Source organism: Pelodiscus sinensis, chromosome 5 (genome assembly GCF_052426305.1).
Source record: "Pelodiscus sinensis isolate ZL-2025 chromosome 5, ASM5242630v1, whole genome shotgun sequence".
In the NCBI taxonomy this organism is placed as follows: Eukaryota; Metazoa; Chordata; order Testudines; family Trionychidae; genus Pelodiscus; species Pelodiscus sinensis.
The window spans coordinates 27,396,461-27,540,639 of record NC_143056.1 but is presented as its reverse complement, the minus strand read 5'-3'; the positions used below and the strand labels follow the sequence as shown (position 1 = coordinate 27,540,639).

Genomic DNA, 144,179 nt, shown 5'->3' with positions numbered 1-144,179 from the left:
AAGCTGCATGAAAGTGCTGTTTCACAAGGAAGAGCAGCTTACTAAAACAGAAAGAAACAACTAAACGAACTCCGCAGAATGAGCACTTTTCCTTGGGCTCTTGTGATGGTGTATCAGCAATCAAGTCTTCTAGAAATTGTTCAAGAATAAGGATGTTCCCCTCCATTTTTCTGATGCCAATACGAAATGATTAATGATGCCACAACTGTTATTCGTGTACAAATGGATATGAAATTTCAATACAATAGCACATCAGTCTTAAGCTAAGGTGCTTGAAATTTAATTTTCCTCCCATGTGTTAGAGTCAGGGAGACAAATTAGGCTCTTGTTTATGCCAATGAAACCATAACAGGCTCAAGTTCTGCACACACCTACCACATGCTGATTGAATGGATACGAAGGGAGACTTTGTTCCGATATGCTTTGTTCAACCTTCCAAAGGTTAATAAGTCTGTTAATATTCTGTATTGTCAAATAGCAGAGAATAAGCTTTGTTCATCCTCGCCAGTGGCTCCACATTTGAACCGTTTCTTGCAACCTATGGGAGTATAATTCATATAAACTATACTGAGGACTATTGCTCATGCTTTGCAAACTGCTGCTCTACACCTTAAGTTACAATTTCAAACAATATCTTTACCCAAAAAATAAAACAGTACAAGTAGAAAATGAATGGAATATCTTTTTAGTGCACTGTGCTAGCAGGACTGCTCAGCTGGAAAACAAAAAACATTTGGTAGATTTTAAATTATATTTGACACCACTCTGATAGTATCAAATTAGAAAACTGGACTAGATTATGCCATCCTGAACTCCTGATGCATTAATTCCAATAGAACTATTTGAACATTAGGGTACAGTACAGTAAGGGCATGTCTACACTAGGAAATTATTTTGAAATAACTCTCGAAATAACTATTTCAAAATAGCGGGTCCTCACTACAGGAAAGCCTTGAAATTAGTCCAAGGCAGGCTCCCTTAATGTTGATGCACTACCATCTTACAGCCCCAAGAAGCTCTAGGGAGTAATTACTTGAATTACTCTGGGGAATAGTTATTTCAAAATAGCGGCAGGCCACACTAATGCTATTTTAAAATAACTATTTTGAAATAAGCTTTATTCTTCGTGGAAAGCAGGAGTTATTATTTCGAAATAACCATCACCTTATTTTGAAATAATGGGCTTGGTAGGGTGGATGCTCCACTTGTTATTTTGAAATAAGGGGAGTTTTTTTTTAAATAACTCCCTAGTGTAGAACAGGGCTAAGAGAGCTCAAACCCTGTTCCTAAATTTAGGAACAGACACTGATTTGCCTGAACATTTAGCATGTCACTATTCCTCTGGTCTCACTCACTCTACATCTCTCTTCTTTCCTCCATCTCTACCCGCCAAAGCTGGATGGAATTTTTTCCACCAGAAACAGCCAATTCATCAAAAGCAAACCAAATCATAGAATCATAGAGCTGGAAGAGACCTCAGGAGGTCATCAAGTCCAGCCCCCTGCCCAAGGCAGCACCAGTCCCAACTAAATCAGCCCAGCCAGGGCTTTGTCAAGCCAAGACTTAAAAACCTCTAGGGATGGAGATTCCACTCCCTAGGTAGCCCATTCCAGTGCTTCACCCTTCTTCTAGTGAAATAGTTTTTCCTAATATCCAACCTAGACCTCCCCCACGGTAACTTGAGACCATTGCTCCTTGTTCTGCCATCCTCCATTGAGGGTAAGTCATAGACCAAACATCTATTACAATGTTTACTTAAGAGAGACCTTTATAGATTTCTAATGCAGAATGACACACATCTTTTGGTCTTGTGGGCCAGAAATACAGATGAAGAGGCAGTATGAAAAATTGTTGAATATTGTGCAGTTACTGAAATCTAATATACGATTTGACCTATTGCCAACATATCTTTTATGAACCAGATACCCTTAGGCTCTTCTCAAGTCATGCAAAAGATTTTCTGTCTCCCTGTATTTCTCTCTCTCATCAAATGCAAAAACAAAACAATTGGAGCATTATACAAAATCTTGCTGTATTATTACAGTGTGAGCCTAATCCATCTGTAATTCAGATTGCAGATTTCTTCTGTGTATCAGTCTGATTTTCAGCTCCTCTCCAACCTCCCAAAACTATTTGCCTGAAATTTCATGGATAGCATTTTGTACTGGGATAGATATTATTAAGTTTATTGAAAGTGAAGAATTTTAGGCTACGTCTAGACTACAAAGTCTGAAAAAGATGTGCAAATTATGGTTCGCAATTTGCGTATCTTTTTCCACTTTTCTTTTGAAAGAAGCTTTTCCAAAATTTGGTGCATCTACATGGCACCAAATTTCAGAAAAACCTTTCTATCAAGCCATCCTTTCTTCCTTGTACAACAAGGTTTACAGAGATGACGAAAGAACGCGTCCATTTTTCAAACATTTTTTTCGGAAAAGTGGACGCATTCCTTGGATACGGCATTGCTTTTCCAGGATACCTCTGGTATTCCGGAGAAATGCTGCAGTCTAGATGTAGCCTCATGAACATGACAGAAAATGTCAACTTTTTTCTTGTTTCAGTCAATTTTGGACAAATAAAAACTCAGAGGTAAAACCTCAGAAACCAAAGGCTTGAAGGCAAATGTCCTTTAAAAAAACCTTAACCTTATTCCTAAAAATCTTTTTCTGACATTTGTTGTGATGACTCTTCAGATGTTACACTTGGGGTCAATTGAATATAGCATCATAATGTAAATGCTTCTTACATCAAGGGATGGGGTTTTTCTATTGATATAACCCTTCTGCCGGGTAGGCCTGGCAGTAACCAGGGCTGGGTTCAATATCTTGGGGTCCATCTTACACAGAACTGGCTCAAGCCCCCACCCAGTAATCTGGGAAATTCACACCCTGGGTGTGAAATTCGCACCTCTGGGTGCCTGTGAGAGACAATGCTTCCCCACTCGCAAGCAGAGTCTAAGTGTAGGAAAGAAACATTTAATAAAACGGAGAGAGAAGTCATATGGCATTTACTTGGGGAAAACACCACAAACAGAGTTCATAACCCAAACATGAGCAAACTTCCCCTCCCCTCCAGCCAAGAATCACCTGAAGTCCGAAGAGTCCGACATCCCAAAAGTCTCTGTTCCTGGTCAGTGCCACCCAGAGTCCCAAAGTTCACCCGCAGCAGTGGGTTTCACCTCCCAACCTGGGTAGAAATCGGGGTGGGGGGATAGGTAGGGGACACATTACGACACTCCACCTCGCTCCACCAGCTGTCTTGTCCCACGCCACCGGGCGATCCGCTGGTCGCCTGCCGCCACTCCTTGCCTTCTGCCGCTCCGCACCCCGCCGCTGGTCACCACTCCTCGCCTGCCACTGCTCCACGCCATGCCGCTGGTCGTCGCTCCTCGTCGCTAATCGCCACTCCTCACCTGCCGCTGCTCCTACCGGCCATGCCACCAGCCAGTGATTCCCACCAGCCACACTGCTGGCCGCTGCCGCTTTGCTGGCTGCAATGGGTCTGGGTCTCAGCCAAACCAGTGATTTCAGCTCTCAGTGATTTCAACTCTTTAGCCACCAGCTGGACTGGAAAAGGAATCCAGCTTCCACTGGACTAGCAAAAGAAAAGACTCCTCAGGAAGTCTGGTATAGGTCTGTCCTTAAAACAAAGGGGGAAAGGGGCAGGTTAGGCCACTCTTACAGCTCACACCTGGCAGGTATGAAGCAGGCTGACTCAAGCCCTTTAACTCTTCCCCCCCACCCCCAGCTCAGTTCACTCAACTCTGGAAGGGGGGAAGCTTGTTCCTCAGAGACCTCTTACAATGATGGTGTCTCCCCTGCAAGCTCTGGTGGCATGTTTTACAGTTCCCACATTTAGGGGTAGCATGATTAGTGACCCCCACAACAGTCCCAAATTATTTAAAATTCTCCACATTCCATTCCAACACTGACCCTCCATCAGCCCTGGCTGAATTGGATTTACATAGCCACGCCTCGTATTCTTTCCCCAACCTGGCATGAGCTGTATTTACATATCAACAGTTAACAGTTAATTATCTTGCAAAGCTAAACAATTGTAGGGGGTACACCCATCCCTCCTTTTAGCTGGCTGATAGCAAGCAGCAGTTCAGCCCCTGCTTACATCAATATAGTTAATACATGTTTCCAAAGAAGAAATCTTCAGTCAACTTAACGGTGTCTACACTGTGGCTTAGGTTGAGCTAATTCTGGAACTCAGGGTACAACATTGTACACAGCTCTCAGTGCTGTAAATTGGCCAAGTGACTTGCTCAAGATCAGGGAACTGAACTTAGGTCTCCTAAATTGAAGGCTAGCACCCTGAGCCAGCTCTCCTTCTGAAACTTCTCATGCTACATCTTGCCCAGACATCCAACTTTTCACAATAACTGGCTACCCCAAAAAGGCATTATCATGCTACTTAGGTACACATTTTTGTGTCGCCAAACTTTATTTAAATACTCTAATTATTTTTCTCCCTTTGCTTCTATTTTACAGATTCTTTTATTTAAAAACATGGCTTTGAGCTCATTCTTGCTGAATAAATAACCTGGCTGTGCAGAGGGCAGTGAAAATTCAATGCCTCACTTACACTTACTGCTAACTCTTTGCAAAGAAGAGAGTGACTTTTACAGAATTATTTTTCGGGGCTGATTCCATAATGGTGGAGTTATTTAGCTGTACAGTTAAGTACAGAGAAAAAGATGCATCCTTTGCTGGATCATTTTTATGCCTATTACTTCCATATACATAAATATTCATAAACATTACAAAACGTGGCATCTGACTCCCATATGTATATGTTGTCTGGGGACAAGACAGGGGACTTAGGGGGAGGGAAAATGCTTGAAGTTGACAGCATGGCTCACCAGAATTGATTTAAACTTAGCATCTGCTTCCACTTTTACAACATTTTTAAAAGGTTTAAAAAGATATATCAAGACTAAAGTTTCAAAAAACAGATAGGCCTGTAGTGCATCCTCCTCTGAAACCTATGTCCACTGCTCTCCTCTGACCCATGCTCATGCTCTGTTTTGAATATGTTACACGGGCACACATTAAAAAAATGAGACAGAGTCACACTCAGGGACAGAAAAAGTGAGAGGATATGTGCCCAGAGAGAGGCAGGGCACATAGAAAGGAATGCAGAAAATGAGGTGAGACACACAGTTAGGATTAAGGGAGCTGAGGAAGGAATGGAAGGGGTACAGGTGATCAAAATGAGTGGCATTAGGTGGGGAAAGGATGGGAAACATGGGACTGGAAGGGAGATGAAGAATGGGAGGAGGGTGCAGAATATGGAGTTGTCAGAGCGGGGAAGGGAGCAGTAAGGCACATAACAGGTTAGGGAACTATGGGAAATGAGGGTGGCCAAGAATGGGAATGTATTAAATGAGAAGACCAGAAGAGGGCAGGAGACACCAACTATGGAGTGGAAGTGCAGCAAACTAGGTGGAGAAAGTGTGTGTGTGGGGGGAGCAAATGTAGAGAGGAACAAGGAGATGAAGTGTCATTTACCCAACATAAAAACCTTTACAACTTCTTTTTTTTTTTCTGCAGAAGCTTTAAGTGCTTGCAGTTTTCTCTCCAGATGCCATGTGCCAAACAATGGCACAGAAGCAAAACATTTATACCAGTTCTTTTGCTCTGGCTTTGACTGTGTGCCACTTTTCCCCTCCCCCTCATATCGTCATATGTCATTAAATCCTGGTAGGCCCAACTTGGGCTTCATGTCAACCTCATTCTGCTTGGTTGCCTTTTGGTTTTCCTATCTTGCTGGATATATCACCTCGGTAACTCTGTGTGGTCTTGTCTCCAATACGTTGTGGATTGATTCTATCTACCAGCAGTCAATTTATTGCATGCTGCTTAGACATGATAAATTGACCACCGAGAACTCTCCCCTCAACTCCAGTACTCCACCAGGGTGAGAAGAGTAGGAGAAGTCAATGGTATTTTTTTGTGGAGGAGGTGGAGTAAACATGTTGGCACATTAGTGTGAATTTTTGTATTGCAGTGACTGATGATGGCCGCAGTCGGTCAATTTTCTAAACAATAACTCCACACCACCAAGCCCATAGGTGGGTAAATACCAGTCCATGGACTGGATGCAGTCCACCAAGATTAGGCCATGGTGGGTCCCCACACCACTGTATCACTGCTCCTGTTGGCTGCATATCACTCTTCTTGGCCAATGGGAGTTGCAATCACCCATGCCTAAGGAGGAACAGGTAAATATAGTGGCAGCTGCCCAACAGGGGCTAACTCTGTTGAACTGCCACCATTTTATTGCCCACCTCTGACCAACCCTGTTGTACTAACTTTAAGGGCCATTAAAGTCAGTTTTGGTACTCCTGCTTTTCACAAGGAGTAACAGTAAATTCAGCCTTTCATGGTCGACATGGTACAGACACAGCACAGTGAAAGTCGATATTCTTTGGCCTGTGGGAGATATCCTACAGTGCCCCAGTATGACTGCTCTGTCGAGGACTTTCACTCTGCTGCTCTCCACGTGCACAGGATAAGGAGGAGAATGGTCAGCAAACAAGAGGAGCATCCAATATCACCGACAGCCAGGACCTTTTAATAACTTTGGAGACAATCCTCTCTTCCTAGGATGTATCTCTCCCAGATCCTAATGGTGCAGAGGGCACTTCTGGTGAATTCACATTTGTAATCATGTTACAAGCAGGTTACAGCAATTGGGTGTGATCTGTGGCAGACACTCTCCCTACACAGCAGGGGCTCTCTGGAACAGTTTGTTAATGTGTCTGGAGAGGAGCAGGAATCCTCCCTGCACATCTCCATAAAGCTCTCACAGAGATACTCCTTCATCCTTCTCACAAGGTGTCTGGGGAGGCCTGCCTTATTCTGTCCTCCATGGTAGGACACCTTTCCATATCAAGCCAGCAGTGAGTGGTCTGGCATCACTGCAGCACAAGGTTTACAGCATAAGGTCCAGGTTTCTGGCCACATTCAGTCAGCATCTACTCCCTATCATTCTGTGTGATTCAAAGAAGACTGGTATTGTGCATGGCAACGTGGATGAAGTAGGGAAAGCTATTAGCTGATGCCTCTGCAGTAAACCTCTGCTTGCTCAGACCCTATAAAGCATGGTTGGAGCCCTTCCCCCTCCTGCCCACAGGCTCCTTGGTGTCCATATAAGCCCCTGCCTTGCCACCACGCCCAGAACACCTCCTGTCCACAGACTCCTATGGGGAAGAGAAAGTTAAACTCTCCCAGAAAACATGGGGTGCCGAACACGTGTCACTGCTTGAGCCCCTGCCCTATTCTGCTACCATCCCTGTAGGCTCCTGTGGGAAGGGAAAGTTGCACTCCCCCCAGGAAACAGGGGGTGCCAAACATGGTGGTCAACACCCGAGCCCCTGCACTGATGCCACTGTGGCTCCCCTTTGCAATGCAGATGCTTGCCTAGCTGTGGGAGCTGCTCTTTGCAGACATCATGTCACACATGCTTTCAAAGCAGGAGCAAAAAAGCAAGCCCTGACGTGTTCCTTAACATGCCTGCCACCATGCTGAGTCTAGAAGATGTTCCCTTAAGATCTCTGTGGTATACCTGCTGCACAATGGACACTTATAAACATAACTCTGGCCTTGTACATAAACATGCCTTTTGTCTTGGGCAGACATTCTTTTATGCTAAGACATTACATTTTGCATTCCACAATGTATCTCCCGTAAAGTCTGCCCTTCATTTATTTTTGTTTTTGTTACAGTGGGTGCAATAGCCTACCTGTATGGACAGGGTGCAATTAAATGCATGGCAGAGAACACTGCTGCAGGAGATGTGAGTGAAGTATGAGGACAGGAGAGTGTACAGGAACACAAAGTGAAGACACAAGAAAAAAACTTGAGGATTTTGGGGGAGCTGATGATATGCCTGGCAAACTCACAGGGAAGTCAGATGCATAAAGACCTCCTCCATCCCATGATGAACCACATTCCCTCCTCCTCAAGTTCCATGGTCTCCTTTCCCAGGCATTCAAGAGTGCAAGAGGAGAGAGGAGACCTTATACTTGACCCCAGTGATGTGTCAAAAAACAAAAGGCTGTCCTTCTCACACCTGTGTGATTGCTGAGCAGGGGAACTGTAACATGTCATTTTTCCATCTTCACCTCCCCTCCCAACCGAGCTCCCACCCTGTTCCTCCTTACCTGTGTTCCCTATAACCTTTAATCCTATGAGGCTTTTGGGTACTATATGATGCCATTCCCTAAATAAAAATGCATGATTTCTCAACAACAGTATCTTTATTCCTTGTGTTGTGGGAATGGGATGGGGGATGGGGTTTACAGGCTTTACAGGCAAGCACACTCAATTCAGGGGGCACCTCATTAAGAGCCACAAACATAGCTGTCATATCACTGTCCGGCCATTCACAAAGCTGTTTTTCAAAGCCTCTCTGATTTGCAGTACCCTTCAATGTGCTCTCTTTATTGTCCTGGTGTCTGACTACGTATAATTAGTGCCGAGGCACTGTGCCTCGATCCCCTACCCTGGAATAAAATTCTACCCACTTTCAAAGATTATGGAGCACACAGAAGGCTGTCACAACAGTGGGGTGTTGCATTCACTGAGGTCTAACTTGGTCAATAAACTGTGAAACCTTCCCTTTAAATATCCAAAAGCACATTCTACCACCATTCTGCACTTGCTCAGCCTGTAATTAAACTGCTTCTTATTGAGGTCGATGCTGTCTACGTATGGATTCATGAGCCACAGGAGCAAAAGGTAGGCTGGATCTCTAAGGATCACTACTGATATTTCAACATGTCCAATGGTAATTTTTCAGTCTGGGAAGGAAAGGTGGTAAGTTTCAAAGTATCTTTGGGGATCTGGGCACAGTTACCACTAGCAGCTAGCTGTGTGGTATCATTTTTAGAAAAGGACAGCTCTTCCTAATATTAGTGGCATAGAGAAATAAAATATGAGGAATTCATTTAACAGGAAAAATGGTAGGCAGTGTTGCATCGGGGTCAATTCAATTTTATAACACAGAATTATCATTTTGGGAGCCTGAACAAAATGAATACACAGTCTATGTTAAGAAGCTTAGTAAACATGGATAGGAATAGTGACGGTAACAAACAGAGAATATAAATAAGATGTTAAAACTTGCATGGAAAATCCAGCTACATTACTAATGATCCAATGAAAAGTTGTTGGGTTTCTTTTTCTTTTTTTGGGGGGGGGGGGAGGTTTGGTTTTTTTTTTTTTTTTAAGTACATAAGACCATTGGAGATCAAAACAGAAGGAAAATAATTTGGGGCTCGCACCAAAAGAGTCAAGAAGCATCTTAGATAAATTTCCTTCTCTTTCTTGCCAAGAAGGAGCATTGAAACTGTGCCTATTTTTATAGGAATTTTTCTCTTTTATGATGATCACGCCATTTCCTGATTAAATATTGCCAAGTAACACGCTCTGAATTTGACTTAGCCCGTGGGTGGGTTTCATGTGTATATTGCATATTTGGAAAGTGTTCACATTCTATGCAGCAATCTTAGTCACTTGGCCTTAGACTGCATAAGACAATATTTTCAGGCATATTGAGAAATGGAGGAATTTCCGGAGTTTAATTCCTTTATTAAATCAAAAGGCATGATGGTCTTATACAATTGCTCTAAACATGTCTAAAAAGCTTAAATAATAAGCAGTATATTACATCCAGACAGTAACAAAACTTTTAGAAGCATTAAATCAAGAGATACTTACAAATGGGCTAAGCCCAGGCTGTCCAATATAGTCAGGCAGGTATTAGCAATTAACCTTTTAAGAGCTTTTTTTCTGTACCCTCCCACAAACAAGCAATATCATTGCCTACTACTGATATCAGCTAAAACCAATTAGAGATAGTTTGCCCTTATTTCCAGTCTTAATCCATGTAAGATTTATAACCTCTCTCTCTCTCTCTCTCTCTCTCTTTCTCCTTCTCCCTCTCCATCCTTCTTGCTGACTGGGCCCACAAATTTTTAATTTGCACCTTGATTCACATAGGCCCTAATTTTTGAGCTAACTTTGGTATGTGGAAAGGGCCACCAAAGAGTTACAGTCTACCTTAAGTTTTCCCTCAAGGAAAGGTCCATGTTGGCTCATTCAGACAGATTGTCTTTATCTTACTTAAAACCACCTGCCCTGTCTGAGGATTTTTTTAAAAGAAACTTCTCCTTATTTCCTTTGTTATTCTTTGAATCATACTTCCTGTCTGCTTCATTTCTGGTAATGCCTTACAACTCATTGCATTCAAACCCTTTCTTCTACTTCTTAGGGCTTTTCTTTACACACCATATTTCTTCATTTATTCTACAAGGGACATTGAGTAGATACTCTGCATGGGGAGTAATGGGAGCTATTGTGGGTAGGAGGGCAGAAGCAGCCACCTACAAGATAGAAAGAGGGATCCTAGTAATTTGCATCTTTTTTCCTGGGGATAGCTGCTCTGAGCTCTAGCCCACTGCCCTTGTTTCCCACCCCAGTCCCACAGCAGCTGCTCTAGTCCCCCTGGATATCGCTCTTGCCTCTGACTCCTGCCCATGCACACAGTTTATAGAATGCATAGAGAGACAATGTGCAGGGGTGGAAACACACATCACCCTCCACAATATTTCCATTATAGGGGGCGGTAGGCCCAACCACACCCTTGATTCCATACCTCTCCCCACTCCCTCCTGCAGAACAGTGACATCAGACAGCAAAAATTATATTTAGTTACTCTGGGATCTAGAGAATAGAATTGGTAGAAATTTGGAATTTTGGTTTTATGGGAAAATTTGACATTTCCACATCCAAACAAAAATCAAATCTTTTTGAAATTTCCTATGAAACACATTATCATTTCTATTAATTATATGAAGGGCATTATATATAAGCTTGTATTGTCTAGGAAAGGACCGGGAAGTCCTGGATATACATTTCTGGGGGGAAATCTAAGACTGGAGGTGTATTGGGGTCACTCTGCAGTATGACCAAGGTTGATTAGGGCTAAGGTGTGGCATGTTGGCTGGCTGCAGCATCCACACAAACATAGCTGGGAATGTTTTACGTGCTGAAAGCTATTTGTGAGCAGTCAGGACTGGAGACTTCAACAGCAAACCAGGGCAGGACTCCTTAGGCTAGATGACAGGGAGACACAATTACTAATTAGTCTAGATTGTACCCCCTTGGAATGTTCAAATGTTTCATTTTGATTAAATAAAAAAAATTAATTTCTATTCCACAAAAAATAAATCATGTTTTATCCTGATTTGGAAGAAAAGGGAATGTTAAAATGTCATCATTTCCCACAGGAAGTAGACTGTGAACTCTTCTTAGCTCTAATTTTTACTAATATACTGATTTGCTTAACTATTTTAAGTGGCACTTGGGGAAATTGCACGTATTTCAGAAAATTTTAAATTTTAAGCAAATAAAGACTCCAAATAATTTAGACAACACTAAAGCACTTGTGTTATTACTCAGTTAATCTCTCATTTCTGTCAGAGTCTCATTTATTTCATTTTAAAGCCATTTGCCTCATGGTCACTTGCTTTAACATATTAGCGAGAGTGGAAATGAGTGAGAAATAGGTCATTTCTGACTATTTAGCCCATAGGTCTTCAGCTTCTATTTACTTAGCTCTTATGGCTGAATTCTTGGGAAGAGCGCATCTATTTTACTCCCGTGCTACCAATATAAAGAGACCACAAAACCACCATAAAGGCACTCCAGGGCTATGTCTAGACTGCAGGCTGCTTTTGGAAGAAGCTTTTCCGGAAGAGATCTTCTGAAAAAACTTCTTCTGAAAGAGAGCGTCCACATTGCAAAAGCGCATTGAAAACGTGATCTGCTTTTTTGACAGATTGCATCCATTCTGAATGGACACTCTCTCTCAAGTAAGCTGTGTTTACTATGGGTGGAATGGCCACCAGAGCACCTGTGCTTTTTCCTTTTTCCTCTTCTTGCAAAAGAACTCCCTTTTCTTCTCATAGAGGTTTACCAATGTCGGAAAAACCCCTCTGTTCTTTTTATTTTTTTCCGAAAGAACGTGATTGAAGTGTGGATGTAATTGAAGGGTTTTTTTTAAAAAATTGCCGTACAGTACAAGTACAGAGAGACACAGCTGCTGCTAGCTGTATACTACCCTTGCAGTTGAGCTTGTGGAGTGTGCCAGAAGAGGGAAGGGATGGGTACAGTGGCTTCTATATTCCTGCTGTTCCTGGCTGATAGAATAGCATCCAGGGTTCATTACCATCTGTGCGCAAATTAGGGCAGCCTTCAGACGGTTTAAAACAAACCAAGGGAAGTATTTCTTCACACAATGCACAATCAACTGTGGAACTCTTTGCCAGAGGATATTGTAAAGGTTAAGGCTATAACCAGGTTCAAAAAAGAACTAGATAAATTCATGGAGGATAGGTCTATCAATGACTATTAGCAAAGATGGGCAAGGATTATGTCTCTAGCCTTTGTATCCCAGGACGTTAGTTCGAACTAACTTTAATAGGTGCTACACTAGCGCTCCGCTAGTTCGAATTTGAATCGAACTAGCGGAGCGCTTAGTTCGAACTAGGTAAACCTCATTTTACGAGGACTAACGCCTAGTTCGAACTAGCTAGTTCGAACTAAGGGCTGTGTAGCCCTTTAGTTCGAACTAGTGGGAGGCTAGCCCTCCCCAGGTTTCCCTGGTGGCCACTCTGGCCAACACCAGGGAAACTCTATGCCCCCCTCCCGGCCCCGGACCCCTTAAAGGGGCACGGGCTGGCTACGGTGCCCGTGCCAGGTGCAAGCCTGCCAGCACCTGGCACGGCACAGAGCCACCCACCCGATGCCCCCCAGCCCTCCCCCTCTTGCCGGGACCAGGCTGGCGGCTCCCGGGAGCTTGCCCTGGACCGCAAGAGGCGGGCACCTTCCTGGGCTAGTCCTACCTACCTCGTCCACGATCTCCGCACTAGGCACAGGAAAGTGGCTGTCTAGGGCAGGAGAGCTGCCAGCCTGGCCACCCAGGACCAGGTGTGCATGAAAATCAAGGGGGTCCACTGAGACCCCCGACACTGAGCCCTGAGCTTACAATGGCCGTCCTGGGTCAGACCAAAGGTCCATCTAGCCCAGTAGCCTGTCTGCCGACAGCGGCCAACCCTAGGGACCCTGGAGGGGATGGACCGAAGACAGTGACCAAGCCATTTGTCTCGTGCCATCCCTCTCCAGACTTCCACAAACTTTGGGCAGGGACACCACTCCTACCCTCTGGCTAATAGGACTCCATGGACCCAACCTCCATCACTTGATCTCACTTCCCTTTAAACTCTGTTCTAGTTGTAGCCTTCACAGCCTCCTGCAGCAAGGAGTTCCACAGGTTAACTATTTGCTTTGTCAAGAACAACAACTTTCTCTTACTAGTTTCAAGCCTGCTACCCATTCCTTTCCTTTGGTGTCCTCTAGTCCTTCTTTATGGGAACTCAGGAAGAACTTTTCTGAATGCACCCTCTCCACCCAACCCCTGCTTTTAGAGACCTCTATCCTGTCCCCCCTCCGTCTCCTCTTTTCTAAGCTGAACAGTCCCAGTCTCTGTAGCCTTTCTTCATCTGGGACCTGTTCCCAACCCCTGATCATGTTAGTTGCCCTCCCCTCTCCCAGCCTTTCTCTTCCCCTCTCCCACCTCCTTTTCCCAGTCTCCCCCAGTTTTGTTCAATAAAGACAGAGTCAATGTTGGAAGAAACGTTATCTTTATTTTGTACATCAATAAGAAGGGGGGCTAGGGAAGGGTAAGTGGAAGGAGGTGAGGGAGGAATGGTGTACGAGCCCCCGATGGGGAGGACTGGGCTGGCTCTGCGGTCTTCTGGGGGTGGAAGCTCTCCTGCAGCCCCCCAATTACTCCCTCTCCCCAGATGGCAGCCTGCGGCAAGTGCAGCCGGGCTGATGGCCGAGTGGTGTGATGTGCCCAGTGTGAGCACTCAGGGCACTCCAAGCCAGAACTTCTTTGCAAGCGGGGCACCCCTTAGAACTGTGTGTCCGGGGTGGGGGTCGGGACCCTTTAAGCGCAGCCCTCGGCTAGCCTGAGACAGCATCTCCATGCTCTAAGTCCTCCTTTTATGCCCTGCCGGCACTGCTTCCGGCCATCCTTAAGCCCTGTTCAGAGTCCACTCAATGTGGACTTGCTAGTTCGAACTAGTAAAACGCTAGTTCGAACTAGTTTTTAGTTCTAGATGCGTTAGTTCGAACTAGCTTAGTTCGAATTAACTAATTCGAACTAAGTTAGTTCGAACTAGCGCTGTAGTGTAGATGTACCCTTTGGAAAGAATGTTCTTACCTGTCTGTGGTGAAGATGGTCCAAAATATTCTTAGCCCCAGCTAATTTAAGCTTCCATCTGCTTTATTCCACATTTGATTTAATTTAGTTTACAATAGTTGTTTTCTTCTGAGTTTTGAAAATCTCCATACTTGTAGGAAGGATGGGAAAAGTGAAAAGAATTGTAGAGGTTACCAAATCCTCCTCTAAAGAGCCATCCTCACCTCCAATATTCCTCATCAGATGTAACTTTTGCAAAAGCTAATTTTCCACAAAACCATACAAGACACCAGAGACTAGGAAATGTTAGAAACTTGTTTCTCTTTCTTGAAGTCTAATAAAAAAATGTTGTTAGCCTCAGAGGCTTTCAGACAGTCTCAAAAGTAAATGCTCCAGACAGGTTCATTCATTCCAAGCACTCTAGGATTCCAACTTCAATGATCTCAGCATCAATAAAAAACAAAGAAACTAAAAGCCTTGCTCAAGAAAATCTTGTCATAAAAAAAAGATTAAAATAATAGGGCTAAGGGCTGTTACTATTATTGTTCACAAACTTCATTCAAAGCTTTCTGCCTCTGTAATTGGAAACTTGAAAAACACAGCACTTCTACAACAGCACTTTTGAGAAGTAGCATAATAGCCAAGAACCATGGTTCTCATTATTCAGCTGCACTGCAAAGACTGGATCGACACCAAACACTTTCCTCTGTTTACTTATCTAGTCAAAAAATAAGGGCCAGATCTACACTTGTTAAAACAAGCATAATTCTGCTGACTTCCGTCAGAGGAATGGACAGGCTCTATAGGTCCCTGGGCAACGTGTGTGTGGGGGGGGTGAGAACTCACTCTGCACTCCTGGAAGGGGAGGAGCCAAGGGCAGCCAGCTTTCAGCACTGCAGAGAGCATGCCATGCTGGCCCCCAAGCAGCCTTCAGCACTGCCTGGAGCATGGTGCACTCACTCTTTAGTTCTTAGCACTGTCTGGAGCAGTATTCTGGTGGTGATTTAAAGGACCCAGGGCTCCAGCTGCTGCTACAGTAGCTTTGAATCACTGGGCCTTGGAGCAACTGTCCCCTTTGGAAATATAGTTATCAACACCAGATCAGGAGTTGATCCTATGGTTGGAACAACACCACCTTATAAAAACAGTTTCCATTTTTATCATTTGCTATTTGCTCTGTTGCTAGTGAAAAAAGATTTCCAGCCACAGGTCTCTTTTCCTGCCATTATGTTATACTCTCCAATGTCTTTTCATAGAATCATAGGGTTGGAAGACACCTCAGGTCATCGTGTCCAGCCTCCTAATCCCAACTAAGTCATCCCATCCAGGGCTTTGTAAAGCTGTGACTTAAAAGCTGTACCACCTCCCTGAGTAACCCATTCCAGCACTTTGCCACCCTCCTGGTGAAGTTTTTCATTTTTACATGCTTTCTCTAATGAAAAGTTGCTAGTTCCAGCTAGACATCATGAAAGGCAAGGCCTCAAATTTAAAACTAACATAATTTGAAATTTGCTGGCAACTCCCTTCAACATAAACAAAATCACTCTCCTTCCTCCTCCTGTATGAGAATGGAAATATCCTTATCCTTTTTGGCAAAGGCACAAAAATAGCTAAATCTAGCTAGAGGTATAAAGGGTAACAAGAAGATGTTCTACAAGTATATTAGGAGACAGAGGAAGACCAAGGACAGGGCAGGCCCATTGCTCAGTGAGGAGGAGATACAATAACAGGAAACTTGGAAATGGCAGAGGTGCTTGATGACGTCTTTGTTTTGGTTTTCGTCAAGAAGATGGATGGTGACAGGATGCCTAACTTAGTGAACGCTAGTGGAAATGGGATAGGTTTAGAAGTTAAAAAAAACAGGTTAAAAATGGCTCAGAAAAGTTAGATGTCTGAAAGTCACCAGGGCCTGATGAAATGTATCCTAGAATACTCAAGGATGTGATAGAAGAGGTATCTGAGCCTTTAGCTATAATCTTTGAAAAACCATGAAAGTCAGGAGAAATTCCAGAAGACTGGAAAAGGGCAAATATAGTGCCCATCTATAAAAAGGGAAATAAGAACAACCCAGGAAACTATAGACCAGACAGTTTAACTTCTGTGCCAGGAAAGATAATGGAGTAAATAATTATAGAATTCATCTGCAAACATCTGGAAGAAAATAAGGTGACAGGTAACAGCCAGCTTGGATTTGTAAAAAACAAATCATGTCAAACCAATCTGATAGCTTTCTTTGATAGGATAACAAGTCTTGTGGATAAGGGAGAAGCAGTGGACGTGGTATACCTAGATTTTAGTAAGGCATTTGACATGTTCTTGCATGAACTTCCTATCAATAAATTAGGGAAATACAACTTAGAGGAGGCCACCATAAGGTGGATGCATAACTGGCTGGATAACCATTCTCAGGAAGTAGTTATTAATGGTTCACAATCATGCTGGAAGATCATAACAAGTGGGGTTCTGCAAGGGATTGTTTTGAGGCCAGTTCTGTTCAATATCTTCATCAATTATATAGATGATGGCATACCGAGTACGCTTGTTAAGTTTGCAGACGATACCAAGCTAGGAGGGGTTTCAAGTGCTTGGGAGGATAGGGTCAAAATTCAAAATGACCTGGACAAACTAGAGAAATGGTCTGAGGTATATAGAATGAAGTTTAATAAGGACAAATGCAAAGTACTCCACTTAAGAAGGAACAAACAGTTTCACACATATGGAATAGGAAGTGATTGTCTAAGAAAGAGTACTGCTGAAAACAATTTAGGGGTCATAGTGGACCACAAGTTAACATGAGTCAACAGTGTGACACTGTTGCAAAAAAACCAAACATGATTCTGGGATGCATTAATAGGAGTGCTGTGAGCAAGACACGAAAAGTTATTCTTCTGTTCTACTCTGTACTAATTAGGCCTCAACTGGAGTATTGTGTCCAGTTTTGGCACCACGTTTCAAGAAAGATGTGGAGAAATTGGAGAAGGTCCAGAAAAGAGCAACAAAAATGCCTAAAGTTCTAGAAAACATGATCTATGAGGGAAGACTGAAAGAAATGGGCTTGTTTAGTTTAGAAAAGAGAAGACTGAGAGGGGTCATGATAGCAGTTTTCAAGTATCTAAAAGGATGTTATAAGGAGAAGGGAGAAAAATTGTTCTCCTTGGCCTCTGAGGACAGAACAAGAAGCAATGGGCTTAAAAGGGAGGTTTAGGTTGGACGTTAGGAAAAACTTCCTGCCTGTCAGAAGGGTTAAACACTGGAATAAATTGCCTAGGGGGGTTGTGGAATCTCCATCACTGGAGATATTTAAGAGCAGTTTAGACCGACACCTGTCACGGATGATCTAGACAGTGCTTGGTCCTGCCATGAGGGACTCGATGACCTCTCAAGGTCCCTCCCAGTTCTAGGATTCTATTATTGTTTCAACATAATTTACTTAAAATAGTACAAGAGGATCCTGAAAGTACAGAACCACATGAGAAGAGCAGTAGTGCCAGAGGCGGCATGCTCACAGCAGGTGGTCCCTAGATGCTGTACCTGTGTTTCAGAAGGGAGGGTGCGATATGATTGGCAGCCCCCCTTCTCCCAGCCCACCCCCTGGGGATGACAATGCGGGGGCATCCTGTGAAGCAAGAGGAGAGTAGGGCTCTCACACCTGACCAGCTGCTGCCAGATGGGGGGCTTCTCAATTGAATGTCTTGTGACATTCCCCCACTCCTGTCATACAATGAGCAAGGGGCAGACCCAACCCCCATGCCCCAATGTCAGGCTACAATGAAGAGCATCTTGAGTGTAAGGGACACAATTATTTACAGCCAAGAGGACTAACAATTCAAGATAATATCTCTCCTCGAGTCCTTCCTACCCCATGGTCATTCTTCCCTATTGATCCCCCAACAGAGAACATTTGCTGTTACAAACATCCCTTCATAGTTTCCTAAATCCCTATATGCTTATATTAAGGAGAGGGTTTCCAAGAATATCTGGAATTGAATAGACATGATGGCATCAGGGATTATTAAATACAGCCTAATGCAAAAAAAATTCATGCATAGGGTTACTTACCAGTTAAGAACCAGTGTTCTGGGCCTTAAACTTCAGACATACTGTATGTTGAAAATAAATATCCTAAAGAACAGTTGACCTAAAAATGGAAGAAGCATGCAGAAAGGCCTAAAAAGGTACAGATACTAATAGACCCAACTCTGCCACATTGTATTGCTTCCATTAGAGGAGATAATGAAGGATATCCACGTATGAGGAGGGATTGCCTGTCGTCTTTAGTTCAAAACCTGCCATTAAAACAGTATGGCCAACTCTGCTTGTCTTTGTTCGGTCAAAATGACCATTGCTACTGATTTTAATGGGAGCTTTAGCTTAGTAAGGACAGTTGGATCTGGCCCTTTATTAGCTACTTTCCTAAAACTGGCTAAACCCACAGAAAGCTCTCAAAAAGACTAAGTCTCCAGTCAGTTAATATTCTTAGACAAAAGAAATAAAACTTAGGGAATGCTAGAAGTGTACAGCACACACTGGGATACAATATTTGCTGATAGACTTTTCTAATTGACTTAATTGTGAAAGCTCACAAGAAACTGGGTTTTTAAGGGGTTCAGGGAAAGGTATGATAATCATTTGTTACCAGAGTTGCCTAATACTCTGGGGTATGCTCATTTATTAGGGTTACTCTTATGGGGCTGGAGAGGTTAATAATTCTATCAGTGTGATGCTTGTGCTATTTGTGCTCTCATATGGAGCTGAATTCTCCCTGCTTCCAATTCCCCTTCCCCCTGCACTGGAGCTCTCCTGCAGAAACTATGTTCCTCAGGATGGGGTTCTTTCCTCCTTAGGAACACGTGGACACTCACACCCACTAAGAGAGCACATCTGAGAGGACTGGTTAATCAGCACTCACAAGCTGACCCCTTTTATGTCCCAGGACTCAGCAGATTGGGTTTAACAGCAGTGCCACCTCTGGGCCCTTATGTGTCTTGGCACTCAGTAGGCTGGATTTAACAGCACTTTAAGCTGCCATCCTCATATGCCCCCAGGTTCAGCACCTCCCTATCCTCACTTTCATACCACAATCATTCCGCTGGTAAACCACGTGATGAGCAAAACCCACAGGATTTTGGGCACCACGGGGATCTTTAGCTTAGGTATTAGAAGTGTTGTTGCAGAGTGAATGTGGAAGCCAAAACAACACCACTGAGGAAGAGTGAACAAGAGAGAAAGAAAGAGGGAGAAGCAACCAGTTTAACAATGAAAGTTATTTATTTCTGGGTAGTATATATATATATATTGTTTCTTTACTCTTGTATTTGGTTGATCCTCTTCTCTAGGGGCACATCTACACAGCAGGGCTAAAGTCAAATTAAGTTACACAACTTCAGTAGTGTCAGTTGCGTAGCTGAAATCGAAGTAGCTTAATTTGGCTTTTGGTGCTGTCTACACAGCAAGAAGTCAAAGGGAAAACGCCCTTCCTTCAACTTCCGTTATTCCTCTTGAAATGAAGGTAAGAAGTCCTCTAGCTCACCATTATTTCTAAATAATGGTTTGTAGCGTAGACATGAACTATGTTATTTTGGAATAATGTCAGTTATTCCAAAATAACTCTGCTGTGTAGATGTACCCTAGCTGATATATTCTACTGCCAGCCTTTGAATTTTCCAGGTGCATATATTTAATTGTGGAACTCATAACATTTGTGCTTGTGAGGAGTTAACAGTCTTTCTGCTAATGGCTATTTTATGTTGTCTACTGCTATTTTTTATGCTTGAGTGCATTACTTGTATATGCCACGCCACAGGGGTATTTTAACATATATAGTAGACTGTCAAAGTTCTGCTAAAAGACATTCACTGATGTACTTTTAATGGCTTGCCTCATAGTTGTTCTGTAAACTGGTCAACTAAAATCATTATATTACAACATGAGCAGTTCAAACCAAGGAAGTTACCTTCTTTGAGACAATGTCTAGTGGGCAACCTGAGTCCACAGGGCTAAACTAACTGAAAAGCATTCAGATTTTTACCCATATATGTTAAAGTGATTAAGGGCCACATGCTGGTCTCAGTGAAAACTCGGAGTAACTCACAAAGAGCCCAGACGACAATGTGGCCCACAGAAGAATTTTATTCTTCTTTCTCTTAGGATGATTCACTGGTTAAAATATGTCAGTGGTTCAGTGTGGATTTCCTCAGATTTGTTTAGTATCTTTTCCCAAGGCTAGCTCATCTCAGATGCAGTATCTCTGGGTATGTCTACACTACCACCCTAGTTCGAACTAGGGTGGTAATGTAGGCAACCGGAGTTGCAAATGAAGCCCGGGATTTGAATTTCCTGGGCTTCATTTGCATAAAGCTGGGCGCCGCCATTTTTAAATGTCCGCTAGTGCGGACTCCGTGCCGCGCGGCTACACGTGGCATGGACTAGGTAGTTCGGACTAGGCTTCCTATTCCGAACTACTGTTACTCCTAGTGAAACGTGAAACGAGGAGTAACGGTAGTTCGGAATAGGAAGCCTAGTCCGAACTATCTAGTCCGTGCCGCGTGTAGCCGCGCGGCACGGAGTCCGCACTAGTGGACATTTAAAAATGGTGGCACCCGGCGAGATGCAAATGAAGCCCGGGAAATTCAAATCCCGGGCTTCATTTGCAACTCCGGTTGCCTATATTACCACCCTCGTTTGAACTAGGGTGGTAGTGTAGACATACCCTCTGGAACAATGAAGCCTCATCTTCCCACTTCATGGCAGAAGGATGACTTGGGTAAAAAAAAAGGATAAAGGCTTAATTGTGTAAACAAGGTTTTCCCATTGCTATGGTTAATCCACTCCCCAGAGACAGTAGCTAGGGTTATTTTTATGCTTAAAATGTTGCAGCAACATGGTAGCTGTGATGCTGGGACTCTTCAGCCTAAATATTTACCACAGTGTCAGGACGGGTTCTCCCTTCTGCTTACATAATGCCCCTCTCCAAAAGGTTGTCACTAGGTTGACAGAAGAATATTTTGCATTCTGAAAACTGTAGGTATTGGGAGTGCCTTTTTTTTTTTTTTTTTTTTTGGAAAAAGGGGCAATTAAAAAAAAAAGGCTGAGAAACACTGCCTTAGGCCACTTGGGTCAGCCACTGCCCAGGCTTGCATGAGATCTAGTCCTTGGGTGATAGTTTTCCATTGTTTCAGCTGGCATTAAACAAACAAGCACATATGTACCCCAGCCTGTGTCCCCAGGCTTGCTGTGCAGTGTGCTCCAGCACTCCTCCTTCCCCGCCTCCCCCGGCATGGCACCCAAGGAGGCATGGATAAGAGATCCCCAGAGGCTATGGGTAAAGTTGTGGGGCATGCTCCGACTCCCTGCCCAGACAGTGCATGCTGTGCCACTGTCCCTACACAGGCAGCTCCAGTGAGGAGGGGGAGGTGGGTAGACAGCAGAGTGTGCACCAAGTGGCTGCCCTGCAGGGTGGAGTGGTAACACCATGGTGTCTGCAGAGGCCTTGTCAGGGAAAACTGCAAAGAACGAGACAGATAAATGCCCAAAGCAGTGGTTTGTTCTGATAATTAGATTCACCAAGTCAGCCACAAAACAGCTTCTACAATAATTTACTGGTTATCAAGAAGCTAAAATCTAGTTCAGCCCTGAGCTCCCACCTAGACAGCCAAATCAAATACGGTCAAGATGATTTAAACTCTTACCATAGATAAAGTTCTGCTATCAACCCCAAGACATCAGACACATTACCCACCAGCTCAATGACTATTTCTGAACTTACCCAAATACACGCTGACAGTCAAGACTTTTAAATGAATCTTCATTAAGTTAATAAGAAAACAAAGTTATTGTGGTTAAAGATCAGGATATATCCAGAGATATAAGTTCTGGGGTCAATTTCATAGTAGAGATGGTGAGCTACTGATTTGTAGAAAGTTCTTCCAGAATCAATTCCAGTCTATGGCTGTGTCCAGACTCAGGGGTTTTTTCGGGAAAAGTAGCCTTTTTCCGAAAAAACTTCCCCTGCGACCAGACTCAAGCCGCGTTCTTTCGAAATTAAATCGAAAGAACGCGGCTTTTCTTTCGATGGCGGTAAACCTCATTTCACGAGGAAGAACGCCTTCTTTCGAAAGTTCCTCTTTCGAAAGAAGGCGTTCTTCAATGTAAATAGGGCTTCTTCGAAAGAGAGCATCCAGACTCACTGGATGCTTTCTTTCGAAAAAGCAAGCCACTTTTTCGAAAGTTCAACGTGCAGTCTAGACACTCTCTTTCGAAAGAGGCTCTTTCGAAAGAGGCTTGCAGTCTAGACATAGCCTATAATATGATAGGCAGTCCATGTGCAGTCTGATTAAATTCTTCTTCATGAGAACAGCAATCCAGAAATAATCCAGACTGCAGCTGGAGACTTCAGTCCCCTGACAAAGCTTCAGCAGATCCAAGTAGACAGGATCAAGCCCTAGAATTCTTGTATTGATTTCTGGCAGGTCAGATAACCTTTTAGAAGCAGATAACACAGAAGGGGCCTTCTCAGATGAAGAATAGGCAGTGTATATCATTGCTCTGCAGTTAAACTTCTATTTTCTATGTATATACCGGTAAACTAATAGTATTATTTAAATAAGGCAATTATCCATTCAAACTAGGAAGGCATTCCATTATTACATAGACAATTTAAGTTGAAGACAATGAAAGCAATGTTATTTCCTCAATGTCTTACATGTTTGAACTTAAGGTTAATTGAACCATCTGCATGCATAAAACATAATGTAATTACAACGTTAAAGGGAATTGGCATCCACAAGCTAATCTGGTTGCATTGTTAATATCTAACAAGATATAAGTAAACACAGACAAATACAATTAGTATTTACCTCTAACAATACAGAACTCTGACCCATTTAACATGGATTGGATAATTATCTACAAGGAATGGTTTTGTACACCATTTCAATACTTCCTTATTACATTCTTAAAGGTTGACCATTAAGTCACTTAGCCATGCTGCCCAGCTGGTTTTTAGCCTTTGCTGGCTCATTGTCACAGGGAGCAACCAGGATATTAAGGGTCATCCTTACCCCAGCCTTACAGAGCAGGGAGCTCTGCAATTCCCTGTCCCTGCAGGGCAGCTGCTTGCTCCTGTTATGCTTTCTGCCCCCACCCCATAAGCAGTGGGTATCATAGGCACTGGAAGACTCTGTCTTCCCCCATCAGCCTGATGTGTACCCGCCTCCCATGCTCCATCTCCAACCTGCTCTTCCCATGCCACAGGCTGGGACAGGCAGGCTGGGGATCACATTGCATCCCCAAGGCTGCGCCATATCACTCATCCTCCCTAGTGCTGGGGCTGCTCCAGCTGTGGCATGCAATGCCCTGCATTGGGGCTGAGGCCATGAGTGTTCTGACTGCACTGTCCTCTCTCCTGCAATGGGACTGGTGACTCAGTGGTGGTTCAGGCGGACATGTTGGCTGGGGGTAGTGCTGAGAGGTGTGAGCTGGGGAGGCTAGAGCCATGCTTCCCAGCTGTCCAACAGTCAAGGCTGGGCAAGGGAGGTTGGGGCCATGCTGCCCAGCTCTCCAATGCTCTTGGGCTGCACAGAGGAGGCTGGGGCCACACGGCCCAGCCACCCAGTGCTCCAGGGCCAGCGGCAAACTGAGGCCGCTAGACTGTGGCAGGGACCAGCCACCAAACAAAGGGACTGGGGTGCAGGGCAAAGGCTAGTAGCTATAGTGAGGGCTGGGCTCTGGTATACAGAGAAGGGGTGGGACCTCCTACAAAAGGGACAGAGTTGGGGGGCTAGCCTCCCCAAGCCAGGGGTTCACCTGCTGCTCATGCCCATCCCACTGTCACTGTGTCTGTGTGTGCAGGGAAGCCTGGGCAACATGCCCCAAAATTTGGCTGAGCAGGAAGCAGCTCTCTTTCCTAAAAGCTTCTTCTGATTGCTGTCTATTAAAACCTCTGCAGGTTCTCTGATAGCTGACTTGCACAGCAGTATTCAGCAGGCAATGGATTGTCCTTGATCAGAGTGGAGCTGCAGACATTTGCAAAGGGAGGTGCAGCTTCTATTTGCAATAGACTGATGCAATAGACTGATGATCTCTTTGGGTATGTCTAGGCTATGTGTTTTTTTCTGAAAGGAGATATGCAAATTCTGTGCTAATTTGCATATCTTCTTCCGATCGCTTTTTCGAAAGCTGTTTTTTTGAAAGTGAAAGTAGTCTGGATGTGGGTTTTTTTCCCTTTTCCCTTTTTCAGAAAAAAAACCTGATCTTCCTTTAAAAAAAAAAAAAAAAAAAAAAGGAGGTTTAAGCAGTTTTTCGAAAAAGGGTTTTTTTCCGAAAAAACCCCACGTCCAGACTACTTTCACTTTCGAAAAACTCACTTTTGAAAAAGCGATCGGAAGAAGATATGCAAGTTAGCACTGAATTTGCATATCTCCTTAACGAAAAAAATGTAGTCTAGATGTACCCTTGATGTCCCTTCCAGTTCTAGTATTCTAGGATTCCATGACTCTATGACTGCATCACAGATTGTCAGCATAAAGAGGTTTAAGAAATTTACCCCCAAAGAACTCTGGGAAGACTTCCAGAATCTGAGTCAAGCTGGGGCTGCATGCACACGTGACAGTAATAGACCTCAGACCCTAGGTTCAAAGTTTACACAGGCTCAAACTCTTCAGGATCCTGGGACTCTAGGTTCAAGCCCTAGGTTTGTGGACATGTGGACACAAGGGAGGTTAGGCTAGAGTTTATGTTGCTGTGTAGACACACCCTCATTTATCCTCAATGGAAGGAAAGTGTCACATCCAATAGCATCAATGAGATGGTATGATTACCTACCCACAACCATAACAGTACTGTGATGCCACAGATACAATTTCCCCTTCTTTACATTGGTGATATGTTTTATGCCCCCTTTCCTGGGGTATAAGTGACTACACAAGTGCCATGCAGTGAAGATCAGGCTATTGAATACCTGAAAATCAAAATGGAGGGGACCACAAGAGACATATGACCTCAGGAGCTGCAAAGGGACAACTAGAAGAGAAGTGAGATGTTTCACTGTTATTCAGGGTTAGTTGCCATTTCATTAATACTTCACTTGTAAATTTTCAGTCAATAACTGTGAGAACACAAAGAGCTGCTTCTTTGAGCTGTTGGCAGAAAATCTTCATCGCTCATATGAGAGCCCAAAGAAAAGCAGAATGACAAAACTAAAACCAGAAAAGAAATATTAAGGCACAAGCTATTATCCAGGTTAATACTCACAGACCAAACCAGCAAGGAAGTATTTATTTGCATCACATACACTAAGTTTGCTCATTTGTTACAAGCCGCGAAGAGCAAAAGAAATGGATTATTTCCAGGCATTGCCATTTGCTAATCCACAAAGATGTTCCCTCACACTTGCATCCCCTAAACTCCTGGCAATTTGGAGACCACAGAAGGAGGAAAGAATGAAGCTCTCAGCAGCATCCACCTATCACTTGTAGTAACAAACAAGAGAAAGAGGAGCCAAATTCCACATGCCAGCAGCTAGAAGGCAGCCCTACCTTGATTTGCTTTGTTTTAAATATATTTCATCCCCCACTCCTTCCCGCCCCGTGTTGAGGAAATAAGCTGTATTGTGAGCCCTGGAGACTAAGGGACTCTCCGTGGCTCTGCTTTCCAAAGTGCTCATGTCAACTGCTGTTCTGCCAAGAACTTCAGCATGTGTTTAACACTCTGCTTTGCTGAATTAGGGAACTTTGAGCAAGATTTATAAAGGCATTTGGTGCAGATCGGCGCCTCATGGGTTTTTCAAAATGCCTACGCAGGTTAAGCATGTACCAGGGAAGACCTGCCTGGATGCATCTGTAGGTGCTTAAACGTCTTTGTAAGTCTGGTCTTTTATGCCTAGAATGGATGTGGCCTGCTAAAGGCTACGAGTCAGTCATGGAGATCCCGGGTTCGGTGATCTTATGTAACCTCCTTGACTTCAACGCAGGCAGTGAGGCTTGGACTTCCATGCTTTATTTTTTAATGCCCATGTTTTGTCTATGCACCAACCATTGATTATAGGTTTCAAAGCCCAACGCCATAAATATCTTCCTAGGAATGTTTTGTACAGGCCCTTCCTGAGTTACAAACATACAATCTACAAACATCCTCAAATATAAACAAATCCTCACCTGCAGCCCCAGGCAAGTGTATCCCTGGGATTTATGGAGCCCTGCACAGTAGAATTGAACTGGTGCTCCTGTGCCTGATGGCAGTGGGGAAGGGGGGGGACGATTATTTTTTTTAGAGATGTGATTTTATTATCTTAAGCAACACACTAATGAAATATTTTAAAGCAAATTTTAAACAAAGGTCCTGTAGACTAGCACAGTCAATTCAGAAATGGACAGTATATGCCTGGGGTTGGCAAATGCCTGTCAAGTGGCTCCTTTACTCTTCAATGATTCTTTCACAAGTTGACTGTTCTGCTAAGAGGTCTGGCAGGCTTTTTCACTTTTAAGTTAGCTAGATCCTCTCCAGAGGAAGCAGAGTCACAGAACAGAGGTAGGAAGAGGTGGGAAGAGGTAGGAAGAGGTGGGTAGACATAGAGGCTGTGTCTACACTGGCCACTTATTCCGGAAAATCAGCCCATTTTCCGGAATAACTTGCCAGCTGTCTACACTGGCCCCTTGAATTTCCGGAAAAGCACTGACGATCTACTGTAAAATCATCAGTGCTTTTCTGGAAAAACTATGCTGCTCCCATTCAGGCAAAAGTCCTTTTCCGGAAAACTGTTCCAGAAAAGGGCCAGTGTAGACAGCACAGATTTCTTTTCCGCAAAAAAGCCCCAATCGCGAAAATGACAATCGGGGCTTTTTTGCGGAAAAGTGCGTCTACATTGGCACGGATGCTTTTCCGGAAAAAGTGCTTTTCCAGAAAAGCATCCTGCCAATGTAGACGTGCTTTTTCCGGAAATACTTATAACGGAAAACTGTTCCGTTTTAAGCATTTCCGGAAAAGGATGCCAGTGTAGACGTAGCCAGAGTGTATGTCTAGATGACATGCCTCTGTTGCCAGAGGCATGTAAAGTAGGCTACCTGACATAGTCAATGAAGCCGGGATTTAAATATCCTCGGCGTCATTAAAATAAAAATGGCCGCCATGCTGTGCCGGCTCAGCTGATCGTCGGCACAGCGCGCGAGGCAAGACGCAGATCGGTCGACAAGGGAAGTCTTTGTCGACCGCTCCTGTAAACCTAGGGAGGGGTATGTGGAAGGAGGTGAGGGAGGAATGGGGTACGAGCCCCCGATGGGGAGGACTGGGGTGGCTCTGCTGACTCCTCGGGGTGGAAGCTGTCCTACAGCTGTCCTACAGCCCCCCGATTGACCCCCCCGGATGCCAGCCTGTGGGCACTCAGGGCACTCCAAGCCAGGACTGCTTTGCAAGCGGGGCACCCCTGAGAACTGTTTGTCTGGGGTGGGAGTTGGGCCCCTTTAAGCACAGCCCTCGGCTAGCCTGAGGCAGCCGTTCCACACTCTAAGTCCTAATCTGATGCCCTGCCGGCACTGCTTCCGGCCATCCTTAACCTTGGTTCAGGGTCCACTCAATGTGGACATGCCAGTTCGAATCAGCAAAATGCTAATTCGAACTAGTTTTTAGGTCTAGATGTACTAATTTGAATTAGCTTAGTTCGAATTAACTAATTCGAATTAAGTTAGTTCGAATTAATGCTGTAGTGTAGACATACCCTTACTCTTTTCTGACTGTGTTAAATCTACCTACAGTGAAATTAGCAAGCCAGGTTTTTATATGTATTTCTGTATTAGTTATTGAAACATATGGTGGAGATATAGAAATACCATTAATACTTTGCACTTTGAGAGAATCCTACATCTGATAGTCTCAAAGCAATTTACCAGTATTTACTTAAGACACCCTTCAACACACTCCTGTGTGGGAAGAAAGTCTCTCAGCCTATGTATGAATGTAAACTGTTTCTACATCATGTTCCTCACCAAAGTATCTGAGCATCTGAAGTATTAATATACCCGAGTAACTAAGTCCTAGAAAAATTAAGCAAAATTTTTCAAAGTCACACAGTCTTCCAATGTGATAGATCCAAAAATCAAACCCAGGACTACTGTCTGTCAGTCCCATTCTCTGACAACTAGATCACACTCTTCATCACCTGATTCAATGGGCTCTCATTGTGGCATTACACCCAGACATTTCAGGAATGTGTGGTATATCTAAGAATAATTGCAAAGGAAGAGGTGTAATAAAAAGAGAACATTCAAAGCTGTCTCTGCAAAAGCACACTAGGACTAAGTGAGACTGAAATCTGCCTAAACTGGTACTTCACAAATAATAGTGATTTAACTCAATTCAGGTCACTGGTTCTCTCTGTAAAATGCTGTCTCTTATGTGTTAACCCTGTCATTTATGGTAGAATCAAAACACCAATATAGCTAGTCCCTCTCCAAACAAAACTTGCTGTCAGGTTTTTCAGCTCAATTGCGTACACTGAACTCCCCTGACATTTTCAGTGCTTCAGTTTCTAACTGTGCACACAAGATAAACACTACCTGTCCTCAGGATTTTATTCTGTTCATATTTTAAACTCACCCTCTCAGGAAAACTTAAAATCAAGCTATACCCATCTTCTTTTCCCAGCCTACACCTGCTCTTGGTATTTCAAGACTTAGCAGTGTAAATAGCAAGCAACTTTTATTTTTTGTTGGTATAATGGAATTAAAATTTATCTTTCTATTCACTTAGCCAGGTCTGCCTGCATATCTGCTCCTTCCATGTGTACTACCCTGTTTCTGCTTTTTTACTTTTTAAGGAAGTTCAGTTTCTCAACAAAGAAATACCCATTTCTTTTTCCTCTCCTACTTTTTAAAGAAGAGGGACAATAGTGCATTATGTGTACAAAATACATATTTTCTGACATTTTCCTGCCTGAAATATAGGGCAATAAAGTGCTCTAGCTACTGCAGCTTGTCAGAATTCTCCTGTGGATTATAGAAGTGCTGTAATCTCAAAAGTAGAAAGATGGCAGTGTAGCTAGTTGCAGCAAAAAGAGCAAGAACTCAGGCTACAATAGACTGCAAGCTTATTTTGGAGATCTTCCGGAAAAGCTTATTTCGAAAGAGAGTGTCCACATGCAAAAAGTGCAATGAAATAGCGATGTGCTATTTCAAAAGATAGTGTCCACACTGATTGGACATTATCTCTCATTTAAGGCTTCTATCCCGGAACCAGTTCAGGCAGGGCATTAGGTCAGCAGTTGCTTCCTGGTGCTGTTGCCTAAGGCTATCTGAGAAGCGGGCTTAAAGGGACCCCCTTGGACAGCTGTTTCTCAGCTTCTTCTGCTTGCCTACCTCTTGGAGGGACAGCAAAGCATTTGCAGTGCATTCTCTGGTTACCCTTCTTTAGGACACCACAGCACACTACTTGCCATGGAGCCAGAGCTGCCTCTGGGCACGCAGTGGCCCCACACTGCCATGCTGCATTTTCCGTAGCCGTTTTTGCAGGCTGTCTTCATGGCCCTGCATAAACTCGACTCAGAGCTCATATTTGAGAATCTCTGCCTGTGTGTGGGAGCAAGGACCTTGCAACCACACCGCATGGTAGAGAGATGCTTTTGGAGGCTGGACACCAGTTCCGACTGGTGGAACCAGCAGGTGATGGAGCAGTGGGATGACCAGCAGTGGCTCCATAAATTCCGCATCAGGAAGGAGACGATCATGGAGCTGTGTGCCTGGCTTGCTCCTGGCCTCTGTCGACATGACACCCAGATGCAACCCTCCATCCCCCTGGAGAAGCAGGTTGCCATCGCCATCTGGAAACTCATCACACCAGACAGTTACTGGCCTGTGGGCAACCAGTTCAGCGTGGGAAAGTCCACTGTTGAGGCCCTCCTCATGGAGGTAAGGCATTCTCAGGCTGCTGTCCCTGGAGGGAGGTGGGGGAATACAGAAAAGGGAGACCCTAGGGAAAGGGAGGTGGGGGAGCTGAGTTGTGGGGGAGAGGGTTAGCCCTGTCCATGGGGGATTCTTCAGTCCAACCCTCATACAGCTCTGCAAGGTGGGGAGGGGATGGGCTTCATAGGGGGTGGCTCCCGGGGCGTTTGTGAGGGGGCGAAGGAGAGGGGACTTGGGAACTTCCCAAGGACTCAGGCAACCCCTTTGATTCTATGTTTTATGTGTTTGTCTGTCTCCTTCTTTATGGAGAGGGCCATAAACTCCATCCTGCTGCTCAGGGTCCTCCACCTGGGAGACTTGAACTCCATTGTGGCCAGATTTGCCACCCTGGGCTTCCCCAGCTGCAGGGCGCAATAGATGGAACTCACATCACCGTCCATGCCCCAGAACACTGTGCCGCCCCGTTTATCAACTGCAAGGGATATTTTTGCATGGTCCTGCAGGCCCTGGTTAACCTCTGCAGACAGTTCAGTGACATTTTCATCGGCTGGTCAGGAAGGGCACATGATGCCCACATGTTCAGAAACTCCAGCCTCTAACAGCATCTGGAGGCTGGTGCTTTCTTTCCCGAGCGCAATGTCAGGGTTGGGGAAGTGGAGATGCCACTATGCATTGTGGGATACACAGCCTACTCCCTAATGCCATGGCTTATGAAGCTGTACACCAGCCCCCTGGACCCAAGCATGGACCGTTTCAGTGCCCGCCTGGACAGGGCCCACATCCAGGCGGAATGTATCTTTGGGTGCTTGAAGGTGTTGTTTAGGTGCCTCCTGACCCGCCTCTTTGTGGGGGAGCACAACATCCCCCAGGTAGTCTAAGCCTGTTGTGTTCTCCACAACATTGTGGAGAGGAAGGAGGAGGCCCTCCTTTCAGGGTGGAGGGCAGAGGCCGACCAGGAGGGACAGGCCTTCAAGCAGACATACACAGCTGCCATCCACCAGCCTTGTCAACTGGGGGTGCGCAGGTGGGATGCCCTGAGGGATAGTTTTTCTGAAGGATCCCAGTAACTCTCCCCTGGGCCTCCCCACTAGGGGCCTGTGTCTTGCTCCTCTCTGCCTTTCCCACAACAAAGCCTCCCTTCCCCCCTTCCCTCTACAGTCAATAAAAACAACGGTTTTGTGTTTTAAAAAAAGAAGTCTTTGGTTTTTTGTGATAAAAGTAACTGGGGGGGGGGAGGGGAAGGGGCTGAGGACCTGGATATGCAGAGGGAAGAGGGGGGCCTAGTACCTTGGAGGGGGGAAGAGTGGCTCAGAGCTGGGGCTGAGACTGACATGTGGTTCGGGTGGTAATTCCATCATGTCTGGGGAACTTCACAACCTCAGGGGTGGGGGTGAGGGTCCTGGGAGAACAGGGGGATAGGCAGGGGAGCTGAAGTAGGGTCAGGCATGGCAGCAGAAGCGGGGTCAGGCATGGCGGGGGGCAGGGGCTGGCATGGAAGAGGAAGCAGGGACAGGCATGGCAGGGGGGCTGGGACAGGAGCAGGGACAGGAGCCAGGTAAGCCATCATCTCCCAGACAGTGGCTCACATGTTGTGGCCCTGCTGCAGCAGCTCGGTTCACATCTGGGCCCACCACTGTGAATTGTCGCGGACCATCTGGGCCAGAGTCTGCTGCATGTTCCAGAGACGGACATGTGTTCCCTCATTAGGTCCTCCTGGACCCTCCGACACCTGCAGCTCCCCCAGGGTCAGGCGGCTGGCTCTGCTGGTGGTGATTGCCCCACAGTCATAGCTGTTTCAGCTGGGGAGAATAAAGAGAGGTGCTCAGTCATCCCTGGAGACACTGTCCCTGAGGCCTTGCTCTCATCAGCAAAAAAAAATAATATAGAGAGATATACCCATCTCATAGAGCTGGAAGGGACCTTATGAGATTACTGAGTCCAGCCCCCTGCCCTCATGGTAGGAGCAAGTACCATCCCTGACAGATTTGCCACAGATCCCTAAATGGCCCTCTCAAGGATTGAACTAATAACTATGGGTTTAAGAAACCAATGTTCAAACCACTGAGTAATCCCACCCCCCTCTCACTACAAGCTGAGAGCAACAGTCCTCAGGCCAGAGGACCGTGGTATCCCAGAAGCAAGGCCCTGGGTATACTCCCTGTGAGAGCCAGTGGGCTCTGGGGGGGATGTGGCTGTGACATAGTGCCCAAATGTGTGGCAGCTTTAAAGGATTCCGGGAGACAGAAACTACAGAGTTGTGATGAGTGTGGATGGAGTAGCCAGCAGGGCACCTGTGTTATTTCCTGGAGGCCTCTTTTATTCAAAATAGCTCCCTTTTCCATGTCCACATACGCCTTTTTCTGAAAAGAATAAGGTTTGCCCCTGTCAGAAAAAGCCCTCCGTTATTTTGACTTTCTGTCGAAATAACACTATTGCAGTGTGGACACAAGTTATTCTGTGATGGCCGTTATTCAAGAAAAATGCTGCAGTGTTGACGTATCTTGAGGGTTTCTGTTTTTACACCAGGCCTTGGATTATTGCTATACTGCACTCTTGTATTGTATGGAAATTTAGGCTGCTTTTGACCACAAGTAGAAGGTAAGAAAGTATTTTCCAGAGGTTTTATCGGTAGTTTAGAAACCTTGCAGAAGATTTTGGTGGAGTTCAAACAGACAGAGTCTATTGTCTGGATACTATTTATCATCCAGTGAACACAAAACAGGGATCTTTGCTTGGGCAATTCTTCACTTCATACGCCATTTTTTATGTTATACCAGTTTTATTTGTTGCAAAATAACATTAGAGTCATCTAGTCTCTTTGGTCCTGACTCTCCATTGCATTACACTGATATCATACCAGTATAACTCCATGGGATTTCATTGAATTATATCAGGGAAAAATTGATATGGTGATGAATGAGGCCCTGCTAGTAGCCATTTCTCTTTGAGCAGGTCTCATTTCTTGTTGTAAAGTACACTAGATGGTGGGAGGCAGAGTAGCATCTGAAGTAAATCTGACTTACTTCCTGCGACTTCATTGAAACTACACAAGATTTACACCTGCTGCAGATCTGTCCCACTATTTTAGCTGAAACGAGAATCACTCTTTCCAAAACTTGTCACTAACACATTATATAGACTAACAACAAGTTTACAATGAACTACCTGGTATGTTATTGTTGAGTTTTGTGGATTTTTTTACTGCCACATATCATAGCAGATCAGGTATTTGTGATTATTGCCTCATTCCATAAGTGGCCTGTTTATTTAGCAACTATGGTGTACAAAGTTTGCTGCCATAGCTCAGAAGCTTCAAGGTTTGTGGAAAACTATGAAATCTTCTGTGGTTAAAATAAGGATTCTAAGTGCATCCCATCTCATCTCACTGTTCTACATCTTGAAGCTATTATATTCTTAGCCTCTCTTTACTCATCCTTTCAGCTTACCCATCCTTTTTTCTGTAAACCCCACTCTCTCTTCAAAGTGATATTTTAACACAAAATCCCAATGTGTCTGCCCTTTCTCCTTTAACTAACACATGTGTGACAGCAAGTGAAAGCAGCTTGCTGTTCGTTTGGGAGTCAGGGTAAAAGAACAGTCCCAGACTGCTCAAGGGTACTTCCTTGTGTTTCTCAAAGCCAGTACTAAAGATTGATAGAAATGAACACAGACACACTATATCCCTTTATCTTGATGGCAATGTATCCTGATGGCAGTGTACTATTTTTGATGTGGGTATGAGAAATGTCTATTTGACTAGGTTTCTATATTTCTGCCCAAACATAGGTATAAGCCTTTTTTTCCCCCTCCAGCACTGAGCACAGGACTGGAATCTGGAGAAATATCCTTTATTCCTTACTCTCCTAATGATGTGCTTTGAACCATGGCCCACATCTCACATCTGTAAACCAGGGACAATGGTGCTTAGGCAAATTATCCAATGTGATTTAAAGTTTACAAATGGAAAATATAATTCCTTATTGTTGTTGGTTAGAATCTCTGTACACCCTGGTCAGAGCACCTCACAGTCCTATTCTCAGCAGACTTCATCCTGCTCTCCTTGGCTCCAATTGCAAAACACCTACTGAGTTTCGAAGGAGCAGAACTGGGCCAAAAAAAATCAAATAAATTGTCCTATTTAAGCCCCTTAGTCCTCCCTAGCTGCCAATGCAGGAATGTTCCCCACACTATAATTCTACCAAGTAAAGTGAGCTTAACTAGAAGTTAGAGTGTGCACACAGCACAACCCTTGGAAAGCTAGCCAACCATCTAATAACTATCAGTGATTTCTCCTTCTTTGGGCCATCTTAAATAGCTCCTCTCCCTTCTGGACCTATATATCTTTCACATACTTGCAATGAGTTATATCCCATTTATATGTTGTATAGCCAAGCTAGATATAATTTATCTTTCCAAATAAGAGAATGCCTCCAGACCCAATTGTCACATTTTTCAGGATTCTCGACCATTTCTCTTCTAAAGCTTTCTTGTACTGATGTGCCCGGAGCTGAATGCTGCATTCTAGACTCAACAGTGAGGTAGGGTACAGAAAAGGATTATTGTCTTTTCTGACTTGATTCCTTTGTATATGCAGCAAACACAACAATTAGATTAAAATTACATACAGTTGAGACACAGGGAGATAATGTAGGTGAGAAAATATCTTTTATTGAAGCAGCTTCTGTTGGTGAGAGAGACAAGCTTTCAGAGTCACACAGAAGTTGGTCCAGTTAAAGATACCATCTCACTCAATCTAATATCCTGGAACCACCATGGCTACAAGACTGCCCACCTAGAGTACATAACACATACTAGTTCCAGTAAGGGTGGAAGCACTAGAGGAACAGACCATCAGCTTAACTTCTGCACTCCTGCTTCATTTGTCCTTAATGTACATGTGGTGATCAGGGGAGAATGCCGGCCACAGTGTCTAAGACTCAAGGTTCAAAGTCTTGTAGCTTTGCTTTTTGTTCTCTTTTATTCCTCTCTTTTATATGGGCACTGGGTGTGTTCCCTAAATTAAACCAGTAAACATCAGAAATATCATGGCCTAGTGCACTTAGCAAGAGTTAAGGAGTCAGAAGTTCCTGTCCAACTCTGCCAATAACTTTTTATGTAGCCTTAAACCCCCACAACTTACTCATTGTCTTGTAGGGAAAATATTAGTTACTTATCTTTCAAGGGTGTATTTAGTGAGGTTTAATTCTGCTAGAGAATGAACGTTATATATACATATAGTCCTTCCCCCCAAAGAGTTGACTTCTCTCTGAGGCTACGTCTAGACTTCAAGCTTCTTTTGGAAGAAACTTTTCCAGAAGAGTTTATTTCAAAAGACAGCATCGACAAAGCAAAAGTGCAAGGAAAAAGCAATGTGTTTTTTCGAAAGATAGCATCCACATTTATTGGACACTCTCTCACATTTAAGCTGTGATTAGTATGGACGGAGTAGCCACCAGGGTACCTGTGTTATTTCCTAGAGGCCTCTTCTTTCGTGAGAACTCCTTCTTTTGTGTCCACACACGCCTTTTTCGGAAAAAGGCTTCTTCCTTGTAGAAAGAGGTTTACCGCTGTCAAAAAAACCCCTTTGTTCTTTCGACTTTCTGTAGAAAGAACGCAATAGCAGTGTGGCTGTAAGTGTAGTGTAGTGTAGACATACCCTGGGACATACCCATGGATATCAGAGCCTCAACACAGGCAAAGTTTTTTAAGCTACTGTGTTTAGATGGAAAAAGGAAACAGGTTTGAGATGAGGATCAGGAACCCTATGGGAGGACGGAAATGGAAATGTTGACCCATAGGCCAGAAGGGATCATCATGATTATTTAGTTTGACTTCCTTCACATTGCAGGCCACAGAACCTCCACCATCCACTCCTGCAATAGGACCATAACCTCTGCTTCAGTTAAGTTCAATACACATGAGTTACAGATAATGATCCTATCAGGTGCCTAGCACCTTTGGCTCCTATGGATTACCTGCTTCCTAGTCACTAGGCTACAGCCACAAAAAGGACATCCACCTAAATCCTGATGCCCTGAGCTGCTCAGCACCTGTGTTCTGAATGTTATATATACATATAGTCCTGGTAATCTGGTAGTTGTGCTACGCACATGCCCCTGTCCCCAGTGGTTAGGGCACTCACCTGGGATTCAGATAACCTAAATTCAAATGCCTACCTTATTAATTCACAAATCACAAGGCCAGAAGGGAACATGGTGGTAAACTAGTCTGGCCTCCTGTATAACACAGTCCATAAACTTCCTGGATCTACACTGCCTACAGGTGGGGCTAGGATTTCACCTTGTTTCTTCCTCATGGGTCCAGTGACTTACTCCAAACTGCTGTGGTTTTGGTTCAAGGAGTGACTCCTCTGGCACACCCATAAGATAACCAGAATGAGCTGAAGGAAGGAGAGATTTTGTTAGCCTATCCAATTCTTTTCATCTTCCTTTTTTCTTGTAAGTTTCAGTTGCAAGATTCAAGCTGAAATGTAGTGGCATTCCCCCCTCCACTGCTCCCCCCACTTGCTATGTATAGCCTGAAGCTTGTACAGATCTTAAAATGAAAAATGAAAGTCAACGTTATTAAATAACTTTAGGATGAAGAAAATTGTTTTGACCTGTTGAGAAGCAATTTGCTCATTTCCATCCACATTCTTCACTTGTCTCAGAGAAACCAAAGGAATATTAAGATGGCATTAAAAAAATGGGTTACACACAAAACATCATTTCACAGCCTTTTTATCAGTGTAATTGTGCTGGATAAGAAAAGGCATGAAGGCTGTTCTAGCCATCCGGTCACGCCTCTGGCCCAGAAACTCAGACTTTAAGGCCAGAAAGGTCCATCATGATTATTTAGTCTGACCTTGTAAACCACAAAACCACACCCACCCAGTTTTGTAATAGCTTCATAATTTCTGCTTGAGCAACTGAAATCCACAATCCTCAATTTAAAGACTTCATGTCACAGGCAATCCACTATTTCTCTAGTTCAAGCTAGTGAATGATCCATGTCCTACGTGGCAGAGGAAGGTGACTCTTTAGGACAATCCATCATAGGGAGAATTCCTTCCTGACCCCAAATATGGCAATAAGTTAGACTTTCAACATATGAGCAAGACCCAACAGCCAGATTTCCTAGAAAAGAATTCCCTGTCGTAACTCAGAGCCCTGCTCATTTCTGCACATCTTCTGCCATTGGAGATGTTTCATAATAGAAGTTGCAGATGGGCCATATGCCACTTTAGCAAATTCATCAGATCACCCACTCCATAAACATCACTGTCTTGAAATAAGTTAGGTTTTTTGCCCTCACAGCACCCTTTGGAACTTTGCTTCTCTAGTGGTTTGGCATCTTCATTTAAATTTAAAGCCTACATTGATTGGCAGCCAATTTATAACCACTGGTTTTTGTACCAACATTGGCCCTTAACTTAAGTAACTCGTCTCCGTTCCTGGTATTTATTTCTTTGGTATATATACTGAAAACAATCATATCTGCCTTTAGCCTTCCTTTAGTTATATTAAATAAGCCAAGTTCCTCAAGTGTCTTCTTGTAAGGTTAGTTTTCCATTCCTCTCATCAATCTAGTAGGTCTTCTCTGCATCTGTTCCAGTTCAAATTATTTTTCAACATGAGAGACAAGAACTTGCCTTGCATAATTGTGCTAACACTTCCCTACCTCTCTTGGAAATACCTTACATGACACATCCTAAGATTGCAGGAACCCTTTTCACAGGTGCATCACATTGGCAGTTTAAGTTATACTGTGATAACACAGGTCCTCAGTTTATAACAAAAATACATGTTGCTAATCTCAAAGTGCATGGTCTTGCACTATTAAATTTCATCCCATTTCTATTATTCCATTTTTCAAAGTCATCTACATCTTTTCATGTGACATCAGTCCTTCTCTGTATTGGCAGTACATTCCAGCTTGGTGTCATCCTCAAATATTATTAGCACACTCCCACTTTCTGTACGTAGGGCACTAAAGCGGATCTCTACTAGTAACCTCCCTCCAGCCTGAGAGTACACCTTTCAGAATGACCTATTGTAGTCTCCCCTTTAACCAGTCCCTTATAGTCCTTTCTAGTCTTGTATTAATTCCCCTCTTCTGCACCTTAACTAATAATTTCCCATATGGAAATTTACCAAATGTGTAACTGAAATCCAGGTGGATTAGATATACTGTATTTCCTTTGTCAAGCAAAATCAGTTATCTTCTCAAAGAAAAGATGAAGTGGGTCTTTACCCACGTAAACTTATGCTCCAACACTTCTGTTAATCTATAAGGTGCCACAGGACTACATCTGATAAAGTGGGTCTTTGCCCACATGAGCTTATGCTCCATCACTTCTGTTTGTCTATAAGGACTCCTCGCCACTTTTGCAGATTCAGACTAACACGGCTACCCCTCTGATACTTCTCTAAGAAAGAAATCAGACTGGTAGATCATGATCCATCTCTTTTAAAAAACATGTTGGATTTTATTTCAATTACTATTTACCTCTTTGTCTTTAACTGCTCTCGCTTTCAAAATTAGTTCTAAGACCTTGTGCACAGTTGAGATAAACAGGCTTGTAGATTTGCAGATTACTCCCCTCTCCGTTTCTTAACTATAAATACTATATTTGCAATTCTCCAACCAGAGGTACAATCCCCAAGTTTAATATCACCTGCCAGTTCCTTTCATATTCTTGCACAGAAATTATCTGGCCCCCTGATTTGGTCCCAGGGACTGTCTGTTTATATAGAACCTTCCAGAGGCCTCCTTGAGACTATTATACTACAATAATAATAATAATTAGCAATGAATAATAATACAATTAAACCTTCTGGCAGGCCTGTGGGGAGAACTGGGTGATATTACTGCTGCTAATATTATTATTATAGTAGCAGATGTACAATTGTATTAGCTCTAATTAAAGGACACCAAACTGATTATTGACTGGAAAGTGTCATTAAGCTGTCAGAGTTTGGCTTCCATCTTGGACATGGTCAGTTCTACTTCCATGTCCACTTTCTTATTAGTCACCCTGCCACTGTCTCCACATTACTCGTATTAAACCTGAAGCAATGTGTTCATTTAGTGGTGGGCCATACCTAGAATACCTTTAATCTCCACCCAGCCATCAGTGCTTAGCAGTCCAAATCCTTCTGTTTTTCTTTTTTAATTTTAAGGCTAAAGCAACTTTTACTATTGGCTATAAGTTAATTTGCAGGGTACAGTGGTTCAGTGTGGGATGCACCTCTAGCTAGTTAATTTTCATTCTGTGCAGATTACTCTCTCTGCTGAAAACATCTTGGGCTGCAATCAGCTTTAAGAGTGGCCAGCAAATGAATAAAATGGGAAGAGGCCTAGCTAAAGAGAGATGGATTGTTGTTTATGGAAGAATTCATAAACCAGTGTCCATACAACTTGAAATAAGAAACAAGGGCTGCCATTTCAAAGTCAGTTTTCCACTACTAAACACAAGCAGAGGAATTATTTTTTGCTCAGTAATTCTAAACTATGACTAATTTCACATGTTATAGCTGGACAGCCTGCATAATTATAAATTTCTTTAAGACGGGGTTTCCTCCTTCATTAATACAAATATACGCATATGAGAAGACTTACCCAGCATTGCCCAGGTCTGGCCCAAGGACCACGGGGGCGGAGGGTACACAGCACTGACCTTCCACTGGTGGCCCAGGGTTAGGAACAGCTTTGCAGGCCTCCTGCCAGAGCTCCTAGGGCTGGTCCATGCAGGCTGCACAGGAAGACTAGTCATGGCTGTGCTGTGGGGGGGTGGGCTGTGACTCTTGTCTTGGGGGTTGGGGCTGCAGTGCCCAGCCCCAAAGATGCTCCTGGGATGGGTCACGATAGTGGGGGCTAGCAGGGCTTTCTCTCCCTGCCCCAGTTCAGTGCTGGGGCCGAGAGTGGTTTGGGGCAGGGGGCCACTTATCTGAGCTGGTGGTAGGCAAGATGGTGAGCCCTGTCCCCAGCTGGCCACTACCTTGGTGGTGCAGCTGCCCCTAGTGGCCAGTCTGCAGTACAGCTGTTCCCTGTGCTCATTGTCCTCAGTGGCCAGTCTGTGAAAATGGCATCCCTCCACTCAACCTTTCAAAGTCCAGACACATCTTGTTTTCCTGGAACAACCAAGCCCTGACCTTGCTTTAAGTTAGGGTCAGAGGAAGCTGCAAACCAAATTTGGTGGTCCCAGCTCTTCCTGTTTAGGAGGAGTTCCTGCACATATAGACTCACAGACAAACACATAAACCTCCAAATATATATAATATGATTCTGCTGTCCTTAGTATGCACTGCTATTCTAGTATTACTAAAGAAGCTCTGGTATTTATTGACTTCGTTGAGAATTAGCAGAAGGATTAAGTCTCATAAATATCTAAAATTTGACAAAGTCCATTAGTGTCCACACATCCGCTGTGTGTAACATTTCCCACCACCGTTCCACTCAGTGTCCACCCTGGGTTGCAGTTTGTATGAAGGTGATATCCTCTTTATTCAAGCACTTGTTAACTCAGAGACTGAAGCCTACTTTAAGCCTTAATCTGCTACTCTCTGTTATGTCCCCTCCAGACTCAACTTCTAAAATGGAAGTTGTCCTATACTTTCCACATCCACATCCTTCCACTACAATCCCAAGAACCAAAAAATCATGAGACTGGATTATAGATCATGAGATTTTAAAGGGGGCATAAATACAGGATTCTTCGTGTTTGTTTTCTGGTGTTCAAGCCTCTGAGATACATTTCAGTCACCTTTTCAAAACTTTTCTCTCAGCCATGAGGGATAAAAACTTATTTTCCAATGAAAACTGAGATTCTTCACATGTTCATTTGTCTCTAGGAGCTGTGGATTTCAGAAAAACACTAGATATCATGAAACTAGCGATGAAATCACACATGAGTTGGCCTTGCCAATGACAGCTGCTCTACAAATGTCTCTCCTTCCTTTGGTTATTTGTTGTAGGCGCTCTCTGCCCCTGTACACTTACTCTACACTACAGCCCTCTACCTCAGCCATTCCTTAGAAAATAATGGGCTTTATAATGCTTATGCTGCTTACATAAGTCTATACACTTTGTTTTATGTAGATAGTCGCAGGCCGTCAAATACTTTGCTTATACAACTGGACTATTTCATTTCTTTGGTAAATATACAAATACAGTGTCTTTATTCTTGGATTTTCTTAGTGTAGACTCTCTTTGGGCCAAGGATCGACTGTTTATATAGCACCTTACACAATGGTGCCCCAAACCCTCTAGAGGCCTTTGGGTGCTACTACACAGAAATAATAATAATAATTAGCAGTGAATAACAATATAATTAAACCTGCATGCAGGCCTGGGGGCACAACTGGCTGATATTGCTGCTGTTATTGGTATTATTATGATAGCAGGTGTATAATTCTCCTAGGTATAATTGAAGGACACTAAATTTGTTATCAGCTTAAATTGCCAAGTGGTAGTGGCTAGTTATTGCAGATTGGGGAGCCAAGAAACCCACCAGGCCCCTGGGCAAGGTGTGAGGGGGGCTGGCTCTCTGCTCCCAGAAGAGGTGGGGCCTCGAGCAGAAGGGCGGGGCTGGGACAGCCTGCTCGCAGTGCCACCCAGACCATTCCACCCTCCCCAGCTCTCAGAGCTGCCAGGAGTAAACCACACAGTGTTCTGCTGGTGATTTAAAAAGCCAGGTCTCTGACTCCTATCACTACTGCAATAGTAGCAGAGGTGGGTGGGAGCCCTGGCTTCTTTCGAATCACCGAGCCCTGGGGTAGCAGCCCCCCTTCCCCTCCCATTGACAGGCTTCTTGCAGATACAGCCAAGGACTTGCCTACCTAAGAACATGCATTTGCAGCAAGCTAGGATGTGAATTTAAAGCAGAATAGCTACTTCACATTAGCTTCAGTGGACATTCTATGCACTAAGAGTGCCTTTATGTGCAGTAGGTGATTGAACTTTGAATGGTCATTAAGCTAAAACTGTCCAAGGGCATTCTTAGGTAGAGTGTCCATGTGGGGAGTTAATGTGGAGTATCTAATGAGCTTTAAAGTCACACCCTAAGGCCAAATGTATGCAGGGGGCAATGTCGAACTAAGGTACGCAACTGCAATTACAAGAATAGCGTAGCTGGAGTCAACATACCTTAGTTTGAGTTACTGCGGCATCTTCACTGTGGGGGGTCAATGGGAGAAACTCTCCTGTTGACACCCCTTACTCTTTTCAATCTGATGGAGTACAATGGGGGCATGATCAGTGATAGATTTAGTGGATCTTTACTGGACCCATTAAATCGGCCCCTGGGAGATAGATAATCACAGTGCTGATCTTCCACTCAGTGTAGACAAAACCTTACTCACTGCACATTAGCTTTCCTGGAAAGACACAAGTCCTAACACCTTGCAGGAGCAGCTTGAGTGATGGGAATAGAAAGAGCTGGGACTCTAAGCCACATGACTGGTCAGCAAAGGTTCCATGCAAGCCTTACAACATGGTTGCTTGTTCCCTCCACAAGTATTGTCAAACCTGCAATCCTGGTCTTTTCTGAGAGGCAGTGAGGAGCAAGATGGCTCCTGTAAATCCATAGAGAAGCCATTTTAGACCATTTATGATGAGAGATAAGTTCTATTCCTGTTTGTTTTCCCATTTTCCTTGTTTGACTGGCTGAGACTGAGCTTGAGGAAAGAAGGATGTAACAATGGCTGCAAAGAGCTTTGAGCACCTCACTGCTTTGTGCACTGTACGTGCTTTCTTTGGTTCCTGGTTTGTGATTTTGTTTTGACTTCAATAAATTCTGACAATTATTCTCTCTCTGCACCTAATCTAGACAGAGGAGCTGTCACTTCATGCCTGGTCTCCAGCATATCACATGGACTTGGCTGCCAGATAACTCCATGCCCCTCAGTAACAGCACCTGCAGAGTGTGTACATGCTTTACTGATGTGAGGTGAGCAACATCCCAGAGGGCAAAAGAGGCATGAAAAGCTCTGGTTTCAATGCCCATGAGCCTGAAAAGAAGCTGCACCGAGATCTGGGTTCTGTCATGTGTTATCATGACAGAAAGGGTAAATCTGAGAAACAGCAGCCATTCAAACAGCAAAAAGCTCACAGTAACCAAGGAAAAAATTGAAGAGAATAAAATGGGACAGTAGAACACATGTAAATTCACACAATTCTGTTTAAATGCAGAGTGTTTGTTAGCGATTTTTGTCCTCTAGCCATAAAAGTTGTACTTCTTGGTCATTTGGATGTAGGATTTGTCATCTGGGGTTTTGTTCAACAGCCGACAGTCAAGAGAACTCCCAGCCCACGCAATGACCTTGATCTTATTCTGTCTCTGACTGAGACAGTGCCTGTTTGCCTGCTTTATAGTCATCTGGTGAGATTAACCTTTCTTTCAAGTGCTTTGTGATCCGCTGGTGAAATTAACAATGTAAATGCAATATATTATTTATCCCAAGATTTTTGTTCTATTTATTTGCTGCTATTTTGATTTATTTCAAAAATCCATGGATAACAAAACTGCATGTATGCTAAAACTTGTGACACTTTACTGTGCAGGTTAGCTGTCCTTCAAAGGGGAGGAAGAACAAGCCTTGTGTTTAAGTTATTGAACTGGGATGCCAGAGGTCTGTGTTCACTTCCTGGCTGTGCCACAAATCTTGCTTTGTAACTTTGGGTAAGTTACTTAACCTCCATGCCTCAGTTTCTCATCTGTAAAATGAGGGGAATAATGATTCTTTTCTCCCATGCTTTGCTTGTCTTCTCTATTTAGCCAGCAAATTCTTTTGGGCAGGGTCTCTCTCTATTTCTATGTACAAGCCCTAGTCAATGGGAACCCTCAGTACTGAAGGTCCCTGGATGGTTTTGTAATATAACTACTAAGAAGATATGGCTTCTCCTGCACACCCACACGCTATTCATCCCAGGCTCTCAGCACCTCACATCACAATTATTGCAACATCTTTTCCTCTGCCCTTGATAAATGCAGTCTTGTCCTGCAGAGACCAATTCAGAATGCTGCTGCCCAGACTGTTTCCCCAACCATGTCATCCCCCTCTTTGTATCCCTCCACTGCCTCCCTTGTCTCTTATCATGCCAAACATCACAGCTACTTGTATTCATTTCCAGGGCCTTAAAATGACCTATTCCCGCCCTACCTATTGTCTCTTATTCACTTCAGAGCTATCAATGTTGGCCAGGGCCGTCGGTCGACAGATAGAGCAAAGTGGGCAGTTGTCCCAGAGCCCAGTGATTTGAAAGGGCCCAGGATTCCTGGCTGCCACTGTTGCTACCGTGGCACCAGCAGCAGCCAGAGTCCTGTGTGGCTCTGAGGACTGGCTGGGGAAGGCTGGTTCTATCTCCACCCTTCCGCCTGAGGCCTTGTCCCTTCCAGGAGGGCCAGAGTTGAACCCCAATACACACATTGCCCTGGAGTTGGCAAGATCTGACACCAGCCCTGGTGCTGGCCTCTAATTGGCCCTATGATACCAACTTCCACTGGTCACTGGGTTGTGCTCACTTGCAGGCTGCTTCTCACACGGGAAGAAATTCCTCAGAAACATCCACCGGATTAATTATCCTCCTTCAAATGTCTCCCGTGCCATAACACCTACCAAAATCTCAACAACTGTCAGGTTCTTGTAATGTGCTAAGACCACTGTCTGTCGTGCTGACCAATATCGACTCATTCTTTGCTAGAACTTCTATTGTGTCTTGTTTTATACTTAAGGCTACCAACTCTTTGATATATGAAGTGTCGTTTTGTTCTGTCTTTCTAAAGCACCTAGGAGAATGGGGTCTTAGCCCATGTCCAGAGCTCCTAAAATCATAGAATACTAGAGCTGGAAGGGACCTTGAGAGGACATCAAGTCCAATCCTCTGCCCCCACGGCAGGACTGAGCATCATCTAGACCATCCCTGATAGATGTCTTTTAAACCTGCTCTTAAATATGTCCAGTGATGGAAATTCCACAACCTCTCTAGGCAATTTATTCCAGAGTTTAACCACCCTGACAGTTAGGATGTTTTTCCTAATGTCCAACCTAAACCTCCCTTGCTGCAGTTTAAGCCCATTGCTCCTTGTCCTATCCTCAGAGGCCAAGAAAAACAATTTTTCTCCCTCCTCCTTGCAACACCCTTTTAGATACTTGAAAACAGATATCATATCCCCTCTCAGTCTTCTCTTTTCTAAACTAAACAAGCCCATTTCTTTTAGTCTTCTCTCAAAGGTCATGTTTTCTAGATTTTTAATCATTTTTGTTGCTCTCCTCTGGACCTTCTCCAATTTCTCAACATCTTTCTTGAAATATGGTGCCCAGAACTAGATGCAATACTCCAACAAGTTCTACAAGAATACAAATAACAAAATACTAATAACAATTTTACCACTTGACTCCACCTCCTTTTACTGACTACGAGAGCAACATGGTCTCGGAAATAGTTATATGGTCTCAGAAATAACTTCTCAGAAACTCCTCTGTGGGTCTTGTTGATGTTTCAGTAGCAACCAGATGCAGGATGGGATTTGATGCACGATCCATAGAGCCATTGGATCCACTCTGTGATGTATAAATGTGTCCATTTTGTATATCACCCAAGTGGTTTAACAATGAACTTTCAATAATTTAAACAAGTAATTATCGCTAACCTATTTGGCAGTACAGCTGGAGAAGTGTATAATGGATGAACAATGTCCCACTCAAAAAGGTTGATTGCCTGTTGCTATAAGGCTGCCCCCATGTTTATTCTGCAATACACACATGTGCAAGAGGAATGTTCTGATGTGACTGTTCAAGAGGTTCAGACTAGCAGTTTACTACTTTAGTTCGTGTTACACTTTGTAAACACTCCCATGGAGGTTAAAAATGATGTGCCAAATGTAGCAAAGCTGCCTACGGAAAGGAAACTCCCCAGGAAAGCTAAGATCTTTCCATGTTTCAAAGTAGCCATTCTGACAGAAGGCAGATGGTCTTTCTGCTGCTACTCCAGGTGAGGTTTCAATTAGTGAGGGCACCAAGCAGCCTTAATTTGTAAAGCAACTCCAACAGGAGAGTCACCAAACCATCGCAGTCCCCAAACTTTCCAAAACACATTGCTTTCAGGTCAGCACCAACCACTGTCAGAGCTGTAGGCCTTCTGCAATGTAATGCTGGTATTGCTAGTTTGAATATTTCATCACAGAAAGTTCAAACTTCATGTCCAGGGAAGCTGACAGCCCCTGGAAGTCCCATGGCAAAGTGTGTGTGTATGGAGAGGGGGGAAGTTCTGTGCTCCCAGAAGGGACAGATCCTTGGGTGGAATCAGTGGGACCACAGCAGCCAGCCTTCTTTGGGGTGCCCCTCCTCAATCCTCAGTGTCACACAGAGTGTGCCGCATAGAGTGTGGCGTGAGGCTCTGGCAGCCGTTTAAAGGGCCCTGAGGTCCAGCTGCCGCCACTCCTGCAGTAGCAGCGGTGGTGGCCAGGAGCCCTGGCTCCCTTTGAATCACTAGGCCCAAGGCAACTGCCCCTTTTCCCCCTTACGTGGTGGAAGCAGAAGGGTGAGGGGTGCAGCAGTGATCCTCAAATTGAGGAGCGTGGTTTAGGAATGAGAAACAGTGGCCTTCAACTCACTCTCTTCCCCCCTCCTATCTCTACTCACAGCATCTACAACTCTCAAAAGACAAGAAAGTGTCATTGCACTGGGTTAGCAGTGGTTCTAGTGGAAGGTCTCTCAGCTAGTACAGACTGCTGTAGCATACAGTCAGCTAAAAGCCTTTTGCTTTTAAGTTCACTTAGCTGTTTAAGTTAGGTATTAGCTTGCGCTTTTGCTTTACTTTCCTTTTTTTTTAGCCTGTCCTGACATTTATGCATCATCCCATGTAATCACTTAGAATCTATTTTTCTGTAGTTAATAAACTTATCTGATTGCTTTATTTTAACCAGCATGTTTGGACTAAAGAGTGTGAGAAACTCCATTTTGGGATAACAAGGCTGGTGCATTATCAGTTCAACAATCCTGATTGTACCCCAGAGAATGTCACAGACTTCTTCTGTGCTCTGTAGCGTTCCACACAGTGATAATGTTAAATAAAAGACAGTAATAATGATTCAGAGTACAGCTGATGTACCACCCTGGCATTACTTCAGATGGGGTAGTTGTTACTCTTGTGCAGATGGGCATAAGATTGATTCTCTGTGGCAAAAGCACTTGTTCTTTCCTTGGAGTGTGGTATTATTCTAAGCTCGTTTCTTGGCAAGATAAACAACTGCAAAATTTTTCTGGTAATTGTCCATTATTAATGCTGATTTATTGAGATCCAAATTAGTTAGGCAGAGAAATACAATAAGCCTTTTTCCTTTCCACTGATGATGTGATGGGAGTTTAAAGTGAATCAAGAAAAGAGAAAGAAATGGGAAACTGCCAGTATCAGGGCAATGCAATTAGCAATGCAAGGCATTTAGAGATAGCTTGCCAGACTTTAATTGACCTTTTTAAAAAATCTCTCAAGCAATAATCAAAACACTATTGAAATGAATTATGCAACCTCCTCCATTTTACACTGATTCTCTAACTCTCTTTCCCAATAAATTCATAGCACCGGGCGTTGCAGGAAAATGCATCAGTTTATAGCACAAGCAGAATGCTAAACTTTCAAATACTTATTATTCATTGAAGAACTCTATTGAAGAACACGTTTTCCCTTTTTAATTGCTTAGTCTTGCGTCTTTATTTCAAGTTAATGCCTATGTTTCACAGCAACATTTTAAGAATTTTTAAAATATACTAGGGGGCTGTGCACGCTGCTTACTACGCTTGCCAACCCCTGTCTCTCTGGCAGCCTTCACATCCAGAGAGCGTAAGAGTGTGACGACGTTATTTTGTCACTCGTCAGGAAAATCTTTTTTATAGAGAAATAGAGATAAGAAAAGCATTGAACTGATTATAATGCCACATCCTGGAAGAGAAACAGGGCCATGCTTCCATAATAAGTGCTTATGCAGTAAAACATCTCTCTCTATATCTAGTTGTTTTCATGAAGTCTTTTTCACCATCTGTGGTGTTATTGGATTTTAATATGAAGAGGCAGAACATTGTTGCATCCACTGTGGTACGTTTGCCCCAAATTTTGTACAAAGTGGGCCAACTGAGGTATCTATTGAAAGCGTATGCTTTACTGAATATGTGTGTACTATTCATATGCCAATATGACATTTGCATGTGAAGTTATTAATATTGGCTATGTACTGGTATTGGTATGAGCTGGTATTTGCTTCTGGAAGACAGCAATAGGCATTGCTCACCTATTGTGAAGGGTAGCTACTTGAGTGAATAGTAGTACTTGATGGACAGTGGACCTTAAATGTTGCCAATAAATATCTGAGAAAATTTACAGTTAAGCAGGTACCCCATGCTACTTGCATAAAAAGGATATGGACAGGTGACTTGCTCATGTGACAATCTCCATTTTGGGAAATACCTTCAAACTGTGAGAACATTCATTGCAGTTCATCACTTCAGGAGCATCTTTACTATGAACTGAGCCTGTAAGGATTGATGACTCATCCTAACACAGGATGTATTCCAGAGACTTTTAAGATACCAATTTATTCCATCTCTGCTAACAGCCTGCACCAGGGACTTTGTGATTGGTGGATGCAATGTAATTTATTTAACAATTCTACTGTCAACCTTTTCTTTCTTTTCTTAATAAACCTTTAGATTCTAGATTCTAAAGGATTTGCACAGTGTGCTCTTTTGGGTAAGGTCTAAGATATAAGTTGATTTGGGAATGTGGCTGGTCCTTTGGGATCAAAAGAACCTGTTTGTATTTGGTGAGACTGGTTTTTATAACCTCTCATCTGAGTACAGATATGGTACTGATTGTGGCACAGGAAAGTTGGAGTGTCTGAGGAGATTGTTTATGTGACTTCTTACTGGCTTGTGTGGGAGCTGAAATGTTCTTTGTGACTGGTTTGGTGCCTTATAGTGAAGGACCTCCCCAGTCTTGGGCTGTAAGTAGCTCTGTTATTATGCAATTTGCCCTGATTTCACCCCTTCAGTGGTGCCATCCAGACCTGTCATATTACACCATCTCTTTCCACTGTGAATATTTAATACAAGTACTATAAACAGAAAGCTAGTATAAACAAAGAATAGCAACTCATCATAATCATTTTCCATGGTAAACATTATGAATGCAACATTATAAATAGATACACAATTTATAAAACAATAAAATCAACATCAAAATGCCAGAAGAGTCTCGTCATTGGAAAAATATAAAACATGGGTTTCTCCCCCTGAATTCAAACCCTAAAAATAGTTTGCATGTTTCAATTAATTAAAAGTTAAATATCAAAATGAAACAAATAAATTGGAATGAATTGAAACAAGAAAGTCAAAATGAAATTCCTCATTTTGATTCAAATCATTCTGGAATGTTTCTGTCACAAATGCTGCTGATTTCAATATGTTCTCATGAAATGTTAGGACTTTGACAAAACAGTGCTTTTCCCTGCAGTGAGTGCAGGAGCACAGGCCTTAACCAAGACTCTCTCATCCAGCAACATCCATGGTCCAGTATGACCATGGATGTTGCTGGATGAGAGAACCCAGAGCAGGAGGGCCAGTAGCTGGGAGCCTGGTGAGTCTGGTGGCGGCAGGACCACAGCAGCCAAGGCAGTGTGGCCAGGCCATGTGCCACCCAGCAGTCAGAAGAGCCAGGATTGGCCAGCAGGAAGCCTGGCTGGCCGGAAGGAGCCGGCAGCAGGGAGAGGCAATGGGCTGAATGGCTGGTGTCAGGTGACCTCCCATTGTCGGGTAAATTCCCTCATCAGGGATGGGTCAGGTCCGGAGGAGGTCCAACCTGTAGTATGTGTAACTATTCTTATGAATATGTTTGACTTCAACCCAAGGGATTGTTTTAGTTTCAGCAACTGATTTGAAAGCAGAAAGTTATATTTCCCCTTGATTCCTATATCTAAAATGTATAATGAAGAGCTAAACTGCATACCTAACAGGAGTATGGTAAACTATGGGTAGCTACTATTGTTTTTTGCACACCGTAGATCATTATCTGCACTACTGTAGCATCTGGGGATCCTTAGTCAGGGGACATGATCACACTGTGCTAGGCACTGTACAAACACAGAACAAAAAGACAGTCTCTGCCCCAGTGAGGTTATAATCCAAATATTAGAAGAGATTTGGTCTGCCAGCATGCACAATTGCGAGACATTTCCTTTCTCAATACGATTTTAGGTATGTTTTTTCCCTTGGGTATTTTCCACAACCTAAAATTAGTCATCGAGATTAAAATTGCTTGTTTTATTCTTTGGGTACATATATATAAAAATCCAAACAGGAGCCCTTGCGTTGGCTAAAAACCAACAACGTCAGCATAACAATGATGAAGCCAGAGAAATACAAGAACTTCAGATCACAATGACATTTATTCCTCCGAGAACAGGGTTGTATTTTGCCTTCCTAACTCTAGGGCTATGTCTACACTGGCGCGATCTTGTGCCAGAGCTATGCAAATGAGGCTAAGCGTGGAATATCGCCGAGCCTCATTTGCATATCTAATGAGCCACCATTTTTGCAGAAGAGGCTCTTGCGCAAGAAGGAGCTGTCTACACTGCCCCTTCTTGTGCAAGAAAAAACCTATTGCGCAATGCTGTTACGCTGATTATTTTCAGGCATAACGGCATCGCACAAGAGGGTTTTTCATGTACAAGAAGGGGCGGTGTAGACAGCTCCTTCTTGCGCAAGAGCCTCTTCTGCAGAAATGGTGGTTCATTAGATATGCAAATGAGGCTCGGCGATATTCCATGCCTTAGCCTCATTTGCATACCTCTGGTGCAAGATCACGCCTGTGTAGACATAGTCAAGTGGTTTAGAGTTGTTTTTCAACCTTTTTGAGATGATCAAGCACATTCAGACTGGGGGAGGGAGAATACCCAATGAACATACATTTGAATGCTAGTGTCTGTTCAGAAAATATAAAAGTTATTTAAAAAAACCCCAAGGACAATGTTTTCTTCAATTACTGCAAAAATATTGTGTAAATTACAGAACTGTTTTCTTTTAAGAGACAAGTGCCCGGTCTCTAAAATCTTCTGGCAAGGTTCTAGTTTTTTGGAACTAAGTTTCCAATTGCCCTAATTACTGTAAACTATGAACTAGAGGTCTGGAAATTGTGTAGAAAGTGATAGAACATCATAACTAATTTCCAGCACAACAGAATCTATCCTGGAATCCTGAGAGCCCAGATTTTTTTACTCTGTGGCACAAATTTTCATAAAATGAACACTATTTGGTCTGGGTTTTTTCAGCTTTGAAGTAGTAGCGCGTTTGCCTTAATCTTGGTATTTTAGGGCATTTTTTATTGTTGTTCCACATCATGGGTTCAGCCAGTTCCCAGGACCTGACCTGGGGCTATGCTACAGAGAATCTGTCTCATTTTCCCCCTCATTGACTTCTTAAGTACTTCCACCGGAGTTTTTCCTTGTCTATTCACCACTCCAATATTGCCTGTAAAACCTTGAACTGAACCCATTAATTTACTAGTAGGGCAGACCATACTATTAATTGTTGCAAAGAGCAGGCCAAAAGCTCTTAATTATAGATAGTTTTTGATGTTGTAAAGTCAGGAATTCCCCTAGGCTGCGTCTAGGCTGGCAAGTTTTTCCACAAAAGCAGCTACTTTTGTGGAAAAACTTGCCAGCTGTCTACACTGGCCTCTTGTTCTGCAAGAACACTGACTTCCTACTGTCTGAAATCAGTGCTTCTTGCGGAAATGCTATGCTGCTCCCGTTTGGGCAAAAGTCCCTTTTGCTCAAATGCTTTTGCGCAAGAAGGCTAGTGTAGACAACGCGGTATTGTTTTGCACAAAAAAGCCCCAATCACAAAAATGGCGATTGGGGTTTTCTTGCGCAAAACCGTGTCTAGATTGGCACGGACGCTTTTCCGCAAAAAGTGCTTTTGCGGAAAAGCGTCCATGCCAATCTAGACGCTCTTTTCCACAAATGCTTTTAACGGAAAAACTTTTCCGTTAAAAGCATTTGCGGAAATTCATGCCAGTCTAGACGTAGCCCTAGTGTCTACATAACCCACATACCTTGTGTGGTTCACTGTCCCATGCAGTGGCACCTAGACCACAGCAACAGCTAAGATCAAGAGACCTCTACAACCTGGGCTGAGAATGAGTTGGCTTTTAGCTCAAAGGGTAATGGCTCCTATACAAAGATCCCAGGTTTGAGTCCATCCTCTAGTGGTTACATCTGTACTGGTTTTATTATAACAAGGAACTTTGCATGTTATAGGCTGGATGGTCTAGGGCCAGCCACCCTCTTGATTACTGAAGAGGCACACCTGGAGTTGGATGAGGTAATTTTCTATAAAGGACAGCAGCTGGCTATAATGAAGGGGGAAACCCTTATCAGAGTTAAAATTCAGTTACCTAAAGAAAGCTCCAACATAGATTCAATATCCCAAAACACAGAACATTGGTTTTACCCTCTTGCTAGGTCAAAAGCAGATTTTTCCACATCCTTCTGCTGGTGTCTGCTCATTCCCACCAGTCTCTGTTTAACTCTACTCCCAGACCTTTCTGCCTGGGCCCTTTTCTGCTTTGGCAGGCTATTCCCAGGCCCTACCTGGATGGAGCCTCTAAATTCTGCATCTAGCTTCTAAATACCTTCTACATGCTCTTTCTCTGAAAAATGCTCCCTCCCCCTACTTCCTGCAGTTTCCTGGGCTTCCCTCTTCATCATAGCCAGTAACTGTTCTTTATAGAGAATTACCCCATCCAATTCAGGTGGGCCTCTTCATAATCAGGATTGGCAGGCCCTGGCTCATAATGGGCAAAGCTCCCTGTTATTATAATAAAAAAAAATCAGCACAGACACCAGAGGAATTCCTGACTTCATCACATTACATAAATTACCTGTAGTCAAAAGCTTCTGACCTGCTCCTTGCAGTAAATAACAGTATAATCTGTGCTGGTTACCAGTAAACCAATGGGCTCAAATTAAGATCATACAAGCAATATACATGTATCTCTTAATAATGTAAATCTGAGGTGCATTTGTGATCATCTATCCACTTGTTCTTCTAAGGCCACTTACGGCAATCAGCTGAATTAACCTTACTTTCTGTTCCAAGATTCCAGCTGTAGGGTGGTGAGAGCAAAACCTTCCTGGTCTAGCAGTTCTGTGAAGCTCCCTCCCTGCATTCATCTGTCAGGGTATGTCTACACTACCCTCCTAATTCGAACTAGGAGGGTAATGTAGGCATACCACACTTGCAAATGAAACCCGGGATTTGAATTTCCCGGGCTTCATTTGCATAAAGCTGGCCGGCGCCATTTTTAAATGCCGGCAGTTCGAACCCCGTACCGCGCGGCTACACGTGGCACGGATTAGCTAGTTCGGATTAGGCTTCCTAATCCGAACTAGCTGTACTCCTCGTTTGCAAGTGCAGTATGCCTACATTACCCTCCTAGTTCGAATTAGGAGGGTAGTGTAGACATACCCTCAGAGGCTACTGATGGCTGTCTTCAGGGCTCTGTTCAAAGATATCCTGTTTGGGCTGGGTCATCTCTAGCCATTTTCTGCCTGTTTGAAAAAGTTTTTTCTTATGTGGCTTAGCGTTTGGGGTACATGATGACCCAGGACTCTCACCCTGCAATCCTTACTTGGACAAAACTCCCAGTGGAAAGGATAGAAGTTTTTCCTTAGTAATGGCCATAGGATCAAGCCCCAAAACCTTATATCAGGTATCACTGCTTCACTTCTTAGGCAGAGACATCTGAGCTATTAAAGAAGAGAGGATTGTAAATAATATGGGACTTGCTTAATGGTGGGACGTACAATATCCCCCATATCTGGTCACAGCATTTGAGAGCAAGAGTTACAACTTATGAACATCCCAAAATCCATTTTAGGGCCTCACTACTGAGGCAGGGGCCATATGTCTGAGTGCCTCACAATCTTTAATGTAAGGGACAATTTGGATTAGATAATATTTGTTAGTAGACAAACTTCTGTTGGTGAGACACAAGCTTTCAAGCAATACAGAGCTCTTCTTCAGGTCTAGGAAAGGTAGTCAGAGTGTCACAGCTAAACACAAGGTGGAACAGATTGTTGAATTTAAGAAATTAGAACATAATGTAAGAGACAATTTGAGATTGTGTGGGCAGTTAATACCTCTTCGGACTTAGGACAAGAGGGTGGCACTGTACAGAGTTTCCAATTCTATCATTTTTTCTGTGAGTTCATTTGAGACTCTTCAATGCAGTTATTCTCATAAGGCCCCTGTGCAGTGTGAAAGTACAATTATTCCCAAACTGCAGATGGAGATGTAAGGCAAAGAGACTGCAGGCCAGATTTTTAAAGCTATTTAGGCACCTCATTGGGAATTAGGTGCACAGGAGTTTTTGAAAATACCGTTAGGTGCCTGTCTGCATCTTTAGGCACCTAAATACTATTAATAATCTGGCCATAAGTGGTTTGCCTAAAATCATAGAAGATGACTGTGGCAGAACAAGGAGCTGAACCTGGGGTTTTACATGTACTAGGCTGCCTCACACTTAAAAGCTGGACCATCTTTCTACTGCAGATCTTGCATCTCTACAATACAGGGTCAAATCATCAATTGCTATCAATAAGTGGCACTTTGTTAGTTTAGGAGAGGTCTTGAGATTGAGCCTGGACATTAAGGCTGTGTCTAGACTGGCCAGTTTTTCCAGAAAATCAGCTGCTTTTCCGGAAAAACTTGCCAGCGGTCTACACTGGCCGCTTGAATTTCCGCAAAAGCACTGACTTCCTACTGAGAAATCAGTGCTTTTTGCGGAAATACTATGCTGCTCCCGATCGTGCAAAAGTCCCTTTTGTGCAAAAGGGCCAGTGTAGACAGCTGAGATTTGTTTTCCGCAAAAAAGCCCCAATTGCGAAAATGGCGATCGGGGCTTTTTTGCGCAAAAGCGCGTCTAGATTGGCCACGGACGCTTTTCCGCAAAAAGTGGTTTTGCAGACAAGCGTCCGTGCCAATTTAGACGCTCTGTTCTGAAAATGCTTTTAATGGAAAACTTTTCCGTTAAAAGCATTTCCAGAAAATCATGCCAGTCTAGACACAGCCTAAAGGTCAACAATTGTGGCACCCTCTCCTTTCTGACATACACAAAAGTTCCTTGGTGGCATCCTTCATGGCTAGGCTCAAGAACTTTTTCTTTTGTTTTATGCTTGTGAATCTGATGTGATTGTGAAATTATTTAGTTGGGGTTGCCCAGCCTTTGCTATTTGTCTAAAAACAAATAGGACACACTGGCATTGTTAAATGAATTGTGTGTCCTTTTTGCTGTGGCACCCAGAGACTGACATAGTTTTGCAAGTGCTGAAGATAATATTGGTATCCAAAGCTTCAGCACGTACTCTGGTGTGTATATTATTATTTTTTAAACATACAACAAGGTAATTAATGTCCCCCTAGAAATCAGGGGTGCTCAGAATAATTGTTGTTGGCCTCAGAGTGTGACCACCAATCCTTGCTGATGGCCACTCTGAAAGGTTTTCCAAGCCCAAGCCCTGCTGCTCCAGGCTGAAGCCCAGCACCCGAGCCCAGGGCATCGATTCAGGAAGTAGGAGTGTGGGCAGTGCTGCAGCACCTCCAATTTTTGCATCTGGCTTCCCCATACCCAGGGGCTGGCCCTGCTGCTGACCCACTGCTGGCTCTGCCAGCCCTCCAAGCAGCTCCTCCAGGATCCCATCAGACCCGTTGGCTTTGGTACTTCCAGGGTCCCATCACCTACTATCCTCATGGGGTCTGTAGCTCACCGTTTCCAGCATCCAGGCCAACATCCCTAGAGGCTCTGTGGCCACTTGGGGTCTCGCAGCCACCTCCAGCTTGGCTAGGTTGCCAGGTCTCCAAAATTGGATGCCATTTGTGGTGCTTTTGTCCAGCCCATCCAGTCCAGGAGAGTTGGCAACTCTACATGTAATCCCAACCTGGGGCAGTGAGAGGCACAAACCAATGGGGGAGGGGACGCAGGTCAGCACCCCCATTCTAAAAATAATTCCAGTGCCACTGCCCAGGGGCCGAAGCCTGCTGAGTACACAAACAGGCCCCACATGTCTGCAGGGATTTTGCCCAGCGATCCCAGGAGGCTGCATGATACATAGTGCTGATCCCCGCTGGCAGTGCCAGCAAACACCAAGGCAACCAGGAGCAACAGCTGGGCACTGCACGTAGGGCTCACAGCTTTACACTCCTCCTTCATCTCCACCCAGGTGGATGATGGGTGTGTGGGCTGCAGAAAATCCCCTGGTGGCCTCATGTAGCCATGGTGGCTGTATTTGAGGAAACACTGCTTTATGTCACTTCCCAGCCAGACAAACAGGATGGCAGTTCAAACCAGTTATTATCATAATAGAATACTGTAATTAACTCCCTGAAGCTGTTGTCATTGTTTCAATGCCTTTTGTTGACTTAGAGTTCTTTTGCCATTGTTGTTGTTAAATTAAATGAATCTGGTAAATTTTATTTGCTCAGCCGCTCAAAAATAGATGAAATGGCACTGTTGATTTTTTTGTGAATTCACCTCGTATAGTCCACCTTCATTTTTTTCTTCAGTCACATTTTCTCTGACTTTCTCTGGCCACAAAATATATTTGTGCCCATGCAAGTGCTGACTCTAAGCAACTCTGAGAGCTCCCCTACCTCCAGTTGGAATGGAAGTGAATATGGTTCACTCTGAGCCATGGAAAAGATTTTGCTTGTTCCTACCTTCAGTTTTCAAAACAATGTCAGACTGTAATACATTCAGGCGTGGCACCAGATCATATTAAAAGTGAACATGTTGCAATGCATTTAGACAACCAGACTTAACTGGGAACCTGAGAAAGGTCTAATTTGCCATGAGAAATTTGGGATTTTCCACAGCTTTCTTGATGTTTCAGAAGGCATTTTGGAACTTTTTATTAACATGATTGTGCGTATTTTCTGCAGTTGGGTTCTCTAACTTAGATTAGAATGAGAAATGACCCCATCAATCACCCCCAAATTCACCTTTGTAGTTTGGCTAAAAAATAGAGAAACCAGTCTAAATATATTTAAAGAGTGTGAAGCCCAAGGATGAAAAGGAATTACTCATTGTGGTGCACAGAGCACAGCTATATGTAATGGGATGACACTAAGGAAGAGAAAGTTTAGGTTGGTAAGAAAAATCTTTCTAACAGTGATATAGATTAGGATGTAGACTAATGCCAACGAAAGTGACAGGGATCCTAACATGCTAGACTTTTAAAACCAGACTAGAAATGATATATTATGGAGAATAATACTTCATTGGCAAAGAAATAGACCAAACAGGGTCTTTTCAGTCTCTAACTCCTATGACAATGTCAATTTAGGATGCTTCTGAAATTTCAAAAAAGGTCAGGTAACATTGTGTGATGAAGTGGGGATTTTATTCACCTTCTGTGTTGCATGTGAGTTCTACTGTCCTATCATAACCCTGTGTGTGCCTCAGTTTCCCAAGGCACTGCACCAATGCCTACATGGTGATGGAAATTTCATATGTGATGGCCTCCTGCATGTACACAGTGGCCTTTGTATCCTGAGCTCAGGAAGGGGTGCAACCAGGTGACACTTTTTGCATGGGAAAAAGGACAAAAGCTGGAGGAGAAAACTGGCTGGGAGACTGGGACCAGGACCTTGGAGTGAGTCAGTCTCAGCTGGCTTGGGAGGGAGGGAGAGGGCTGGGGGCACTGACTGCTTCTGGTTACTGTGCTGACAAGTCTTTTCTACTTCATATCCCTGTCAACTGATAAATCTTCTGTTCTATCAGCTGGCATAGGCTGTATCTAAACTACATCCCTTTTCTCGAAAAAGGGATGTAAATTAGACACTTCGGAATTGCAAATGCATTTCCTGTGCTTCATTTGCATAATGGCGGCCGTGGTTTTTTCCAAAAAGGGGCTTTTCGAAAGAAAATCGGCTGTTTAGACGGGGATCGTTCAAAAATAAAACCTTTTTTCGAAAGATCCTGTACTTATTTCAGGAGTACAGGATCTTTCGAAAAAGGGTTTTATTTTTGAATGATCCCCATCTAAACAGCCAGTTTTCTTTCAAAAAGCCCCTTTTTGAAAAAAACGTGGCCGCCATTATGCAAATGAAGCGCAGGAAATGCATTTGCAATTTCGAAGTGTCTAATTTACATCCCTTTTTCGAGAAAAGGGATGTAGTTTGGACACAGCTTAGAGTCATGTCTGTGGATGGGGGCACAGCTTAGAGTCATGTCTGACTCCCCTGCAATTCAGTGACACTTTGTGTTTTATTCTTTTTTCTATTCGTGTACTTCACACTTCTGCAAACGCCATTAGAATGCTAAAACACCAGTAAATATTTTACCATTTGCAGTGTTTCAACATTGACAAAAAGCTAGAAATACATGAGAGATTTTGTGCTCCTTATATTCTAGATTAGGTTCACAGTACTTACAGATTTGGATACTTTACAGAAGGTTTACTTAAGATGCCAAACTATGTGGTATTTATTCACCCTGAAGCTAAGCATTGGGTGCTAAATATATACTTCAAACTACCTCATTGAAATCAAAAGTGTTCAACAGGAAGTAAATCAAGACAGAAGTTTTCCAGTCCCTAACTTTTTCCCACAAGAAGTCACTTAAATATAGAGCTGGGAAAGCCATTCAGGAAACACCTGAAACTGCCTCCCTTTTATGTCTGAGAGACCACCAAAGTGAACCCCAATATTAACTCTTGATCATAAAACAGACATGATTCAGTAAAAATCAGTGACAGTCACCCAGTTAAATGGGACAAATATGTCTTCAAGAAGCAAGACTTTGATGATGGAGGACTGTGCATCTGATTCTCCTACCTCTAATAACTTAATTTATTCTCATAATCTAACTCATAGAGATTAATGGTGTGGAACCAGCCTTCTCTGCTTTATAAAAAATAGGCTTTCTCAAGGTTAAATGGTGTTTTCCCATGAATTTGCCTGCAAGACTCTTTAAGGGCAGGGCTGAATTCCTGAGATTTTCTTACCTATTGCAAATTTTACTGTAATCTCTAGCACTTCGCTGAGTTGGCATTGATGGCCTAACATCTTTCAAAGTGTTTACACTGAAAAATGTTTTATTACCTACTTTATAGGTCCCTAAAGCTTAAAGACACATAAAAGGTTTGTACTTACCACAAACTTTTACCCTCGCTCCTTTTCATTGGCAATATATTAATCAACCAAACTGTCAGACAGGAACAATTCAGTTCACACTCTTCTCCAGATTATTATCTGCACCCTAAAATACCAAATTATTCAAACAAAAATATCTATAAAACAATGATCAAAATAGAATCTTTTTCACATGGGAGCAACACAAGTAAGTGCAAGCAGTATGAACAATATCTACTGAACAGAGGTATTATAGATCTGTATGGATATTCTGCATGTAGGGACAGAAACCAGAATGGATCTGTTAGATAACAACATTTCCTTCCCTTTTGGAGTCTGTATTTATTTATCTGCATTTCACTTTGTCATTAAAGAGATACTATTTTGCCAGCGTTATTGGCCTCATCTTAATTTGTCTAGTGAAATCTAAATGGGAGCACAAACTGTCCCTGTGCCAATGGTGAAGTGAGTTCAATAAAATCTTCATTTAAAATGCACGCATTAAGACAGTTCTGGACATATTGAACTAGGGGAGAAGTTGCCAGCTGGATAGTTCAGCTCAGAATTATTACATTAGCCTCCAGCTAACAGATAGAACTAATTTATAAGATTTTGATTTACTTTACACATATTTGCTATTAATCTTTACTGCCAAATGGACAGGCCTGGTGACGGATACTTACTGTTTATCTGTTGCAAGTTTTTCTTATCCGTTGCCAAAAGCTGTTCATTTTCTGTGCAGCGCAGGGTCACAGAAAGTGCAGTCCTTTGCACTTCCAGAGCAGCTTCCCTCTGAGGATTTCAGAATATTTCAACAGTGTCCACTAATTAAACCTCACTCCACTCTACTGAGGCCAAGAACATTGATATCCCCATTTTATAGTTGGGGAAAACAGTCTGCCACTAGTTAAGAGACTTGGCCAAGCTCCTACAAGAAACGTGTGGTGGAGTCAGGACTAGACTCCAGATCTCCAGTACTATATTTCAGCCTCCCCCTTCCAGATAGTACCAGATTGTACCTTGCTTTTGAATGGTTACAGGATACAACAGTTCATGGAATCTCCCTTGTTTTTGTATGCCTCATGCAAGAGCCACCTGCACTTTGAGCCCAGACAAGCTCGCTCAGACAAGCTCTGCCCTGACTCCTCATTCCACGAGGAGTAACGGTAGTAACTAGGCTTCTTAGTTCAAACTACCTAGTTCGTGCCCCATGTAGCCGTGCTGCACGGGGTTTGAACGAGCGGGGTTTTAAAAATGGCGGCGCCCCGCTTATGCAAATGAAGCCCGGGAAATTCAAATCCCGGGCTTCATTTGCAAGTGCGGTATGCCTACATTACCCCGCTAGTTCGAACTAGCAGGGTAGTGTAGACATACCCTGAGTACGGTTATCCAGCCAGTTATGCACCCACCTTATAGTAGCCCCATTTAAGTTTTATTTATCTAGTTTATTGATAGAATATCATGCGAGACCGTATCAAATGCCTTACTAAAGTATACCACATCTACCGCTTCTCCCTTATCCACAAGACTCATTATCCTATCAAAGAAAGCTATCAGATTGGTTTGACATGATTTGTTCTTTACAAATCCATGCTGGCTGTTCCCTATCACCTTGCCACCTTCCTAGTGTTTACAGATGATTTCCTTGATTACTTGCTCCATTATCTTCCCTGGCACAGAAGTTAAACTAACTGTAGTTTCCTGAGTTGTTCTTATTTCCCTTTTTATAAATGGGCACTATATTTGCCCTTTCTCAGTCTTCTGGAATCTCTCCTGTCTACCATGATTTTCCAAAGATGATAGCTAGAGGCTCAGATACCTCCTCTATCAGCTCCTTGAGTATTCTAGGATGCATTTCATCAGGCCCTGGTGACTTGCAGGCATCTAACTTGTCTAGGTGATTTTTAACTTGTTCTTTTTTTATTTTATTTTCTAAACCTACCCCCTTCCCACTAGCATTGACTATGTTAGGCATTCCTACAAACTTCTCAGTGAAGACCAAAAGAAAGAAGTCATTAAGCATCTCTGCCATTTCCAAGTTTCCTGATACTGTTTCTCCCTCCTCACTGATCAGTGGGCCTACCCTCTCCTTGGTCTTCCTCTTGCTTCTAATGTATTTATAAAAAGTCTTCTTGTTTCCCTTTATTCCCATAGCTAGTTTGAGCTAATTTTGTGCCTTTGCCTGAGGGGTCAGGAGGGCATGAATGATTGAAGCAACACTTGCAGCTCACAGGAAGGATTGCAGCCTTTTTACCAGACATGGGTTTTAAAAGTTCTGTCATGGCTACCAAAGCAACCTAGGAGTCCCAGAGGTCTAATGGACATAGAAAGATCTTGAGAGGGCCACTTGGACCATGTTTATTCAGATGCCTTTATTTGGTGGAACAATTACAGTTTTAGACAGGTAGTCAGCATTTTCCCTTGAATCCTTGATGATCAACTTCTTGTTCTCTTGTCTCCAGCCAGCAAAGGAAAGAGCTGGGGAAACAGTTGTTCGGATGTGTTTTCTGCAAAAACATTAGCACAGAAAGCATTGGGAAGAAACAGTTACCACTGTTCCTCCTGCCACTGAAAAAACTCTGGTTGGATCTAGCAGTATAGAATCAGGCCATAAAATGCTTAGATTAGACAGCAATCAAGAACTATCTCTTGGGTTGAACAAATGCGACCTCTGGCAGTTCCCAAGGAGGAACCATCTTGAGTTGCTTAGATGGATGTTGGCTGAAATGAGACATCAGTTTTGATCCCAGAGAATCAGCCAACACTATGCTTTGGAACAGGCTACAGTACATAATGTAATATTTAGACAGATGCCTTCTTTATGGACACCATTCCGGGAAAAGGCAGGTTTAGCTGAAGGCATTTGCTCTTTTTGTCATTTCCAAAGGCACTAAGCTAACCTCTCATGGACTGCTAATGAAAAACATGTTACTATCTGCTGTTCTGAAGGACATGAAGTATGAACAGCTCAATTTTCTTATTCTTCATCATCATCTAGTACAACAAGTTAAATTGTACTTTTTCTGCACAACCATAAACTCCCATTTATCTGAATGCTCTGGGGAACATCTGAAAATTTTGGACAACTGGGAGTTTGGATAGACATAAGTGACCAACAAACATAGGGCTACATGGGGGACACATGAATCCAGATAATTAGGAATTTTGGACAGAGGCAATTCATATGATTGGAATGATACCATATGTATTATTTTAAGAAAATGATTGTCTTAATCAGTGACCTGTCCTCTTCATTATTTACCATTCTCCAGGGTTTTTTTATTTTTTATTTTTTTGTCATTGGCAAACTTTATCAGCAATGATGTTTTCCCCAGGTCATTAATAAAAGAGTTAACTAGTGCAAGGACCAGAACCGATCCCTGCAGTACCCCACTAGCTACACGCCCAGTCAATGATGATTCACAGTTTATAATTACATCTTGAGACCTATCATTTCTCATCCATTTAATGTCAAGGTCATTTTATAGCTTTCATGTTTCTAATCAAAATGTCAAAACCAAAACAAAAATCTGACAATGCTATTGCGTGTGCAGCAAATCCACAGCCGGACCAGGGTTTCTCACTCAGCTGCCATGACTTACCCTCCTGCAGAGCTGGCAGTGATTCATTTCTCAGACATGCTGCAGCAGCTTATCCATGGGCAGGGCCCCAGTCAGATGACCTAGGCAGGGATATTTCACTATCACCAGTAGAGCTGCAATTTAGTGTGTGCCACAGCTAGGAACCCTCCTGCTGCCTCAGACGCTGAGGGCTTCCAGTCTGCCTTCGATACTGTCCCTGTTTCTCTTTCTGCCCTACCCCAGCCTCCATCCAGCCCTCTTCAGCTTTGTATATCCCTATTCTGACCTCCCTTTATCCCCATTTTTGACTGTCAGCCCAGCACCTATCTCTTTTGACCCCCAAACCTTTGGGCTGACTACAACCCAGCTTCAATCTTTGGCCTGCTGCCAGACTCTAACTCCAGTCCTGATCTGGCTTGTTTATGGACTCTGACCTTGGTTCTCATCCACTGCCTATCCCCAGATCCCAATTTTAATGCTGCTCTTGGACCAGTCCTGACTCTACATCTAGCTTCTACCTTTGGTACCTGTTCTTGATTACCTCTCTAAACTTTAGGTGTGACTGCCTAGAACACAAAGCCTGCCATTACCTTTCTCAGCCAAAATTGTAGTCTCATCATAGAGAACTATCAAGTGAATTTGATAGGATCTGTTTCCCATAAACCCATGTTGATGTAGCCTTAATTTTATGCCTTCCTTTAATGCTTTGTTAATCAAATCCCATATCAGCTGCTAAATTATCTTGTGTGGGATTGATGTCAGACTGACAGGCCTGTAATTATTTGGATCATCCTGTTTACTCTTTTTAAATATTTGTACAACGTGAGTTTCAGTCTTGAATTTTCTGTAATCCAAGATTTATTAAAATCATCATAAATAGTCCAGTGAGTGCCTCAGACAGCTATTTGAAAACTTTCAGATGAAAATTATTGGGATCTGCTGATTTTAAAATGTTTTACTAGAGTAGCTGCTGTTTGACAGTCTCCTGGGATATTGGTGGAATGGAAAGTTTTGAAACGGCAACTTCATCTGCTTTTCCCCACTACATAACAGAAATATTCATTGAAGACTTTTCTTCATTATTATTGGTAATTCTGCCCTGTCCATCTAGTAATGAATCAAATACCATTGCTAGGATTCTTTTTTGTTTCTAATATACTTGAACATTTTATATAGTTGCCTTCAGTTCCCCTTTTTTAAAAATCGATATTCTTCTTCCTCAGTTGTGGGTGTCAAGCAGTCAGGAGTAGCAGACTGTGAAGGAGCAGAGATCCCAAACGGGTTGTATATTCTATAATTAGATTTCACCAACCCAGTAAGAAGTGTGAACTCCTACGGTGCATAACAGTCTTAAGATGGAGTCACAAACAGTCCCCTTGAGCATTCCCTTTCCTTCCCAGGCAAGCTGGATTTACTGCTAGTTGGTCGCTATACACTAAAGATTGCAAAATATTCAGACTGCTGCTAATCCCAAGAAACCAGTCACTCACCTCTACACTATTTGTACTTTATTTCTCAAACTAAAGAAGATGCTTGTAGCCAACCATGTAGTAATCTATGAAGGGATTTATTAACCAATGGAAAGACTACTTAAGTCAATCAAAGTTATCTCAATGATCAGCCACTGCAGTAATTAAACTGATTTTACATTCCCACACTATGCTCCTTGGGTTGGCAGTGTGCATCGAAATCAGGAGTGCTGGCTCCAATTTACCTTCAAGTTTAGTGCATTGTGAGACAGATTCTGATAGGCAGCAGCAGTCGATGTAAGCAACACAATATCTGTGCTGACTCTCTGTCAACCTAACTACATCAACCTAAGCACTTGGGCACGTCTAAACAGCAGAGTTATTTTGGAATAACTACACTACAATCCTTTATTTTGAAATAATGTCCATCTGGAGGCCTTTTTACTCTGACTCATGGTAACCCTCATTTCACGAGGAGTAAGGGATGTCAAAGAAAGAGTGTTCTTTCTTCGACTTCCTGATGTGTAGACAGCACCAAAAGCCTAATTAAGCTATTTTGACTTAAGCTACACAATTGATGTAGCTGAAGTTGCGTAGCTTAAATTGACATTAGCCCTGCTCTGTAGACATACCCTTACAGATATAGTTCAACATAAGCTGCCTTACGTTGAACTACTTCTGTATGGTAGATCAGGGCTAAGAAAAAAATTGAGAAGAAAAATTACAGGATTACAACAGGCAATAGAGTTGCCTCCATGGTTTCCAAAAGGTGACAGAGTTGTAGTAAACTGTCAGCTCTGAATGTCTTTTAGGGATAAGTTGAAATTGGGGATCCTTTTTGTTTTACAGCTCCTGCCCTCTGAGATTATGTCTACACTGCACTCTAAACTCGAAATAAAATATGCAATTTGCGCTATGCAAAGTGCATACTTATTTCGAGTTTATTTCGAAATAGGCTATTTCAAATCATCCCTTAAACCTCATGGAATGAGGGTTACAAGGAAGGCAAAATAACGTGCCCGTTATTTAAAAAAATATTTTGAAATAATGGATGGCTTGTGAAGGGAGCCATTTTGGGCTACTTCTGGTATCCTGAAATAGCACTGCAGTGTAGACACACCCTGAGAGTCCAAGCAGCAAAAGAGACTAAAAGTTTTTTTGTCAGCTATTCTTATTTTCTTCTTTCAGAAATCAAGTTGACTGGATGAGCCCTTTTTGCTTTGTCTACACTACAAGGTTTTGTCACCAAAAACTGCCTGCTGGCAAAAAAACAGTGAGCGCACACTCACTGCAGTGCAACTTTTGTTGAGAAAAATGCCCAGTTTCCTCAACAAAAAACTTCCAACCTTATGAGAGACTTTTTTCTTTTCCCTTCCGTTTCTTGTGGACAAAGAGCCAACATAGCTACTGCGGTTGGTTTTGTCCACAGAACTGGTTCTGCCAGTAATCCACACCCTGATCACTCTGCTCAGAGTTTTGATCTCTGCTACCCTGCAGGCATGTGTCTCTCCCCTTGCAAAGCTCCAGGGGAGTAACTGACAACTGAGTGTGCTGCTCTATTTGGGGAACAAAGAGCAAATCTTTGGACTACTCCTGTTCTGCCCTGCACTAGGAACACAGAGGCAGGCAGATTGCTGTACTGTTTTAATATCCCTCGGCTTGAATAACTCACATAGCTAGAGGAGGCTGTTGCCATGTCTAGACTGCAGGCTTCTTTTGAAAGAAGCTTTTCCAGAAGAGATCTTCTGAAAAAACTTCTTCTGAAAGAGAGCATCTACACAGCAAAAGCGCAATGAAAAAGTGATCTGCTTTTTCAAAAGATAGCGTTCACACTGAATAGACGCTATCTTACATTTAAGTTGTGATTACTATGGACGGAGTGGCCACCAAGGCTTTACCTCTTTCCTCTTCTTTCAAAAGAACTCCCTCTTCCCCATCCACACACGTCTTTTTCCGAAAGAGTTCATTCGGAAAAAGGCTTCTTCCTTGTAGAAAGAGGTTTACTAATGTCGCAAAAACCCCTTTGTTCTTTCGGTTGTTTTTTGAAAGAACGCAATTGCAGTGAGGACATAACCGGAGTTTTTTTGGGGAAAACAGCCGTTTTTCTAAAAAAAAACCTCTGCGGTGTAGACATATCCTATGGGAGAACACAGGAAATCCCAAGATGCACAAAGATCAGCACTGCCTTCCCACAACACTGAACTGTGGGATACATACCCACAATGCACTGCTCACACTATTGATGATGATGCCCCCAATGTGAACAAGATCTGTCAACAGAGGGAGAAAGTGTGAACACCCTCTGGCAATTTTTGTTTTGTCAACTTTTGGGTATCAACACAAGTTATGTTGATAAAACTTGGTAGTATAAGCATAACCTTTGTTGGTAGCCTCTTCAATTAACAAACACTTTGTTATGTCCCACAGTAGCCATTTGTTTTGATTGCCTTCTTGATGAGCATGAGATGATCCCTCCTGACAGATTCAGTTTCAGGGCAAACTTTTTTATAGTTATAAAGTAAATATGCACATATTATCTTATAGCATGTGATAAAGATATAAGTGAAATTAATGGATGCAACAATTTACAAGAATTTCATAAAGTCGAAACACAAAACACATTGTTAGAAGTCCAATATCCATCTTATCCTAGCAGAGACACAGGGATAAGATGGATATTTTTGAACACACATGTCTTTTATTTTTTACATTAGGAAGGGGAGCTAGGTAGGGGTAAGTGGAAGGAGGTGAGGGAGGAATGGGGCACGAGCCCCCGATGGGGAGGACTGGGGTAGCTTTGCGGGCTCCTTGGAGTGAAAGCTCTCCTGCAGCGCCTCCTGGATCCTGACAGCCCCCCGATTGACCTCCCTAGATGGCAGCCTGCAGCAAGTGCAGCCGGGCTGATGGCCGAGTGCTGTGATGTGCCGAGTGAGGGCACTCAGAGCACTCCAAGACAGGACTGGTTTGCTGACCCTCATCAAGTTAGACAAGCAAGTGGGGAACCCTGAGAACTGTCTGTCCGGGGTGGGGGTCGGGTCCCTTTAAGCACAGCCCTTGGCTAGCTGAGGCAGCAGCTCCACACTCTAAGTCCTAACCTGATGCCCTGCTGGCACTGGTTCCGGCCAGCCTTAACTTCAGTTCAGGGTCCACTCAATGTGGACATGCTAGTTTGAATTAGCAAAACACTGATTTGAATTAGTTTTTAGGTCTAGATGCACTAATTCGAATTATCTTATTTCAAACTAACTAATTCGAATTAAGTTAGTTCGAATTAGTGCTGTAGTGTAGACATACCCTTTTTTACTTAGGTGGAGACCATCCAAATGATACCAAAAACTCTCCCTATTGAAGGTGGACCAATTTGCCACAAAATCAAAACCTTGCCTACTATACCACTTACCTAGCCAGCGATTCACTGGTTAAATCTTCTGCCTATTTCCTTCCTTTGCTTATGAGAGAGGAAGGCTCTCAGAAAAGATCCCTTGGACATTCTACTTCAGCAGGCTTGTGAGTTCCCAGGGGACATTTACAGTCTTTCAAGATATTCCACCACCCTGTGTATGAGTGCCACTATAAACCATTACATCAGCTTAAAAAGCCTTTCTAATCTTAGAGAGAAATCTTATGTCTTGGTTACACAAAGATAATACACCATCCTCTGGGTCCACCTCTCCCTTGCAAGCTATTCTTTTGAATAGCAAATCTCACACAAAGACTGTCTATCTTTTAACTGTATGTAGAAAGTGGCTCAGCCCCTACAAGTCTGATATTTTTGGTTTTATAAAAATCTCAAATCAATCCCCATGTTAAAGATTCTGATATAAATTTTAAGAAATATCCTCTTCAAAGTGGCACCTGATTTCTGCTACTTCTGTTTTAAAAATGCCCAACTGATTTTGTGTGAGGTGTTCAAAATGCAATTAAAGAACTGCAGAAAGAAGAAAGTATAAGAGTCACTGAGAAAAAAATATGAAAGCTCTCAGGAATCCAGCAATAGGAATGAGCACAAGATGCTAAAAAAATTCAACCCTGAAAGAAAAAATCCAACGTGGAATGAGAAGACTGTGGTAAAGTAATGGAAAATCAAGGAGTCAGATCTGGGTATGTCTACACAGCAAAGTAATTTTGAAATAACAGCAGTTATTTCAAAATAACTTTCCTAGCGTCTACACAGCCAAACTGCTATTTCAAAATTAATTCGAAGTGGGTCTTTGCCCACGAAAGCTTATGCTCCAGTACATTGGTTAGTCTATAAGGTGCTACAGGACTCCTTGTCGCTTATGTTAGTCATAAATCACATCACTAAAAAATCATCTCCCACCCCTCCCCAGGTTGCGACTGGGCATAGGGGCATCAGTTTAATAGTCCTGCGTAGGGCTTCATAAATCCTAAGGATGTCCCTGATGCAAGGTAAAACATATTGAAACCCAGGAAGGAGGAGGAGGGGGTGATCTTATGGTTAAAGTATTGAATTGCAACACAAAAGAGTGGGGTTCAATTCCCAGCTCTTTAGCAGACTCCATGGGTACGTCTAGACTACATGCCTCCGTCGATGGAGGCATGTAGATTAGCCAGATTGGCAGAGGAAAATGAAGCCGCGATTAAAATAATCGCGGCTTCATTTAAATTTAAATGGCTGCCCCGCTCTGCCGATCAGCTGTTTGTCGGCAGATCGGGGCAGTCTGAACGCGACGCGCCGACAAAGAAGCCTTTCTTGATTGGCACAGGTATGCCTCGTGAAACCAGGTTTACCTGTGCCGATCAAGAAAGGCTTCTTTGTCGACGCGGCGCGTCCAGACTGCCCCGATCTGCCGACAAACAGCTGATCGGCAGAACGGGGCAGCCATTTAAATTTAAATGAAGCCGCGATTATTTTAATCGTGGCTTCATTTCCCTCTGCCGATCTGGCTAATCTACATGCCTCCGTCGACGGAGGCATGTAGTCTAGACGTACCCCATATGTGATGCTGGGCAAACCACTTAATTTCTCCATTCCACTCTGGTGAAATGGGGCTAATAGTGCAACATCCTTTGTCTATTTATATCATAAAGTCATTGGGGTAGCTTATGTACAACATCTAGCACTGTAGATCTTGACTAGTGCTTCTACAGGTTATGAGAAACAACTGGTAACAATGAGGTGTAACACTTAGGTATCTGTCAGGCTGCCAACTTGCCCATTGATGGTAAGAAGTCCCTTGTATTGCTGCAAAAACAGGAAGCAGAAAACAGAAGCTATATAAACATTACAAAGAATCAGCAATGGTTTTGGACTGCAACCCAGCACATTTCTTCCTTGAAATGATCATATGTTTCAGGAGGGCCTTAACTTTTGACCTCTGTAAAAAGCCAAACAAGAAGTAACATTCATTCAACCAAAGGAGTTTTTTTCCCAGAGAGCTGCATAAAAGTAAAGCATGAAGAGATAAAACCACTTATTTCTGAATACTTTACATTGTTAGGAAAAACATTTTTATATAATCATCTTGCTATGGCTAGAGTCATAATCCTAAGCGTTTTGTAGTCTCACAAACTTCCCACAGCAACAGATTACCAAAAAAATATATCATTTGATTTCATTGGAAGCATGAAGATAAAAAAGAACAGAAAACTACTGATGTAAGTTGTGTTGAAAACTTCCATTATTTTTTAAAAATAATAAAAGCAAGTTTACTCACTTTTTCAATTACAAGAAAAAGTCACATTTTTCACTTAATTGTTAGATCATGAGAAAAGAAGTAAAAATATTTCAGAGATGGATTTGTAATGTCTCTTTTGAATTGACAGTGTTCCAACCAGCCACGCTGGCTCTTAATGAAACATTCTTACCTTTTTAATTCACATCTTGTCACTGAAAAGACTTTCTGTGCCAAATGCATCAGCAAGGATTTTAAAAAAAGGGACCACTGCCCTGGGCTGTGCTCTGGCTCCTTGGCATTGCTTCACTAGCAAAAAACAGCCCCAGTGGATCCAGCCAAGAAGGATCTTCTGGAACTATCCCTCCTCCCTTGGGCTATGTCTAGACTATGCTGAAGTTCTGAAAGAACTTTCCGCTTTCGAAAGTGAAAGTAGTCGGGACACTTTTTTTCAGCAACCCCCCCCCCTTTTTTCGAAAAGCCACTCTTCCTCAAAAGATGAGGCTTACACAGCTTTTCGAAAAAGAGGGGGGGAGTTGCCGAAAAAAACGTGTCCCGAATACTTTCACTTTCGAAAGCAGAGCTTTCAAAAATGAGATAGCACCTCCAACCAGCCTCCGTTTAATTGGTTATCTGATTTAACATTAATTAGTTAACTAATTAAATGGGATTTTACATCCTTAGATGGTTCTAGCTGTATCCCTCCCTTCCACAGTTGTATTTTGTCATGCTATCTAATCCTTCATTGCGGTAGATGTCATATACCTAGACTTTAGTAAGGCATTTGATACGGTCTCGCATGATATTCTTATTGATAAACTAGGCAAATATAACTTAGATAGGGCCACGATAAGGTGGGTGCATAATTGGCTGGATAACCGTAGTCAGAGAGTTGTTGTTAACGGTTCTAAATCCTGCTGGAAAGGGATAACAAGTGGAGTTCCTCAAGGGTCTGTTTTGGGATCCGTACTGTTCAATATCTTCATCAATGATGTAGATATTGGGATAGAGAGTACGCTTATTAAGTTTGCAGATGATACCAAACTGGGTGGGGTTGCGACTTCTTTGGAGGATAGGGACATAATTCAAAATGACCTTAGCAAGTTAGAGAAATGGTCAGAGGTAAACAGGATGAGGTTTAATAAAGAGAAATGCAAAGTGCTCCACTTAGGAAGGAACAATCAGTTCCATACATACAAGATGGGAAGCGACTGTCTAGGAAGGAGCATGGCGGAAAGGGATCTAGGGGTCATAGTGGACCACAAGTTGAATATGAATCAACAGTGTGATGCTGTTGCAAAAAAAGCAAATATGATTCTAGGTTGTATCAACAGGTGTGTTGTAAGCAAAACTCGTGAAGTCATTCTGCCGCTCTACTCTGCACTAGTTAGGCCTCAGCTGGAGTACTGTGTCCAGTTCTGGGCGCCACATTTCAAGAAAGATGTGGAGAAATTGGAAAGGGTCCAGAGAAGAGCGACAAGAATGATTAAAGGTTTAGAGAACATGACCTATGAAGCCAGGCTTCATGAACTGGGCTTGTTTAGTTTGGAAAAAAGAAGATTAAGGGGGGACATGATAGCGGTTTTCAAATATCTAAAAGGGTGTCACAAGGAGGAAGGAGAAAATTTGTTCCTCTTGGTTTCTGAGGACAGGACAAGGAGTAATGGGCTTAAAGTGCAGCAGGGGAGGTTTAGATTGGACATTAGGAAAAAATTCCTAACTGTCAGGGTGGTCAAATATTGGAATAAATTGCCAAGGGAGGTGGTGGAATCTCCCTCTCTGGAGATATTTAAGAACAGGTTAGATAGACATCTGTCAGGGATGGTGTAGACGGAGCTTGGTCCTGCCTTGAGGGCGGGGGGCTGGACTCGATGACCTCTTGAGGTCCCTTCCAGTTCTATTATTCTATGATTCTATGATTGTATTCCATGCCATTGTCAAGGCAAGGCAATGGCATGGAATACAATCATAGAATCATAGAATAATAGGACTGGAAGGGACCTCAAGAGGTCATCGAGTCCAGCCCCCCCCCGCCCTCAAGGCAGGACCAAGCTCCGTCTACACCATCCCTGACAGATGTCTATCTAACCTGTTCTTAAATATCTCCAGAGAGGGAGATTCCACCACCTCCCTTGGCAATTTATTCCAATATTTGACCACCCTGACAGTTAGGAATTTTTTCCTAATGTCCAATCTAAACCTCCCCTGCTGCACTTTAAGCCCATTACTCCTTGTCCTGTCCTCAGAAACCAAAAGGAACAAATTTTCTCCTTCCTCCTTGTGACACCCTTTTAGATATTTGAAAACCACTATCATGTCCCCCCTTAATCTTCTTTTTTCCAAACTAAACAAGCCCAGTTCATGAAGCCTGGCTTCATAGGTCATGTTCTCTAAACCTTTAATCATTCTTGTCTTTAATCATTCTGTGTTTTCCCAGTGCTCCTGCCCTAATCTTCTGTTATCAAAATATTTCCCCACCTTGGGAGATTTTATTTCAATGATTCTGAATTGACTGAAGTGACGAGCTTTTTGGTGGCATCTCTTCCCACTCTCACATTTTGCCATTCTGCCTCCTTGTGCTGTTACTGCTGAAGTAAACACAATTGAACTCAGCCAATAAACTTTTGGCCAGGAAACAGCGGGTTATGAGCATCAAAAACAGATGTTAAACACACCAACCAACCAACAACAAAAGCAATAACTGAATCTTTACATTCCTATGGCCTCTGGTAATAAGTGGGAGGATAAAAAGCCATTTCCCTTCCTTTATTTCCTAACTGTTATTGCAATCAGATATTGCTGCTTGTCTAAATGGGATATGGATGATGCTATTCTGACCCACATACTGTGTGCAAGGAATTGAGATTAATTTAACCTTGGGTTTATTATTGTCACTAATCCACAGCCTTCTCTATTAGCAAGGCTACCTTGGGAAATAAGCCAATAACTCTTCTCACATCTTTGCTTTAATTTTCTTCTGTTCTGACCTTTCCTTAAACCTCCAAGCTCCCTACTCCCTGGCTATGTCTAGATTGGCATGATTTTCCGGAAATGCTTTTAACGGAAAAGTTTTCCGTTAAAAGCATTTTCGGAGAAGAGCATCTAGATTGGCATAGACGCTTTTCCGCAAAAGCACTTTTTGCGGAAAAGTGTCTGTGGCCAATCTAGACGTGCTTTTGCGCAAAACAAATCTCAGCTGTCTACACTGGCCCTTTTGCGCAAAAGGGACTTTTGCCCAAACGGGAGCAGCATAGTATTTCCGCAAAAAGCACTGATTTCTTACAGTAGGAAGTCAGTGCTTTTGCGGAAATTCAAGCGGCCAGTGTACACAGCTGGCAAGGTTTTCCGGAAAAGCGGCTGATTTTCCAGAAAAACTGGCCAGTCTAGACACAGCGCCTGTGTATCACTCTCCCATTCGTCTTCATGCTTTCTTCTATGCAGTGCCTCCTAGTTAGAAACCCTTAACACTTACGACTAAAAGGCAATCCCTCAGTGTTAGCCCACTGACATTACAATTACTGCTTTCTAATAGCAGGAAAGTGAAATGTATCAACTAAACTACTTATCCAGTTCTAATTATTTGTGTCTGAACTGTTTTGCCTATGACTAATGAGATTATGACGAGTACATACTGTGATGTTCCATGTCTTGTTTTAGTCACAAGGAAAGGCTGCCTGGCTGGCACGCTATCTCCCTAGCAAGGGGCATCTCAAGAGGCTCAGACAATAAGACTGATGGATATGAATTTAACGTTTACGCTATTGCTGGGACACTGTTACCTATATGAAGGAGCAGTTTCTAAAGAGAAAAGAGCAAAGTTAGCCCCATTTCCAAGCAAAGTCCTTCTGCATTGGGCACGTAAACTCCCTAAAATGCCAGCATTTCTCAATATGATCTGTAACTGACTCTGTGCATTAATGGAAGGGTTTTTAGTGAATGGCTGGTGAACAATGCCAGACAGATGGAACTGAATACAACAGCACAGAGCCTGAACTGAGACAGAGGAAGGGTTGGTGCAGCTCAGGAAATGGCTTTAACTCCATTATGTGCTCCCCAAGGCCATTTGGGCATTTGACCATTGGCAGCCTGTGGAAGATAAAGTAGCCTTCAGGAGTCCAACTCAGTACACAGTGGCTTGAGGAGCACAGAAGTGGATTGAAGTCAGTTTTGCAGTCCTCCCCATCTCGTAACGTGCCATGTGCCCTATCTAGCAACAACAGAAGATCAAGGCAATTGTGTTCGTTCTGTTCCACCTTTATCTAAATATCATCTTTGTTTAAAACATTGTCAGTCCCTTGAGTAGCCTTTTGAGACAGATTTCACTGACTTATTTATCTGTCTGTACCAGGCTCTGATGCCAGGGGCACCACTGTGATATGCGATTGCCTAGAAATTCTGTTGATCTGCATTACACCCTGGTTTTTGTAAGTACAGCTACAGCTGTACTGTACTGTTCACCTAAACATAGGCTATATATAAACTACGTGCTTTTTTCAAAAGAAGCTTTTTCGAAAGACTATTTTGAAAAAGCTTCTTTTGAAAAAACGCATCTAGATTGCATTATGCAGATTGAAAAAGGAATCCGCTTTTTGAAAAAAGAGCATCCAGACTGCCTGGACACTCTTTCGGAAAAAAAAAAAAAAAAAAAAAAAAAGAGGCACCCGGAACTGTTTCTGGCAGGGCATGGGGGCAGCATTTACTTGCTGGTGCTGATGCATGCCCTTTGCAGAGATACATGCTTAAAGGGATACCCCTGGACAGCCGTTGCTCTTCTGCTGCTTCTGGCTTGCCTACCTCCTAGAGGGACAGCAAAGCTGCTGCAGTGCTTGCTCTGGTTGCCCTGCTTTCTTGGACACCACAGCAGTTTCTTTTCTGGTTGGTTTTTCTGCTTTTAATTGGGTTTTTTTGGTCCTGGAACCAGAGCTACCCCTGGGCAGGCAATGGCCCCACGCTGCCATGCTGCAGCTTCTGCTGCATCTTCATGACACCGTAGCCACCAGGGAAAGCTGGGGAGGGCTAGCCTCCCACTAGTTCGAATTAAGGGGCTACACAGCCCTTAATTCGAACTAGCAAGTTCGAACTAGGCTTAGTCCTCGTGCAATGAGGTTTACCTAGTTTGAACTAAGCGCTCCGCTAGTTCGAATTAAGTTCGAACTAGCGGAGCGCTAGTGTAGCGCCTATGAAAGTTAATTCGAACTAACGTCCGTTAGTTCGAATTAACTTTGTAGTGTAGACATACCCACAGTGCCATTGACTTCAATAGAGCTATTACAGTTGATAACAGATGAAGCTCTGTGCCAAGTCATTGGCAAAATTGGGCCCTAGAAAAAACACAACAGTACACAGTATGAGAAACACAAAATAACCTGGAGCCATGACAGTGTAAAACAATAAATGAAACATGCTGCAGAAGTTTGAGATTGATGAGAGTGGAGGGATTTCTTATGCTTAAGATGCTTAGTGGCAACACGACCCTTGAATGTAAAGGACAGAGGCTATGTTTACACTGCAGTCTTCTTTCAGCAGCATGTAGAGTATGTTCTCAGGTACTGCTCCCTCAGCATGGGTTTAAGTAGCAGCATAGAGGAAGATATGCATCATAGGTGAGCAGAGTACAGACACACCAGAAGGGCGAGGTATGCTCCAACTAGGAACCTGAAACAGTGTGAGGTGCCTAAGGGATTGTCTAAACTCAGGCCATGTCTACATCAGAGAGCTAACAGTGGCACAGCTGTACCAATGTAACTGCTCTATACTAACAAGAGAACTCTCTCCTCAGCCACCTCCAAGAGCAGCAATAGCTATGTGGGCAGGAGAAGCTCTCCCTTTGATACAGTCCTGGTCACACTGTAGCTTCTGTCGGCGTAACTTACGTTTCTCAGGGGTGTGTTTCTTCCACATCCTGAGTGACCTAAATTATACTGGCGAAAGGGCTAGTGCCGACATAGAGGGGTGCAGCTGCAGTGCTATAAGGCTAATACTACCTATGTGGACAGGAGAGCTTCTGCCACAGGTCTGGGTACTCAAACTCCCCAAGAACTGATATCAGCAGGAGAAACCTTTCCATAGATTCAGCGCTCTCTACACGACGAGTTGGACTGGCACAACTATGTCAGTCAGGAGTGTGGATTTTCCACAACCCTTGAGCAATGTAGTCATACTGACGTAAGCTGGTAGTATAGAGCAAGGCTTAGGTGGACCCACCACTCTGGGCACTTTGGAAGTCTCACCACCAGGTAAATTGACGAGGTAATAGTTTAAGTACTAAGTGATTAACTAGGTGATTCAGCTCCTGAGCTAGAAACGGTTAAGAGAGGTGGGAAGAAAGCAGGAAGGATGCACCAGAGAAGCTAAAGATCTCAGAGAGGTGAGATCTCTCCCCCCACTCTATGCCATGGTGGTAAGTGAAGACGGGGATAAGCCTGATGCTGTGAGGAACAAACGTTTATAAAGCACAGTGTAAATAAAGCACTTGGTATTCATGTGCCGGGGTGGGCATTGGGACTGTCTGCAGTAAGATCCCAGGCTGAGGGAACCCTGCCCTGTGGCAATACCCTGAACAGTTTGCTACTCACCCAGAATCACCTACCCTGCTCTTTTCAGGCACACAGTGTCTGCCTGCCTCCCAGCTTCCCTACTGCAGGAAAAGGCTCTGGCATTGGGAGGCTTTTCTCTGCTGCCTCCCCTATAACAGTCTTTCCATGCTACAATGAAGGCTCCAGCAGCCACAAAAGCCTTTTTCCTGCCTCTTCTGTGCCAGAGCCTTTCACTGGCACATGTGATTACACACAGCGGTGTGGGCACAGCCTGCTTTTCACTGGAGTGTGTAGTTCCCTGCACCCTGCCTGCCGCTGAAATTGATGTGTAGTGTAGATGTCACCAATGGTCCTTAAGTTTGCATGTGGATTGGAATCCTAACTTCTCCCAAGTACATTGTGTACAGATCTGCATCCTGGGCCCCTCTCTACAGACTAACTTGGCTACCCCTCTGAAGTTTTTGACGCTTAAACAGATTACTGACGTACTTTGCCCTGAAAGTCCCATAAAAACATCTAGAGCTTGTGGTTCACCATCTCTGGAAAACCATCAAAGCTTTCATATGAAATATTAGAGCCCTGCTGTAAACATATAATTCCCTCAGGACGGTAGCCGTTGCTGGAAGAAAAGCATTAGCTTTTAAAACAAAAAGCTGCGGAAACCGTCCAACCTGACAGCATCCCAAATAGATTCACAAACACCTCTCTGTTTTGGCAAGTTTTCATAGTAACATGTCATTTTGAGCTTGTTCATGCCATTCAGGAAGGTCTTCCTTTTCCTGCCTTGCAAATGGCATGAGGAACAGGCTCTCTTGGCTTCCCTGCAATGTTGAACAGCAAGGAATCCTGGACAGCCCAGAGAAGTCCGTGTCAGTGAGAAGCTACTTTCATATACTTCAAAGAGATTCCCTGCCCTTGAAATATTTGTGTGGCCATGTCGGCAGGAAGCACATCAGAAAAGCATCCTCCGCAGGAAAACATCGCATGGCTTTCAGAGGAGCCTGGAGGAAGGTGCTGACCTTCATCCAAATGTATACTTAGAAATTGGCTTGGTGATGTAAAAACACCTATCTCTCAGCTCTGGCCATGACTAGCCGGGATCAGGAAATGACAGGGGTATCCTTCTGCCTAACCTTTATCCTGGAAATACAACAGTAGTCTGGCACTCCTCTGGTGCATTCAAACCCACAGACCAATGGGATGATGAACAGTCTAGGGTACTGCACCATGCCTCTGCACTCTGTAGTACGGTTAGCCACAACTTTTCTTCCGGACCCTATTAAACACTTCATGCATAAATGCTTTACTTATCTTTGTGATTGTGAACCTCTCTGTTCAACTGTCCTGCAGTGACGCCACACTATCAGTACCAGCCTCAGGGCAGACAGTTAAGAAATAGGGCATAAGCCCCATAGTGGCTGTGAGTTTTATGTTTAGATTCCACCCATTGAGTATCAAGTGTAAACTCCTCAGACATTAAAGCAACATTTGCATGGAGTCACAGACAGTCCCCTGGAGGATTCGTATCTATTTTGCCACCCACATAAGTTTACCTTTGTGATACTTACTTACTTACTTACTGGCTGTTACGCCAATGGCGCATAGGGCAGCAACAAAGTCCTTCCACTTCTGTCGGTCGCAGGCCAAAGTGCCTATTGTTCCCCAAGTGTGATGATGGTCTTTTAATTCTTGTTCTACCGTTCGGCGCCAGGTTGTTTTTGGTCTTCCTCTCTTTCTCTTCCCATCTGGTTTCCAGTGGAGTGCAATTTTCGTAATAGATCCGTCTTCTCTTCGTAACACATGACTTATCCATCGCCAGCATCTTTTCATAATTATAGTGGCCATGTCTTCTTGTTTACACTGAGACAGTAGGTCTTCGTTGGAAATTTTATTTGGCCAAAATATCCTGATTATTCTTCTAAGATTCTTGGTATGGAATGTAGACAATTTAGTAAGGTCTCGTTGTATCATGCGCCAACATTCTGCTCCATAGAGAAGCACTGGAAGAACACAGCTGTTGTATAGTTTCAGCTTAGTGCGCACGCTGTACTTTGAGGATTTCCAGATGTTATTCATACTGATAAAGGCATTTCGTGCTTTACTCAGTCTATTCTGAATGTCTTGCTTACTTCCACCATCTGGGGTGATGATACTACCCAAATATACAAATCTATCAGTAAAGGGAAGATCGTTGTTATTGATCTTGATGGGGGTTTGTGTTATAGTGTTCAGAGTCATGACTTCTGACTTCTTCTGGTTTATCTTAAGGCCAACTTGTGAGCTATTTTTATTTAATTTATCTGTTTTATCTTGCATATGCCGATGAGTGTGAGAAAGAAGTGCCAAGTCATTGGCAAAATCCAGATCTTCAAGTGTAGAGAAAAGCGTCCATCTAATGCCGGTATGCTCCTCCTCAGTCGTACGTCGCATCACCCAGTCAATAACAAGATTGAAGAGCAGTGGCGACATTACGCAACCTTGACGAACTCCGGTCTTGACTTCAAACCATATATCACTTCCTCCAACACAACAGCTATAATTTTTGTAGAAGCTCCTAATGAGCTTCACCATACGATATGGTATTCCATAGGCCCTCAAAATCTGCCATAATCTGTCTCTGTCGACATTATCAAAAGTCTTTTCAAAGTCTACAAAGTTCACGTGAAGTTGTCGTTGCCATTCTGCACTCTGTTCTATGATGTTACGCAGAGCAAAGATCTGTTCTATAGAATGCCTACCTTTTCTAAAACCTGCCTGCTCCTTCCTCAGCGTTTCATTAACTGCTGTTGATATTCTACCTATGATGATTTTAGCGAGGATCTTGCTGGGTATTGACAGAGGGGTAATTCCGCGCCAGTTGTTACAATCGCTGAGAGTACCCTTCTTTGGGATCTTGATAATCACCCCTTTCGTCCAATCCTCCGGTACGCAGGCTTCTGTCCAAACTGTTCTGAAAAGTGGTTCCAATATTCCAGCTGCTGTCTCTGGGTCTATTTTGAAAAGTTCTGCATTCAAGTTGTCCTTTCCTGGGGTTTTGTTGTTCTTCAGTTTCTTGATTGCTGATATAATTTCTTCTTTGGTAGGTAGATCGATGTTAATATCTAAATCTGTCTCCCTTCCACATATATTAACACCTTCTTCCGATGATTCTCTGTTAAGTATTTCTTTTAAGTGTTCAGCCCAGCGTGCGTCTTGTTCCACTTGTGTTGTGAGCAATTTTCCTTGCTTATCCTTAATGGGTGGGCTGACTATGAAATGGTACTTACCACACACTTGCTTAGTAATTCTATACAGTTGTCCTTGTTCTCCTCGAGCCGCAGCACTTTCTGCCTCTTTTGCGAGGTCGTCGACAAAAGCACGGCGATCAGCACGTACCATTCTCTTAACTATCTTATTGGCCTCACTGTACTGTTGTTTATAACGTTCTTGTAATCTTGCTTATCGAGTGCTAATCATCTGACTCTTCAATTTACGTCTCTCCTCTATAACTTTCCAAGTGTCTGGTTGGATCCATTGCTTAGATTTTCTCTTCTCCTTATAGCCCAAGCATTCTTCAGCACTCTGATGGTATGCAGTCTTTATATTATTATAGACTGTATTGATGTTACCAACATTACTTTCTGTAACTAAATCCTGCAGCACTTGAAATCTATTTTTTTACTTGTGTGACAAAACTGTATTTTATGCGTGGATCCTGTAATTTTTGGATATCAAATCTTGGTTGTATATGAGATTTGTTCTGTGCCTTCCGGAGTTTAAGTCACACCATTGCAATTACCAATTGATGGTCACTTCCAGCATCAGCCCCACGTTTCACTCTCACATCCAGCAATGATCTCCTCCACATTCCATTAATGAGCAGATGATCTATCTGGTTTTTGTCTCTATCATTGGGCGAATACCATGTCAATTTATGGATATCACGGTGTGGGAACAAAGTACCTCCAACAACCAAGTTGTTGGTGTCACAGAACTCAACCAGCCTTTCTCCATTCTCATTCTTTATCCCGCATCCATGTATTCCCATTGCACGCTTGTTGTTGGTGTTGTCGCTCCCAACTTGTGCATTTAAATCACCCATGATAATCATCACGTCATGTCGAGGTGATGACTTGACTTCTACCTCTAGCTGCTCATAAAAGAGGTCTTTCACTTCATCATCGCTGTCGTTGGTTGGGCTATAGCATTGGATGATGGTCATATTTACATACTTTCCCTTCATTCTCACTTTCATCAATCTGCTGTTGACAGGTTTCCATTCTATCAGACACTTTTCAATTCCTTTTCTCAAAATGATGGCTACTCCTTCTTCATGCTGATTGTCCTCTCTTTCCGAATATAGAACTGTCTCCCCGGTTAATGTTGTCATTCTGCCAGATCCAGTCCATCTGCTCTCACTAATGCCCAAAATATGCAGGCTGTAACGACGCATCTCTGCTGTTACTTACGCCAGCTTGCTTATCTGGTACATCGTATGAACATTCCAAAATCCTAACTTTGTCTTTGTTTTGGTGTTCAAAACCTCTATCATCCTGTCAGTGGCTTCCACAAAGTGGCTTCACCACTGACATTCACCCCTTGAGGAGACCCTAAAGGTCCATCACACCTGTTTGTGAAAGTTTTCTTTGTTGCTGTTTCCGTAACCCCAACTGTTTCCTAGGACAGGGTGGTTAGCCCTGTGCCAAACCCCCAACCTGGAGGACCAGCGACCACACTTCGTCTGGTCTCTACCCTTCGACCTGTCTGGCATGGGAAACCCTACCAGGAGCACAAAGCTCCAGCCAGCATAGTTCTAGGGATCATTGAGACACGCAAGCCCTCCAACCACGACAAGGTGGCGGTCCATCCTAGAGGGACCTTTGTGATAGATGATCCCTTAACTGTAATCTTTGCTGTTAAGGGACCTTTGTGATAGATGATCCCTTAACAGCAAAGATTACAGCAATATTCAGGTTACTCCCAGTTCTAAAAGGTCAAGTCATTTCCTCCTGGTCAATTGAACCGCAGGTCTCACATCAAAGACAATGTTTGTAGTTAGTTCTATAATTAATTATCTACAGATTTATAAACTAGGATGGGAAATAAGACTTATTTACAAGGTTAAAGCAGATACAGATATATATCATTGTATATGTATATCTACAAATGAGTTCCAGTTTTAAATTTCAAAAAGGAATAGATCCTTCTATTATAAGCAAGTGTTATATGTCTTTTAGGGCTCACCCAGGCCAAAAATTGGGGATCTTTTGCTTATGCTTAGTAATTCTTGCTTCAAGCCCACCCATCATTCAAATACTGCTCCTCCTTGTTAGGGTTTTTTATTCCTTCCCTTCTTTTGCCTCAAGCTGAAAAAACAGCGGCTGCGTCTAGACTGGCAAGTTTTTCTGCAAAAGCAACTGCAGTTGCTTTTGCAGAAAAACTTGCCAGCTGTCTACACTGACCGCTTGAATTTCCGCAAGAACACTGACTTCCTACTGTCTGAAATCAGTGCTTCTTGCAGAAATGCTATGCTGCTCCCGTTCGGGCAAAAGCTCTCTTGCGCAAATGCTTTTGCGCAAGAGGGCCAGTGTAGACAACGTGGTATTGTTTTGCATAAAAAAGCCCCGATCATGAAAATGGCGATCAGGGCTTTCTTGCGCAAAACCACGTCTAGATTGGCACGGATGCTTTTCCGCAAAAAGTTTTTTGCGGAAAAGCGTCCATGCCAATCTAGAAGCTCTTTTCCACAAATGCTTTTAATGGAAAACTTTTCCGTTAAAAGCATTTGTGGAAAATCATGCCAGTCTAGACATAGCCAGCCATTGGGATAAATACACGTGCATGTCTCCTCTTCATGTGTCTTTTGTCCTTTGACATTGTGCAATGCTTCATCTGAAGTTGATGGGCCTCCTTTGTTAGACAGATGGAAACTAGCATTCTTAATGCTTCTCTCCAGTCTGGTGATTTACAGTTACAGAGCAAATTCCTGACTATTACATGATAACATGGGATTCAGCTATTACATGACATTAATGCATGCAGCAATTTATGAGCAGTTCATAATATCTAAACATACAGGTGAGACAGACTTGTTCCTGTGTGTCTTTGTGTTTGTCAGTGTTCAGTTGAGACCTAGGGGCCTTGTCATGACTTGGTACCTGGTCTACCAGTGTCCCCCTCTCATTTACACAGGAAATGCTCAATGGTTCTGCTCAAGACATATCCTCTTCTGGACATTCCAGTTGGTCACTTAACTAAATTGCCTGTAAGGGTTAAAATAGACAGAGAGTCCTAGAGTCTCCAGGAATGCTAACAAAGCAGGAGGTGAGTTGGCCAGAAGCCGGGAGAGCCAATGAAAACGGAGTGTGGATTTTTCAATTGGTCACACAAAGACTGGAACAGGAAGATTACTGCTTCCAGAGGAGAGCTGGGAGACATGAACTGAGCCGGGGAACAGGGCCTGGAAACATGGCTCTCCTTTACTGGAAAAGCTTTGCGCAAAAGGGACTTTTGCCTGAATGGGAGCAGCATAGTATTTCCACAAGAAGCACTGATTTCTTACAGTAGGAAGTCAGTGCTTTTGTGGAAATTCAAGCGGCCAGTGTAGACAGCTGGCAAGTTTTTCCGGAAAAGCGGCTGATTTCCCGGAAAAACTGGCCAGTCTAGACACAGCCTATATGTATGCCAATGAATGCCTACAATCATATTCAGTGTGGGAAGAAGTGAGTCAGGAGCTTTGGATGTGTTTACTAGTGCGGGAGATATTAGTCGGAATGTGCAGACACTCACTCTTTACATCACAAGTGCTCTCAGACTTGCATTTCTTTTATTTTTAGCAGTAGATTACATGATTGGTCTCCTCAGTATTGCAATTTATGGGTACTGATATCTGATAACATTTGCTTTGCTCTTTAATGCCTCTAATCATATACTCCGTCACACATTTTATATAGTAGTGGCACTCTTAACAGTTCTATGAGTGCATGTTAATGATCTCCCCTTGCCGGGGAGAGGTATCGTTGGTCCATCCCCCCACTTTTCCCCTTAATCACAGTCCAGACCTGGGTTACACTCACCAAGAGCCTTTAATGCTGACCATTGCGTGTTCTCTCACATCAGCAGGAGTGGGGGAACCCAACACCTTCAACCCCACCCCCTCCAGCTGGGCACCCATCCACCCCCTTCCTGGGAGCTGCCGCCAGCTTTTGAAGCTGGTGTCCTCCTCTCTAGAACACCGGCGCAGGCGCCGCACTCCTCCCACTGGCTGCGCAGACTCCTGCTTCCGCGCATGCGCTGTCTGCCGCCCACCAGCTGAGTCGCCTGGCACCACCGTTCCGGCACTCACCGAACAGCCCTGGCACATCTGCCTCACTGGCATGGCGCCAGCTTAGACAGAAGCCATAGTGCGGGGTGCGGGGTGCGGCGTCTTTCTGGGCTGTCCACTGCACCCCGTCACAGTGCACAACAAATGGACTGTGAATCCTGATGTTCTGTGACAACAATTAATAACCTGTGAAGCTTGGTTTTGTGGTGCCAAAGTTAAAAATATTAATAGAACCTAATGGGCCAGCAGACAGATAGGTACTAGAACTGCACAGGCAGGATATAGTATCACCTGGCAAGTTCAGGGAATGGATGATATCAGTTGTACATGTTCCAAAAACAGATGGGCATTACAGAATTTGTGAGGATTATAAAGGTCCACTAAACTTCTGGTTGGAGGAGCATCGGTATCAAATTCCAAAAGCAAAATTCTATGCTAACCTGGCAAGAGAGGTGACATGTATAAAGCTTCATTAATCCCAACCATAACAGCAGATTGCATAAGAAGATATTATTGTCAAGGCAAGGCAATGGCATGGAATACAATCATAGAATCATAGAATAATAGGACTGGAAGGGACCTCAAGAGGTCATCGAGTCCAGCCCCCCCCCCCGCCCTCAAGGCAGGACCAAGCTCCGTCTACACCATCCCTGACAGATGTCTATCTAACCTGTTCTTAAATATCTCCAGAGAGGGAGATTCCACCACCTCCCTTGGCAATTTATTCCAATATTTGACCACCCTGACAGTTAGGAATTTTTTCCTAATGTCCAATCTAAACCTCCCCTGCTGCACTTTAAGCCCATTACTCCTTGTCCTGTCCTCAGAAACCAAAAGGAACAAATTTTCTCCTTCCTCCTTGTGACACCCTTTTAGATATTTGAAAACCACTATCATGTCCCCCCTTAATCTTCTTTTTTCCAAACTAAACAAGCCCAGTTCATGAAGCCTGGCTTCATAGGTCATGTTCTCTAAACCTTTAATCATTCTTGTCTTTAATCATTCTGTGTTTTCCCAGTGCTCCTGCCCTAATCTTCTGTTATCAAAATATTTCCCCACCTTGGGAGATTTTATTTCAATGATTCTGAATTGACTGAAGTGACGAGCTTTTTGGTGGCATCTCTTCCCACTCTCACATTTTGCCATTCTGCCTCCTTGTGCTGTTACTGCTGAAGTAAACACAATTGAACTCAGCCAATAAACTTTTGGCCAGGAAACAGCGGGTTATGAGCATCAAAAACAGATGTTAAACACACCAACCAACCAACAACAAAAGCAATAACTGAATCTTTACATTCCTATGGCCTCTGGTAATAAGTGGGAGGATAAAAAGCCATTTCCCTTCCTTTATTTCCTAACTGTTATTGCAATCAGATATTGCTGCTTGTCTAAATGGGATATGGATGATGCTATTCTGACCCACATACTGTGTGCAAGGAATTGAGATTAATTTAACCTTGGGTTTATTATTGTCACTAATCCACAGCCTTCTCTATTAGCAAGGCTACCTTGGGAAATAAGCCAATAACTCTTCTCACATCTTTGCTTTAATTTTCTTCTGTTCTGACCTTTCCTTAAACCTCCAAGCTCCCTACTCCCTGGCTATGTCTAGATTGGCATGATTTTCCGGAAATGCTTTTAACGGAAAAGTTTTCCGTTAAAAGCATTTTCGGAGAAGAGCATCTAGATTGGCATAGACGCTTTTCCGCAAAAGCACTTTTTGCGGAAAAGTGTCTGTGGCCAATCTAGACGTGCTTTTGCGCAAAACAAATCTCAGCTGTCTACACTGGCCCTTTTGCGCAAAAGGGACTTTTGCCCAAACGGGAGCAGCATAGTATTTCCGCAAAAAGCACTGATTTCTTACAGTAGGAAGTCAGTGCTTTTGCGGAAATTCAAGCGGCCAGTGTACACAGCTGGCAAGGTTTTCCGGAAAAGCGGCTGATTTTCCAGAAAAACTGGCCAGTCTAGACACAGCGCCTGTGTATCACTCTCCCATTCGTCTTCATGCTTTCTTCTATGCAGTGCCTCCTAGTTAGAAACCCTTAACACTTACGACTAAAAGGCAATCCCTCAGTGTTAGCCCACTGACATTACAATTACTGCTTTCTAATAGCAGGAAAGTGAAATGTATCAACTAAACTACTTATCCAGTTCTAATTATTTGTGTCTGAACTGTTTTGCCTATGACTAATGAGATTATGACGAGTACATACTGTGATGTTCCATGTCTTGTTTTAGTCACAAGGAAAGGCTGCCTGGCTGGCACGCTATCTCCCTAGCAAGGGGCATCTCAAGAGGCTCAGACAATAAGACTGATGGATATGAATTTAACGTTTACGCTATTGCTGGGACACTGTTACCTATATGAAGGAGCAGTTTCTAAAGAGAAAAGAGCAAAGTTAGCCCCATTTCCAAGCAAAGTCCTTCTGCATTGGGCACGTAAACTCCCTAAAATGCCAGCATTTCTCAATATGATCTGTAACTGACTCTGTGCATTAATGGAAGGGTTTTTAGTGAATGGCTGGTGAACAATGCCAGACAGATGGAACTGAATACAACAGCACAGAGCCTGAACTGAGACAGAGGAAGGGTTGGTGCAGCTCAGGAAATGGCTTTAACTCCATTATGTGCTCCCCAAGGCCATTTGGGCATTTGACCATTGGCAGCCTGTGGAAGATAAAGTAGCCTTCAGGAGTCCAACTCAGTACACAGTGGCTTGAGGAGCACAGAAGTGGATTGAAGTCAGTTTTGCAGTCCTCCCCATCTCGTAACGTGCCATGTGCCCTATCTAGCAACAACAGAAGATCAAGGCAATTGTGTTCGTTCTGTTCCACCTTTATCTAAATATCATCTTTGTTTAAAACATTGTCAGTCCCTTGAGTAGCCTTTTGAGACAGATTTCACTGACTTATTTATCTGTCTGTACCAGGCTCTGATGCCAGGGGCACCACTGTGATATGCGATTGCCTAGAAATTCTGTTGATCTGCATTACACCCTGGTTTTTGTAAGTACAGCTACAGCTGTACTGTACTGTTCACCTAAACATAGGCTATATATAAACTACGTGCTTTTTTCAAAAGAAGCTTTTTCGAAAGACTATTTTGAAAAAGCTTCTTTTGAAAAAACGCATCTAGATTGCATTATGCAGATTGAAAAAGGAATCCGCTTTTTGAAAAAGAGCATCCAGACTGCCTGGACACTCTTTCGGAAAAAAAAAAAAAAAAAAAAAAAAGAGGCACCCGGAACTGTTTCTGGCAGGGCATGGGGGCAGCATTTACTTGCTGGTGCTGATGCATGCCCTTTGCAGAGATACATGCTTAAAGGGATACCCCTGGACAGCCGTTGCTCTTCTGCTGCTTCTGGCTTGCCTACCTCCTAGAGGGACAGCAAAGCTGCTGCAGTGCTTGCTCTGGTTGCCCTGCTTTCTTGGACACCACAGCAGTTTCTTTTCTGGTTGGTTTTTCTGCTTTTAATTGGGTTTTTTTGGTCCTGGAACCAGAGCTACCCCTGGGCAGGCAATGGCCCCACGCTGCCATGCTGCAGCTTCTGCTGCATCTTCATGACACCGTAGCCACCAGGGAAAGCTGGGGAGGGCTAGCCTCCCACTAGTTCGAATTAAGGGGCTACACAGCCCTTAATTCGAACTAGCAAGTTCGAACTAGGCTTAGTCCTCGTGCAATGAGGTTTACCTAGTTTGAACTAAGCGCTCCGCTAGTTCGAATTAAGTTCGAACTAGCGGAGCGCTAGTGTAGCGCCTATGAAAGTTAATTCGAACTAACGTCCGTTAGTTCGAATTAACTTTGTAGTGTAGACATACCCACAGTGCCATTGACTTCAATAGAGCTATTACAGTTGATAACAGATGAAGCTCTGTGCCAAGTCATTGGCAAAATTGGGCCCTAGAAAAAACACAACAGTACACAGTATGAGAAACACAAAATAACCTGGAGCCATGACAGTGTAAAACAATAAATGAAACATGCTGCAGAAGTTTGAGATTGATGAGAGTGGAGGGATTTCTTATGCTTAAGATGCTTAGTGGCAACACGACCCTTGAATGTAAAGGACAGAGGCTATGTTTACACTGCAGTCTTCTTTCAGCAGCATGTAGAGTATGTTCTCAGGTACTGCTCCCTCAGCATGGGTTTAAGTAGCAGCATAGAGGAAGATATGCATCATAGGTGAGCAGAGTACAGACACACCAGAAGGGCGAGGTATGCTCCAACTAGGAACCTGAAACAGTGTGAGGTGCCTAAGGGATTGTCTAAACTCAGGCCATGTCTACATCAGAGAGCTAACAGTGGCACAGCTGTACCAATGTAACTGCTCTATACTAACAAGAGAACTCTCTCCTCAGCCACCTCCAAGAGCAGCAATAGCTATGTGGGCAGGAGAAGCTCTCCCTTTGATACAGTCCTGGTCACACTGTAGCTTCTGTCGGCGTAACTTACGTTTCTCAGGGGTGTGTTTCTTCCACATCCTGAGTGACCTAAATTATACTGGCGAAAGGGCTAGTGCCGACATAGAGGGGTGCAGCTGCAGTGCTATAAGGCTAATACTACCTATGTGGACAGGAGAGCTTCTGCCACAGGTCTGGGTACTCAAACTCCCCAAGAACTGATATCAGCAGGAGAAACCTTTCCATAGATTCAGCGCTCTCTACACGACGAGTTGGACTGGCACAACTATGTCAGTCAGGAGTGTGGATTTTCCACAACCCTTGAGCAATGTAGTCATACTGACGTAAGCTGGTAGTATAGAGCAAGGCTTAGGTGGACCCACCACTCTGGGCACTTTGGAAGTCTCACCACCAGGTAAATTGACGAGGTAATAGTTTAAGTACTAAGTGATTAACTAGGTGATTCAGCTCCTGAGCTAGAAACGGTTAAGAGAGGTGGGAAGAAAGCAGGAAGGATGCACCAGAGAAGCTAAAGATCTCAGAGAGGTGAGATCTCTCCCCCCACTCTATGCCATGGTGGTAAGTGAAGACGGGGATAAGCCTGATGCTGTGAGGAACAAACGTTTATAAAGCACAGTGTAAATAAAGCACTTGGTATTCATGTGCCGGGGTGGGCATTGGGACTGTCTGCAGTAAGATCCCAGGCTGAGGGAACCCTGCCCTGTGGCAATACCCTGAACAGTTTGCTACTCACCCAGAATCACCTACCCTGCTCTTTTCAGGCACACAGTGTCTGCCTGCCTCCCAGCTTCCCTACTGCAGGAAAAGGCTCTGGCATTGGGAGGCTTTTCTCTGCTGCCTCCCCTATAACAGTCTTTCCATGCTACAATGAAGGCTCCAGCAGCCACAAAAGCCTTTTTCCTGCCTCTTCTGTGCCAGAGCCTTTCACTGGCACATGTGATTACACACAGCGGTGTGGGCACAGCCTGCTTTTCACTGGAGTGTGTAGTTCCCTGCACCCTGCCTGCCGCTGAAATTGATGTGTAGTGTAGATGTCACCAATGGTCCTTAAGTTTGCATGTGGATTGGAATCCTAACTTCTCCCAAGTACATTGTGTACAGATCTGCATCCTGGGCCCCTCTCTACAGACTAACTTGGCTACCCCTCTGAAGTTTTTGACGCTTAAACAGATTACTGACGTACTTTGCCCTGAAAGTCCCATAAAAACATCTAGAGCTTGTGGTTCACCATCTCTGGAAAACCATCAAAGCTTTCATATGAAATATTAGAGCCCTGCTGTAAACATATAATTCCCTCAGGACGGTAGCCGTTGCTGGAAGAAAAGCATTAGCTTTTAAAACAAAAAGCTGCGGAAACCGTCCAACCTGACAGCATCCCAAATAGATTCACAAACACCTCTCTGTTTTGGCAAGTTTTCATAGTAACATGTCATTTTGAGCTTGTTCATGCCATTCAGGAAGGTCTTCCTTTTCCTGCCTTGCAAATGGCATGAGGAACAGGCTCTCTTGGCTTCCCTGCAATGTTGAACAGCAAGGAATCCTGGACAGCCCAGAGAAGTCCGTGTCAGTGAGAAGCTACTTTCATATACTTCAAAGAGATTCCCTGCCCTTGAAATATTTGTGTGGCCATGTCGGCAGGAAGCACATCAGAAAAGCATCCTCCGCAGGAAAACATCGCATGGCTTTCAGAGGAGCCTGGAGGAAGGTGCTGACCTTCATCCAAATGTATACTTAGAAATTGGCTTGGTGATGTAAAAACACCTATCTCTCAGCTCTGGCCATGACTAGCCGGGATCAGGAAATGACAGGGGTATCCTTCTGCCTAACCTTTATCCTGGAAATACAACAGTAGTCTGGCACTCCTCTGGTGCATTCAAACCCACAGACCAATGGGATGATGAACAGTCTAGGGTACTGCACCATGCCTCTGCACTCTGTAGTACGGTTAGCCACAACTTTTCTTCCGGACCCTATTAAACACTTCATGCATAAATGCTTTACTTATCTTTGTGATTGTGAACCTCTCTGTTCAACTGTCCTGCAGTGACGCCACACTATCAGTACCAGCCTCAGGGCAGACAGTTAAGAAATAGGGCATAAGCCCCATAGTGGCTGTGAGTTTTATGTTTAGATTCCACCCATTGAGTATCAAGTGTAAACTCCTCAGACATTAAAGCAACATTTGCATGGAGTCACAGACAGTCCCCTGGAGGATTCGTATCTATTTTGCCACCCACATAAGTTTACCTTTGTGATACTTACTTACTTACTTACTGGCTGTTACGCCAATGGCGCATAGGGCAGCAACAAAGTCCTTCCACTTCTGTCGGTCGCAGGCCAAAGTGCCTATTGTTCCCCAAGTGTGATGATGGTCTTTTAATTCTTGTTCTACCGTTCGGCGCCAGGTTGTTTTTGGTCTTCCTCTCTTTCTCTTCCCATCTGGTTTCCAGTGGAGTGCAATTTTCGTAATAGATCCGTCTTCTCTTCGTAACACATGACTTATCCATCGCCAGCATCTTTTCATAATTATAGTGGCCATGTCTTCTTGTTTACACTGAGACAGTAGGTCTTCGTTGGAAATTTTATTTGGCCAAAATATCCTGATTATTCTTCTAAGATTCTTGGTATGGAATGTAGACAATTTAGTAAGGTCTCGTTGTATCATGCGCCAACATTCTGCTCCATAGAGAAGCACTGGAAGAACACAGCTGTTGTATAGTTTCAGCTTAGTGCGCACGCTGTACTTTGAGGATTTCCAGATGTTATTCATACTGATAAAGGCATTTCGTGCTTTACTCAGTCTATTCTGAATGTCTTGCTTACTTCCACCATCTGGGGTGATGATACTACCCAAATATACAAATCTATCAGTAAAGGGAAGATCGTTGTTATTGATCTTGATGGGGGTTTGTGTTATAGTGTTCAGAGTCATGACTTCTGACTTCTTCTGGTTTATCTTAAGGCCAACTTGTGAGCTATTTTTATTTAATTTATCTGTTTTATCTTGCATATGCCGATGAGTGTGAGAAAGAAGTGCCAAGTCATTGGCAAAATCCAGATCTTCAAGTGTAGAGAAAAGCGTCCATCTAATGCCGGTATGCTCCTCCTCAGTCGTACGTCGCATCACCCAGTCAATAACAAGATTGAAGAGCAGTGGCGACATTACGCAACCTTGACGAACTCCGGTCTTGACTTCAAACCATATATCACTTCCTCCAACACAACAGCTATAATTTTTGTAGAAGCTCCTAATGAGCTTCACCATACGATATGGTATTCCATAGGCCCTCAAAATCTGCCATAATCTGTCTCTGTCGACATTATCAAAAGTCTTTTCAAAGTCTACAAAGTTCACGTGAAGTTGTCGTTGCCATTCTGCACTCTGTTCTATGATGTTACGCAGAGCAAAGATCTGTTCTATAGAATGCCTACCTTTTCTAAAACCTGCCTGCTCCTTCCTCAGCGTTTCATTAACTGCTGTTGATATTCTACCTATGATGATTTTAGCGAGGATCTTGCTGGGTATTGACAGAGGGGTAATTCCGCGCCAGTTGTTACAATCGCTGAGAGTACCCTTCTTTGGGATCTTGATAATCACCCCTTTCGTCCAATCCTCCGGTACGCAGGCTTCTGTCCAAACTGTTCTGAAAAGTGGTTCCAATATTCCAGCTGCTGTCTCTGGGTCTATTTTGAAAAGTTCTGCATTCAAGTTGTCCTTTCCTGGGGTTTTGTTGTTCTTCAGTTTCTTGATTGCTGATATAATTTCTTCTTTGGTAGGTAGATCGATGTTAATATCTAAATCTGTCTCCCTTCCACATATATTAACACCTTCTTCCGATGATTCTCTGTTAAGTATTTCTTTTAAGTGTTCAGCCCAGCGTGCGTCTTGTTCCACTTGTGTTGTGAGCAATTTTCCTTGCTTATCCTTAATGGGTGGGCTGACTATGAAATGGTACTTACCACACACTTGCTTAGTAATTCTATACAGTTGTCCTTGTTCTCCTCGAGCCGCAGCACTTTCTGCCTCTTTTGCGAGGTCGTCGACAAAAGCACGGCGATCAGCACGTACCATTCTCTTAACTATCTTATTGGCCTCACTGTACTGTTGTTTATAACGTTCTTGTAATCTTGCTTATCGAGTGCTAATCATCTGACTCTTCAATTTACGTCTCTCCTCTATAACTTTCCAAGTGTCTGGTTGGATCCATTGCTTAGATTTTCTCTTCTCCTTATAGCCCAAGCATTCTTCAGCACTCTGATGGTATGCAGTCTTTATATTATTATAGACTGTATTGATGTTACCAACATTACTTTCTGTAACTAAATCCTGCAGCACTTGAAATCTATTTTTTTACTTGTGTGACAAAACTGTATTTTATGCGTGGATCCTGTAATTTTTGGATATCAAATCTTGGTTGTATATGAGATTTGTTCTGTGCCTTCCGGAGTTTAAGTCACACCATTGCAATTACCAATTGATGGTCACTTCCAGCATCAGCCCCACGTTTCACTCTCACATCCAGCAATGATCTCCTCCACATTCCATTAATGAGCAGATGATCTATCTGGTTTTTGTCTCTATCATTGGGCGAATACCATGTCAATTTATGGATATCACGGTGTGGGAACAAAGTACCTCCAACAACCAAGTTGTTGGTGTCACAGAACTCAACCAGCCTTTCTCCATTCTCATTCTTTATCCCGCATCCATGTATTCCCATTGCACGCTTGTTGTTGGTGTTGTCGCTCCCAACTTGTGCATTTAAATCACCCATGATAATCATCACGTCATGTCGAGGTGATGACTTGACTTCTACCTCTAGCTGCTCATAAAAGAGGTCTTTCACTTCATCATCGCTGTCGTTGGTTGGGCTATAGCATTGGATGATGGTCATATTTACATACTTTCCCTTCATTCTCACTTTCATCAATCTGCTGTTGACAGGTTTCCATTCTATCAGACACTTTTCAATTCCTTTTCTCAAAATGATGGCTACTCCTTCTTCATGCTGATTGTCCTCTCTTTCCGAATATAGAACTGTCTCCCCGGTTAATGTTGTCATTCTGCCAGATCCAGTCCATCTGCTCTCACTAATGCCCAAAATATGCAGGCTGTAACGACGCATCTCTGCTGTTACTTACGCCAGCTTGCTTATCTGGTACATCGTATGAACATTCCAAAATCCTAACTTTGTCTTTGTTTTGGTGTTCAAAACCTCTATCATCCTGTCAGTGGCTTCCACAAAGTGGCTTCACCACTGACATTCACCCCTTGAGGAGACCCTAAAGGTCCATCACACCTGTTTGTGAAAGTTTTCTTTGTTGCTGTTTCCGTAACCCCAACTGTTTCCTAGGACAGGGTGGTTAGCCCTGTGCCAAACCCCCAACCTGGAGGACCAGCGACCACACTTCGTCTGGTCTCTACCCTTCGACCTGTCTGGCATGGGAAACCCTACCAGGAGCACAAAGCTCCAGCCAGCATAGTTCTAGGGATCATTGAGACACGCAAGCCCTCCAACCACGACAAGGTGGCGGTCCATCCTAGAGGGACCTTTGTGATAGATGATCCCTTAACTGTAATCTTTGCTGTTAAGGGACCTTTGTGATAGATGATCCCTTAACAGCAAAGATTACAGCAATATTCAGGTTACTCCCAGTTCTAAAAGGTCAAGTCATTTCCTCCTGGTCAATTGAACCGCAGGTCTCACATCAAAGACAATGTTTGTAGTTAGTTCTATAATTAATTATCTACAGATTTATAAACTAGGATGGGAAATAAGACTTATTTACAAGGTTAAAGCAGATACAGATATATATCATTGTATATGTATATCTACAAATGAGTTCCAGTTTTAAATTTCAAAAAGGAATAGATCCTTCTATTATAAGCAAGTGTTATATGTCTTTTAGGGCTCACCCAGGCCAAAAATTGGGGATCTTTTGCTTATGCTTAGTAATTCTTGCTTCAAGCCCACCCATCATTCAAATACTGCTCCTCCTTGTTAGGGTTTTTTATTCCTTCCCTTCTTTTGCCTCAAGCTGAAAAAACAGCGGCTGCGTCTAGACTGGCAAGTTTTTCTGCAAAAGCAACTGCAGTTGCTTTTGCAGAAAAACTTGCCAGCTGTCTACACTGACCGCTTGAATTTCCGCAAGAACACTGACTTCCTACTGTCTGAAATCAGTGCTTCTTGCAGAAATGCTATGCTGCTCCCGTTCGGGCAAAAGCTCTCTTGCGCAAATGCTTTTGCGCAAGAGGGCCAGTGTAGACAACGTGGTATTGTTTTGCATAAAAAAGCCCCGATCATGAAAATGGCGATCAGGGCTTTCTTGCGCAAAACCACGTCTAGATTGGCACGGATGCTTTTCCGCAAAAAGTTTTTTGCGGAAAAGCGTCCATGCCAATCTAGAAGCTCTTTTCCACAAATGCTTTTAATGGAAAACTTTTCCGTTAAAAGCATTTGTGGAAAATCATGCCAGTCTAGACATAGCCAGCCATTGGGATAAATACACGTGCATGTCTCCTCTTCATGTGTCTTTTGTCCTTTGACATTGTGCAATGCTTCATCTGAAGTTGATGGGCCTCCTTTGTTAGACAGATGGAAACTAGCATTCTTAATGCTTCTCTCCAGTCTGGTGATTTACAGTTACAGAGCAAATTCCTGACTATTACATGATAACATGGGATTCAGCTATTACATGACATTAATGCATGCAGCAATTTATGAGCAGTTCATAATATCTAAACATACAGGTGAGACAGACTTGTTCCTGTGTGTCTTTGTGTTTGTCAGTGTTCAGTTGAGACCTAGGGGCCTTGTCATGACTTGGTACCTGGTCTACCAGTGTCCCCCTCTCATTTACACAGGAAATGCTCAATGGTTCTGCTCAAGACATATCCTCTTCTGGACATTCCAGTTGGTCACTTAACTAAATTGCCTGTAAGGGTTAAAATAGACAGAGAGTCCTAGAGTCTCCAGGAATGCTAACAAAGCAGGAGGTGAGTTGGCCAGAAGCCGGGAGAGCCAATGAAAACGGAGTGTGGATTTTTCAATTGGTCACACAAAGACTGGAACAGGAAGATTACTGCTTCCAGAGGAGAGCTGGGAGACATGAACTGAGCCGGGGAACAGGGCCTGGAAACATGGCTCTCCTTTACTGGAAAAGCTTTGCGCAAAAGGGACTTTTGCCTGAATGGGAGCAGCATAGTATTTCCACAAGAAGCACTGATTTCTTACAGTAGGAAGTCAGTGCTTTTGTGGAAATTCAAGCGGCCAGTGTAGACAGCTGGCAAGTTTTTCCGGAAAAGCGGCTGATTTCCCGGAAAAACTGGCCAGTCTAGACACAGCCTATATGTATGCCAATGAATGCCTACAATCATATTCAGTGTGGGAAGAAGTGAGTCAGGAGCTTTGGATGTGTTTACTAGTGCGGGAGATATTAGTCGGAATGTGCAGACACTCACTCTTTACATCACAAGTGCTCTCAGACTTGCATTTCTTTTATTTTTAGCAGTAGATTACATGATTGGTCTCCTCAGTATTGCAATTTATGGGTACTGATATCTGATAACATTTGCTTTGCTCTTTAATGCCTCTAATCATATACTCCGTCACACATTTTATATAGTAGTGGCACTCTTAACAGTTCTATGAGTGCATGTTAATGATCTCCCCTTGCCGGGGAGAGGTATCGTTGGTCCATCCCCCCACTTTTCCCCTTAATCACAGTCCAGACCTGGGTTACACTCACCAAGAGCCTTTAATGCTGACCATTGCGTGTTCTCTCACATCAGCAGGAGTGGGGGAACCCAACACCTTCAACCCCACCCCCTCCAGCTGGGCACCCATCCACCCCCTTCCTGGGAGCTGCCGCCAGCTTTTGAAGCTGGTGTCCTCCTCTCTAGAACACCGGCGCAGGCGCCGCACTCCTCCCACTGGCTGCGCAGACTCCTGCTTCCGCGCATGCGCTGTCTGCCGCCCACCAGCTGAGTCGCCTGGCACCACCGTTCCGGCACTCACCGAACAGCCCTGGCACATCTGCCTCACTGGCATGGCGCCAGCTTAGACAGAAGCCATAGTGCGGGGTGCGGGGTGCGGCGTCTTTCTGGGCTGTCCACTGCACCCCGTCACAGTGCACAACAAATGGACTGTGAATCCTGATGTTCTGTGACAACAATTAATAACCTGTGAAGCTTGGTTTTGTGGTGCCAAAGTTAAAAATATTAATAGAACCTAATGGGCCAGCAGACAGATAGGTACTAGAACTGCACAGGCAGGATATAGTATCACCTGGCAAGTTCAGGGAATGGATGATATCAGTTGTACATGTTCCAAAAACAGATGGGCATTACAGAATTTGTGAGGATTATAAAGGTCCACTAAACTTCTGGTTGGAGGAGCATCGGTATCAAATTCCAAAAGCAAAATTCTATGCTAACCTGGCAAGAGAGGTGACATGTATAAAGCTTCATTAATCCCAACCATAACAGCAGATTGCATAAGAAGATATTTTTCACTGACATGAATAGCTAGTACACTAGTGTTCAGAGAATATTGAATTAGGTGCTGCAGGGGTTATATGGGGTCATCTGGTGTTTGGAAAACACATTGATCATGGTGAAAGCTACTGAGGAAAATGTAAGAATCTGCAGAGTTTCTGAGAAGACTGTAAAAATGCGATTTTACAGGAAGAATAAGAAAGTGTTTTATTCCTGAATGGAAGCTATTTGGGGCATAGCAAGGATGCAGAAACATCACTTGAAAAATAATGAGCTATGGAGAATGTGGCTGTAACCCAAAATATTTTAGAGTTTGGTTCTTTTATAGCAGTGTTGAATGGTATTCCAAATGTATTAGCTTCAATAAGTCAATAGTTTAGTAAGTTAGGAAGAAAATGTGAGATGAGTTGAGCTCAAGACACAAAACTGAAAAGGAAACAAAACTGAAAAGCTTCAATGTGCTGGGGCATTATATTTCAGAACTTCCTTTTCTCTTAGCATGAAGTGTCTCTCCCATGGGCTAGCCTTAGGAAATATACAGATCTATTTATTGCCCACAAATACACAGAGGTGGGGGAAATTAACATAACATTTGTTTCCAGAACATATAAAAAGCTAAGGAATTGCTCTCGTTATAAAAGAAGTTTGAGCACCTATTGTGGGGATAATTACATTTCATGAGTTCTTGTCAGAGAAAATAGTCCCCTCAAGACTGTAGTAAACATACTGACCTCTGATTCTTGGATCTGGCCAAGTTGTGCTCAGTACACAGCCAGAAGCCAGGCCAATGGTGGCTTTATAATATCACAGCAGTCCACCAATTCTGGGGCAATTCAACCCCCAGGGTAATTTAGAGAATCCTAATTATTCTGGCAGGTCATCGCCCTGAAGGTGACAGGTTACACCAGCCTGGGATTACTGTAGCATGACATGCTCTTGGCCACATGTCTTTATGCCCTCCACACCAAGGAGGACAGAATACAGACTTCTAAGTCCAAAGACACTTGGTATCACACTTCTAATAGCAGCCAGGATAGAAAGAAGGACTCTGTTTCTGACTGAGTATCAGTAAAAAATCCAGGAAGAAGCCTCATTTTAAGAAAGTTTACCTTTTTCTGAAAAGTAAGCTAATACCAATTCCAGCAGCATTCCTACTACACGGGATATGGAATGCACTTGATCAAATCAGTAATATCTCAGTGACTCGCATAAGAGTTTTTTTAAATGCGTCTACTTCAGTAAAACATGCTAATGCTGACAAGTTCTCATGATTGCTACTGAAAGTAGAGTCACATCCACAAGTGAAATCAGTGTGCACAGCTTCTCTTGCCTAGATGATTTTCCTATTACATCCAGAGAACTCTATAGTGATGGATACTACACAAGAAATGTTTTAATTAAAAGTAATCCAATATATCATTTTTCTAAATGGCCAAGTCAGAAGGGAGATAAAGACTTTATCCCTATTTCCGTAGAAAAAAAGTAATTATCAGTACAACAGAATCGTTTACAGTGGAATAATACCAAACAGTTTACAAGCAAGGATGCTGGTTGAATTATTTCAACATCACAAAGATGGCAGATAAAGAAACATTCATTCAGAAGTTTTTTCTTTGGTCAGGTATACCCTTCACAAGAAATTCAATTTAAGATACACAACTTTAGCTATGAGAATGATGTATCTGGATTCAACTCCCCTGTTAACTTCTCTTACTCCTCGCGACCCCACGGAGTACTGGGGTTGACGAGGGCGCCATCAGCATTCAATTTAGTGGGTCCTTTCTAGACCCACTAAATCGAACCTTGGAAGATCCATCTCCTTAGCATTGATCTACATGTAAGTATAGACAAGACCTACAGTGGCTAGACTCACATGAGGATATGGAAAGGACAATGTCTTATTATAGAGAAGCGACTGAAACTGCTTCAAGTCATCTGCTGCTATGGGCCACTTTGCTTTGATCAAAGCACTGAATTTGCAGAGAATAAATCGATGTGTTTAGTTATGGTGCTTCTGGCAGGTGGCCAGAAGTAAAGAACTACACATAAGAAACCATCAAAGTATGTGGGAATGTTTTAGCTACATGTGGGTTTCCTGGATTCTTTCTGATAACAGCCCTCTATTGGATTTTGAGAAATGTCAAGTATTCTTCAGTATTAATGGAGTATAGCACACTAGATCTGCTGCTTTTTATTCAACAACAAATAGGTTAATACTGGGCTACTCAACTTTGGAAGCCCCAGGGGCCACAATGATACTCACAGCATATGCCGAGGGCCGCAACTTAAGTGTGGTTACATCTACATGCAAATATATATGCAAATAGCTTTTTTCACACTGACTGGCATGAATACAAAGATTAAGGCAAAACTACACAATACACAGGCCCCATTTAAGTCAGTTCTGCTGATATTAATAAAATGCAATAGTTACCCGATTTCCACCTATATGACAGCACTTTTAATGAGCAATGACGATCTAGGAATTTAACTACTAAAATGCATATCAACAGAAGACCATTATATTGACTACTTTTTTGTTTTGGCTTCCACCCTTGGGCCGCAAACAAACTAACTACAGGCCACATGTGGCCCATGGGCCGTGTGTTGAGTAGCCTTGCTTTAGCAGAACCCCTTGTTCAGACACTTAAAGGGCATTAAATAATAAAAGTTTGCAACAACTGCAATGCAAACTTTCTGTTACCAAAAAGATTTCCCCTACCCTCTACCACACAGAAATCTGAAGAGGAGTTTGTTCTAAAGTGTTCCTAACAAACTAGATTTTATTGAGCAAAGATTTAACAAAAGGACTGAATGAAAAACGCAATGTAAAGAACCCACAAGCTATGAGTTCTCGGATTATAAACTTAGAGTGGAGAGTACTGGCAAAGGGGAAGGAGGGCTGGAACTGAGGGAAATGGTGCTGAAGGAATGAGGAAGAATGACTTATCTGGTAGAGGCTAGGACAATATAGAAATACATTGAGCAAACTATTATAAGAGTTTCAGAAAAGGAAAGGTATTGAAACAAGCTGATAACAGTGAGCCAGAAAGTAAATGATTATCCTTCTTATTGGCCTGAAGAAGTTTTAGATGATAGCGTTACTATAGAAATAAACTGAAGGATGTAGCTAGAGAACTGGAGAAAAAGCAAGTGCTAAATTTCCTTTCTGGAGGGTACGTATGATCACAACATAAAGACAAGCTTCTCATAAGATTAAATAATAACAAAAAAATGTTTATTTGCTTTTTTTAATTACGGAGGAAGAATTTGAAGTGTGAAAGGCAGTGCCATTCTGTTTTCTGCATGCTGTAGCTTTAAATGAAGAGGTGTCCTTTTCTTTTTGCAGTGGTGAATGTCATTTTGTGTTTCAATTCAGAAGTGCAATATTTCAAGATGAGCACCTGTCTCTCTTTCATGGAGATATTATATCAGTTCTTTGTTGGTTTGATGTTTTCTCTAATCCAGACCAAAAGTCATTTAGACAGTAAAATCCAGGCTCTGCTTTTGGGATGTAATCTATTCCAGTGTGGTGGGTTAGCACAAGATTTTATGGAACACTTAAATCCCGTTAAGGAATGCATAGAGCTCATACAAGTTCTCTAGAAATAATTTCACCCTTTATGAAAGGGGAAAACATAGTATTTCCACAAAAGTAAGTCACCAGCAATTCTGCTGAGGGACAGTAAATTTCTCTGACTCTTATTAAGTCTATGAAAATACGAATAATAGATTTATCTCTCTGAAAGTATTTTCAGTGGCAAAAGTGGTACTTAATCTGTTAGGATTTAAATAATTTCACAGAGGCCCCAGTTCTGCAAGGCCATCAGTACAGCTGTGTGGGAAATGATTTGCCTTTCCCATGAACAATTTTGAGATTTCTAGAAAATGTCCTGCCCAAATTAATATATATAGATATAGATATAGTTTTGGGTCAATCAAAACATTTCATTTTCTGTTTTGATCAAAAAAAATATAATTAACTTAAATTTCAAAACCGAAAGTCATTCTGATGTAGAAAACTATAATTATAAAAAGTAGAAAAATTTGTTAAACCTGACCCTTTCCCACAATAGTTTCCATTTTGAGGAATCAGCACTTTCCATTTAAAAAAACATATTACCAATAACATTTCTGATCACCTCTAGAGCAGAGAGCACCCTCGACTCCTAATGAAACCAAAAGGATTAAGAAAGCCCCAAGCAGAATCAAGCATAAAACTTGGAAGTAGGAGTGGGAGGGATTTTCATGGCACTTCCTGGATTTTAGCTTGAATTGTATTATTCACAAGTTTTAGTCAGACACCAGTAACCTCACATTGAAAATAGCTGCCAAACTCCATTCTTGGAGGAGTTTACAGCCAGGAGAGAAAAAACTCAGGAGTCTGATGTCATGAACAGTGGGATGAGCTTATTCTTTCTATAGCTGAGCAGAAAAACAGAAGTTGAAATCATTCATACAACAGTCAGAGCCTGCCTGTCCACATGGTGAGAAATCTCTCTCTTTACCAACATTAACCTCCTCTAAGGAATATTCAGAGTGAAGGTATGTGTTTCTTCTTCTCTTATAGTGACTGAAAAACTCTCATTTATTCTAATTCCTCACCATTTTTCATTTCTTCCTCAAAAAGCTGTTTTTTCTTTATATTTTTGTTTCAATTGCAAAAGAGATCATGCTACTAGCGAGGATTATGATTAATTACCATTATTTTTGTTTTGTTGTTAGACTCTATCTTTCAAAAGTAGTTTTTGATGATGAATGGGATTTTCAGCCCAGAATACCACCCCTTGAAAGTAGTTAAGGTGCTAATGACCCAGTGGAATTTCAGTTGCAGATGACCACACTGCAGGTCAGAAGGCAGAACACTGGTTGTGACAGAAGATCATATATAGTGTCTCACAAAAGTGCAAAAGACTTCATAATACAAACTTTCTAGAATGTTTTCTGAGAGAGATTGACTAACCAACCACAGAGAAAACACACTAAGTAAACTCTCTCCTTTGTCTCCCTGCAGGGAGATTTTCGTTTGTGCTTGTTATTTGGATTGTACATTTTTGTGGGGCAGGGACTCTTTTTGTGTGTATCATGCACAGCTGAGCTTTATTATCTGTGGTTCCTTAAATATGAAAATCTAAAAGTGTGCATTGTACAGCAAAGCTGACAGAGTTCAGGTTTATTGTTCTCAAACTTCTTGTTAAAAATTACACCTTGATTTATTTCTAATAAAGGAAAAACTTTAAAGTGTTAAAAAACTTGACTTGTAAGCTGATGATAATGAAAGAAGCTTAAAGTTGGAGTTATTTCTAGGAACATATGGCAGACGGAACTGGTAATAATGTCACAATATACACTAGAAATGTTAAATCACTCCTGTTATAGCTGACAGTGACTTTTGTAGTAGTCCTGGCTTTATAATAGTAGTTATATATCAGCTGAATACCAGAACAGGGGAATTCAAAGAGATTGTCACTAGGATCCTCAAGTTTGAATTTATTTTTATTACGTTGTTGCATATATATTATTTTAAACAATTACATATTTTAAGGCTAAAATGCATCTGTTAGGCAAATTTCTGTTTACACTCCATAGTTCCCAAAAGTCATATATTCCAGCATGCCATTTTGAAAGTAGTGAAATAACAAGTTATATCAATAATATGAGTTTTGTAGTTGTTGTCATCTGCTCCCTGTGGAAATTTGCAGATGAAAGAGAGAAAGACCTTTTGAGAGGGAAGGTTAAAAGGCTTGTTAAAATGGGAAAGAGGCAGCCATTACAAGAGGAACAGCAAGGGCCCTGGCTAATTAGGGGCAGCTGAGACAGAGTGGCTACAAATTAATTAAGGGCCAGGTGAGCTGAATCAGGCTGCTACAGGGCTTCTTTAAAAGCCTTGGGGGGGGGGGGGGGGGGAATTGAGGAGTGCAGAGAGGAACAACCAACCAGGTGATGATACAGAGGAGTAGAATCTCCCTCTGCTAAAGGTGCATAGGGAGGTGAGGGGCTTGGGCAGGGGGTGTTGAAAGGCTCTGTATCCACAAGGGGCTAGAGGAGGAGGACTTACTACTCAGCCCTGACTGGCCCAGGACTCAAGCCCAACACTATTGTTTATGCTGAGGGACAGAAGGTCAAGTGCTAAAACTAAGAGACTGTGTCTAGACTGGCAAGTTTTTCCGCAAAATCAGCTGCTTTTCTGGGAAAAACTTGCCAGCTGTCTACACTGGCTGCTTGAATTTCCACAAGAACACTGACTTCCTACTGTAAGAAATCAGTGCTTCTTGCGGAAATACTATGCTGCTCCTGTTCAGGCAAAAGTCCCTTTTGTGCAAAGCTTTTGTGCAAAGCAAAAGGGCCAGTGTAGACAGCTCAGATTTGTTTTGCGTAAAAAAGCCCCGATTGTGAAAATGGCGATCGGGGTTTTTTTGCACAAAAGCGTGTTGAGATTGGCACGGATGCTTTTCTTCAAAACGTGCTTTTGCGGAAAAGTGTCCGTGCCAATCTAGATGCTCTTTTCCACAAATACTTTTAATGAAAAACTTTTCTGTTAAAAGCATTTGTGGAAAATCATGCCAGTCTAGATGTGGCCAGAGTGAGTTTCATGCTGTGGCCCTAAAACTTGGGATAGTGGACAGAACAGAGGTCAGGGACCCAGGAGGGGGACGCACCTACCACAACCTTTATATGAGAATTTCTTCCTAGCTGTATTGCAGCAAGTCTTAGGAGTCCCAGTCATGGACCCAGACCCTATTGCATTAGGTGCTATTAAAACACAGATCTGGCAAGGGGTTCCACAGATTGGCTATTTGCTGTGTGAAGAAAAATTTCCTTTTGTTTGTTTTAAACCTGCTACCTATTTCATCTGGTGATCCCTAGTTCTTATGATATGGGAACAAGTAAATACGTTTCCCTTTCGCATTTTCTCCATACCTGTCATGATTTTATAGACCTCTATTGTATCCCCTCTTAGTCTCCTCTTTTCTAAGATAAAAGTCCAGGTCTTTTTAATCTCGCTAATATGCTGAGTGATTTTCTTTATGTACCAACTAACTTCAGCTTTGTGTAAATTTTATTTCTTCTCCATATTCTGACTCCTCATCTGGGTTCTAAGGTGTTTTTTCTTTAAAATACCCTTGATCTGATTGTTCAAGCTTACGGACCCTCTGACGCTTCCTACTTTGTGCGATGTTCAGCTTTCACACCTATGTAAACCAATTAATCTCATGGGCTGTGTCTAGACTGGCCTGTTTTTCTGGAAAATCAGCTGCTTTTCCGGGAAAAACTTGCCAGCTGTCTACACTGGCCGCTTGAATTTCTGCAAAAGCACTGACTTCCTACTGTAAGAAATCAGTGCTTCTTGCGGAAATACTATTCTGCTCTCGTTCAGGCAAAAGTCCCTTTTGCGCAAAAGGGCCAGTGTAGACAGCTCAGATTTGTTTTCCGCAAAAAAGCCCCGATCAGGGAAAATGGCGGTCGGGGCTTTTTTGCGGAAAAGCGTGTCTAGATTGGCACGGACGCTTTTCTGCAAAAAGTGCTTTTGCGGAAAAGCATCTGTGCCAATCTAGACGCTCTTTTTCGAAAATGCTTTTAACGGAAAACTTTTCCATTAAAAGCATTTCCGGAAAATCATGCCAGTCTAGACGTAGCCATGGTGTGGTATGGCTGCAATTTAGAACAGAATGTGGCCCTGGGCTAACTTCAGATAATGGGGCTGTCAACATGCAGCCATGAGTTTCTTCTGAGAGGTACATCCAAGGTCCATAGGTAGCCTGAACAAAAGAAAGTGTCACAACTATCAAATCCCTTCTACTTTAATGGGGCTTGTACGTGGAAAACTGAAGGACTAGTTGAAGCAAAATGCAGGACAATGTAGCACTTTAAAGACTAACAAGATAGTTTATTAGATGATGAGCTTTCGTGGGCCAGACCCACTTCCTCAGATCAAATAATGGAAGACAACAGTCACAACCATATATATCAAAGGATACAATTTAAAAAAAATGAACACACATGAAAAGGACAAATCACATTACAGAACAGAAGGGGGATGGGGGGGGGGGGGGGAAAGAAGGTGAATGCCAGTGAGTTAATGATATTAGAGGTGGGGAAGGGGAAATGTCTGTGAGTTAATAGTATTAGAGGTGATAATTGGGGAAGCTATCTTTGTAATGTGTAAGATAGTTGGGGTCTTTATTAAGTCCGGTGCGGAGGGTGTCAAATTTTAGCATGAATGCCAGTTCAGAGGATTCCCTTTCAAGTGCAGATTTGAATGTCTTCTGAAGTAGGATGCAGGTTAGCAGGTCATTAAGACTGTGTCCTTTCTGGTTGAAATGACAAGAAACTGTTTTCTCTTTGTGATCTTGTCTGATATCTGTTTTGTGGGCATTAATCCTTTGGCGAAGTGTCTGAGATGTTTGTCCAATGTACATAGCAGACGGACACTTTCGGCACATGATAGCATAGATTATATTTCTGGATGCGCAGGAATATGTGTTCTTGATCTTATAACTCACTTGGTTAGGTCCAATAATGGTATCAGCAGAATGAATATGTGGACAAAGCTGGCAACGGGGTTTGTTGCAAGGGAAGGTACCAGGGTTGGTATTAGTGTGGTATGTCCTGTGGTGGTTGATAAGAATCATCTTGAGGTTAGGTGGTTGTCTATAGGAGACTATGGGTCTGTCTCCCAGAGCCTCTTTGAGTATGGTATCCTGTTCCAATATAGGCTGTAGTTTATTGATAATCGGTCTGCTATGTACATTGGACAAACAGAGAATGGTTTGAGCCTGGAAAAGCAGGTATGCTGAGAAGGGATAACACTCCACCTCATCCCAACTTGCTCTCCTCCACTAATGGTAATGGCTAATGATAAATTGTCTTGTGATAATGACTAAGCTAGAGGCCTGTTTAGTGCATCATTAGCTGTCAATCCCTATGAAACAAAACAACTGTGAAGCCTTCAAAATGTCCACTTGGGGCCTGATCCAAATGCCATTGAAGTGAAAAGACAGAAAGATTCCTGTCGAATTCAGTGGGCTTCCGATCAACTGATACAGTTGCTACCAGGGGACAAAAAATCATCTGGTGTAAAATTAGCGTAATTCCATTCACTTTAGCTGAGCTGTGACACTTACAAGCTGAAAATTTGGTCTCAGGGATCTGTTTACTAGAAATAAATGGTTAATGAAAAGCCCCCCTGTTTACTTCCAGTTTGTCAAACTCCATTCTCCTGCCATTTGGGGATGGTATTTCCAAAACCAGAGCTCAGCTAAGCCATTAAAACTTATATAGTTGTTTCAGCACCATAAAGACTGTTGTGACTGTATTCCTGGCCTGGCCAGGTAGGATCAGAAATCCATGCAGTTGGTCAATCACAAACTGCCATCACAGCTAAACACTACTGTGAGATGGGAAGCACAATATAAAAACACATGCTTTAGTTCAACCATCAGTTCTTGGACTAGCTGCAGGAATTACTTGGTACGGTTCTATGGCTTCTGTTATACAATGTCAGATTAGATAATCTAATGGTACTTTAGTGGCCTGAAAATGTGTGAATCCTTAAACTGTACAAATTGGTTCATAGGTTCAAAGACCAGAAGGAACAGCTGTGATAATCTGATTTTATGTCCTATATATCACAGACTATAGAACTGTCCCAAAATAATTCCTAGAGCAGATCTTTTAGGGGAAAAAGCCATCCCATATTGATTCAAAAACTGTCAATGATGCAGCTTCCACCCTGACTCTTGGCAAACTGTTCTCTTGGATAATGAATCTTGCCTTTCCAAATGTATATGGTTCCAAAGCCAGGCTCACAGTGAAGAGGGTTCTACATTCAAACCCTGATGGACATATGCAAGGTCTTTAGAGACCTCTCTCCTGCTTCCTCCATAAGATTTCTTTATCCTTCCAATCGGTAAGATAATCAATTGCATAAGCTTCTCTCCTCCTTGTTACTGCCCTGAAGGGTCTCTTCTAGTAAGGATAGCATTGGAAACACACCAAGCTCCTTTTTCTGGGGGGAAAAGACAGCAAAAGACTTGGTCTGGGAAAGCACAGTGAAGTGGACAAGCTGCAGTACATGACCTCCTTGTAGCTATATGCTGCAAAAGCCAAGAATTCTGTGACATTTTAATAAGAAGGTAAATTCTACTGCCATTTGCAGCTGCATCAGCCTGGAGTCCTGCCCTGCTGACTAGTGTAGCTGTCTCTTGTGTTTGTGCACTGCACTGGGGTGCCGTGGGCACTGGGCAGCTCCAGTGTTTATTTCCTGGCCCCCAAGAAACTATCCTCCTTGGTAAAAAGGAGGTCAGGAGTTATTTTTAATCGGACAATTCTGATGCCTCCTTTGATTAGGATCAAAACCATTTTGCTAATTTATTACCTTTTCCATATTTAGACATGACTCTTTTATTTTCCTTCTTCTAGATAATACTAAAATGCCCAGCTGGCAAACAGTGATATGTATCACCACTGACCAATAAACAAGCAGAAGGAGTTACTCTACTACTAGTCTTGGATTGTTTGCAGAGATCTTTGATATATACCACAAGGGAAAAGGGTATGTCTACACTGCAGAGTTTTTTCTGGAAAAACGGCTGTTATTCTGGAAAAACTACACTTATGTCCACACTGCTATTGCTTTCTTTTGACGGAAAGTCAAAAGAATGGAGGGGTTTTTCCAACAGCAATAAACCTCTTTTTACGGGGAAGAAGCCTTTTTCCAAAAAAACTTTTTCGGGAAAAGGCGTATGTGGACATGGAAGAGAGTGTTTTTTCAAAAGAAGAGGCCTCAGGAAAAAGCACAGGTGGCCACTCTGGCCACAGTAATCACAACTGAAATGTGAGAGAGCATCCAATCAATGTGGACACGCTCTTTCGAAAAAAGATTTTCCGGAAGATCTCTTTTGGAAAAGCTTCTTCCGAAAGAAGCATGCCGCCTAGATATAGCCTTAGGTTTTTAAGTGTGGAAGAAGCCAGGCTTGGATTTCACAAGAACCAATCAATGTTTTAAAGCTGAAACATTTCTAAATGGTGCTTTAAAAAAAATGTGATTTGCCAGTTCATTTTCAGAGTGGGAAGGCCTGGCTTTACAGTATCATAGTTTAATGCAAAGTTGGAGTGAGTCAGGCACAAGAATTAGTCCTGCATGTCTAGGATGCTGTATGCTGACGTTTATGGAGCCTGTAGAGGCATGTCTGACAACACTTCCAATGCATTTGAAGAAAACTATAAGAATTTTCCACACAACACTGCCAATTTTCCCATAAATTGAACACCTTATAATCAAAAAATCCCAGCTATTTAGCTCAGCAGCAGATCTGCTTCTCAGAGCTAGAAGTAAGAGAGAGAGATGTATGAAGTTCAGCTCTAAATACTGGTGTAAAATCCACAGACCTTGGTTGTTGGCAGGTGGGATTGAACCTGGTGCCTTAGAGGTTAAAGCCATGAGCCTCTACTGCATGATCTAAAAGGCACTTAGCTAAGGCTGTAGAGCAGACTTCTTGCTTTCTTAGAGGTCTCAATAGCTCTGGGTTACACTTGTTTAGCATGTTACATTTAGTGCTTTAGGAATATTCACCTTTTAGTGAAATGCAGGGAGCCCTCCCCATGCAATAAGCCATTTTTTCCCACAACAGCCACATGCTACACAGTGTCACGCAACCCACAATTCCACTATGCTCATTTCAGTACAGACACATGTTTCATTCCATGAATCAGTATAGTTTCATTCCATTGCACCTAACAGGAAGTTTATCTCCTGCCAAGTTCATTGTAGATAGATAGATAGATAGATTCTATTGTACCTTCTTCTCCAAAGGAAGGAAATTATTTAGAAATAACTTATTTTGAAATAAGTCCCGGAATAGTGTGTCCACACAACAAGAAAGCCTCAAAATTAGTCTGAGGCAGACCCCCTTACTGTTGACACTACAAGCCCCAGGAAGCATTGAGGGGTAATCACAGCCATGAAGCATCCACACTACTGCTAATTTGAAATAGTTAAATAAATACTGTTATTTCAAAATAAACATTATTCCTCATGGAAAGCAGGAGTTATTTCAAAATAACCGGCCCCTTATTTCAAAATAACAGGTTTGTTAGTGTGGATGCTCCACTTGATGTTTTGAAATAATGGGAGTTAACTCCCTAGTGTAGACCAGGACAAAGGGAATTAAATGGAAGCTTTAAAACATGTTTTTAGTATTGAATGAACAAGTTTTCATCATGTACAGGGGAAAATAAATTAGTGTAGGCTTGATTTTAAATACCAGATCTAGATGCTGCTGAACCTTCAGGATGTTTGAACCTAAGGACCAGAGTTTCATTTTATACTAAACAAAACCAAAACTCCAGATCCAAAATTTGGGATGTTCATAATTCAGATCTGGATCTGGGTTCATATTGGGTCTTAAATCCATCTCTGAATATTAAAAATCTCTCTCTCTCTTTTCCTAAGCCCAGCATTCCCCCTTCTACTTGCTCATTTCTCCACCTGGTTTCACCTGTTTTATATCCCAGAGCTCATATTCTTTCTTTTTCTAGTTTAGGCTATTCCATTCAGACAGCCTCATCCAGATACTCTGCAGCAACTCTGTGGTTCTTGCTAAAAGAAAGTTTTCAGATAGGATATTTTGTAATTGTAGAGAAAGTGATAAATTTCTTGATTACGAAAATTGTGTCACTCAGTTTACCCATTGGATTCTGTAGTGCTATCCACTTGATGTCAAGAAGCAGACTTTTTTCCCAAGTGTATGTCACTGCTGTATGTCTGGGTTGGTGTTAATGAACCATCAAAACTCGCAACATGTGACTACAACTACCTTACAGATACCATGGAAAACCATGACTGGTTTTAGTGACTTCTGGCCAAGAAAATGATTTGGAATGTGGATGGGTGATTACCTGTCTAAACACAGCTCCTATCATGTCTAAACCCAAGAAGCAGGGAAGGGGGTGGGGAGTGAAAATGAAAAAAAGCATGAATGCAACAACAGGTAAAGAACTGACCTACTAAAAGACTTGCTCACAGGGCAGAAAAGGGTAATCCCGTAATCCCACAGAGTAACAGTTGGGCAGGGCTGGGAACCTGGCTGCAGGCAAGTATCTCTCTTCCAGGCAGTGCAAAGAAGGATGCCCCTGTTCAAGCAAGAGGAGGATGACAGATAATGGAAGAGTTTCTTTGCCATTTTAACCTAGTGTTTCTGAAACCTGTTGTCCTGTGGATTGATAAAGAACATCTTGTTTTGTAGAGGTTCTCCTGTGCCACTGAAAACATCTCTCAGATGCAGAGTTGCAAAGAGGGGTTGTCTTGCACTGTAGTCCAGACTCCTCTGGACTCACTGATGGAGCCCTACTGAGAAGCAGAGGTGCTGAAACCAGAGACCCTCTCTCATAGCAATGGGATAACATGAGTGGATTCGTAAGCCAAGTGAGTCCCAGGATGTGTCTCTAACAAGGGTTTACTCCCCGAAAGGCTTTATAAAGAGAGCCCTGTGCAGATACCTGTGGATATAAAGTGGATGTCTACACATTTGCAGAGTTCTCGATACAAAATTTGTATCCACAAAAACGAGCTGCAGATATCTGCATCCACATCTACGGATGTGGTTGCCCATGGATATAAAGCAGATATCTGTGAGTTTGCAGGGCTCTGCTTATAAAAGTGAGAGACTCAGGATGCCTTGTAATATCAAGATAACAGTATGTTGTGTTCTGCTGTTGTGTAGGAGACACTGGACACATCTCATTGAGAAAGAGCCTAATTAAGTGCAGCCAGGGAACTTTGCACCATAATTATGTCAGGCACCACCAGGTGCTACTCTTATTACATGCAGTTAGAACAGTGTTCAAAGGCTTTGAGGAAATACTTGTACTGTTAGTTTTTGTGGTGCTGTCCTGCTTTGGAGGAGCTATTGCAAGGTTTAAAAGAGTTTGCTCTCTGCCGTAGGTCTCGTCTACACTTAAAACACTAAAACAGCACTTCAGCATGGACGCTACTGATGCTGATTGCAGGGGATGTAGTGTCAGCATAGACAATCCACTGCCTCATAAGGTACTAGCTATGGCAATAAAAGAATTCTTCTGTTGACCTACTGGTGTCTACATGGGGACAGCTTAACAATATTGCTCAGGGGTGGGGATTTTTTACCTCTTGACTTATGCAGAGAAACTGACCTCATTTTCTAGTATAGATCAGGCCAAAAATTCTCTAACTAGAGTCAATTCTTGAGGGAGTTTCACCATGAAATCATGCTTTGGGGTTAGGACTGAGATTCTTGTAAGGAGAAGATTGTCTAGCAGTGGTTGAGATCCTGTGTCGGGATGGCAAGTATTAAATGATTAACTGGTTATCAATAAGTATTAGTCTTACCATCAAAATATATTGCAGTCCATATTTAAGCAAATTGGTAAAATATGTTTCTGGCATTGTAATGCCAAATGTGTACATTAAAAAGTCTGAAGCAATACCCAAGAGGAGCTTGTAGTGCTCTCACAGCCTTGGGCACTGTGTGGGGCATCCCAGCAGTACCTCCAGCTCTGCTTCTCTAACAGCTGGCTGCAGCAATGGGTCTGCCTGGGAACCATTGAGTCTGTCGGAACACTTGGATCTGGCCTGGCACCGCTGCTCACCTGGCTGAATTAGCTGTTGAGTTAGCTGCACTGGACAGCACCTACTGACTGTGAGAGCAAGGGTCATTATCAGAGCAAGGTGTGCAGTGTCCAGTCATAAACATGCAACTTATCTCTCAGCCCATTCTATTCCACCTCTGAGAAGGGACCACAGAGTATCCCTCAAGCCAAGGATACACTGTGAACTTGTTAATGATTAATCCATATGATTTTAATAATTTAAATGGCTAACAATATTTACATTCCTAGTTCTTTGGTCTGCAATGTGCAAGAGGTCAGACTAGATGATAACTATGGTCCCTGCTGACCTTGAAGTCTATGAGCCTGCATGCTTTTGGTGACTGCCTCTGTACAAGGACAGGGTAAAAATAAACAAATTGTACTCCAAATAGACCCACATTCTGCATCAAAGATTTCTTTTTCAATAGGAAGTTGATTTGTAAAGCCTCAATATCAGCTAACTCCACCACCACAAAAATACAATGTATTCCCAAAATACTGGTATAGATGCAGGAGAAGGAGAAAAAATACAGTGCAGTTATTAAAAGGTTGGTAGAGGGGGTGACTCCCTTTTATCACTACACAGAATTACCAGAGTAGTCCTTTAACTTTTCATGAACTATCCAGTTCAGCTTTAATACAACCATTTACATAGGTTATAAATGTATCTAAATTAAGTTACTGGTCCTTAGCAGCAATGTGGCTAAATTATTTTGTCAGTTATGCCCAGGAAGATCTGGTGTAACTCTATTGAATTGTTGAGGTCATTGGAGTTATTTTGGATTTACAGTGCTAAAACAGAATAGATTTTTACCCAGGCCCTGTTTCTACCTTTTATTGCCAATATCTTTGAAAAGCTTTTTAGACCACTGTACTTACCCCCAAAACTTCAAGTACTCTCACATCTTTACCTTCCACCACAGAAAAGTTTCACAAAAAACCCCAGACATTCTGGTATTTTTAACCATATTTTGCTGAACAATATGTCCTTTTTCACAGAGGCTTGGGCATCCAGTCCAGTTGCATTAATCAGCTGGGTCCAGAAATATCAAAATAATGTGACATGACTGTCCCAACTGCTCAAGAGAAAGATCAACAGAATGTAAGAATGGTCATACTGGGTCAGACCAAAGGTCCATCTCGCCCAGTATCCTGTCTGCTAACAGAGGCCATATGCCCCAGAGGGAGAGAACACAAAAATCATCATGTGAGCCCTCTTCTGTCATCCATTTCCAGGCAAACAGAGGCTAGGGACACCATTCCTACCCATCCTGGCTAATAACTATTGATGGACCTAACCTCCATGAATCTATCTAGCTCTTTTTTGAACCCTGTTAAAATCCTAGTCTTTACCACATCCTCTGGCAAGGAGTTCCACAAGTTGACGGTATGCTGAATGTAGAAAAACTTTCTTTTGTTTTAAACCTGCTGCCTATTAATTTCATTTGGTGACTCCTAGTTCTTATGTTGTGGGAATAAGTAAATAACTTTTTCTTGTTCACTTTTTCCATATCAGTTATGATTTTATAGCCCTCTATCATATTTCTTCCCTTAGTCTCCTTTTTTCTAAGTTGAAAAGTCCAAGTCTTTTTAATCTGTCTTCATATGGGACCCGTTCCAAACTCCTAATTATTTTTGTTGCCCTTTTCTGAACCTTTTCTAATGCCAATATTTCTCTCTTGAGATGAGGTGACCATATCTGTACACAGTATTGAAGATATGGGTGTACCATGGTTTTATATAGAGGCATTGTTCAACCTGGGGAGCACAAAAAATCTGGCTTTTGCAGTTCACAGATCAAGTTATCAGAAATAGTTCAAGAAAAGATCAAGATAACAGAAATAGTTCAGTAGAAGGCTATACTCTCCTTGAAAAGGGATTTTACCTGGTGTCTGCCCTTCTGTGTTCTAAATTTCAATAATCCACATAGAGGGTATGAAATGAAAGATGAAAAATGGACAACTGGGTAAAAATCTATCTGATATACATGCAGTATGCCTTGTCCCTGAATTATACAGTGTCTCACAAACTAAGCAGGGTTGTGCCTGGTTGATGGGGCTTATTAAAAAAACCAGACTTTTCAGAAAATGGAGAATGTGTTTCAGTGTGTAGGGTGATTTAGTACATTGTGACTCCATAGCATGAAGTTAGTGGGTGCTAACATTAAATAGACACCCTCTGATCATTAATGGTAGATTTACTAAAGTAGCAATATTAAGTGTACTATAAAGGACAAATTCTGTCTTGGCTAATAAGTTTCTGGCAGTCTGAAATTGCCTTTGTAGTTTCAACTGCCAATAGCCAGTCATCCTCATCTTCTAGCTTAAACTATTGTTGTCTTAATATACACTATTAAATAGTGTTGGATCACTCAGTGAATGTGGTGTTATGGAATCACAGAAATATTGGGCTAGAAGAGACCTGGAGAAGTCCAGCTCCCTGCAGTGAACAAGTGAACGTAGGCCATATATTCTTGGATGGAAGGCACTGTAGGAGTGCAATGTATTATCAATTATTATTTTACAGAGGGACAGTTTTCTGGCCTCCACTCTAGCTGTGATGCCCTTGTGGGTTCCTGGTGCATGGGTATATTCCTCAAGTCCCATTGAGCTGCTAGCATGGGTCTTAGTGGGGGGGGGGAAAGGTTTTGACTGGATTATCTCTGCAGCTTGGTATGGGGGGGCAGGGGTGGTAGCCAGCTGAACAGAAGGTATAACATCGAGGATCTGTGGGGACTAAAGAAATCAGCTTCCTGTATGATGGGAGTTGATGAAGACTGTGACTGAGGAAAGAGATAATTGAGATTCCAGGCTCACTGGGCAGCCATTCTTAGATCTTAGGTCTTCTCTATACTACAAAGTCTTGTTGCTCCTTTTGTTGATAAAATTCTCCCGCTTTACAAGCAAAATAAAATTGTCTCAGGTAGAGGCATAGAGCTTAGCAAAGTTAGAGCCACAAAGTGACTGTGTAGACAGATGTTTGTGACATCACCATAAATGGCCCCTAAGATGGATCCCACAATGCCCACCATGACCATTCTGCTCACTGCTTGGAATTCCACTGCCTGCATCAACCTCTCCCCTTTTAGAACCCCAGGAAGTTTTGAAACTGCTCACCCTGGAGTGCTCACAAAGCTACTTCCCAGCTGAATATGCCTATTCTGGGCAGCAAACTCACTCCTGCCTGGTGTGTGGGGAGAGGAGGCTGTGGGAGAACTTAGAAGAAACCATGGAATCAAAACATGAACACAGAATCCTGCTCTCACGCACCCAGAGCAGGGGGCTGGCAGGATGAGCTATTATGGGGAAGGGAGAAAGAGACTTGTGCTGTGCTATGCAATGCAGAGCGGGGGAAGGAGGCAGAGGCTGATATTGGAGTGTCCTTCTCCCGCTACTAGTGTACTGGTCTCTGCTGAGCTGGGATGGGGGAACAGAGAGACATCTGCTTTATATGCACCAGCTTCTGCCTTAGAGTGGGTTGCTTCTGGTTGGTGGCACATCTTAAAGAGACAGCTTGCCTACACATTCACTCTTCCCCAACACACACACATACACACACTGTCTCTCTCACACCCACAGGCTTTGTCTACTCTGCAGGTTATTTTCGGAAAAAGCTACACAAATTGCAAACCGCAATTTGCGTACCTTTTTGCTATTCTTTTTTTGGAAGAGGCTTTTCTGACATTTGGTCTGTCTATATGGGGCCAAATGTGGGGAAAAACCTCCTCTTGCAGAAGAGCCCTTATTCCTCATAAAATGAGGAATACAGGGCTTCCGAAAGATCACGCCCACTTTTTCGGAAACTGATCTGAAAAAGCGGACACATTCCCTTGATGGTGCAGAGTTTTTCCGGTATCCCGGAAAAACTCTGTAGTGTAGACATAGCCACAGCCACACACATTCTCCGTTCCCCCACCCCACACATACACAATTTTGTGGGCTTCCTGTGTTAGTGTTTGGTAATATCAATTTGGTCATATTACCATGTGCTACTTTTGGGGCACATGGAGTAATCATTACAGGGTTTGTAGCACGGTACAAACCAGCATTGTCAGGTGCAGCACACTATGCCAACACACATTATTGTGGCTCAGTGTTAATGTTCTCCCAGCCAAGTAACCCCTTTCCTTCACCCTGGGGGGGTCCTCTGATAGCCTTGTGTTCATAATGCATAGCACTGTACTGTAAGCAATGCAGGATCTCTGCTTTCTGACAGAGCAAGTTGCCAGGGCATTTGAAAAGTAGCTGCCTCTCTAGTAAGATGTCCATAGAATGATGGGAGTGAGAAACCTGCATCATGTGACATTCTACCTGCCCAGGAGACATAGCAAACTCTTCCCAAAGCACCCTGCAGCCATTTGTGGCTGTGAGAACTGGCAGTGTGAATGCACTCCATTGGCACAGGGAGCATTATGTGGACATGCAAAAGCAAGTTACTTACAGCAGTAGCTATACAGTGGCATAACTTGCATCAACAAAACTCTACAGTGTAGACAAGGCTGTAATGCCTGACTTAGCTCCCCTTGGTCAGCTGCAGCTGTGGATACGTCATGTGTGAAAAATGTGTTAGAGAGGTGTAAAAGTGTGCAGCATTGTTGCAGCCACCATCAATGGCACCTGTATCTGGCTGTAGTGGTGGTAGGCAAGGGATGAAGTGAATTCCAGTCTCTTCTATTAGGGGCTGGCACAGTGTTAACATGGTACCATTAGCAAAGGGCTTACAGCCAGTTCCTCTAAAAGTCAGCTCTCTCCATGGAATATATAATCTGCAGGGGAAGAGACACTGGCAAAAGTTGTTTGGTCATTAGACCATCACACGCTGCCTAGTCAGGAGAGCTGTTAAGCTCCCGTCCACGGAAAAGAGCTGCCACTGGAGAGGAGCTAAATTACAGCGGTTACAGGGTATTTTTTGGGCAGTCTGACAGAAGAGAGAGCCAAAGGAAGGCACCACCAAAGTGCTTATCAATGAGTTTTAAGTGAAGTGTATGTAGCTGAACTGCAGTATAAAGCCTCTGCCCTGGCATGGAGAATACTGTTCCACTTGTTGCAGCTGCTTTGAGAGGGTGAATGTCTCCGGGACTTTCAGCCACCGATTTTGGTTTTACCATCCTCTCCTTTGGTGTTTCCTTTCCTTCCGGTGAAGCTCCAGGGTAAGTGTGACTTGCTATTTGGTACTTTCAGCACTAATTGCTGAGCAGGGTCAGATGACTGTTAAGGGCACCAAAAACTAGAGAGTAGGGCTAAATATCCCTGATTGCTTGATATTATTTTATTGAGGCGGGAAGGAATGGGGAGCATGGAATAATGACTCATCCAGAACTTTTTTGGTGACCTTCATGGAATGATGAGTAAAATACTAGTGTTTCTAAACTAGCCGGAGGAAGTAACGCCATCTCCAGAAATCAGCCAGTGCAGGAATTGCAAATCCAAATCCCTTTGAATGGGGGTGTAGAAGGAGTCTTCTCCCATGGCAAAGGTGCAGTTGAATCAGAAATGAATTGACCTTTCCTCCTCCCTCCCCTTGAGGGAGTAACGATTCAAAGGTCTGTTATGAAATGTGTTCAGAACATGCACACAACTCCATATGCAAGGCTGATGCGTGGTTGGCAGGAGATGGTGAAGGGAGAAGGGCCTGTTGTTCACAGCCATAATTTTAATCCTGCCTCAGACACTGATGCTTTTGGAAGCTCAAGAAACCCAGCGTGCCTCAGTTTCCCCATCTGTAACTCAGGGAAATTTGCCTATTTCCAGAGAGTTTACAAGTATTAATTAGGCATTTTTAAAACCCCTTGGAGGTGTGAAGTGCTATTCTGGTGTTATATATAAAGAGCAGGAGGAAGCGTTAGGGGGTGCTTGTGAAGTTAGATACATGATGTCCTGATTGGGTGAATGTGCAACCACATCAAGTACACACAGTAGTTAGCCTAATTTGTTAAGCCCTCTGCCCCCCACATACAGAAGTCAAATGCTACCTAGGGAGCCAAACTCATATAGTTTGGCTCCTGGAGATGGAGCCACCTCCATCCCAGAACTTACTTTTAGAGGTCACCTAACCTCAGTGCTGTCAACACAGCTGGGTTGTGGGGATGTAATAAAAAACTCTGAGGAGTTATGTGACCTCTGGTAGGAGACACAAATATGCTTGCTTGTCCCTGGCACCCAAATGTCTAGATATGGCCACAGCTGGGACTTCCCAGGAGAACACTTGTCATATGTGAAAAAAGGAAGTCTGTATGAAGTATCCTGATGGCAACACTTGGGTTTTAGTTTTTTGTTTTTATTCCAACAAGTGTTTTACTACCATCCTCAAAGGCTCTGTTGGAAACGTGCAAATATGCACTGACCTCTGCTTCGCACAAATCATGGTTTACAGGACAATGTGATTAAGCAGATACTGGGAAGCTAGGCAGTGAGCCAGCTACTGGAAAGGAAGAAATTATGTTAATGGCTGACCATCTCTCTCAGCAACAAGCCAAACCCAGAGTATAAGTCCTCATGGGAAAAGGCAAATGAGAGAAACACTGCATAGGGTTTTCTAGCTATTTATGAAGAATATAATAATGACTGCAAAAGCGGCGAGGAGTCCTGTGGCACCTTATAGACTAACTGAAGTGTTGGAGCATAAGCTTTCATGGGCAAAGACCCACTTCATCAGATGCACGTACATCTGACAAAGTGGGTCTTTGCCCACGAAAGCTTATGCTCCAACACTTCAGTTAGTCTATAAGGTGCCACAGGACTCCTTGCCGCTTTTGCAGATTCAGACTAACATGGCTACCCCTCTGATAATAATGACTGCCGTTTGTGTTGTACCTTTCAAAGAGGGACATGCAAAATTATGGCTTTGGTTCATTGGGGGTTTATGCAAATTGGTTTTAGTTCATCCATCCTCAAAACTTATCCAAAATGGTCATGTTTCACATAGTTTTCCCCCTAAACAAAAAGGAGGGTTTGGCTACCTATTCCTCCCCAGGCTGCCATTTCTTACTCCACAGCCTCAACCTCCCTTCTCTTGTTTTTGGGATCTTCTGGATGTAGGAAGAGGAAACCCATGGCCTGCAAATGACTTCTCCATTTTTCACACCATCACCTCTGTCCCTGTCTGTGGGGGCCAGTCAACTTGAAACCAGGTACCGCATTTCCTTAGGCCCAGTACACGTGGGATATCTGACTCACTCAGAGCCTATGAGTGATTTAAAGGGACAGCTAAGCAACAGGCAGTACCACGTCTGTTCCCATAGCTTGGGTGTGGGCAGGTTTTATTCACTGCTTTGTGAATGCCAGGAATGGGAAGGGGTTGCCCACTTTGCAGACTTCCTCTCTCCACTTACCCCCTTGGTCACAATGAAAAAACTCACACTTTCAGTCTAAAACGACTTAGTCAGTTAAATGAAAACAACAATCAGAGGAAGTCCCTACCATGGCTGAGTGGAGACTTCCTGAGGGAAAAGCTGTGACCAGTCACAGTGTTCTGATGATGGATCAACATTGTAGACATCCACCACAAGGACACACAAAGAATGTGTGGCTAGGAGCAATAAGGGCAATATAATATAGCCACAACTTCAAAGCACTAACTACACAGCTATTTTTAGTCCGAGTGAATGCCCTGCTCACCCAAATATGTCAACCAGGCCTGGGAAGCTTTCTGCTTCAGGCCACGTAGACATACCCAGCATAACCAAGGATGCTAAAGGTAACATTTGCTAAAGCATTTGAATCACTTAGGGCCTACATTCCATTAATTCCCCTTAAAAATCAATGGGACTTTGGCACTTTTGAAAATGGGATTTACAGTGCTATGTCGCTGAGACCCTTTGAAAATGTAACCTAGAGTAAGACTGCCTGTCCCAGGGAGAGTAAGTAGTACATACAGTGGGATACTATGCAATAGTGATTCTCAAACTAATGGCCCAGGGTTCAGCAAGTGTCCATAGAGCCCTCTCATTTGCTCTACAAGACCATGAAAAGAGATAGAAAATATGGAAGTGAGAGATTGAAACATTGGTGGGTTCACAAGAGCTTTTTTCTTTTTCCATGTGAAATGGACCATTGACTAAGAGAGCTGGAGAATCCATGGCTTTGACTCTGGTGACATCAAGGTTATGCTAATTTTAAAGAACATCTAAATATCTGTTCACTGCTAATTAGTACAACTAAGAAGATCATATCCTTACACCTTTCTGAATATATACCATAGTGGGAAAAGCAAAGGCATGAATTTTTAAAAAGTATCCAAATACTTTAGAAACTTCAAGGAGGTTTCTAGAAAATAGTACTAGTAGAAATAGGACAATTACTATAGCATCTAGGGCTATGTCTACAAAGCAGCGTTATTTTGGAATAACTGACATTCCAAAATAACAGAGTGCATCTACGCCACACACTTTTATTTCAAAATAATGTCAAGCTGGAGGACTTCTTACTCCAACTTACAGTAACTCTCATTTTATGAGGAGTAAGGGAAGTCAAAGGAAGTGTGTTCTTCCTTCGACTTCCTTCTGTGTAGACAGCGCCAAAAGCCGAATTAAGCTATTTCAACTTAAGCTACACAGTTGACGTAACTGAAGTTGCATAGCTTAGTTCTACTTTAGCTCTGCTGTGTAGACATACCCTTGGAGCCCTCTTCATGGACCAAGTGCTGGGTGCTGTACAAAAACAGTACAAAAAGATGGCTCCAGTTACCATGAGCCTCCAGTTTGAGTAATATCTACGGCTACGTCTATAATGCAGGCTTCTTGCACAAGAACTGTTTTGCGCAAGAGTTCTTAAGCAAAAGGTCTTTCACAGGAGTGCCATGTGCTTTTGTGGAAGAGATGTGCTTTTGCACAAGAGCGTCCATGGCAGTGTGGACACTCTCTTGCACAAGAAATCCCTGTTGCCTGTCTACACTGCCTTCTTGCGGAAGAGCTCTTGTGCAAGAGGGCTTATTCCTCGTGGGGAGAAGAATAACTCTTACGCAAGAAGCCCTGTTTTCTGACGCTTTACTGTAAATTTACTTGCGCAAGAACACGCGTGCAGTGCAGACACTCTGCAAGTTTTTGCACAAGAACAGATGTTCTTGCGCAAAAAGCCTGCAGTGTAGACATGGACAAAGAGTAATATGTATCGATGCATCCTGAGTGGTTTTCATGACCCTAAGCTCAACCTGCTATGCTGCACACAACAATAGTGAAAGATGCTGAATAGCTCTGCAGATATGTTGATTAATCCATCATATATGAAAGGAAATGGGAAAAATTAACTAGGCTGACTGAACACGTCAAAACAGAAGATAGATGGGAAAAGCAAAACAAAAAGCCCAGTCACTCCAGTCTACATAGAATATGGAGACTTTATCAGTATTGTAAACATTTTACCAAAGGAAGTCAGTGTGTTCTATTTTCTAGTCTTGAAAACCATCCTTTACTAATGCTATTCATATTCAGTACCAAAAACACTTTAAAATAAGGAATAAGGGATCTTTTGGAAAAGGCTTTATTTTCTGAAAGATCCTCGTCTAGACTGGTGCTTTTTTCCGGCAAAGCTCCGAGCTGGAAAAAAGCGGCAGCCATTTTTATGCTAATTTAAATCCCCGCTTCATTTGCAATTGCGATGTGTCTAATTTGCATCCCTTTTACGGAAAAGGGATGCAGTCTAGACACAACCTTTAGGTTTTAAGGGAAAGCGAATAAACACTCATTCTATATGTTTCATATTAAAAACAACTTTTCTGATTATCCTGTTACTTTATTACATTGACTAAACTGCATCTCACCAATACATGCATGAAAAAAACACTAGAAAAGTATGCTATTGATTTGGCATTCCTAATAGTTTCTCTCCTCATACCTTTCACTGCTACCTATGTGCCAATTTTATGTTAATGAAATCATGACCTAGTAATTTGTTGCAAGACATACATGCTTATTAATGAAGATGCTGGTGCTTCACCTAAATATTTTCTGGAAGTTGATGCTTCTGAATTATTGGTATATAATGCCCCAGAATGATTCTATAGGTTAATATTCATATAGAGAGAATGCAGTATAGCCTTTGGAGGATCAAACTGGCAGTCAAGACTCTTAGTAGAGTCAGGTGACATTTTTTGCACCAAACTTGTGGGGGTTTTGGCCAGAAAATCAGCTTCACATAAACTGAATAATTTTGTGAATTTATATCTAACACACTGAATTTTTTTTTATTAAAAAAAAATTCTGAAACAACTTTTTGTTCTGAATTTTATTAAAATGTTATGGCAAAATTTTGAGAATGAAATGAAATGTTTTAAGTTATGTTAAACCATTTTTAACCTTTTGGGGGTTCTCAATTAGATTTTATGATTATTTGTTTGTTTTGGGTCCTATATTACTTTTGTTTTGTTTTTGTTTTCCTGTTAAGTTACTGAACCAAGAAATGTTTTTCCCCTCAGCCCTCTATGCTAGAGTTCTGTCCCCTGCTTTTGTTGCTCATTCAGGCTACAGGTACACTGTAGCCTTCTTCCGGAAAAGCTTATGCAAATGAAGTGTGGTGTGGAATATTGCCACGCTTCATTTGCATAATTAATTAGCAGCTGCTTTTGCACAAAACCCCCCTCTTGCGCAAGAGCCATTCTTCCTCATTTTTCAGAAGATGAGCTAGCTACACAACTCCTTTGTGTGCAAAAGCCTCATGCGCAAAAGTGGCTGCTAATTAATTATGCAAATGAAGCACAGCGATAGTCCACGCCACGCTTCATTTGCATAAGCTTTTCTGGAAGAAGGCTACAGTGTAGCCATAGCCTCAGTGATCCTAAGCAAGTTACTTCATAGAATCATAGGGCTGGGGAGACCATCAGAAATCACTTTGGCCCGTCTCCTGTGCTGAGGCAGGAACAAGGAAACCTGTGCCATCTTTGATGGGTATTGTCCAACCTGTTCTTAAAAATCTCCAAATATAGGGATTTCACAGGCTTCCTAGGAAATTTACTCCAGATTTTAAACATGTTTAGGCCAGGTATACTCTAGACATGGCAGCACAGCTTAAGGTATACAACTCCAGCGACACCCCACCGTATGTACACATCAGCAGACCTGCTTGAACTCCAGGTCTATCTCTATTTCCCCTTCCTAATTTAAAAACCTTCTTGATGAACATTTAATGGAAACTGGCATGGCTCCGTGAAACATTTCTGCTTCGGCAAAACAGCCTGTTTTGCCAAAATTTCATTTTGGTGAAAGCGTTTCACTCTAATTACAATTTCTTATTCCCCAAGTAACACTTCTGGCTGTATTTGATTGTACAGCATATAAGCACATTGCCTTTCTGAAATACGTTCTTTATTAAATTCACAGAGTTGCCATTTTCAGAGGGTCTTTTCCCTCCAGATATCTTAACTGTTACGCTTCACTCCATCTCATCTGATGAAGTGGGTTTTACCCACAAAAGCTCATGATACTTTTTTAGTCCATAAGGTGCCACAGGACTACTCATTGTTAACATCCAGTATCTAGCTGATGACATGTTTCAGATATCAGCTTTTTCCTCTCCTCTGTAGATATATTGAACATCAGTCATTCAGAATTTCCAGTAAAAAACAGGCACAAAATGTTACATCAGGTTAAAATTGTCACTTATTAAAGTTCTAATAATGATTGAATATTATGCACATTCTACAAGAAAAATCTTGGATGTAAATGGATGAATTGTTTAACAGTTCAGAAAAGAACAAATAAAAATATATTAATGTGGCTTGATTGTATTAGCTGTTGGGTCAGACAAATAACCCAAAGCAAAAGCCAAAATCTGTGATATTCAAACCAGTAGCTCATTAGCCACTAATTCCCCACTCCCATATTGTTGAATGACACTCAGGACCAGCTCTTTCCTATCATTCAGAGCTTGCCCATTGAAATGCATCAGCCAGATTCTCCGTTGATGTTAATCATCATAGCAATGAAGTCGGTGGGGCTTAACTGATTTACAGCAACTGAGGATTTAACCTTGGTTTTAGGTGCCCCTAACTTCTTGTTGTTGTGGCTAGAAATACTAGAAGGCTATGTCTACACTGGCGGGTTCTTGCGCCAGAAATATGCAAATGAAGTTAAGTGTGGAATATAGTTGAGCCTCATTTGCATATCTAATGAGCCACCATTTTTGCAGAAGAGGCTCTTGCGCCAGGAGCTGTCTACACTGCCCCTTCTTGTGCAAGAAAAACCCTCTTGCTGATTATTTTCAGGAATAATGGCATTGCGCAGGAGCGCAAGAAGGGGCACTATAGACACTCCTACTGGTGCAAGAGCCTCTTCTACAAAAACGGTGGCTCATTAGATATGCAAATGAGGCTTAGTGATATTCCACGCTTAGCCTCATTTGCATATTTCTGGCGCAAGAACCTGCCAGTGTAGACAGCTGAAATGTTCTGAGATAATGAGCAATTTGTTGAAATTAGGCAAATTGGTGACCCAGTGGAGTTATTTTGCTGACCACCTAGGAGTCACTATCAGTCATGTGCTTTGTTAGAGTTAGCCATAAAAGATCTGGTAAAAGTAAATAGCTCAGAGCAGTCTAAGGAGTTTTTCCTTTGGGCAAGGAGCTGACATCTAGACTCCTCAGCAGCTGGGACAGAAAGAGGACCCCTGGAAAGCCTGCTCATGATAGTTCAAAACCATCTTATAATCTGTGAGTGACTATATCTGGGATCTCCTAATTATATTTGTGTGTGTGTGTATGTATGTGTATGCACGTGCTTGATATCTAACAGTAGTTTTAGATAAGAGCAGGCTTTTTTGTATCAAATCATTTATCAAAGTTCTATGTTCCCATTGATTTATTTCTGAGACTGCCTGGAGAGAAACAGTTAAGTTACCTTTACTTTGGGTTCTGAAACCCACAGGCATCAGCAGGATCACATTCCATAGCTTTTATCCTCTGGTAACTTGGGTTATTATAACAAAGGCATTATGTTGGAAATAATCAAAAGCTAGCCTTTTTCAGTTCCCCTTTAGCTAATATTTTTTCCTTCTGCTTTGTTACAGCAGGATGGGTTTTGCATCTAGTCAACTTTTCCTGTAGGTGATTGAAAGGAACAGCATCAGAATAACATGGATTGTTCCTGAGGGAAATTTAGGAACTTGTTTTTTTCCACTGGATTGGTTGCTACTAAGACAACTTTTAAAACAATAGAAGTACTTGTTTTCTTTTCCAAAAATAAATTAGATCAATGCACTTATCTATAGATGCAATATGACAACAGTAATTTCACACCATGCTATGAGATTACTTGCCACAGGATTACTTAAATTTAGTTTTCAAAGTCTATTGTCACTGTATGTTTTCTTTATTTCTTGGTGTGCATTGTTTTTCATTAAAGGGAACAGAAATGGGGAAAGATTTTTCATTTGCTTTTTCTTTATTTCTGCCTTGGTGCTTTTGATTGGTTGCAATACTAGACCTAACACACATTATAATTTGTTAATCCCATATATTCTTACTTGACAGCAAACAATGCCTTTGTGTGTAACAGAAAGATCTCTTTTGTAATCTTTAAAGTTTTTCATACAATAATAGTTGTCAGCAAACAGACTCACCGCTGCACCAGTACACCTTATGTAAGCTGTGGCAATGGACTAACACCCACTAAGCACCCTGGATTTCCAGCACACACACCCCAGTCAGCTGGTGTTCAGCCTTTGAGTGCACTTTTATACATAAGTAAAAACAAGTTACACATCTCTGACCTATCAAGTTGTTACCTAGTTACCACTCCTTGCCTTGCAGAAGAGGGGTTTACTTACTATTCATCATGCTGTCAACTTCTTGCCTATCATGCTGTCAACTTCAAACCAGTCCTGAACCTAGGTCTATATATATTTTATTTGTGGGGAGGCAGTTGGTACCAGGATGTTTCTCAGTGAGGTGTTCTGTTACGATCCCTCTGGAATGTGCTTGGTACCTGTGCCTGACACCTTTTGGCATTTTTTATGCTTGACCTGACTTATACTATTTCTCTTTAGCCAAGCCTCTTTCCTGCTTGCAGTTCTACTGAGCCAAAGTCTTGCTCGCTAGATTTCAGGCCTGCTGTTTTTATGTTACCGGCCTTTATTCAGGCCTTCTGATTTTACGTTACCGACCCTCAACTTACTACAGCTGATACAGAGAACAGCAGCATTGCCAGAGACAACAGGGAAAGTGAGAGGCTACGACAGGGAGTGTTTGGACTCCCTTACCCCAGTATCGTGAGAGTCCAGCCAGTAGGTGGGGAGAACTGGTTACCCAGCCCAGGCTGACAAGGGGCACCAGCCCCAACACCCTTTCAGTAGGGTTGCCAGGTGTCCAGTATTGACCCAGACAGTCTGGTATTTTCGCCTCCTAGCTGGTAAAAAAATTCAGAAAATACCAGACACCTAAAATGTCCAGTATTTTCTGATTTTTTTTTCTGGCCAGGAGGTTAAAAACCCGGGTTCTTACCTGGTTCTGCAGGGGAGCTGTCTGGCCCGAAGCAGGAAGACAAGATGGAAGATGGCCACCGGCAGCCTGTTAGGGCCAAAAAGCCTTAAAGGTAGTTCTTAAAGGGGTAAAGGGACCATGCTGTTTGGTTGGTTTTTGTTCACAACATAATTTTTTCCCCAGTGTTTTTCTGGCAACCCTACCTTTTAGGCAAGGGACAGAAGCCCAAATGCCAACAAGGACAAGCAGGACCTGTGCCGCAGTATTTAGACTGTGAATTAGTGGACTGAACAGAGGTTTGGGGCCCAGAGTGGGACTGACCCTGCCAAAGTAGACAAAGCCCCAGGAGGGGCTGTGGATCCCTGGCTTCAGTTTAGAGTCTCTAACCCATCAGAATTCCAGTAGCCAGAAAGATGCAATTTCTTCTTGCCAAGGGATTTTTATTCCCTTTCCCAGAGTGCAAGGTGGTGGGAGGATTTTATGTGCAGGTCTCCTGTTCATGGATGAGGTCAAGTCTTTTTGTCCTCTGATGTTCCATTATGGCAGCGGTTCCCAAACTTTTCCAGATGGAGAAATCTTTTGTTGGTCAAGAGAGAAACCTCCTGTTCCTGGAGCAAACTAGAATTTCGAACTTGGTAATGCTACTCACCAGAGCAAACACTTTTATAATTACAAAGCAGACACTTAGGCCTGGTCTATACTAGATGAGGAAGGTTGGCTTAAGGTACGCAACTGCAGCTATGCAAAATGCCATTTTCTGAGAGATCACTTTAGTTCCATCAAGATTAATAGGAGCTGAAATTCAGTTTCAAATTAATCCAAACACTTCTGTATTCTCCAACTCTCAAAATAGTCTTTTCAAATGCTTAAATGATCAAAGAAGTATTGTCTTTTACCAGTCTTTGGAGAGATTCTTCAAGTTGGATGAAAATCTGCTTAAGCACTACCAGATGATTAATTTCCCAATTAATATATATATTTCTGTACTCACGTGGTATTTCATATTAGCAACCACTTAAAGCATTAGATGACCTTGTACATAAAGAATTTTACCATTTCCATAGCAATAAGTTTTGCATTTAGCGATCATATTTGCAAATATGTGTTTCACAAAAATCTTTGCCATTTCAACATTTAAGGAATAAACAAAAGGTATAAAATATTTCTAATTCACATATTTTTCCTGGACTCTTTTTTTAATGTAATTATAAAATTCATTTTAATTAGGATATTTCTAGAATGCTTTGTGTGGGTTTGTTTGGATTTATAACTCTGATAACATACACTACATTGCTTTCACTACCAGATCTCTTCCTGAAACAAATGCTTTACATGTTTATTCTTCTTGAAATAAGGACTACTTTTAAATCAAGCTGATATACAAACAAGATATGTTCTGTTCTTTGGTGAGACACTCTGGGTGGGTGGTTTTCTCAAAAAAAAATTTTAGATTTTTTTTTAATCTACCATTTGCCATATCCATATATAGATATAGATATAGATTAGATATGGCAAGTGGTAGATAATTGTAATTGCAGACTGCTATAAAATATTATGTATAAAGCATGAATCACAATAATAAACATAGTATAAAAGCAAATAGTATAAAATGCTAAAGCAAAATAAAACAAAATAAAGTTATAAAACTGCATTCCAAGGTTAATATAGAAATACTGGAAGATAAGAAACATTTTATGTTCAATAAAGCCATGTTTATCTTTCCGGATATTTGCTTGTCTTTGAGAGATAAGATGTTAGCCCCCTAACATTCCTCTGGTTAACTTGAATATTTCATAAACAAATGAAAATAAATGAATGTTGCATATTTTTATCCAAGTACCATATGCATGAAAGCAACAATAAAAATATTGTAAGCTTCAGTAAATACACAAGCAAGTTTCACAACCTGATTTAATAGATACTTTATTAATAACAATTTTGTATAGATAATCTCTGTCCACATAGATATCTCTGTCCTGCATTTGTTTAGTAACTAAGATCTAAGCAACTATATACAGCAACAGCTCTCTAGGGCTTTTGCCCTAGGCAAATGTCTGCCCTTTGGAGCCCTAAGTTACTCACAGAATAGTAAACAGCTGTGAACCACATTTTCCTCCTGATTCTAATATTTTTCTGTCCATGGCAACTGTTTTTATTGTAAAGCTAGCTACGTGTATATGGGATGCATAGCATACTGGGTTAGCCCTTTGGTATGCCTAAAAATACCGCTAAAGAAGTAAGATATTCTACAACTGCAAACAGGCTCATTCTGAACATGATACCTACCATGCATTGAACTCCCATTGAATATTATAGTGGAATCCGACCCTTATTAAGACACAAATGATTAATTGGACCACAATATAGCAACATCAATGCAACCTTCATTGTTAATTATCATGAACTATGGAAACTCACCACACTGGATGGAATACGTACATATTTGCAAATATATGAAGGGTCTCAGATGTGAAAAGCTTTGGAGGGGTTTTGATTTCCTCAATAACTTCTCTCAGCAATGCTATTAAGAAGGGGGACCCAGCAGAAATATAATTAATCTCTAATCTTATCATTCTGACATGCACGGAACTTTTTTCAGATGAGAACCTCCACATGCTGAGAATACATATCTGTGAATAGAGATGTTGGGAGGTTCCACTTCCTTGTTAATTGTTGTGACCATAATTAGTTGGGAGCACTGTTTCCTATTCAAATATTATTAGCTAAATTCCATATTTAACATTGAATCACCAGACTTTGTGTCTGAGAATTTCATGGGAGTTGTGCCATGGACTATACTAAGAAGAAGAATGGCATATAGATGAATGCGTAAGAACCACAGCTGGTTCTCCTGCTGCTTACTCTTGTGTAAGTCAAGGGAAGTGCCCTTGAACTTAACAGAGTTACCTAACTGGAAAGCTGCTGTAAGAAAAAGGACAATCAGGCTATTATTGTTAGTATGCAATGGTTATCAGTAGTAACTTAGGGTATGTCTACACTACAGTGCTAATTTGAACTAACATAGTTCAAATTAGTTAACTCGAACTAACGCATCCAGACTAAAAAATTAGTTCGAATTAGCGTTTTGCTAATTCGAACTAGCATGTCCACACTGAGTGGACCCTGAAGCGGGGTTAAGGATGGCCGGAAGCAGTGCCAGCAGGGCATCAGGTGAGGACTTAGAGCGTGGAGCTGCTGCCTCAGGCTAGCTGAGGGCTGTGCTTAAAGGGACCCGACCCCCACCCCAGACAGACAGTTCTCAGGGGTGCCCGCTTGCAAAGCAGTCCTGCCTTGGATTGCCCGGAGTACCCACACTGGGCACATCACAGCACTCGGCCATCAGACTGGCTGCACTTGCCGCAGGCTGCCATCTGGGGAGAGGGGGCAATTGGGGGGCTGCAGGAGAGCTTCCACCCCCAGAAGCCCGCAGAGCCAGCCCAGTCTTCCCCATCGGGGGCTCGTACCCCATTCCTCCCTCACCTCCTTCCACTTACCCCTCCCTAGCCCCCCTTCCTGATGTACAAAATAAAGGACAATTGTGTTCAAAAATAGAATCTCTCTTTATTGAACAAAACTGGGGGAGACTGGGAAAAGGAGGTGGGAGAGGGGAAGAGAGAGGGTGGGAGAGGGGAGGGCAACTACAATGATGAGGGGTTTGGAACAGGTCCCATATGAAGAGAGGCTAAAGAGACTGGGACTTTTTAGCTTAGAAAAGAGGAGATGGAGCGGGGATATGATAGAGGTCTATAAAAGCATGAGTGGGGTGGAGAGGGTGCATACAGAAAAGTTCTTCATTAGTTCCCATAATAGAAGGACTAGAGGACACCAAAGGAAAGGAATGGGTAGCAGGCTTCAAACTAATAACAGAAAGTTCTTCTTCACAAAGCAAATAGTCAACCTGTGGAACTCCTTGCTGCAGGAGGCTGTGAAGGCTAGAACTAGAACAGAGTTTAAAGAGAAGTGAGATAAATTCATGGAGGTTGGGTCCATTGAGTGCTATTAGCCGGGGGGTAGGAGTGGTGTCCCTGCCCGAAGTTTGTGGAAGGCTGGAGATGGATGGCACGAGACAAATGGCTTGGTCACTGTCTTTGGTCCATCCCCTCTAGGGTCCCTAGGGTTGGCCGCTGTTGGCAGACAGGCTACTGGGCTAGATGGATCTTTGGTCTGACCCAGTGCGGCCATTCTAAGCTCAGGGCTCAGGGTCGGGGGTCTCAGTGGACCACCTTGATTTTCATGCAAACCTGCTCCTGGGTGGCCAGGCTGGCAGCTCTCCTGCCGTAGACGGCCGCTTTCTTGTGCCTAGTGCGGAGGTCGTGGATGAGGTCCACGATGTCTGCACTGGACCAGGTGGGTGCCCACCTCTTGCGGTCCTGGGCAAGCTCCCGGGAGCCGCCAGCCTGGTCCGGGGAAGAGGGGGAGGGCTGGGGGGCATCGGGTGGCTGTCTCGAGCTGTGCCAGGTGCAGGGTCTGCTGGCTGGGTGCTGGCAGGCTTGCACCTGGCACAAGCATCGTAGCCAGCCCGTGCCCCTTTAAGGGAGGCAATAGAGTTTCCCTGGTGTTGGCCAGAGTGGCCACCAGGGAAAGCTGGGGAGGGCTAGCCTCCCACTAGTTCCAATTAAGGGGCTACACACCCCTTAATTCGAACTAGTAAGTTCGAACTAGGCTTAGTCCTCGTAAAATGAGGTTTACCTAGTTCAAACTAAGCGCTCCGCTAGTTCGAATTAAGTTCGAACTAGTGTAACGCTAGTGTAGCGCCTATCAAAGTTAATTCGAACTAATATCTGTTAGTTCGAATTAACTTTGTAGTGTAGACATACCCTTACAGGATGAGAGCTACCACAGGTTAAAGATCTGAAATATATTTAGATAACTTAGATATAAGCAAGTTGACAGAGTCTGATCAAATTTATCCTAGTTTATTTAAGAAACGAGATGAAGTAATGTCAGAACAATTTGCAATTATCTTTTAGAACACAAGAGGGAGGCCACATAGGACTGGAGAAGAGGAAATATATTGCCTCGCCTAGAAGAGTAACACATAGGATCCAGTTAGACTAAAGTAGATAGCTGGAAAGATAATGGAAGTAATAATTAAACAATTAATTCCAAGCACCTAGAGAATAATTGGGTTATAAAAAGTAGCCAGAATTGATTTATCAAGAAAAAATCATGCCAAACCACTCTAATTTCCTTCTTTGACGGGGTTACTGGCCTAAAGGATAGGAAAGAAGCCGTAGATATGATATATCTTGATTTTTAGTTAGGCTTTTGACACACTCCCATATGTCAGTCTCATAAGTAAACTAGGGAAATGTCGTTTAGATGAAATTATTGTAAAGTGGCTCACTATCAAATAGGAGAGTGTTTCAAGTGTAGTCCCACAGGGGTCAGTCTTAGCTCCAGTAATATTCAATATTTTCATTAATAGGTTGAGTAAAGGAGTTGAGAGCATGCTTATAAAATTTACAGATGTCACAAGGCTGAGAGGGGTTGTTAGCACTTTGGAAGACAGGATTAGAATTCAACATGACCATGACAAATTGGAGAATTGGTCTGAGATCAACAAGATGAAATTCAAGAAAAATAAGTACATCACGCAGGAAGGAAAAATCAAATGCACCACTACAACATGAGGAATAACTGGCTAGGGAGTATCAGGGGTAGCTATGTTAGTCTGAATCTGACTCCTCGCCGCTTTGGCTAGGGAGTAGTACTTATAAAAATATCTGGGGCTTATAAGAAATCATACACTGCATTTGAGTCATCATATCAGTGGAACTGTAACCCTAAGAACTGCTTTAGTGCCATCTGGAAAAAGGGGTTGCTGTTTTATAACAGCAACTCCTGATAGGCCTGACCAACTCACTGAAACTAGCATGCTGTCTTTATAATATTTATCTGTGATGATTCCATGTGAGATCTTGAATGAAAGTTTGGGTCACACTGGTTATTGATAGCATTGTGAGATAGACATGCATGCACACATACAGAGGAAAATGTGGTAAAGTCTAAATCAATGCAGGGTTGATAGTTTTTTTTTGTCAGAGGGAGGAATATTCACCTGTTTGCCTTGGTTCACAGGTAAATTGAACAAGGTACATCAACACAATGGAAGCCCTGTTTGCATACCAAGTATACTGGGCTAATCTTCCCATGAGGCGAACTGAGGTGGCCGCCTGAGGTGCCAGATTGTGAAGGGGCGCCCCTAAGATCCAGAGGGTATGTCTAGACTACATGGCTCCGTCGATGGAGCCATGTAGATGAGGTTTCTAGACATAGGGAAATGAAGTGATGATTTAAATTTCACGAGGCATAACGGGGCAGTCGACAAGGGCTTCCCTTGTGGACCGCAGAGCACCCAGACCACTGCGCTGTGCCGCCAAACAGCTGATCGGCACACTGCAGCAGCCATTTTGATGTAAATGAATCGACGATTATTTAAATAGCCGCTTCATTTCCCTATGTCTAGAAACCTCATCTACATGGCTCTGTCGACAGAGCCATGTAGTCTAGACATACCCAGAGTGTAGAAAATTGTGTCTGTTGCTGGTTCATATGTACTCTCTGTACTCTAGATGCACAGAGATGGTGGAGTGCTGTGCTGGAGGAAGTAGGGCACAAGAAACATAACAGGCAGGCAGGAGAAAAGGTGGATGGGAGCATCATTTGAGCTCCCCACCTCGGGTGCCAAAATGTTGTGGGCCGGCCCTGCAAGTATGCATAAGGATGTGAAGCCAGGATTAAGTTAGCACTCATTAACAAATAAACCCAGAGTAGAAGTGCGGAGAACCAATCATTCTGAGTCAGGGGACCAACAATGTATGTTGAGAATACAAAGAACCGCAAAAGGAGGAAGGAAAAAGGACAGCATTTTCTGCATTCACAAGAGAGGGCTTCCATTGTGTTGACATATCTTGTTCAGTTTACATGAGAACCAAGGCAAATAGATGAATATACATCCCTCTGATAAAAAACTGTTTGTCAACCCTGCATTGATCCCATTTTCCTGGCACAACCAAACTCTTAACATTGCTTAAAGTTAGGAGGATAAGAGGAAGCTGCATACTTGATTTGGTGGTCCTAGCTCTTCGGCTGCATCTAGACTGGCAAGTTTTTCCCGCAAAAGCAGCTGCTTTTGCGGGAAAAACTTGCTAGCTGTCTACACTGGCAGCTTGAATTTGTGCAAGAACACTTACGATCTTATGTAAGATTGTCAGTGTTCTTGCGCAAATACTATGCTGCTCCCGTTTGGGAAAAAGCCCTCTTGTGCAAATGTATTTGCGCAAGAGGGCCAGTGTAGACAGCTAAAAACTGTTTTGCACAAAAAAGCCCCAATGGCGAAAATGGCGATCGGGGCTTTCTTGTGCAAAACCGCGTCTAGATTGGCACAGATGCTTTTCCTCAAAAAGTGCTTTTGCACAAAAGCGTCCGTGCCAAACTAGAACTTTTCCGTTAAAAGCATTTGCGGAAAATCATGCCAGTCTAGACGTAGCCTTACTGTTTAGTAGGAGTTCTCAAATAAACAGACAAACTCTCACGAATATACAATAGATTTCTATTTCTGTTACTCACCACCTCTTAAATCATAGTTTTGTATAATAACCTTATGATTGTTTTCAGGATAAATATATCCAGTGTTGTGATGTTCTAAAAGAGTCAATCCTCAGTTGAACCAAACAAGCTGTTGTGTACACAATCCACTTAGAGATAGCAAACCTGGTAATTTTGTGAGTGTCCAGTGTCTAGAACTCAGGGAATACTCTGACCACTCTGGTGATGGTATATCCTTATTATTAGACTGCATGGAGAGAGCAAGTTCTGCAGAGGCCTTGACACCTGGGCTTTTATTGCCAGATGCTGTTGGTTTCAAGGAGTTGAGCTACACCTGTTACAGACAAGATCACTTCACAGTGGAAGGTGGGTAGAGCCCCCCTTTGGAGAGGCTAGCCCCTGACTCTGTCCCTTCTACTCATGTACCCCATGCTCCTGAAACTAGAGCCACAAGCCTCCCCTGTAGCCCTGAGGAGCCCTAGGTCAGCTAAAGCCCAATGTCCCCACACCTCTGCTGCCTAAAGGAGCCCTAGTCTCCTCATCACTTGCCAGGAGAAGCCCTGGATCAGCCCCAGCCATGCCTCCCCTCCCTTCCCTAGACTCCATGCCACCCAAGGGAAAAACACCTCTTCAAAGATGTTTACCCCATGTAGCTTCCAGGGTGGCTGAGGTAATGGGATTTGCTATCCCAGAAAACCTCTGCATCCAGGGAACACATCTGTTGTTCTGCTTTTTTTTTTTTTTTTTTTTTTTTTTTTTTTGTGGAAGAGCAGACACACTCTTTCAGAAGCCCTGTCTTCCTCCCATGATGAAGAAGGTCTCTTCTGAAAAAGAAAGTTTTTCCAAAATTTGGCCCAGTGTAGACGGGCCAAAGTTTAGAAAAGCCTCTTCCAAAAAAACTATCTGAAAAAAGTACACAAGCTGTGGAGTGCAATTTGCGTACCTTTTTCCAATAGATCAATATAGTGTAGACATACCTGAAAACTGCCATCAAGTCCTCTCTCAGGCTATCTAAAAGGAGAAGGGAGAAAAAATTCTCCTTGGCCTCTGATTATAGGACAAGAAGCAAAGGGCTTAAACTGCAGCAAGGGGGTTTAGGTTGGACATCAGGAAAAACTTCCTAACTGTCAGGATGATTAAACACTGGAATAAATTGCCTAGGGAAGTTGTGGAACCTCCATCACTGGAGATATTTAAAAGCAGGTTAGACAGACACCTGTCAGGGATGAGCTAGACAGTGCTTGGTCCTGACATGAGGTCAGGGGACTGAACTTTATGACCTCTTGAGGTCCCTCTAAGTTCCAGTGTTCTATGATTCTGTGGTTCTGGGTGCCATGTTTTAGAACAGATATGGACCAATTGGTGAGTCCAGAGGTAAAAAACAACAAAAAAAATAAAAGTTGAGAAAACGTGACTTACAAGGAAAGTCTAAGAAAACTGGGCATAGTTAGTGTTGAGGAAAGAAAATGGGACAGTGTGGACATGATCACAGTCTTCAAATATGCTAAAGGCTTTTATAAAGTTTTGACATAGCTAGTTAGTGCAAGCCACCATTGTCAAGCAAGGGGATTTTTATTTTAATTATACAGTCTCTTGCTTCTTTAAGTGTTGGTAAGGGGGAATGGAAGTTATTCACACTTCCTCAGGCAGCATGTAGAAGGGTGACTTCGTAGGGAGTACAGTTCTTGATGACTGGACATTGCACAGCAGGCTCTCTACGTTGGGTGTCCCTGCCCAACAGCCACTTTGTCCCACTATGGTAGGCTTTGTATGGTGACTCAGACCTCCAGCCAGGTCACCTTAAAGTCCCCTTCAGTGTCCCAAAACAGTGGCTTTCAAAACCTTAATTATCAACCCAGCATTCCTCCTAGCCAGGGCTCTCTACAGTCCCACTTTTCTCACAAAGCTCTAGACTCCCAGGTTTCCTCCCTGTCTCTTCCAACAGAAAACAGCAAACAAACAAAAGCCATCTCCATCCATTCTGAATTGAGCTTTTAGTCCTACTGAGGCCCTTGTTCCAGATAAAGAACACCAACCACAAGGCTACTTCGCTGGCACCCTTTTTACAGGGCCTACTACTGGGGCTAGCTCCTTTCTCACTCTGAATAAAGGGAAACTCCAACCTGCTCCACTCCTGGTCTTCTCCCTCCAGGTCCTCCCCTGTAGCTTCCACTTCCTTGATTCACCCCTGTGGTGTTTACCCCCCACCACAAGGCATCTGATGGAGTACCTAGCTATTGGTCGAGTCATGAAAGCCTGTGGTGACTGGGTTCAACCCTACTTCAACTGGCATTTTAATCAGATAACTTCAGAATGTGCAAATATTTTATAAAATAGGAGACCCCTCCCCCCCAGGAGACTAGAGACCTAAACAGCTCCAGGAAAGGTTCATTGTGTTAAATAATTAAATCTCAGTAGTTCCGCAGTCTGCAGTTTGAAGAGTGACTTCAGAGCAAAGGAAGCAGTTACTGTTAATGTCTGTCCTTGTGAGAGACAAGATAAGTAGCTACACAGAGAACTGTGCAAACAAATCTGCAGCAAAACAAAGATGAGACGAATGATTCTCCAAGTTAAACCCTGAGCTCTTTGCCAAGTTATTTCAGCAGAGGTTCCCTAGCCATTTAAATTTAGCTGTGATGATTTTCTATAGCATTTGACAGTGTTTAAAGAAAGAAATTAAACCAACCCATCCTTGCAAAGGCACCATCTCAGGTTTTACCCTGTGTCTTTCATGGTCAATATTTACACTCTGAGTGTAAACAAGTAACTATTATTTATTGTCACATAATTTATCATAAATATGCTAATGGCCATATGAGGTCACTGTAAATATTTGAAAATTGAAGCTTAAGGACACTTAGCATTTCCACAGCTGTGTAAATCATGGATCATTCAGTAAATATGTAATGTAAACAAGTGGGAAAATGAAATGTGTGCTTGTCTATGCTACACTACAGAGAATACTAACTTGTTGCATTATATAAATATATGACCTAAACTAACCTTAAAATTCTGATTAAGAAATATTCATAAATTCATTCATAATCTATACCACATGTATAACAATATTTAACTCTTGCAACATGCTTTTCATCTCCAAAGCTTCATACTCTCCTTGGGCCAAATTTTGGCTAGCCCCTGTTTACAGATGGGAAAGATAGGGTAGAACCCAAGATTCCCGTCTATCTTTTCGCTCAGTTCAGGGATTGGCAATAGTCCTCATGGGGAACCTAGACCCAGGTCACTTCAGTACTAAGTAATTCAAAGAGGGCACAGAAGCAGAGGCAGCTTGTTGCAATGCCCACTGAGGTCAATGGGAGTCTTCCTATTGAGTTCAGCGGATGATGGACCAGGATAAGGGTGAGGGTTGGACCATGGCTCCACACAGGCCAAAAGAGCTAGTTGGTCTTTGAAGGCAAGAGCAGTGAGTGGTGCCCCCTTTGGGGAAGGCTAGCCCTGGCTCTGCCCCTTCTGCCAACTTTTCCGCACAGACAGAGGAACCCCAAACCCCACACTTGGTCAGAGGATCCCCGAGTTTCTCATGCTAAAGTTGAAGATGTAAGTGCTACTTAGCTTCCTGGGTATATGAGTAAACTCCCAGGACTCCAAAATTTAATCCCAAAAAAATGAGATGAGGCAGAAGTATCCTAAAACACAAACTCTTGCCTTATTGTGGTGCTATTTGCTGTTAAATTAATATTCTGCAGTGGAATATTCTTCTTCTGCTACTCATAATTATGAAGAAAAGAAACAATAACTTGCCAAGCAATTTCACAACCTTCGTGAATTTTCTTTGAATTGCAAAGGAATATTTTTTTAAATATGTTCATATGTTCAATCACAGAGCACAAAATAAAGGAGTCTTATAATGCTTTCCAACAATTTAAAGCCTTTTATTTTATTAACAGGAAGATAAACCGCTTTTGTTTAATTGCAACATCCTACACGATTTCTGTTTGGGAATGACCAATTGATTGGCAGTCATCCACCAGTCTGCTGAGTACATTTATGGCATAACTATGTAAGTGCTACAGGAAGGAAGGAGTAAAACAAAAAGTGATTTCTAGTACGTTACGTGGACAGTACTACAGCCTAGGAGTTCTCAGATATTTAGTTAAATATTAGCACTGTCGCCTTAATACCAGTGTTGTATGGAACTGGGTGAGAGATGGCCACTCCCTGCACTGGACTTTTGCTAAGTGACTTCAGCATTTTGTAGTAGAGGACAGAATAGAGAAGATGAGAAAAGCCCACCGGAGCTTATTTCAAGGGATTTCTATGACATTTTGCTGGTATCGTACAATTTATTGTGATGGTCTTGCTTAGAATGGTGGATGTCATGATCCTGGAGACTTAACATTCTACCTGGCCTGCAGGAAGGGAGTTCACACAAAGACATGACTCTGGCACCAAAGAGCTTTTACAATATAAAACAATGTGCAATATACAAGGGGGAGGAGAAAGGATGCAATCAAAATATATACACTGCTACACAGAAAACTCCCAGGATGAGTGTGTTTGGCTTCAAATTATAGTAAATAAATCCACACTAATTATACGCAAACAGCTCCACAAATCAAGATGTTCCCAGGATCTTAGGTCACAATGAAACTCACTGTGCCATGTTGCTAATTCTTCAGACAATAGTTAAACAGGTAGGGTGACAAAAGTAGGTAGGAATTTGAAGGCAAATTAAATTAAAGAATGGGGATATGCTTCTGAGTTTACAAATAGATAGCAGGAGATGTTATATTTTGGACAACCTAAATTCTGGAGAGTTGAAATCATTGAACTCACCATGAAACTGAATGGATACGGAGTTTAATCTTGCTCATAAGGGAAGGATACAGAACTGGTAATGATATCTACTTGTTGACTACACTCAGTTCCCTTTCAAGTTACCTCATCTCCCTAGCTATATCTGTCTGTTTCATTCACCTTTCCTGCCCGATCTGACATCTACCCTTATAAACACTGGAGCTGATATTGTCTTTTTTTTTTTTTACCTTCCATTACAGCATCTTGCATGCAAGAAACCTGATCTTGACTGGGATTTCAAGGTACTACAGCAATAATGAATTAGTGTCAGTTTTGCAGTAAACCTGCTTCCAATCAAGCACATTTTTATATAGTGTTCCAGCTTGTCAGGTAGCAAATGCAATAACCAGAGAACAGCTTATACATGAATAAGAGACAGTAACCTTTCAATGAAAACTAAAGTTGTACTTTTGCTGTCAAGTTTACAGCTGTATCAGTCAACTGACCTGATTGGAAACTGTTTCAGATGTATTTTTAATCAAAGGATTAATATAAAGTGTGACATTTTAAAAGACTTGCCATAAGGCAAGCTGCATGTCTATCTCTCAGCCTTGACAACTACACTTAAGCTCTGGAAAAAATGTGTTAAAATTTTAAAATATCATAGCATGCACTTGACTATATAAATAGAGAAATCTCGAGTAGGAGTAAAGAGGCTATATTGTTTCTGTATTTGCCTCTGGGTATGACCACTTCTGGAAAACTGCATCCTACTCTAGTGTCCACTATTCCAGAAGAATTGCAGCAGTTTCAAACAAGGAGGTGGTGCATTACTCATCATTGACAATTTTTAAATCACAATGAGATGTTTGTCTAAAAAATCTGGTCTAATAATTATTTCATGAGATTTCTATGACTTGTGTTATGCAGAAAGTCAGAAGATCACAATGGTGCTTGCTGGTCCAGAATCTATATATGTATGGATACAATAGTAACAAGCATGGGGAAAATTTTCAGAGACCCACAGTGGCACCCAACTCCCAAGGGAACTCAACAGAATTTAGACGCCAACAGATATTTGTGCCTCTGAAGCTCCTCCCCAAAACATGAAGGTGTACCAACTGTGTGCAATTTAACAATGCAGGTCACATTCTCAAAGCAGGTGTCACATCAAAATTGTCCCACAGCCATCCTGGACATACATAAGTTTGGGTAACAGACACCTTCTTGGCCAATAGAGTCCTCCGAAACTAAAAGCAGGGCTCTCCTCCCAGGGCTCCAACATTCATACCTCCTGTGGATCAGGCAGGGTGTTATAGATGCACAAAAATATGCATATGAATTCAGCCATTAGAAGGCAGCAACCCAGTTTGATTGATGCAGGTTTTGCACTCACAAACTTACCAATGCAAAATCGCAGTTGTATATTATGTGGTTGCTTTTAAAAATGTGGTGCTTAGCTGCTGACAATAATCATATCACTGTAGTCTAAAAACCATTAAAGAAAGAGGGAGAAAGGATCATCATGTCCTGTAGAAACCAAGTCACCACTTTTCAAGGCAGGATATAAAATAACAAGTGACATGCCACAAGTACCACACATAGGAGACCACCATTAACACTACAAAAAGATAAACCATGAAGGAATCCAACAGCCTGCTTAAAGTTTCAAAAAATGGTTAAATTCTAGCAATATAATGATTCATAAAAACACTTTGTCCCAGCCTCAGTCATAGTACACCAGCGTGCCCACACATCTGCTGCTGTTTCATCTCTTCTGGTTTCAGTCAGTTGAACTAGGTCCACCTGGAAACTTCAGTGGTTACTTTCTCAAAACTTCTGCAAATATGTAGTATCTGTAAGAGGATAAATCACATGCTATGCAATTAATCCCCAATCTGCATTCTGTTACAAGACATGCTCCTAGGAAGTATAAACAATAGGGAGTATAAACAATTGGTCATTTTTACTTGATGTATCATGTCTTTAGCAGTGATGTGCGATACAATTATCTTATTTCACCTTTTATTTTCCAGCACAGAAATGAATTCCAGCACAGCAGAAAATGTTACGGTATTTTTCAGTGAGACAACTACCTGGAAGCTTGGAACCAATCAATCTTTTTTACACAACACATCAGAAAACAGCAGTTCTGCCTGCACTTCTTCAGATGCATGGGAGTGGCTCTATATATATCAGCCTATGTTCCTTTGGCTCATTTTTGTCCTGGGAGTGATAGAGAATGGCTTTGTTCTCAGTGTTTTGTGTTTCCACAAGAGTCGCTGCACAGTGGCTGAAATTTACCTGGCAAACCTTGCATTTGCTGACTTGATGTTAGTTTGCGGTTTACCTTTCTGGGCCATTAATATCGCTAATAAGTTTCAGTGGCCTTTTGGCATGTTCCTTTGTAAGGCTGTCAATGCAATCATTTACATGAACTTCTATTCTAGTATTTATTTTCTGATGATGGTGAGCATCGATCGCTACCTGGCCCTGGTGAAAACCATGTCTCTTGGCCGTATGCGACGAGGTACATGTGCCAAATGGAACAGCCTTGTGATCTGGGTGTCTGCTTTGCTCGTATGCTCTCCTGTTCTAGTGTTCCGGTCTCTCCATTATGTGGCAGAAATCAGTGGCACAGCCTGCATTCTTCATTATCCATCCAAACACTGGATAATTGCAACACATGCTTTGCTGAATACTGTGGGCTTTTTGATCCCCCTCAGCGTAATCACCTATTGTACGATTCAAATAATCAGAGCCTTACAAAACAACAAAATGCAAAGACTCACAGAAGTCCAGACAGAGAAAAGAGCCACCACTTTGGTCCTTTCTGTCCTTTTGCTGTTTATCATTTGCTGGCTGCCTTTCCAGATCACCACATTTGTTGACATACTATTTCAAGTAGACATCATTTCTGGCTGCACTGCTAAAGAAATCAGTGATTTGGTGTCTCAGCTAGCTGTATACTGTGCTTATAGCAACAGCTGTCTTAACCCAGTATTGTATGTCATTGTTGGCAAGCATTTCAGAAAGAAATCCAGGGAACTCTACAAAGGCTGTCTGCCTAGAATGTGCAACAAATCAGACTCCACCCAGATGGAGAATTCTATGGATACTCTGAGAACATCATTTTCAGTGGAATACCCAAAGAAAAAGTTGGCTTCCTCATTAGCACTATAGCAGTTTTGCTAATTGTAAAGTTACAGGAAAACCTTTCAACATGTCAGTACATAAGCTGTCCTTTATATCCATCTACTATGGCACCCCATTGTATACACTGGCTGCATTCATTATGCATGAAAGCTTGGGGAACTGATCACAATACAAAACTCTATCTAGGCACCTGCTTCTACTGGCTAATGGACATTTTCTTCAGGACTGAATCATGTTTCATGATGTATTTATATATTCATGGCTGACGTATATTTGACACACTATCAGTTTAAATATTTATATTGCTAATGGAGATAAGTGTCTGATGTCAGATTATAGTTCTCTAAATAAAGCCATGTTGTAACAGCTATTCTTGGTATTATGAAACTTACTGCAGTATCCACATATTTGAAAGAATATATTTTTTAATGTAAGGAACATTTTCAAATGAAACTATAGTGAATGCAAGGTTACTCGTAGGATCATCACTTGAACTGATGTTTAGCTTCCATAGTATTTCCCTCACCCCCCATCCTCCGCCCCTTTGGTCAATAATGCTCCAGATGCTCTAATCAATAAATTGCTGTTTATGTGATGGCCCTTTTGGGAAGTGCTTTGACTTTGGTAGGATGGAATGTAATGAAACCATATAGCCCCTAGAGTGTAACAATTTCTAGTCTTTTATATCTGTGTAAACACCCCTCCCCCTCCACACACACTATATTCAACAAGGGTTGCACAGGTGTGACTTAACATGCAATGTGGGTGAATGAATGTAGTTGACAATATAGAACATTAGCTGTTCCGGGGAAAGACCTGTATTTTATACCTATCGAAAGTACAATTCACAACTAAGGTGTTGTATAATTAATACAACAGAATAAAGATTAGACATACATGGAATATGCTCATAACAAAGAAAGCAGAGACATGTAATTGAGAAAACCATTCCATAACTGCCTTTGAAAACTAACTGATGCTAATGGAAGATCTGACTGATCGAGGAAAGTATGAGCACACTCTTTATCCTGTACAGTTAACTTTGCAGTCTGAGGGTACGTCTACACTACCACCCTAGTTCGAACTAGGGTGGTTAATGTAGGCATTTGAACTTGCAAATGAAGCCCGGGATTTGAATTTCCCGGGCTTCATTTTCATGTTGCCGGGCGCCGCCATTTTTAAATGTCCGCTAGTTTGGACTCCGTGCCCGCGGCTACACGCGGCATGAACGAGATAGACAATTTCCTAGTGTACTGAATAGCCAGTGGCTCAGCAAACTAGCATTTTGCCTCTGGAAACTCTGGTTCAAAACCTGATTTGGGGATTTAATCAAAAGCCCACTGAATTCAATGGGGGTGTTTCCATTGACTTCAGTGGGCTGTGGAGAAGATCCCTAAGGTTTCAAGTTAAAAATGAAATAGACTTGGTCAGAAAATGACCACAATACCGACAATCAAATCTAACAACCAACACATCTGGAACTCTTTGCTTATGGAAGACTAGAGAAGAAAAGCCGTCATTGGGGGAACTCCTATTAAATTTTAAAATCAATAGAGTTCTATATGCAAATAGCTTCAGTGGGGTAGCCAAGTTAGTCTCTAACAGGAAAAACTTTAAAAAAACCAACAAATAGTCTGGTACCACTTTAAAGACTAACAAAACATGTAGATGGTATCTTGAGCTTTCATGGGTACAACCTACTTCTTGGGTTATACCCAGGAAAGCTCAAGATACCATCTATGCTTTATTAGTCTTTAAAGTGCTACCAGACTATTTGTTGTTTCTTAAGTTTTTTATATGCAAACAGTTCCCTATGCAATTCACTGAAAATAGAGTATTTAAAAAAGAATATACTCCTTTCCATGTGTAGGTTGGTTCAACAAACCTAATACTAGAGCAGTGATGTACTTTTCTATTCCATTCCACTTAAGGCCCAAAACACCTATGGAAAGTATGTCATTTTCTCTGAAATTCTGAAAACTTTTCACTAGCATTTTATTTACATCCCTCGCTCTCACAAGCAATCCATTCACTCACAAAATTTAAAACAGAATGGCATTTTAAAACTATAGAAGCACAAGCGAATTCCCAGTATTCAGTACTGAAAAGCAAAATACTAAATCAATGGTCCCCAACGTGGTGCCCGTGGGCGCCATGGTGCCTGCCAGGACGTTTGTGTGAGCCCGCTGGAGCATTTATGTGCGCCCGCATAGTGACCAAGGCCGGCCCGAGCCATTCTTGTGCCCCAGGTCCCAGGCAACCCCAAAAGGTTGGGGGCCACTGTACTAAATGATTGAGAATCATCTGGACAAATAATGCTATTTTAAAGCAGAGAAATAGAGAATTAGATGGGACCATGAGAGGAGATCACATACTCTAGTTCCCTGCACTGCAGCAGGGCCAAGTATACATAAACCATTCCTATTGGGTGTTTCTCTAACCTGTTCTTAAAAACTTCCAATAATGGAAAATCCACAGCCTCCCTTGGAAGCCTGTTCCAGAGCTTAACTATCATAGTATGTCTACACTGCCACCCTAGTTTGAACTGGGGTGACTAATGTAGGCATTCGGACTTGCAAATGAAGCCCGGGATTTAAATATCCCAGGCGCCATCATTTTTAAATGCCTTGTAGTTAGAACTACCTGCCCGTAGTTCGAACTAGGGTGGCAGTGTAGACATACATACCCATAGATATTAAGAAATTCTTTCTTACTAACTAACATAATCTCTCTTGCCATAGATTAAGCAGATTGTTTATCTCCTACATTCTTAGGACACGGAAAACAATTGTACACAGTCCTCTTTATAACAGCCTTCATCACATTTGAAGACTGTTGTCATGTCTCCCCACCTCCCGCGCCCAGTCTTCTTTTCTCAAGACTAAACA

At 42.6% G+C, this 144,179-nt stretch overlaps 1 protein-coding gene and 1 pseudogene across 8 annotated transcripts; one reads left to right on the top strand and one right to left on the bottom strand.

Moving 5' to 3' along the window:
• Window positions 1-61,712: 61,712 nt before the first annotated feature.
• LOC149524300 (uncharacterized) lies at window positions 61,713-81,103 on the bottom strand (annotated as a pseudogene).
• A 19,977-nt stretch (window positions 81,104-101,080) lies between these two features.
• LOC102460294 (B2 bradykinin receptor) lies at window positions 101,081-142,924 on the top strand. 8 transcript variants are annotated; one of them, XM_075926623.2, is made up of 4 exons: window positions 101,081-101,338; window positions 137,286-137,398; window positions 138,396-138,437; window positions 140,172-142,924. In XM_075926623.2, exon 4 carries the CDS (start codon window positions 140,179-140,181, stop codon window positions 141,316-141,318), a length of 1,140 nt encoding a protein of 379 aa, XP_075782738.1. In that variant the 5' UTR covers window positions 101,081-101,338; window positions 137,286-137,398; window positions 138,396-138,437; window positions 140,172-140,178; the 3' UTR covers window positions 141,319-142,924. The 8 variants fall into 8 exon arrangements, with proteins under 8 accessions (XP_075782738.1, XP_075782736.1, XP_075782735.1 ...); XM_075926621.2 differs by lacking the exon at window positions 137,286-137,398 and adding an exon at window positions 133,681-133,743; XM_075926620.2 differs by lacking the exon at window positions 137,286-137,398 and adding an exon at window positions 133,624-133,743.
• Window positions 142,925-144,179: the final 1,255 nt, after the last annotated feature.

Bases quoted from the DNA above. Each gene is read 5' to 3' on its own strand.
- LOC102460294 (XM_006133705.4), top strand. From the start codon at position 140,179: ATGAATTCCAGCACAGCAGAAAATGTTACGGTATTTTTCAGTGAGACA.